We start from the raw sequence: 144,179 nt of genomic DNA on the forward strand, positions 1-144,179 counted from the left end.
ATTTGGAAAAAACACTTTCTGTAGTGGACAATGGGTTAACGACTCTGTCCTCCAGAATCTATTCACTGGACAGCATTGTATCATCTGCTATTGATATAATAGAACAGGATATGATAATGTTACAACATGGTCAGTCCCAATTGCGTTCTATTGTACAGCTAGGCTGGACGTTACAAAACCTCCGTTTAGGTCACGTGCCATGGCGTCTAATCAACATACCGTCATTATTTTCTATCTTTACCCTTACTGATAGACAAATCTCGTTGGCACAGAAAGGAGCAGACTATACGGTGCTGAGCATTAAAAAACTTGAGAGATTACCATTGACAATGTCAGAAAGACCTGTCATTGAATGGATAATACATGGCACCATTACAATCCCGATAACGACTTTTCAGTTTCAATACTGCCAAAAGTATATACCAGCAGGCCTGTATGAAAGGTTGGGTAAAGGATACATCAAATCAAACTGGAATTTACTGTTTACACATAGATGTTGGAGTGGGGGCAAGAAAGAGGTATTTCTTAGTGGTACTAATTGTAAAACATCACTGAGCGCTACACTCCTATGCGAAGGTATAAACTTGCATGGATCTTGCAAAGGTTCATCAAACAACCTTTCATGTCATCTGCACGGTACCCCAGCTACACAGATAGAGCCATTTTTCAGACATCTTTCCAATGGTAGCTATGTTATATTAAGTGACCACAGCTGTTGTGGCATGATGCCAGGAAAACCCTATCTCATGAGCGTTACTTCCAGGGTCATTTGTTGTATGCAAGTATTGTATCCAAACAGCAATCCAGACATGGAGGTGGCATTGTGGCCTTCTGTGAATATATCTTCTATTCGAATTGATACTTTAAGCAGAATTAAGTCTATTCTTTTACAGACAACTGTGCCTTTAACCTCGTCCAAAGAGACGTATGACCTGCAGGCTGCAAGGACAGCAGCTGAGATACATACCCTATTATCAACAAACTGCCCCGTGCATGTCGTAGAAATGTTAAGCCAAATTTTAAACATGTCAGATACCAGTGGCATTGCACATGTATTTAAGACAATATTTTCAGGACTGTTAACACCTTTTGAAACGGTTCTGGGCATCTTCCCGAATTTTGTGCACTCTCTTTTCGGTGGCCTGTCTCTTATTTTGGGACTCGTAGCAGGAATTTTATTTTTGTTCCTTCTGCTCCGATATTGCAAGCCAAGTCACAGACAAAACTCAGGCTGCGATGGAAGAAACGATCCTAGCAATACGATACCGAGACCGTATCACTAAGGTCCTCGGATTGGCCCGGCTAAGAGATCTGAATACTACCTGGTTTCTTTCATTCAGACCGATCTGGCAAAATTGCATCTTACCTGTGCTTCGATGTCTGCTATGCGGAGAAGAATGCGTGTTGGACGTCTGTCTTACACTACCATCAACAGTACCAATGGATGTCGACGCTTTGCTTTGTCCGGTAACGACTCACGCAAGGTGTTGTCCCCAGCGGCTACTGATTCTGATGACGGCATTCATTGAGACTTCACCATTACGATCAGGTGGCGGTGAAGTACAAGATGAAAGCAGCAGCACACAGGTACAACCCGCTGTGAATATTGCTGATCTAGACACTGATGATGGCAATACAGCTCATATATGCACTATTTCTACTTTTTCAGAGTTGGCCCAACTTTCACCTACTGTGGTAGACGCGTTTTTTGCTGGTCTATCTGAGGTAATGTTCTCTCCTAACAACGAGAATAGCAATTGAAATAGCTAGCACACAGCGTTCCCTGAACTCTGAATTCGGCCTTCATTTGTTTTTTTTAAGCAACACTGGTGAAAACACTTGGAACTATTTTTTTGCCTTGAAAGAAAAATTATTTTTCCCAACTTCCAAAATATTTACCTTTTTTTGGCACAAGGTACTATGCTTAAAGTAGAACTATTCTTAAAGAACAGAGCTTCTATTCCTAGAGACTTAGAGACAATATTTTGAATCAGCCTCTAGCACACTTACAATCTTGTATAAATATGTGATGAATTGGTCTCGACCTTCTCTTCTGTATTAAGAGCCATTTCATAAATGTACTTTTTGCAATTCATTCAGCTGATATTTATATTTGCATTATCTGAATGATACCACTGCTTGAATGCGTACAGTATAATACTAATTTTTTCGTGTATCTATACCATTTCAAATGCATTTGATATATTTTGGGGCGGGCTGGAAATACATGCATATCTATATGTTAATATGTTGCTTAGTATTAAGTAATGATGGACATTATACGTGGAGTGGTTGTTGTGATCATATCTAGGACCCTAATTAAATAATCCCGATTTATGCCCTTATGTGGTCATAACAAATCATACCCTTATAAAGGCATAAGAATCAAATCCATATTTAGTAATAGCCAAAGCAAACCAAATACAGCAAGGCTACTTCCTCAGACTCCTAGAAAGTACAACAAGTTCTTTCAACAAACCAAATTCCCCGTGCTTTTGTTTTGATTTGTCCTAGAACTCCTGCGAGCACTGAAAGAACGGCCAGTTCTTAGTGACATCTTTTATTGACTTCTTATGTCCAACCTTACGTCAAACACGGCACCTTCCAGGTATAAATATACCAGCGTTTGCCTTAAGCAACACATGGTGGTGTGGAGCAGAGCGGCTATCTACTTATCCGAAGCCCAGCTGATGCGAGTGCCGAAGGAAGCCGTCCCTCCCATTTGACGCACTGAGAAAGACGCTGTCTTTTTCTCCTGCCGAGGAAATCCAGCTCCAGTGTTTCCAGTCACCCTTGCGGGTTACTGGGAGATTGAGTCCTGAGAGCGAGATACAAGACCTCCTTCATTCTAAAACAAAGGTACGGAGCTGATTAGATCCTTAGAGAATTCTTAAGTCAGATTCTTGGCAATTACTAACTTAACCTAAACTGCAGCTCATATACTCCTTCCCACGTACTAGGCTTAGGTTAGGTACACCGGGGTAGGCGTATTTAGAAGCACCAGTTAAGTATGTTTAGTCAAACTTTTATCATTGTATGTAACTGTATATATTTTATACCTTTTAAGTATCATATGGCTCAGAAACCATATCAATGCTTTTACAGTATTATTTCATAATACTCCTTTTACTGTACGCACTTTACTTCATAACAAATATTGCAATTGTGGCAATTCATTTCTCTTGCATGAGAAAGACTGCTCAATAAATAACACCTTTTTATTGAAAACGCCCGTCTCTCTATTTCTCTGCACTCTGGTGAAACTAAGTATGCACAATTGACTGAGTGAAATAGCTATCTATTGTTTTCACATGACTTTGGAGATATACTCCTTATTCTGGGGGAGCAAAGTTGTCATGTTTATGCGGTTGTCAGAAGCTGAATCCCTTCTTGTCTAATCAGGGAAGTTCACTCCTCCCTGTTCATTCGAGAAAGTTTCTAGTGACCTCTGAGCTAGCTGGCAAACCTAAATTAAGTCCAACATATTCAATAGAGACCTAGTCGACCTCAGTCCTATGTCTAAACTATCGTTTATGTTATTCCAATGCGCAGAGCCAATTGGGAAAATATGAACTACACTACAGGCCTTATGCGGGGGGGGGGGGTCCCCCAGGGACCTTGCCATGAAAAAAAAGCATTCTTTAAAAAACATTTTGCCACAAAATCGCAAGTATTCACACATTTGTGGCAATTTATTTTTTTAAAACAATTGCTGTCTCCTGCGCTTGCTTGTAGTTGAGCCCCTGGGTGGGCCAGGTCCTGGGGGCATGCATATTTATATTTTAAATGGAGGGGGGCTGCACACAGTCCCCTCCATGCACTTACAGTGCCCCAGGGACCACTGCTTCCTGAGGTTATAATTATATGTAGGAGGGGACATGTGCGATCCCCTCTCATTTGACTCAAGGAGCCCCGGGCGCCACCACCTCCCTGGGGCTTGATAATTAAATAGGAGGGCGACAGTGCGGAACCCCTCATTGGTCCTTGTGGACCCCAGGTATCATCACATCTCCGGGGCAAAAACATACAAAAAAATGGAAGGGGGTCACACCTCCACCTTCCCGGGCCATCCATATTCGGCCCCAGGGACCACCACCTCCCAGAGTGGCCCTGTTCAAATAAAAAGGAGAGCGGTGGTGCTGCCGCTCTCCTGGAGCTATTAATGGCCCTGGGAACTACCACATCCTAGGGCCTGCTCCCTATGTGCCAGCGTTCCCACCCCCGAGACATAGCTGTTTGCTTTCACTTGATGGGAGCTTTGCCAGCGGGCAGGAGCAGAAACATTTTTTAATCTGTTTTCCTTCCCTCTATCAAGAGGATGAAAAACAGTTTAACAAATTGCTCCTACATGCAGATAGCAGCATCTTTTGCTGCTCCCTATGTGTGGGAGCAATGCCGGCTCCTGCTGGAGGCGGGAAGCTAGAAGGGACCACAGGGGCATTGTGGTTCCCCCTGCAGTTCCCACTGCAGCACACTGAGTGCCCTGGGTGGGCTCCAGGGCACCCAGGAGGAAGAAGCTGGGCTCCATTGGATGCAGTCCCTGGGGCAAAAATTTGCCAGCTAAACTGGATGGAGGAGACTGACATCTTGAGCCCTCTCCAGGCGGGATTCAGAAAAGGAGTTTCAACAGTCGACCAAATACTTAGACTGAATAATATATATTGGAAGACGGTGCTCTTAGAAGGTGGGACACTGTATGCGGTCTTTGTGGACCTCCGCGCCACCTTCGATTTAGTTCCCCGGGCTAAGTTGTGGGCGGTGCTGGCTGACCTGGGCGTCCCAGGAGATATCCTCCATATCTTAATCAGGCTGCACACTGACAACTATGCCGGAGTCAGATATGGAAAGGACGGCAGGCTGACAGATAGATTCCCCGTTCGCAGAGGGGTAAGGCAGGGCTGCGTATTGGCGCCGACCCTGTTTTGCTTATTCGTGAACGGGGTGATAGAGCACTTGTGCAGGATCCCTAACATCGATGCGCCACAATTTAACAGCAGCAGGGTGCCAGCAATCATGTTCGCGGATGACACCCTGCTGCTGTCAAAAACACCAATGGGGCTTCAGAGGGTCCTGAATGGGTTTTTGGGGTTCTGCAATGAAAGGGGCCTAGAAATAAACCCCTCCAAGACCAAATTTATGATCCTTAACCCCAAACCCAAAAGCTGCCCAAATCCCCGCCTAGGATCCACAACCCTAGAAAGAGTTCATGTAATAGAATATCTTGGCATAACCCTCAACCAGAACCTGACTTGGTTGCCACATAAAACAAAAGCAACCACAAAACTAGTCCAGAGGGCAGGCGCCATCACAAGAATCGCCAAAAAATCACCTCTTCGTCCACTGGCACCCGCCACTAATATTTACAAAGCCCAAGCCCGGGGGGGCATTATCTATGGGGGTGAGATATGAGGACATATACCGCTACATACCATACAGGTTGCAGAAAATAATTTCATAAGACAATTGGCTGCACTCCCCCCGAGCACTCCTCTTCTCCCCCTAAGAATGGACTTGGCATTACGACCAATCACGGAGGAATTGGGCCTTAAACCCTTGACCTACTGGAGGCGTTTGTGGAACAGTCAGGATCTGGTACATTACAGAAATGAACTGCAGGAACTACTTAGATCAACCTATGCCACCAAAATTCCATGGATAAAGTACATTAGGGACATGTGTACGATCCTCGGAGTCCCAGAGTTATGGTCTAACCCGGAAGTAGTGTCCGTAAGGCTCTCTAGAAAAGAACTTTCAAATCTATTTTATAGCGTTATGCTTCAGAAATCTTGGAATTCTATCCGGGAAGGATCCCTAACCGACACATTCATTAAGACAAAAGACTCCTATAGTCCCGAATATGTACTAGATGGTATGACGCCTGTGTTCGTACGGAGGATCTACATGCAATGGAGGTACGGCTCTCTCCCCCTGAGGTCCCTTACTAAATCCTGGGAAGGTAATTTGGACTCAGGGGTGTGCCCAGCATGCAACTACAAACTGGAAAGTGATCTTCACGTGGTCCTGTTCTGCAGAGCCTACAGCAGAATTAGGAGCTATTGGTTGGTCCCTTATTTAAGGAACTTGGGCTTCCGAACCTTTGCCCCGGCCTACAGAGTCCTCAAGACAGACTTATCGGCCCCAACAGTGTTTGTAATGGCAAAATTCCTGACGGCAATGTGGCTGATACGTGCAATAATTATCAGGGACACTAAAGCTGCATGAACATCTCCTTCTTTTTTTTTCTTTTTCAACCAAAATGTATTTTCTAGTAATCTGATTGTAATCATGAGTCTGGGTAATTTTTTAAAAATCTACAGCATATTTTATAATGTTTTTAATGATTAAAATTATTTGTACATCTTTTATGATCTTTTATGATCGAAATAAAGATTATTTGAATTGAATTGAATATTCATGTTATCACAGATTTCTTGATAAAGATACAACATTACCGAAACGCACACAAAGTCACTGGAGACATTTCCACATGGTCCATTATGCGGATGTAGTATAGAATACATATTGGACATTTACCCAACTCATTAGCACTTAGTAATTAACCAGTAAAAAAGTACTCCTGTTGGGTAGATATTTTGTACAAAACTGTGGACTCTTGTTGGATAAAGGGACAGGTGATGTTCTGTTCTGGCCCAGTCGCTCACACAGCTATTTATATATCCACATAGACAGTTAGATATCCACTCACACACCCATTGTGTCACTCACACATCCAGTCAGACCGACGCAGCCACTCACACAAACACACACACACCCATACAGTCACTCAAAAAGCTACTCACACACTCAAAATATTACTCATAATCCCATACAGAAACTCACACACCTACTCACACCCCCACATAAACACTCACACACCCACTCACAGATCCATACATCCACTGATATACCCAAAAATCCACTCACATACCCACTTACAGACCCACACATCCCTTCACACACTGATTCACTGACCCATACAACCATTCATACACCTAGTCACAGACCCACATAGCTACTCACACACCCATTTTGCCACCCACATACCCACTAACAATACCAACAAATAATAACACACCAACTCACAGACCAAAACAGCCACTCATATACTCACACACCCACATAATAATTCACTTACTGACTCATACAGCCACTCACACATAAAGACAACTACTCACACAGGCACTCACACACTTATACTACCACTTACATACCCACTTACAGATCCATACAGCTACTCACCCACCCATTCACAGATCCATACAACCACGTATACACCCATTCACAAACCCATACAGTCAATCACACACCTACTCACAGACCCAACAGCCATTCAAACACCCACTCACACATAGATACAGACATTCACATAGACAATCAATCACACAGCTACTGAAACATCCACATACTTACCCACACAGCCACTGATACAACCTAATTCTCACCTATACAGCCACTTATACAAAGTCCTATGTTGGCACTGTTGACCAATACAGACACTCACACACCTATTCTCAGACCCACACAGGCACTCATTTACCTACTCACAAGACCCACACAGCCACTCACTTACCTATTCACAGACCCATACAACCATGTACATACCCATACAACAATTAATACACCCATTTACCCACCCATACAGCCACTCACACAGTCACTCACTCACCCATACAGCCACTCACATACCTACTCACTCACCAATACAGCTACTCACACAGCCACTCACTCACTCATAGAGCGTCCCATACACCTACTAATTCACCCATATAGCCCACTCACACACAGTTACAGACCCATACAGCCACTCACATACCCACTTACAGACCCATGCAGCCACTCACAGCACCATACAGCCACTCAACCACACCCAGACCCACACATCCACTCAAAAACTCATTCACACTCATACAACCACTCACACAGACACTCACACAGCCACTCACTCACCCAAACAGCCACTCAAATACCCACTCACTCACCAATGCATACACCCAGACAGCCACTTCCTCACCCATACAGTTACTCATACACGAACTTACACATCCATAGAGCATCTTACGTACCCTCTTATTCACCTAAACATTCATTCAGACACCCACTCACATACGGATACACACAGTCACACAAGCACTCACATAATATATGTTAGAATTAGTATCACTCATTATTATACAAAGTATACTAATGTAACTTTTACAGTAAGTTAGTATATATGTTTAACACTTATAAAATGTTTAAACAACACTCACAATCACTGCCTGATGCCATCTGAGATATCTGAGATGTCATCAGTGATGCCAGTTATGTTATATGTGAAGTCATAAGCAGTGCATTGCAGGTGTGTAAGTCATAGTTAGCTAAGGTAACTATAACTGCCGAATTTCATTGGTTTTGTATGAATGGAATCTGAGCCGATCTATAAAGTCCCTGTAACCGTTGTTTTTTTCAATTAAAAATGGGTTTTTATGGCTTGGCAGGAGATTCACTGCTCCCGTCAACCCACAGTAAACTGTGCTCTGTTTTAAGCAAGCAAGAGCATTTTGCACTCACTTGCTCAAAGTGGAGCACAAATTTGTTTACACACAGAGAGCTGCATGTCAGTGAGTGGATACCCTGACAGGGCACCCACATTTGAGGCCAGGCCCGGGATGGGTCCTAGGGGCTGAAAGTGAAATTGGCCTGGGTGGAGGGTGGTCGTGCGGCCCTCTCCTAATGTTTCATTTTTTTTAAAGTAAGCTGGCCCCAGGGAATGGGATCCCTGGGGGCCTAAATCAGCCCAGGGAGGGGGCTCACGGCCCGCCTCCCACATTCTAAATAGGCCTGGCCTTGAGGAATGGGGTCCCCGGGACAATAACTAGCCATGGGAAGGGGGCCACCCGTTACCCTCCCTGAATAAAGAAAAAAGTGAATAAATAAATAAAAAGACTGGCAAGACACCTGAGGACCTGCCCCCTTTTGCCACCACTCTGCAAACGCGACTCCTGGTGCACTGCTGGTTAGGGGATGAAATCCCCTAGGGTCCGGAGGGTCCTTGGTGGTCAACAAGCCCTCCTGTTACCTCCTATAAATCCCACACAGTATGATTGCTGCGAGGTCTTCGGAGGCCATGCCCACCACCACTATTAAAACACACCTCCTGGCGCACTGCTGGTTGGTGGATGAAGTCACCTTCGCTCCAGAGGGTCCTTGGGGGCCAACAAGCCCTCCTATTACCTCCAGTAAGTCCCACACAGCCTGATTGCTGAGAGAACTTCGGAAGTCACACCCCCTTTCTCCACCACTCAGCAAACACGCCTTCTGGCACACTGCTGGTTGGGCGGATGAAGTCCCCTTGGCTCCAGAGAGTCCTTGGGGGACAACTACCCCTCCTGTTTCCTCTCACATATCATGATTGCTGTAAGGACTTTAGGGGCCATGCCCCCTTTCTCCACGATTCTGCAAATTTGCCACCCGGTGCACTACTGATTGGGGAATGAAGTACCGTTGGCTGCTGTGGGACCTTTGGGGCCAAGAAGCCCTCCTGTTACCTCCAGTAAGTCCCTTACAGCGGCTTTCCTGAGAGCTGGTCGGGGTACCACCTCCTTTATCCACCACTCTGTAAACGTGACTGCTAGTTAAAAAACTCATGGACATTCACTTAGAAAACCAAAGGTTACAGGGACGTTATTGTTAGGGAATAGAATATGAAAAACCTCAGAAATTCACTGCAAAAAAACAAAGGTTACAGGGACTTTATAGTTAGGCTGAGATTTCACTCGGTCAAAACCAGTGAAATTCAACCGTTATAATTACCTGAGCTAACTATAACTTATACCACTCACCCATACAAAACTCACATGCTCACTTACACACCCACACAACCACTTACATACCCATTCACACATCCATACAAGTACCCACACATCCTGTCACTCACCCATACAGCTATTCACACACAATTTCCAATAGAGCCACTCACAAACCAACTTACTTAACAAAACACACACTCAAACAGCCACTCACTTGCCCACACAACCACTTTCACACCAGGTCACTCACTCATACAACCATTCAGACTCCTACTAACTCACCCATACAGTCACTACACACCCACTTACCCACCCATAAAGCCACTCCCACTGCCACTCACTCACTCATACAACCACTGATACACCCACTTACTTATGAATACTGCTACTCGCACAGCATGTCACTCACCCACACAGCTACTCACACACTCACTTATACTCCCATACTGCCACTTACAAACCCATACACACAATTATACATGCAGTCACCCAACCACTCACATAATATACATTAGAAGTAGTATCATTCAATAGTAGTGCACCTAGTATACTAATTTAACTTTTGTAGTAGGTTAGTATATATGTTTAACACCCATAAACTGTTCCGATAACCCAAAACTGGTCCCAGGATGCTTGTTACTGGTCCAGGGAGGACCTGGCTTGGCAGTTTGGGCTGGACTGTTCCTATGAGGAGCAGAGTCAAGACTGATTTGCATATGACTGGGTCTAAACTGGGGTGGCATGGTGAGCAAAAGAATGATGGATTTAACCCTGATCTCTTGATTGAGGGTGAATGTTTAATGTCTTCCGCATTCTGTCCATCATTTGTGCGCCTTTTGCTTTCTTGTCCTAAGTTCGCCGGGTATGTATGCCCACACCTGGGTCCCCGACTCACTGTGCCATTGGATTCAAGCTAGCCTGGCCGATGCAGGGTGATTCCCCAAAGCTGGTGGTCCTAGGAGGATTGTTTCTGGTCCAGGGAAGACATGGCTTGGCAGGTAGGGCTGGACTGTTCCCATGAGGAGCAGGGTCAAGACTGATTCGCATATGCCTAGGTGTTAAATGGGGTGGGATGGTGAACAAGAGAACAATGGCTATAACCCAGATCTCTTGACTGGGGGTTAGTGTTTGATTTGTTCCACATTCCAGCCATCAAGTGTGTGTCTTTTGCTTTCTTGCCCTAAGTTCAATAGGAATACTCAGATGTGGGTCCCGGGCTCACTGTGCCACTGGCTTCAAGCTAACCTGGCTGATGAAGGGTGATATCCCCTAACCGGCCCCAGGATGCTTGTTACTTATCCAGGGAGGATCTGGCGTGGCAGTTTGGGTTGGACTGTTCCCAAGAGGAGCAGGGTCAAGACTGATTTAGATATGACTGGGTCTAAACTGGGGTGGATGGTGAGCAAAAGAACGATAGATTTAACACAGATCTCTTGACTGGGGTTGAATGTTTGATTTGTTTCACATTCCAACCATCATTTGTGTGTTTTTTGCTTCCTCGCTCTAAGTGCACCAGAAATACTCAAACGTGGGTCCTGGGCTCACTGTGCCACTGGATTTGCACTAGGCTGGCTGATGAGGGGTGACCCCTTACGCCCCATTCTAGGATGCTTGTTTCTAGTCCAGGGAGGACATGGCTTAGTAGTTCGGGATGGACTGGTCCCATGAGGAGCAGGGTCAAGACTGATTTGCATATGGCTGGGTCTTAACTGGGGTAGCATGGTGAGCAAAAGAAAAATGGTTTTAACCCAGATATCTTGACTGGCATTGAATGTTTGATTTGTTCTGCATTCCATCCATCATTTGTGTGTCTTTTGCTTTCACGCTCTAAGTGTGCTAGGAATGCCCAGACGTGGGTCCCGGGCACACTGTGCCACTGGGTTCAAACTAACTATCCCCAGGACCTGGCCACTTAGAAATGAGGAAAGGGGCAGTGCAGCCTCCGTTTCCCATCCCCCCGCCATGCCCATTCTGCACTGAGACCATAGGGGGAACCTCAAGGCCCCTGCCATCCCTGCTGGCTTATCACCTCCTACGGGAGTCGGCATTGCTTTCGCACACAAGCACCTGCTAAACATGCAGCCTCCTGTGTGTGAAAGCAATGTGCCTGTTTCCCTGCTTGCTTAACAGTGGGCAGAGAACTAGACGCATTCTCCGCTTTAAGCAAACTAAAGCATTTTCATGGCTCTAGCTTGCTGGAAGCGGAGCATTTGTTGTGACTTTGCAGGAGCGGTTAAAGCTGCTATCAAGCCAAAGCAAACTGTTATGTACCTGGGGAGGGCACCCCGGGACTTAGCAGGAACTGGCCCTGGGTGGGTGGCGGTCCCCATGGCCAACTATGGCTACAGGAAGGGGACCGCAAGGCCCTCCTCCTTTCCTTCACTAGTGCCTGCCCCCAGGAATTGGCAGTCCCTAGGGCTGAGATTGGCCCGGGATAGGGGCCGTGAGGTGGTGGTCCCCAGGGACCAGACGGGTCTGTGAGGCCCTCCCTATTTCTCTTCTATTAGCCACAGGGAGATGGCTGTCCCCAGGACACAAGGAGGGGGCCCTTGCGCCCCCTCTTTTCTTTTCATTTAAGCCTGCCTCCGAACTAGGTACAGTTGCAAATTATTATTGGCCTTCTGCTTGGCCATAACTAACGTAATTTGAGCACAGGCAAGACTTTAGGGTGCCTAAAAGACATGGGGAATGTTAAAAAACGAGGAGCCGTTCAACCAGAACACCCCTCCTGGTCACATTCAAGATTCAGCAGCTAGCAACAGGCAGAGTTGCTATTACATATATAAAATACAAATAGCAGACTATCCAGAGTGTGGACGCTAATCAAATCATGGTATATTTCATAGAGTTATTCGTGGAAGCAGAGAAATTAAGAGAAATGACAAAGATCACAAAGCTTCATTATGCTGGGGACAAGAGGAATAGATCTCGTTAGTCTTATTCCGAAAATTATGTTAGCCACTAAATTCTTATATTTTGTTTGCTTACATTCAATTTAGGTATCATTTCTGAAGTATTGCTACTATCACCCTGGATATGAAATGTGTTTTTAGTTCTCTAGTTTTATGTCTGTACTGTGATTAGATTATTTTTAATCGCTGTTTATTTTGCAAGACGCTAGGAATGATGACCGTATTTTCTGTAAAAACACAATCTACCTGTCATGTTTACTTAAGCCCCTAACATAATGCAACCAACAATTTGTATTATGTAGACAATGTTGGCTGTTGTCTTGAAGTCTCGATTGTTGCCAGCTTTCAAAATTATTATCAAAAGTGTATCAACCAGTATGTATGATTTGATGCCATAACAGTGTCTGATTGACTACTTTTATAATCCAATATATATAATTGTACAAAATGTTACTCTTTCAGGGAGACAGCGGAGGTCCACTTGCATGCCAAACTAGGAATAAAACATGGATAGTGTTTGGTATAAGAACGGTGTCATTAAGCTGCAATAAGGCAGCCATTTTTGCCAGCACTGTCAAATACATCAACTGGATTAGAGAGAAAACAGCCCAAGAAGGAAAACCATTTGTCCCCCAAGTAAGCCTCACACCTGAAAGTGAAAATAAACCAGGACAAGGAAGAGGGAAAATTGAAAAAACGACATTAAAAGTACTTTACGAAGTTATTAACAATCCCGGAGAGGAAACGCCAAACATGGCAGTAGCAGACTATGAAGAAATAGGACCTTTCCATCATTTGTCCATAATTCAACCTAACGTTGTTAAAGATGTTAGAGACTCGATATTAACAGAAAACCCTGGTTTGACCCGGTCTAACTATGTGGGAAAGTTAGGTCTACAAGAGTCGACCGTTGCAGAAACAGCATTAAAAGAACCCACTCCTGTCCCACGTGCCAGAAAAGTCGAAGAGGAGCCAACAGAAGAAGAATTCAATAAAAATACAATTTTAAAACCTGGTGCCCGGCTCACCGGCACTCGGAAAGTAAAAAAAAAAAAGATAAGAGATAAAAACTCAAGAAGGAAAAAAGTCACATCTTCTGAATCAAAGATGAAAACCGCTAATTCAAAAACACAAGCCACGGCAACAGAAAGACCTGATGGCGCACTTGGCGTCCCTGCTGCTATGGACATACCAGAAAACATAGTTGAACAACCAGAACCAGCAACATCAACAGCTGTTCGCCCCCCAATCATCAGAGCTCAAGAGGAACCAAAGGCATTTCGTAAAAGTAGAAAACTGGAGGGAAAACGTCCACGCCAACTAGCCAGGAACATTGGATTAGAAAGTGCTGAGGGACAGAAAACGGAAAATTCGGAAACTTTGACTAACACGGAGTTAATATTTGCTTTTGGTGTTGCTATGTTCTTCTTATTTTTTATGTGTTTCTTGCTTCTAATTCTTGGGCTTGCTTTTCTGGGTGGATTTTGAAAAGTAAAATAAACTGAAAAATATATTATCCAGTATTTTCCAAATGTTTCTTAGAAATGCCATGGAACCTAACATTATAAACACTGGAAAAAACAAGTTTTTTAATGTATTTTACCTGCAAGAGGTTTTATTGGATAGACATTGAGGGGTCTATTTACTAAGATTTTACGCCATGTTTGCGTCACAAAAGTGATGCAAATCGAGGCAAAATGTTTTTGACCTATTTACTTTCCAGCAAACATATTGTTTAGCGCTGGAAAATCACTCAAAAGTAATGCACAACAGCGCATAGCTTAGTGTCAAGGAAGCGTACCATGGGTGGTGCATGGGTGTTCCCATGCAACCACCAAAGCTTTCTGACGCTAACCCCTATTTACTTAAAAAAGCAAACAGGGTTGAGCATAAATAAATAGCCCCTATTTCAAGTAGGCGCTATGAAGGAGAAATGCTTTCATTTCTCCTTCCTTTTCAGACTTTGTACGTGTTCTGCACTGTACAGCATACATACAAAGTGGGAAACAGGTTAAAGTTAGGCTGAGCATAGTATTTTGTCCTGGAAGGCTAGCCTTACATTACAGAATATATACTAGACTCATAGAGACACCTTGCACTATGGTACAAAAGTGTGTCCATGGCACATGGCAGCTTATTTCAGTGGCAGCGCTAGGGAGAGTGCCAAATTTCTGTAAATATGGCACTCTCCTGCTCTCTTTTTCTTGCACAATGCAGCACAGCTTTTTGCCTCCTGCGCTATGTTGGTTGAGATTTTAGTAAATCTGCCCCATACTATCTGCTAATGGTAGGTTTTAATTAATGTATTTGTTTATAGTACGTATAAATAGAAAAATTGCCACTGCAAGGTTGAGCCTAAAGTCTACTCGAATTCCTGGTGCTTCTCTCGGCAAGCCAAAGACAAAGCCCTTCACTTGCTGCAATGCGCTGTGAGCATGCTGGGACCTGGACTGTTGTTCCTCCCCGCCGCCGCCAATTCCATCAAGCGGCCGCATAGCGGGGGGACTACAAGCCCCACAATTCTTGGTGGTTTGTCCCCGCCCACCCATGCCGACTTCCGCGCCTGGAGCCGCTAAAACATTGCGGCTCCCTTGGTGGAGCGGGTTGCCACTACAAGGTTGAGCCTAACGTCTACTCGAATTCCTGGTGCTTCTCTCGGCAAGCCAAAGACAAAGCCCTCACTTGCTGCATCCCGCTGTGAGCGCGCTGGGACCTGGACTGTTGTTCCCCCCCGCCGCCGCCAGTTCCATCAAGCGGCCGCAGAGCAGGGGGACTACAAGCCCCACAATTCCCAGTGGTTTGTCCCCGCGTACCCACGCCGACTTCTGCGCCTGGAGGCGCTAAAACATCGCGCCCGCTCGGTGGAGCGGGTTGCCACTACAAGGTTGAGCCTAACGTCTACTCGAATTCCTGGTGCTTCTCTCGGCAAGCCAAAGACAAAGCCCTTCACTTGCTGCTTCGCGCTGTGAGCGCGCTGGGACCTGGGCTGTTGTTCCCCCCCGCCGCCGCCAGTTCCATCAAGCGGCCGCAGAGCGGGGGGACTACAAGCCCCACAATTCCAGGTGGTTTGTCCCCGCCCACCCACACCGACTTCCGCGCCTGGAGGCGCTAAAACATCGCAGCTTCCTCGGTGGAGCGGGTTGCCATTACAAGGTTGAGCCTAACCTCTACTCGAATTCCTGGTGCTTCTCTCGGCAAGCCAAAGACAAAGCCCTTCACTTGCTGAATCGCGCTGTGAGCGCGCTGGGACCTGGACTGTTGTTCCCCCCCGCCGCCACCAGTTCCATCAAGCGGCCGCAGAGCGGGGGGACTACAAGCCCCACAATTCCAGGTGGTTTGTCCCCGCCCACCCACACCGACTTCCGCGCCTGGAGGCGCTAAAACATCGCGGCTCCCTCGGTGGAGCGGGTTGCCATTACAAGGTTGAGCCTAACCTCTACTCGAATTCCTGGTGCTTCTCTCGGCAAGCCAAAGACAAAGCCCTTCACTTGCTGCATCGCGCTGGGACCTGGACTGTTGTTACCCCCCACCGTTGCCAGTTCCATCAAGCGGCCGCAGAGCGGGGGGACTACAAACCCCACAATTCCCGGTGGTTTGTCCCCGCCCACACACGCCGACTTCCGCGCCTGGAGGTGCTAAAACATCGCGGCTCCCTCCGCATCGCGGGACGCGCGTGGGCGGCGCCGGGCTAAGCCGGGCAAAGGGCGGGCCGTCTGTGGCCGTCCGGGGCTGGCCAAGGCTGGGCTGGGCCATCACTCTGGACAGTGTGTTTGTGCCCAGGAACTCTTCATACTTGAGGTAACATACCAGGAATTGATTTGTCACTGTCTACCTGTATGTAGATAGCAGGGATACTATTGTAGATATAACTTTATTAGTTTGGGCCTAGTGAAATGGGTAAAAATACTCCTGCTATTAAGCAGAAACCAGCTCCACCCACTCCTCTCCCTAGCTTGACTGCCATCGATAAGACGCTGTAGAAAACCATAGGTGTAGTGGTCACAGCAATCGAGAACACGGAGAGTCGCCTATCGCTCCCGCCAGGTTTATCCCAACCGATACAACTAGAGAACACAGCTACTTCCCTGGCAAATTCCCTGGATTCATTGATGATGGCCTCATATGTGGGGTTCCCTGGCACTAAGATGCCAGAGGCTAATCTCATACATCAGAATGTGAATGTGTCCTCTAAACCTCTCCCTTTGGCTAGCAGATTGTCACTAACACCAACTATGCTACCTTTACCGACAGATGAGGAACCTCCCTTCTCATCTAATGACCTGGCAGAGCTCAATGCCTCTTTAATTTCTAACCCAGAATCAATAGAAGGGGTAGTCGTAGAAAGCTCACCTGTAAGAACAAGAGGGCAAAAGGCAAAAACTAAGCAGAATTATATCCACAAAGGCCAGCCTAAAAGTATCCAGCAAGGGAAGGTCAGTCGCCCATACCGGAAACCGACATCTAATCAACCTGCACAAAACGGGAAAAAAAAGTGAGGGACAAGCAAGTGCCTCTGATGCTTATCCTAGCAGTGGGAAGCCTGAAATGGGGGAAGTAGGCTTTTGGGAAAGATTGGAGACTTTGTTCACTACATTATTAGGACCAATTAGTTTGAAGATCTCAAATATTGAAACCAGGGTTGGTGTAATCGAGGATGGTTTAAAGAAACTTGTGAAAACAAAGACCCCAAAAGAGCAAGAGCAGTGCATGAAAAGTTCAATGGAGTTGGTCTTAAAAGATAGGCTAGGTAAAACTGAGGATAACAGGAGAATGAGCTTGAGGCAGCTGGAGACCAATATTGAGCACATGAGTGTACTTTTTGAGAAAAATGGCGGAGGAGGTACTACCAGAGGGAAAGACACCTCCACTGAAAATAATAGAGGGACAAATAACCCTATTGTAAGTAGAACACTGCTAACCGAACTAGGTGCCAGAGGTAGTACTAATATTACTGCTCGAGTGGACGGCCTAAACTAGGGTGGGGGAAAGCAGTCTGAAAAAGAGAAGGAACAACCAGAAAAGCAGATTACCCAAGGAAGTAGCAGTGCAGCCCCAATATTAGTTACAGGTACCAAAACTAGCCACTTGAAGAAACAAGTATTATACAGCCCCAAGGGAACAGATTTACTCCCGAGTGAGGATACACTAACACTTCCGCCCGCATTCTGCCCCAACGTAATTGTACTCACTCGGGTACCTGTATTAAGAAGTGACCAGAAAGAATCTTGGGTCAACCTCCGGAATAAAGCAGTAGATTGGCTCACAAGATTTAAGAGGTTACACCTAGCCAATGCAGATGACATACTGATGGTTCGTAGAGTGGGATGGGTGGGAGATGGCCCAAAACATCTTAGTGGTGACTGCGTGGTAATCAATTTCAGACGGCCACAATTAGTTAGGAGAATATTAGACTGCCATGAGAGGAACCCGCACTGTAGTACAGATATAGACACATTTTCACTGAGATGCTTCTATAAATCGTCCAAGGGAGGCTTTGGCGGCGAATTAACTCCGCCGGTGGCGTTGTCAAATAGGTTTGCAAAACTATCTGCGTTGGATGACCTGGATTGACTGGGTGGCTGCAGTAAACCACAAGGAACGATAGGAGTAAACATAAGCCCAAACCATGACTCTGAGCCTGGGGCATCAAATGAGCAAATAGTAAATGTGACAAAAGCAGGCACAGGTAGCGGAGAAAATCTTAGCCCCAAAATAAAAATGATCTCCTGGAATATCGCAGGCCTTGCCAAGAACTTAGTAGACGGGTCATGGAATGAATACATAGACCAGGGTGATATAGTACTCCTCCAGGAGACCTGGTCCTTAAAAACCTGCATAGACTAGGCTACAAAACATATAGCATAAATGCTAGCCAGAGTGGCAGAGGTAGGCCTTTCGGAGGTTTGGTTATATTGGCAAGTATCACACTAGAAGTAGAAGTAACGCCCTTATATATTGACTCCCTAGATATATTGGGAGTAAAACTAATGACTTTAGAAAAAAGGGTTCTTTATCTACTTAACGTCTATAATAGACCAAATAGCAGCGGTAAAGAATCTCTAGTAATAGAACAACTGGGTACATTCTTTGACTCAATTGAGTCTGGGTCAAGCATAATCTGTGGAGGGGATTTTAATTGTAAATATGAACCCATGGTGGGAATGAATGATCTCTTTGAAGACCAAGAAACGGCATATAGAATTCCCAGCCTAGACTTCATTAGAGAAGTAAAATGCACGGTTGCGGCAGCCCAAATCATGAAAGTAATGGTGGGACATGAATTACGGGCTTGCAATGGGCGCCTCCTGTCTGATAGGCCCAGCGGTTCTACATTTTGTAGAGGCAACATACATAGTCAGATAGATTATATCATAGTTTCTATGAATCTGTGGCATATTACCATAGATTTAGTAATTGGTAATAGAGAGCGATCATTACCCTCTAGAACTTTTATTTGAACCTCATCCCTTTAAATCTACTGAGGTATTGGCGGAGGGGAATATCCAACAAATTGGTGAACTATGTATAAACAATAATAAAAGATGCCATAATGATAAATATATATAATGCTTTCTCCAAAACTATTAGCTCATTTGATGAATTAAGAAAAGGGGATGAAGATGTGCAAAAACTGCATCATACTTTGGTAGAAGCCATCCATCCATTGCTGACAAAGTTATATAAAAAGGATGATGGATGTAGTGGTAATCTAAACACGATGGCTAATCCTTGGTTTAACAAAGAATGTAGGAAAGCAAAGCTGGAGCTAATTCAGACAATTAAAACAAAGAGCCCTATAGAAATTAGCACACGCAGGCACAAATATAAAAGGCTATTAGCAGAATCAAAAAAAGCCTGGGACAATGATATATGGATGGATTTAATCACTGCTGCAAAATCCAAAGACCAGGTAGCCTTTTGGAGCATATTTGCAAAGGGCAACAGGTCTGGGAAAAACTCAAAGGATTTTTCCCTGGATGAGAAAACCTGGGTTGACCATTTTACTAACCTTTACCAAGACAGCAGTAATGGCACATTTGCTACAAGGAATGTCCCAGAAGAAGAAATATGCACTGAGACAGAACTGCTTTTTAGTTTAGAGGAGTAAAAAAAGCAATAGCAACTATTAAACCAGAGAAGGCGTCAGGTCCGGATAAGATCCCAGGTGACCTGCTAAAACACGATCTAGAAGTTTGGAGCCCCTATGTTAATTTTTTATGCAATTCAATAGCAGCTGGGACGCCAATCCCTGACACAAAGAAAGGGGCAGGGATCGTGACCATTTTTAAAAAGGAGACCGTCACAACCCAGCTAATTATCTCCCAATCAGCTTAATTGATATCCTACAAAAAGTATATGCTCTGCACATTTTGAATAGATTATTAGAGTAGATGGATGAGGAGGAAATTTTAACAAAGTTTTTAGGTTCTTGTGTATTTATTTATTGGAAATACGTAATTTTTAGGGAGGGCAGCCTATATATAGCATTTATAGATTTAAGAGCTGCATTCGACCTGGTTCCCCGACCTCAATTATGGGCTACACTAAAGGGAATAGTGGTACCTCCAGAGTTATTAAGGCAATTAATTAGGCTACACACAGGGAACTACGCAATGGTAAGATGGGGATCAAAGGGCGAATTAACTAAACCAATCCCGGTGAGAAGAGGAGTTAGACAGGGGTGCGTGTTGGCACCAACCCTCTTCTCACTTTACGTAAATGATATCCCCAAGTTCCTTTTAAATTGTAAGCATGACTCCCCACACCTTGGGGACGAAGTGGTTCCGGCTTTATTATTCGCCGATGACACCATTTTAATCTCTCAAACCCCCAAGGGATTACAATGCTTGATTGATTCTTTTAATTGCTATTGTACACAAAAAGGTCTTGAAATAAACTCATCTAAGACTAAATATATGGCTCTGAACCCCCACAAGTGTTATAAAAAAATCTTGTTTTAAATAATCAGCAATTAGAATATGTTGATAGTTTTAATTATTTGGGAATCACTCTGGAAAGTAAAATGGCCTGGAAGGGACAATTAGAAAAAAAGCAGGATAACGCTGCTTCAAAGCTCGATCCCCATACTAAAGAAGCATAAATCCAGTACTTCCAAGCCTTCTCCCCGGTTTTGGAAGTATATCAATTTAAAGCCCAATCAGCAGCCCTCTACGGGGTTGAGATCTGGGGATCTCACTGTAAAAAGAACTACGAGCGGGAAGAAAATAAATATTTTAGACAATTGTTAAAACTCCCAAATAGGACACCTTTGTTGCCAGTGACTATGGACTTGAATATCAAACGCACAGATCACTGTGCTGTACTAAGACCGCTATTGTTCTGGATAAGGATCTGGGTGACCCCAGAACTAATCCACTATAAAGTTGGGCTGGAGGAAATTACAAAGGTGGGCCGACCAAGAGATATCCCATGGCTGAAACATGTAATGTCCTGGATCGAAAAACTAGACCTGCCCCATTATTGGAGTGACCCTCAAAAACTTACGCCACCTTGTAAAAAGCATTTAAAATTGACTTATTGGAGTTATATAGCCAATAGTTTGTTGAATAGTGCCATTGCAGGTTCGTTAACTTTGAGGTTCTTATCTTTTAAAGATGTTGCTATTCGAGAACCCTTTCTAGATGAGATAGAACCGCCACTAGCAAAATCATTATTTCTACAATTCAGGTACGGAATTTTGCAAATAGGTGCTAATACATCCAACTGGAGCAGAGAGAAGGGGGAAAAGTGAAGTGACCTTTGCCCCCATGCATAAAGCCAGCAAGGGAAAATGATGTGCACATATTATTTTTTTGCACAGCATACATTACTGCAAGGAAACATTGGATCAAACCCCTTTTCAGGCTTCTAGGCAACAGGAGTTGTAGTAATGCTTTGCGTATTTTAAGAACTGACTCTTCGCAAAAAATAGTTTTTGCTGTAAGTAGATTTCTATTTAATGTATTTTTGACAAGGAAGAGAAGGGGTTTAAAGCTATAAAAGGAAAACAAGTAAAATTATCCCTGCCCAGTTCACAACGTAGGCCAAGATAAGCACTTTCACTTTTGAACAATTGAGACTGTATGATTCATCTCAGTCTGTCCTATTTTTATACATTTTTAATGATGTGAAGGTTTTAATTTTGTAAATAGAAGGCCAGCATGTTTTATTGTTATTTATGAACTAGACAGGTTTTACGTCGAAGCTGACGCTGTGTATTTTTAATGTCGAACTAAGATTGCTGCCCCGTCCTTTGTGTCCTACCTGCTTCTGATTACATATGAAATTAAGGAGGAAGTTTGGAAAATGTAATATTTTAATTGTATCTTTTATGGTTATATGTGACCGAAATAAAGATTAAATGAATGAATGAAAAATCAACTGCCACTTGAGGCACCATATCAGCTGCACACACACCTTCACCAAGTTCCTGACTCTCTAACTCTATTACGGCCGAAGTCACACAGGGGAAGAACACGTGAACTAATGCAAATTGGCAAATTTCATCGAAAGCGACAGCGTAATCTGATTAGCTGTAATAGAATGGGTAAGGCCAGTGCACAAGCATGCTGTGTTTGCCCATGCATCACAAACTCTGCAGCTATGTGAGAGGACAGTTGCTGTCTGCCTGGCAGGTTCTGTCATGCAGTCTTCCATGCCGATGCTTGACACATTAGTGGGAGAGCGTTTTGAGCCAGATATTGATGTTATTCCTTTTGTAACATGTGTTTAGATGTTTTGGAAACATATTCCCTTGTGGTCAGTGCAAGATAAACATTCCTCAGCTCTTCATCAACTGTTTTCTCACCATCTCAATTACAATATCCTAGACGCACCTTTAAAATGGTGTGCCCGGCGCAAACAGTGAAAATGCACCCAGCCGCGGTCGGTAGTAGGAGTTCCTGCAGGGCGGTGACGTGGGGAGGGGGAGGGGCAGGGTGGGGGGTAGTAATGTATGGATTACGGAGTTTAACAGGTAAGTAAACATACAAATAAATAAAACGAATTTCGTTGCGGGCACTGCATTGTATTTGGTGATGCAGTGCACGCAACAAAATTCTTTTATTTATTTATATGTTTACTTACCTGTAAACTCCATAATCCATACATTACTACCCCCCACCCTGCCCCTCTCCCTGGATGTCCGCTCATATGTGTGTATATGAATTAACCTATATATTTTCCCAATGTTTAATTTGTTATTCACACGATAATTAATTGTCTCTTGTTTGAAAATTAAAAGTGGATTGATCCCTTCGGTACCCCTTGTTGCTACTTTCTCATCCTTGGATGTCTCCTGCTCAGGTACGGGAGGGTTAAGTGGGCAGAACCCCTAACCATTTTTGCTAGCCTCCCCCACTCCACGTCACCACCCTGTAGGAACTCCTTCTACTGACCGCGGCTGAATGCACCATATTATGATGAATGCGCTGCTCTGGGGGCAGCCAGTTGCTCGTGCTGCCCTGGGAGCAGCGCATCCCTGTAAAAAACTGAGCGGCAGCTTTACAGCCGCTCCGTGTTTTCACAGGGCAGGCGGCAACCTGCCTGCACTTTTGAACGGCAAGCGGTTGCACTCAGTGACTTCACCCACCTGTAATGGGATGTCTGGGGGATCCATGGGACCATTTTCCCCCTTCTAGAGGGCTACAATCAGGGGGAGCACTGACAGGGCGCCACCTCTTAGATGGCGCACTCTCAGTGCCCCTCCGAGGACTTCTTTGCCTCTGTGTCCACGTCTGTAATAAGGTGCGGACACAGAGGCATAGGAATGCCCTCATTTGCATGGGACGCACCCATGTGCTAATGAGGGAACGCCCCCTGCAGATAGGGCTGGCACTTTTTGTGCGCCAGCGCTATCCGTATTACAGAAGGGCCACAAGAGCGTCAGAGGCCCCTTCTGTGTTACCAAAGTTTCCCGGGGGCATGCAAAGCGGATGCAGCACCCGTTGCGCCCCCAGGGCTCTTTATGTAATACGGCCCATGATGTCTAATGTCTCCCAGTCTTAACGTACTGTCAATCCTTCTGACTTGTTACACGATCCATGGGAGTGACTCTTCATGTGCAAGGCTTATTTTTGTGGTACTCTCCCTACCCTGTTTCTGCACATGGACTCTAACTTTCTCGTATTCAGGATATTGACAAAACTCTTCTTCAGGCAGACTTTAGGTTAGCCTTAACCCTGCCTGATCCATTCTCCTCATTTCCTCGAGCATGTTGGTCAGGTGCTAAACCTGGTTTGCGAACATCCAAGAGATGTTCAATTAGTATCCAAAAAGTTAACTATTTTCTGTCATCTATGTATCTGGTTCATGGCAAGTGGAATCTTATTCAAGTTTTTTAAGTGCTTTATAAAACAAAAATATATGGGAAGGAGTTAAACAAAATAGCACTGTAACGCTGATGCAAGTCAAATAAGACAGGCAGTCAACAAGTGCCTTGTGGTAGATGGTGTTACAATGCTGCTGAGGTCTAATGAAGTCAAGATGAAGATTATGATTTGATCCTGGCAAAAGCAGAGAAAGTATTGGACTTTAGAGGGGTTAGATTTACTATTCCCACTCCAACATACCTAACAGTATGGAAAGTGTTGGATTTAGAATTTGGAAGAGTTAGATTTTCTATTCCCACTCCAATCCAAGCAACAGTAGGGATAGTGTTAAACTTTGAAGGGGTAAGATTCACTATTCCCTATCCAATCTAAACAACAATATGTAAAGTGTTGGACCTTGGAGTGGTTAGACTTACTCTCCCCACTCCATTGCAAGCAAAATCATAGAAAACATTGGACTTTGGAATGTTTAGATTAACTCTTTCCACTCCAATCTAAACAATAGTTGGGAATATGTTGGACTTTGACTGGGTTATATTTACTATTCCAGCTCCAATGTAAACAACAGTAAGGGAAAGTGTTGGACTATAGAGGGGTTGGATTTTTTAGTCCCACTCCAACATAGGCAAAATCTGTGAAATTGTATAAGGAGGGGTTAGATTTAGTATTTTCACTCCAATTTAAGCAACAGTAGAAATTTGTTGGACTTTGGCGAATTTAGAAATACTAATCCCTTTCCAATCCAAGGAACAGTAGGGCAAGTGTTTTACTTTGGAGGGGTTTTATTTACTATTCCCACCCTAACGTAAGTAAAAGCAGGGAAAGTGTTGGAGTTTGAAGGGGTTAGATATACCAATCCAGTTTGTAACCATTAAAAAAATGTTAAACACCTAACAATATAATAATGTTAACACTTATTACAATAAAAAATATATACATTATAAATCAATTAAATTACATGTCAATGTAATAAACAACAATAATGTGATAAATATAAAAAACAAAATAAAAGCATTTAAATTTAACACACTTCCCTCCCTACTACCCAAAAAACACCAACAAAAAAACCTTTAAAAAATATAAATAAAAAAATAATGTTAAATAGTGATTAAATAAAACAAGCTTAAATAAAACAAAATTAAAATGACGAATACTCCTAAAATTCATGTTAATACATTTATTAATATATACAATAATGAAGAATTAATTCAAATGCTACAAATGATTATTTAGGTAATTTGTATAATGAATTACCAATTAAATATTTAATTGTCTGAAAAATTAATTTTAAAAAACAGACATTTATAATTGTGATAATGTTTTACCCTTTTCCCCTACAAACCCAACAGCCCACTACTATATTTTAAATTAGAAATTAAACTATGGGAAATTTAAATAGCACATTAAAAATCACAAAATGTACTTAAGTAATTGAAATAATTTGCATAATTAATTACAAATTAAATGTTTAATGATAATAAAAACATATTTACTCTAATAAATAATAATTTATCACTTAAATAACTTTCCATCTTATCTCAGTATAAACACAGCAACCTACTCCTAAATTATAAATTAGTAAGTAAGTTACAGAAAATGTAAAGTACACATTAAACCACACTAAAATAATTCAAACACCATTCAGTGAAATACTTGACATAAATAATTACAAATTAAATATGTAATCAACATACAAAATATTTAAAATAAGAAAAATATCATTTAAATAACTTCCCACCCTATTCCCCTAAAAACTCAACATCCTGAAATTATAGAGTATTAATAAAGTCTAAAAAATGAATTACACAATAAAACGTACAAACTATACAGAGAAATAAAACAATATAAAAAATATTATAATAATACGAAGACTCAAAATTAAAATAACTAATATACGTTAAATTAATTAGAATGATGTTAAATACAACCGTATTAAATTAAACATTATTGTGTACAATAATATTTTCCAAAACAATACTGTATACATAAAATAAAAATATTCTTTACTTCCATATTCTGTTCCTTGATATTTTTGGCTTGACTGTTTTTTTGACACAGTATATGCAGCTAGATAAGTTTGAAACAATATTTGTGTCTTTCACCTTATTGGGTTAGACTGGTGAAAGGTAACCTGCAATGAGACCCAGACTTACCACATTTGTATTACAAAAACACATAAAAGGAAGGAGTTTTTTAAGAAAAGATTTTTCTGACGTCATCTCAGAGACTAGTGGGAAACCAAAAAGAGCAATACATCAGAAATTTCCCATTGATTCTGGGTCATCAGGTCAAAGGCAGGTGGAAGATATGCTCTCTCATTAAAGTAAGGCTTGGAAGTATTTTTTTAGCGGCTGATTTGTAGCCTCTGGAGAGCCATCTTTAAGTTGATGTATTCAATTTCTCAGGTTTAACGTTTTAATTGGTGAACATTAGCTGTGAACCACTGATTGGTGTTGATTAGCCTTGAGGATTTGCCTCGCTGGTGGACGAGCCTATCTAAAGCACAAGACGAACAAATTACTAACTTTTGGTAACACCTTTTCTGGTACAGACTGTATCTACCTTATAAACCAGATTCCCCAACTTTTGATTATACATAGGTTACAGACTGGATCCAGAAACCTTTGCAAAGCAATTCCCGTACACGATGAAAGGTGTCCTTGTATGGTGTAGTTCTACCTTGTGCCGCTGCATACCACTCGGATGTGATATTGCAATTAGCATATATATGGAACCTGCTTGGGCTAGCGTCAGTTTCTTTCTGTGCTCCGCACATGCCAAAAGACTTGGAGCATATTAAAGTAATATTGAACAGCGTGCAGAATGTTTTGAGTTGGAATCTTATTAAGATTTGACTGAATAAGACTATTCCAGGAGAGGCGAATACACAGACCTGCTGCACTGCGCGGCCGGGCTTGGCTCCGCTGTGGTGTTCCTGGCCGGGCTTGGCTCCGCCATTCTTTTTCTTCACCGCGGTGTTTCCGGCCGGGCTTGGCTCCGCCGGAGGGACGCTGAACTACAAGCCCCAGCAGCCCCGTACGCCGCCCACGCAAGCAGGAAGCGCCGGGTGGCGCATAAAGGAGACAACGCCTCCTCGTCCCGTGGGACGCGCGCGGGAGCGCCCGGGGCTAAGCCCGGGCAAAGGGCGGGCCCTCTGTGGCCCACAGAGGACTGAGGAGACTGGACTGGGCCAGGGACTTTACATCGCCTCACGTGGACCATTAACGTGCTGTGTGCACGTAAGACCCTTTTAAACTTACTGTTTTGTTTTCTTGTGAGTGTTTAGATTTGAGGGTATTTGTGTGTAAGTTTATAGTATCACTGCTCATAATGTCTAAATCCAAAAATGATAAGGTGATGGTAGGCCCCGCTTCTTTGGACAATTTCTTGGTTAGGAAAGTAAACCAGATTAATAGTGATAGACGTGCATCCTTGGGGAAGGGTTCTATGACAGGGGATTTATTAGAAAAATCCCCTATTACTCTGTCCCAAGATATTGAAGTTAATACGAGTGATGTTATTTCCATTGACCCTCCAGTGCCCATTACAGTGAGTGTTGAGGTTCATTCTGATTCAGTAGTGCAGCTAAATGATGATAATGGCGTGCTGAATGAGACCCAACCTGAAACTAGCCCCTTGAGAACCTGTAGAACAGTATTATAAAAAGATAATGGGAAACATAACAACTCTAAGGCTAAAAAAAAGGATGGTAAAGCAATTAATAGCCCTGCTATAATAACCCCCTTTGTATTTACAGGCACTAATGGTAATGGGGTTAATTTAAATTCTGATATGCTTGCTTCATTTATAAAAAATCTAGAAGTTTCTTTAACAGCAAAAATAGAAGAGCTTATCAAACCTTTAACTAATAAGATCGATAATCTAGCAAAGGAAGTGACAAGGCTGGGTGGTCTGTTATCGTCACAGAAGATAGTAACAGCTGGTACATCTGGTGGAATTGTACACTCTGGTGGAAAAGGGAGAGAAACTGTTGAAGTTAATGATACACGGAATAAGGGGAGGGGGAATACTGCTGTGGCAACGACCGCAGGGCCTGAAAGATCTAATCCATTGGATACCCCTGTGGCAACTGCCCCGCAGTCACAATCATCTATAATCCCCCAAAGCAGCAGAGCCCCTAGACCCCCGAGGTATAAACGTTATTTAAATTTACCACCAGATTGTGCTCCATTTGTGGCAGTACTGACTAATGTCCCCCCCCCTGGCACCCATCCTGTATCCACTTATGATGAATCCCACACTTCCCTGAAAAATAAGACAGTGGCATGGCTTAATAAAACTTGTGGTTTTCCCATCTCATATTCTGACCAGATAATGGCAGTGAGACGTGTAAACTGGGTGGGACCATCCAAAAAGACTGGTTCCGGAGATTGTATAGTTATAAATTTTAAACACCCTCAGCATGTGGCAACTGTTCTTCTGAGAGCCTCCTCACTGGTATATAATGTGAATAGTATTTGTGTACGCCCCCTGGGTTACTTTTATGCGCATCTGTGCAAACCTACACCACAACAGAGCTTAACCAGGCAGGTGTTTGAACCTTATACTCCTGTCCAAGACACTCAATTTCTCTATAATATCACTAATCCCTGTGTGTCAGGCGGACCCAATAAAATTTATAACAGGAGTACTAATTTAAATTTAATTTAATTGCTGGTTTATATAGCGCTAGGAATTGACTCCCGGAGGAGTATCTCCACGCTTCGACCGCTGGGGAACCCGTCCTGGCTCACCCTGAGAGATGGTCCCTAATGGGTATCTCTAAGGTGCGACCAAGCATCCCCGGCGGTCTGGGGGTGCCGTTGTGAAGATGAGGCAAGCTAGTGCCCAGAGTTGCCGAGTGTGGTCCCTGACTAGAGTAGGCACCGAGGCGAGAATTATCGAGCCCGCTGACCCTGGTCCACGACCCTGCCGCGTCGGGAATTGAACCCTGGTCCCAGGCCGTCCTCTGCTTACGGGTCTGCCACCTCTAACCAGTGAGCCACACCACTCCACAGTGAGCCACACCACTCCACTAGTGTTGGGTACTATCGACACGGGTCGAATTTAATCACACAGAACAGGTACGAAGTGTTATCTGGTCTTGAGCTGTGTGATTGACAGGTGGCACCTGCGGCTCAGGATACTGTGGCTACAGGTGAACTCATAAATTCAGATAACCCGGTGGCCATTAAGCCAGTATGTCATGTTGTCTCTTGGAATATTGGTGGTCTCGCGGCCAAAATGTCTGATGTAAATTGGGTGACCTACATTAAGCAATTTTCAATCATCTGTTTACAAGAAACCTGGGAGGTGGGTTGTAACCTTTTTCTGGAAGGGTACAAGGCCTTCTATGTGCCAGCTCTGTCATCATTAAGGGGTAGGCCGAAGGGGGGTCTTGTAATTTTTGTCTCCATTCTAATACCCTGTGTAGTACGAAGAATTGAAGCACAGCATACAGGTGTAATGGGCTTAGCTTTATCTGGAGGAAATGTCCTTGTGGGCTTGGTGAATTTTTATAATGCTACTTATGATAGTGCAGGCAGAAATTATATTTTTATACTAAATTCTTTTGTCTCTAGTTATATGAAAGATCTGGGCCATAACTTGATGATTATGGGGGATTTTAACTTGCATCCTTGTATAGATCCATTACACAAGCGCTTATCAGAAATGTCTTGTGAACGTGCGGGCTATCTCCATATGGAGCACACTAAGGAGGGGGAATGTGCAATGATTTATTGGAAGACTTTGACCTCTCACTGGCCATGTCACTTAAAGACCCCTTATATTGCTTTGATACCCCCACCTTTAAAGGACATGGAAGGGTTACCTTCATAGACCATATACTGGTCTCTCGGACGATGCAAACTTTTCTCGATTCTTTTTGCATTGTCTCGAGCGAATTCAGTGACCATAACCCTCTAACAATCTGCTTAAAATGTCCCTGGATAAAAAAGGGAAATAAGATCATTAGTCAAGGCAGACTGGGAACAACAGATGGGAGGAGGAGGTTAAAATGGTCAATGGTGTCTGCGGATATCCTTTATAAAAATATCGCTGAAAGGTGTGCAGAGGATATTAAAGTTTGTATGAATGAGGGGGGCGACCCCAGACTGGTTTTAGAGGCCTATCAAAATGTGTCGGAGAAGGTGTCAGCGCTTCTTTCTGTCCCCAACAAAAACCAGGTTAAAATAGGCCCGAGATGGTTTAGTTATGACTGCACCAAAGCTGCTCGCAAACTGAGGCTTGCATTGTCAGCTTCACCAAGGAATCGGGAGGACGTAAAACTATGCAGGAAAGAATATAAGGCTATTACTGTCGTCCGCAAGGAGCTCCTAAGGAAGGAGGCCTGGGAGGAACTACTTGATCCTTCCACCCTGAATAGCAGCTCCAAGTTCTGGGCACTGGTTAAAAAACCTTTTCTGACCGAGGACCCAGGAGATGGACTTGTTTGCTGCATAACCAAAGAGGAATGGGAAAGTCATTTTAAAAACCTGTACTATTCGGAGGCTGTTGGAACTATGGCTGCTGCTGCTCCCCATGCAAGGGGCAGCGCTATTATATTTGACAAAAGTGAGGTCTTGGTTGCCATCATGGGTCTTACCGCAAATAAAGCACCAGGTCCTGATGGAATACCACCGGATCCAGCTTTCTGGGCTCCAATTCTGGTTGCCGTATTTAATGCTGCGGCCATAGTGGGTTGTCCGGGAACGTGGGGATTGTCAACCATAGTCCCTGTCTTCAAGAAGGGAGATAGGGGAAGTGCTCTTTGTTACCGACCAATATCCCTAATTGACTCAATGGTTAAAATTATGGGGAGAGTTCTACTTCAACGCCTAGTAAGCTGGTCGATTGAAAATAATATCATGTCGACTTCCCAATACGGCTTTTGTGAAGGCCGCTCTACCATAACCTAGTGCCTTAACCTGTTTCTTATTCTGAATAAATATATTGTCGTACAGAAAGGAGCAATTCACCTTGCCTTCATGGATCTGTCCTCAGCCTTCGACTGTGTTAACAGGGGAAGGCTGTGGCAGACCATGAGGGATAAAGGTATTGATAAGGGGATTGTGGATTTCCTTGCGGATCTGCATAATGACACAAGAGCCAATGTGAGGTTCTCATCGAATGGGGAAACCACAGGTCATTTTAGTATTAATAAAGGAGTACGCCAGGGGTATATCCTGGCCCCATTTCTTTTCAATTTTTATATAAACGATTTAGAAGCTGAACTGCAAGAGGTAAAATCAGACTATCCTAGAGCTGGTGTGAGGGGTATTCCTTTACTTTTATACGCAGATGATGCGGTTTTAATTTCACGAACAGAAAAGGGTCTCCAGGCACTTTTGAATGTTTTTAATAACTTTATGTCTGATAGGGACCTTATGGCCAACAATTCTAAATCTTACATAATGCATGTTGGCCGTCACCCAAAAAAGAAGTTCATTTTTAAATTAAATGATGTCTTGATCCCCGTCACCCACACGTTCTCATATCTGGGTGTCTTATTTGATACGAAGCTTAGTTGGGCTCCACATATGGCGAGGAAGAAGGGGGAAATGACTAGAGTAAATGCCTCCATCTTCAATTTTGCCAGTAAACTGGGGAAAAAGCCAAATGTGGCCATGATGAAACTATACAATGCTAAATCCATAGCCACCGCAGTCTACGGTAGCGAGATATGGGGCTATACAAACGGCGAACAACTACAAATAGTTGAAAATAATTTTTTTAAGCGTTTGTTGTGTGTCCCAGGAAGTACACCGAATTTAGCTGTACATGAAGAGCTTGGCTGCCAGTACATATCCAACATTGTTGGATTGAAACCACTGTTATGCTGGGTAAAATTATGGTTAAGTCAGGAAATTCCTTTAACCCACCAGATAGTGGAAGATCTTGTATCACTTGATCATGCTATGTGTGTACCTTGGCTTAAATATTTGAAGTCCCAATTTCTGAAGCTTGGTCGCCTGAATCTATTTGATAACCGGAGGGATATAGTCAAGAGTGATGTTGCAGCAATTAAGAGGGCCTTTTATATGGATCGCAGTGCCCTAAGAGATTAAGTTGAGCTTCTGAAACCCAATGTTAGAAAGTATATCATGTTAAGAACTTGTGATACTATGGAAATGTACCTAACATGCTCCTTTACCTCCCATCATAAATTTTTGCTGACCCGGTTCAGGTTCAACATCTTTCATCATCTTTTAATTAGATCAAGGTCGGACATTTTTAAGAAACCAGCAGCTCCCTGTGGCTGCGACGGGAAGTCTCCACAGGATATGCTGCATTTTATATTTTTATGTACATTTTATGAATACCCCCGTAGGCGGTATATTGTCACTCTTTTAAAGAAACTAAATTTTAATCAAATTAGACCCGCCCTTATATATTTACAGCTGTTGCACTCTGATTGCGTCCTCCAGGTGTTAGAATTTTTAAAACTAACTGTGAGAATAAGAAAATGCCTAGATGAGTAACTGCGAATTACAGCCCGAAGCACTATTGCACTATTGCACTTTCTTTGTTTATGGGCACTACTTGCACTTTCCCTGTATTGATTTTGTCTACTCACTCTTTCAAGAAAAATATGTGGTGTATGTATTTAATATTGACTTTGTAATTTTGTGATGTTTTTAAAATGAAATGTATAATGTCTTGTACTTTTATGGATTGCAATATATCCGAAATAAAGTCAAATTGAAATTGAAAAAAAAAAGACTATTCCACAGAATGAGGAGGTGGGAGGGCAGGTAAGAAAACCTGTCTCTACAAGAAAAGACATTACCGAATGTAAGTAACTTTTTCTTCTGATAGTGACTTTTAACTGCAGACTCCTCACCTTATGAATAGGTGAAGTATCCAGACCACTGGCCTTCCAGTGGGTCTTCCAAAACGTCCGCTTGTTCATAGAAATTGTACTTTTCATCAAAATAAAATAAATAAAATTAAAATAAACTCCTCCTGAGAATAATAAATCTCGAATTGGACATAGAGTCTAGATCTAGGCTGCAGAATGTATGTCTCAGAACCTGAAAGAACAATTGCATCCTCGACCCATGATGTCTGTCTCAGTGCCGATGTTGAAGATAACCATGTCAGTTGTGTCAACAACTGTGACACTGTACCTGATGCCATTAATTGAAACAGAGGTTGTTGGATTCAGGATCAATGGAACAGGAGCCAAATACGCAATCAGCCTTGGAATGAGGTCAGAGTGCCAAGCTAGCTTTGAGGACAAATCTGACTTGAGTAAGGCAGCTGGAGGACCTTGGATCCATGGGTCCGAATGTGCTCCAGTGGGATCTAGTGAGGCACTAATGATTCTGACAAAAGCTGATTTAAGCTATCGGAGTTGTTCCGGTCTCGCTACCTATTCAGAGGGATTTTGCAACAGATTCAGCATCAAAGCCAAATCTGCTGAGGGAGAATGGCTCTGTGACCTAGAAGTACTAGGTGCATCGTGTGACTCGGATCGGTGCGAGCTGAGAGATGTAGGTTTCCCATGTTTCGGCATAACATTTTTATTTCTTCTCTTTGACTTACCTAACTGCAAAGAAGATCGATCACGTGAACGACCTCGAGAACAAGAGCGTGTCTGTGCCCTTGACTTCGTTCGGAGCAGGTCTTTGATTTGCTTAGCTCAGTGATAGCAAGCTTCGTCTTTCAGTCCCTGATAACCTTTTTATTCATTTTGCAGCACGACAAACAGAACTTCAAATCGTGACTAGAACTAAGGGCCAGATGTACAACCATTCCATTTTGCGAGTTGCAAATTGCGACGTGTTGTGACTTGCAAAATGGAATGTACAACAGTGTGTCAGACTCGGTTTGCAATTCCTAATGGAATATTCATGAGGCAGGTAACAATTTGCGACCCATTGGGAATGGCCAGCACTCGCAGGAATGGTGGCCTGCTGGTGTCAGGAGACCACCTTGTGTGTAACTGCTTTTTCAATAAAGCAGTTTTTAAAAGAATGCAACCGTTTTCCTTAAAGGCAAACAGGATGCATTTAAAAAAGAAAAGGGTAGGCAGTGGCCCATTCACAAAGGGGACCCGGTCCGGTTTGCGAGTGGCTTACCAGCTACTAGAAATAGGTGGTAAATTGTGAGTATTTTGTGACCACAAATGCGGTTGCAAACACTGGTACGTATCATTCTGAATCGCTATTAGGAAGGGAGGCCCTTGACACGAACTTGCAAAATAGCGTTTGTACATACCAACACCCTTTTTTGCATTCCCAAACGGCCCGATTTCCCTTTTGAGACCACAAAAAACTGTAATACATCTGACTCTAAGACACCAAAGGCAGACGTTATGAGGATCCATAATGGAGATCTGTCTAGAACAGTTCTCACAAGGTTTAAACCCGGAAGGCTGTGGTGACATTTATTTGCACACTATTGAAACATTTGTGAAAAGTAATATCTATCTATTCACAGTTAAAGTTCCAGATCCAAGTCGGTTGACATGGAAAGAAAGGAACTGATACAAGCACGAGCAAGAGGCATATACATACTGGTCCGATGTCACATCTGCATGGGGCACAGTGGCATGATGTAAATTAGAACAATGCCACATGATGCCACCTGTCGGCGTGTGAGGGAATTACTATGCAATTCTAAAGTGAAGAGATATTTAAAAGGCGAGGACTCTGCAGTTAGAAGTCTCCATCCAAACTTTTTTTTTTAGATGTACCAGAATTTTGTTTTCAGCTGCCTTCAAATGGTATCCGAATGTCTAGAAACAGTTGTGTGAAATCAGAAGGTAATAGCTTAACCTTCTGTCGCATGCAGAGTTCTGATGCAGGAGAAAGATTCTAATTTTTCCCCAAATCCACTTTATTTGGACAAGTTAATTAAACTATGCTTAAACTATGCTCTGAACAGGATAACTGCTGGGAGCCAATAAGGAGGGATTAAGTAATTGTGGAAAAGTGGTTTAGGTAATGGATAAACTAAGAGTGTCCATTTATTGACTGACATTTTAACTCTACAAGTTGGAAGAATCACCTTCCCAGATTTTCACTAATGAGAAGACTACGCTAGCCTACTGATGTAATGGCACACTTCATTAGTAGTGAAAGGCACAGTAGCATAGCAAGGGTGCAATGGATTCTAGTAAAGTAAGCAATTCATCCCCACAAGCAGACGGAACATCCCATTAGAACACTTATCTCTTCAATGCCTTTCCTCCCCCTTCATTGCATCCCCTATCTTTTATGTCTCCCTTTTCCTCTAGCTCATGTTCTCTTTTTGTCTTCCTGCTCATTGCTTTGCCTCTCTTGCCCCTCGTCTCCTATTTCTCCTCTCTTCTCTATTATGCTCATATTTTGGATGGACTAAGTGCTCTGTCTACTGATCAGCAAGGGGAGATGAAGAGTACATGCAAAAATGTTTTACCACCGACTCCCTCTTTCAGTGCAACCTGGGTACAGTGTCTATTTCTTTGGCTTGGGGGAGGTATAGTTGAGAAGCCATAGTGGGTGTTCAACCGAACTTCCCTACTATTAAGCAAAAACAGTGTTCACAAGGAGCTCATTTCCCTAAATAATACAGTTTCTGCAAGAAATGGTATGACTTGCGTGAATCAATCAAAGACAAGAAAACACATGTAGAATAGGACCTTAATTCAATTCAGTCAATCAATATTGTATAGACTTTTAGATATAGAAGCACACAGGACAATTATAAAAACTGTACTCACTTCAGCTGAAATTAGAATAATTTATTTTGCATTCATTGTAATCAATGTACAGAAAAAGTCATAGCAGAAATATTTAATTAAGTATTTACACTATATACATTTTCACATTCCAACGTGATTTCGTGAACCCCAGTGAAGTGACCATAACCAGGCAGATATATAAATATAGTGCTAAAGAAGGGGGGTAGTGGTTTGTTAAGATTCCATGGAGCGCCTCAGGATATCGTCAACACTCCGGGGTTACTCAAAGATGCGAAACAACTACATGTCCCAGAATGCTTAGGTATACTGATGGGCGGTTCTATATAGGAGGAAACCTCCTGTTCCTTTTGTCAGATATTTTGCATCTATCGACCTGGAGGCGGCGCTTTTCGCAGTTCTGGTGTGGCTGCCTGTCTGTACCTAAGAAGAAGGAGAATTAGCTTTTGTTTAGTCCGTGTGGATACACGGATTGTGAAGAATCGGTATTCTCGACAGGTTGTTGGATCATCGCGTGTGTTCCTCCGTTGGTGAGCCTACCTTCCACGGCTCGTGCGGAGGAAGACCCGAGTTTCCTTTTAGTTTATCATTGCCACGTTTGCCCTCTGTTGGTGAGCCTAATTGCCACGGCTCGTGCAGAGGACAAAATCTCATCTTGCCGCATTTGCCCTCCGTTGGTGAGCCTACCTTCCACGGCTCGTGCGGAGGAAGACCCAAGTTTCCTTTTTGTTTATCATTGCCACGTTTGCCCTCTGTTGGTGAGCCTAATTGCCACGGCTCGTGCAGAGGATGAAATCTCGTCTTTATATTTATTTGCTTCCTTTTTACCAGGCTTGGTAAAACGATCTTCTGTTGGCAGAGTCTGTGTCTGGCGACTAGTACAAAGGAATCTTGTGGGAACCTACTGTGGGGTAACACAGCTACTGTACATTCATTTTTCCTTTGGGTGACGTAACCCATTGACATTACTTGAGTGTTTCTTGTACTATTTAACACTGGGTCCAAGGATATGCTTGAGTCTATTCCATATTTCCCATATTGAGCAAAATCACATGGGGTATGTATCTCCGCACCCTTGCTTCACACTGTTGATAAAGACTTATAGAACAATAGATAAGGTTGCTGTTATTTGTGTGTTACAGAGGGAAGTAACAAAGCTCGCATCCGTCCAGGGCTCTGATGTGGTGAAGAGTTGTATCTTCTCCGTTTCCTACACGTTTGTTTCATTTACAGGTAGAGGGTACAGATTAGTTTGTTGTGTATTATTGCTACAGGGATTATAGAACCTAGTACCAATCTTGTTGTTATTTGTATTTCAGATCTCCCTCCCTGCTGTTCCCTTCCTTCCCCGCCTTTTTCTCTGCCCTCGCTTGATCCTTCCTGAACCCACGGCTATCACAGCATTCTGGGTTTGGTTAGATCAGGAGGTGGCCTATTTTCAACATTACGCTGATCCCGAGGACTGGGAGGATAACATGGGTATTGTATTTACACAAAGAGGAGCTGTTGGCAATTATAAAACAATCGATTGTTATAGGTATTTTGATTTTCTTAGGCTCTCTCTTTCTACTAGCCGACTACGTTTCGACCCTCTCGTGATACGGGGTCTCTTCAGGACTGGAATTCTGGGGACTAAATGGAGGACCAGTTTTAGATAAGGCAGAGGGAGTACAGAGCATGGGCTTGGTCAGAGGGCAATAGCTTACCACTTAGCACACAAGGGCGCCAGAAGTAGAAATCTTCCCTACTAGCTAGCCACAATTATGGCGGGGAGATATGACAATCATATCACAATCATATCATGGCCTGTGGCACTTCCCGGCTTTGCACATGCAGTGTTATAGCCCAAGGCTATGCTCTTGCCCATTGCTGCTGCTATTTACCTTTTCGTGAGGGCCAGTGACTACAGAACTTGCAGCCCACCTCGAAGATGGCTAAGAGTCATAGGAGGTGGGGTGGCCCCTGGTTGTTCCACTTGCTCCAGGTGTCCCTTGCAGCTGGCACAATACTTTCTAATCATCAAATTATCCCAAGACCATGCCATCCAGTCTCTGTGTCTGGCTGATCGCTAAACTCTTTCACCCCAAACTCCACTTTCTGCCTGCCACTTATCAAGGGCAATTGTGTAGTGAAAGTGCTGCCTTCTTCCGCTCTGTACGGAGTAAAATGGGTAGTATCTGGTCCATATGTAATCAGAGCAAATTCAATTTAATTTACACATTTACAACAATTACAACATCACATCTCGTGCAGAGTTGTAATTGTTCTTAATTAACCTAGGTTATAGAGGTTTGCCTGCTTAATTCCAGGAGACATGCAGGAAAGAAGGCATGATCTGTGCCATCCAAGCATGTGGTCAGCCTCTGTTTTTTTACCTTAAAAAATGGCAGCCATCAACCAAGTTAAGCATTGCAAGAGATTTGAACAAAGCATTTGCATGACTGCAAGTCTATTTGTCTGACCTCTCAGCCATAGAAATGTGTTGCGGGTGTTGTCAGATTTGCCAGGGGTAGGGATGCCACCTTTTTTTAATTACAAATGTGTGCACATATATAGACACACGCAAACATATGCCTATCTTTACTTGTGTTTCTACAAACTAAGTGCTACTAAGTTATGCAGTTTAGTATTAGTGCTAATGGGAGTTATAAGCTACCAAGTCAGTGGTGCTTATTGTCTTCACCCAGAAGAAGGAAAGCCTGAGCTTGCAGCAATAAAATTCAAACCTATCACCACCGGGTTCCCCTAAGGTAATTAGAACAGAAACATTGACCACCAAGATATCTTACCAGCTATATATGCTGAGCAGATATATCTAATGGAAAATTGGCTTATGGGGGTAAGGTACCTGCTTAAGGGGTTAAGGTGCCTGACAATCTGTGTGGATCCAGCACACATTGCTATATTGCTCGGGTTCTTAATGCAGATGTTTAAGAAATCTGTGTGTACTATGTTGACTTCATGTATATATAATCAAAACATCATGGAGGAATAATCTACCTGCTTTGAAAAACTATGTGTAACACATCAATCACATTCTATCACAAAAGACATCCGACTCGTCCAGGGAAATGTTCTCACTTGCCTCACCTCTATAGCTAAGTGGACGCATTATGGTTATTTTAAGATGAACATCTTCTCGTCTGACCTCGCCCTGGCAGAGGTCCCCGCATCCGCAGAAGCAGAACGGGCAGAAGAGTTTTCTCCTACATCGCAGCCAAAACCTGGAACGAGCTCCTGGTCAACATCAGATGCTCCCCAACCCTCCACATGTTCAGGAAGGACCTCAAGACCTGGCTCTGCAACTGACCCGGAGTTGTTCCCCCCCAGTGGCTTGAGACCTTCACAGGTGAGTAGCGTGCTCTATAAACCACTGATTGATTGATTGATTCTGAAAAAAGACAAGTCATCATTTTTAGTCAACTTAACTCTATCTAGTGAGCCGGATAGTGGAAATCAGCACCTTCTAGCTTGGCCAAAAACCTGGGAGTTAGGGAAGATAAAAAACTGACCTATGCTACCCAAATCACTACAGCCGCAGGCACTTGTTTTGAACTTCTAAAAAATCTTTGAATACGTTCCTCAATCCACAAGCTGTGATACACAAAGTGATCCAGTCTACATTAGACTACAGAAACAGTCTATACTTTCGCATCATTTTTCCTTTGTTGGCTGCAAATCATCTAGAACACAGAAGCTTACTTTCATCTTAACATTCATTGTCATCAGTCCTTCTCAGGGCATCTGAAAACCTTGCACTAGCTCCCAATTTCCAAAAAGATCGCCTTTAAACTCTTCTTCCCACCTTCAGGGCACTGCACATTAAAGGCCCATCTTATCTTCTGAAATCAAACCATTGGTACACACCTTTGTCCGCCCTAACAGCTTCCCATACAAAACTTTTAAACTACTCAAATGTAATTTAGCCATAAAGTTAGGTCGATCCTTTTCATATTTATCAGCTAACCGTTTTACCTATTTTCCTGTTCTCATTTGAACTTTACCATCTGATAGACTGCTCTGAAAAAAAACACTAAGATGTAGTTATTTAACAGCAATTAATTCCCAACAGCACGAGAAGAGTCTTCAGGACTGTAGCTGTGCTCTGTGCAAGGTTGTCATCTCCTAGGCCCACATGCATCATTCTCGGCTTTTGCGATTTCTAAATTGCGATAAATAGGGATTCGCAATTTAGAAATCGCAAAAGCCTATGCATGATTTTTTTTACCATTTTTATGCAATTCGGTAGAAATCGCTATTTCTACCGAATCGCATAAAAAATGCGATTTTGAAATTGCGAATTCGCAATTCCCATTCATTCCTATGGGCCAAAAGGCCCATAGGAATGAATAGGAATTGCGAATTCGCAATTTCAAAATCGCAAATCCTGATTGCATTTCAAGGGTGGTGAGGGGGGTTCAAATGAACCCCCCCTGCACCCCTGAAATGTATTTTTCGCATCATGTTGCACACACACATGTCCTAAGGACATGTGTGTCCGTAACATGAATGCTTTTAAAATGGGTTTTCTGTGTTATTAACACTTTTTCCAAATTTACCGAGTAGTTCAACTACTCGGTAAATTTGTCCCTCTAATTGCGAATTTGCAATTTCAAAAGTATTCATGCATTGCTTTTGAGAAATCGCAAATTTGCGATTTCTTAAAAGCAATCGCATTTTTGGAAATCGCAAAAATGTTGCGATTTCAAAAAATGCTTGATGCATTCCAAAAAGCATTTTTGGAATCGCAAACGGCCGATTTTAAGGAATCGCACCGTTTGCGACTCCAAAAATGAATGATGCATGTGGGCCCTAGCTCCTCTGGGGTGGACTGCTTCTTCTTGATCCCCTCATAGTCATGAAGGGATATCTGGACTTCCACCTTTGTAGCCTTCCTTCTTGCATTCAGCCGTCTCTATTTGCAGAGCATATGCAGCTCAGTCTTGCTGAGTTCATCCACCCTGAACAGCTCCATTTCCAGTGTAGTAAAAAGGAGGTGAGGTAAACTTAAAATAGGAAAAAATAGCCAATCAAGAACTATGGAGAATTTATAAAGAGGTAGGATCTCGTATCAAATTATTTATCTGGGATTTTAGTGTTAGACTGATCACTGTATGGTACCTGACAAACACAAGTAGTAAATTCCACAGCTGAGCACCAATGTTGGAAATTGAGTTTTTGGTTGAGGGGGATGTGAGCCCTTCTCAAGCAACAGACACAATCCCTGTCAGGGTGAACCACAAAAAGTCACTAAATTAACCACGCCTGCTCCTCAGATAGCTTGCACAAAAGGAATCAGGTTTAACTTAGAAGCAACGTATAAAGTATTTATGCAGCACTTACATTGCAATAAAGTGAAAACACAACGTAAGAAAAATTCCACAGCAGTTTAGAAAAATAGAGTAAACATTAATACATTTGTTGTCAGAAACACAACAACAATCCAATGAGGAGATCTGTAATTATGATTTTTAAAAAGTTTTTTTGTAAAAATTAGCGCTTTAACGATAAAAGCGGCAACCGCAAACATCTAGTTGTGCAAGACTGGTGCTTAAGTCAAATGTTATAGCCAACCTTGATGGAGCGCACTTCTGGTACACGAGGTGCATAGCTGCCAAGGTTTCAGATTTTTACGTGTAACATTTTCATAATCTCTGGGCAATTATGAGTGATATCTCAATGACTACAAGTGACACTTTCTTGTGAGCAAAATCAAGCAATCAAGACAAAGGAAACATATAAATATCAGAAATTACACCCATTTGAGCAACGAAAAACTCTACGAATATCTTTAAACTGCTGCAAAGCAGCAGAAATGAAAGGGCACTAACCGGAGACAGACCGCCTGACTGCAGTTCTCGGCAACAGAGGGCAGGTAGGCACTGCAGCTGCTCAGAAGATGATCTCATTGGTCTGATCATTCATCGCCGTGCAGTAGCCTTAAAAGCAAATTTCATAGCATAGCAAGTTCCACTTGCATATTATACAATCACTCCGTCTCAGGCACTTCTTTCTTTGTGAGCCTGTCGAGCCAACCACATGGCTACTTACGTGCCCCATCACACTCAGCAGCCCAGGCTCCGGCGGAATTGGGTCCAGCCCGCGGGATCAATACCGCTGCAGTGCGACTGGCGAGCTCTGTTATTGCCAGCAGGTTCACGACGGCGCTGGTGGGTTCCGGTCCAGTCGCTGATTCTATACTGCTGCAGTTCAAGTGGCGTGCTCAGCTGCACTGCCATTGTCCACACATTCACTGCAGCAGCCAAAACGTGAAATGCTGCTCGGTCGTGTTGTGCATGGCAGGAAGGACCCGTCACCTGCCTATGAAAGGGAGTCTGACAAACTCACTGAGACTCACACTGCATCGGTAGTCGCTATTAGGCACGGACAGTGACTCCTTCTGATGTCTATTATTATGGGGCATGGTGTTGGGTATCTTGTGTTACATTGTAGCACAGACTAGTACTAGGAGCTAATAAGCAGATGAGCCAAACCCAAGCACGCTGGGGTTTTAGTATTGGTGCATTATAGCAGTGCTCTGGCTTGACAGTTGAGAAGCGCTCTAATACATGATTTAGTATTTCATTGCGGTGATGCGGACCACCACACTGAAATGCGATAGTCTAACACCTGATGCGTGATACTTGTCAGGGATGGAGGTGGATTGAGCTTGGTCTCCATTTACCTTCGGATTTAGAAGAATTATTTAAGATAAATATCTGGGAAGATAAAGTCTGCGGGCAAGGCAGTGTGCAAAGAGGAGGCGTCGTTGTCGAGGAGCTGCTGTATGAAGTTGCTGTGATGATTTCTATGTTCACATTTAGTTTGCTTTTTGGAAGTCGAAAAATCACCAGCAGCTCGGAGCTGCAGACAATAGCCAGCGAGGGCTCGACAAGGCTGGATTCCCTTTCTTCAAGGAACTGCCAAACAGGATTTGCAGCTGTGGAGAAGGTAGCGGGAGCTACCAGGAAGTCGGGCAAGCCTACAAACACCTTGTGTGGATCTGGGAGCAGGCAGGTCTTTGTCTCTCAGTTCTCAGGTCACTTTTTGGCTGTGAACATTCTAAATCCCAAGTTTTGGTTTTAGGCTGTTTGGGCACCTTTAGCACTACTTCCAAGGATCCAGGACTGGTTGGGCACCACTTGGAGGCTAGGACTCTCTTCGGGCCAGTCCAAAATCAGGGTTCAAGTAGTTGAAGCTTTGGGATCAAAACAGGAGGCCAGCCAACTAGCCCTTGAGCCACTGTAGAAGTCCTGGTTTCAAGCGGCCAGTCAGTCCTCTAGCAGCAGGGCAGTTCTCTAGAGGTTCAAAGCAAGTTTCCAGCAGCAGGGAAGTCCTCTGAAGTGCAGGGCAGGCCATCTGACTGTCCTCCTCAGGCCCAGGAGTAAATTGAAGTAAATTGAAGGTGCAACCTTTAAAGCGGAAGAAACTTCCACAGAGGGTTCTGGAATTTCCTTCCTCCCTGCCCAGGCCCCAAGGGGTCTTGGGTGACAAAAGGCTAATGTGAAGGTCTTTGTGAGTGTGCTAACGCAGGTCCTCTGAAATGTAAGTGGGGCAGGTAACAGCTTTGCCCCACATGTCCTGGCAATATGTCCCATCCTTCCAACACTCAGTTCCCCCTTGTCTCACTGTCTGGAAGGAATACACAAAGGCCAACTGCCATGTTAATTGTAGTCATGTGACCAATGATGCAGGCACCAAATGATTAAGACACGAAAATGGCAACTTTCTAAAAGTTGCATTTTCAGATTTGTGACCTAAAATCCAATTTTACGATTAAAAAGATTTTACATTACAATTCTTTGGAGACCAAACATGACATTTCTACCTGATATTACCACTCAAACATAATAAGGTAACCAATTGCTTTCCTATGGCAGAGATAGGCCTCATGGTAGTGAATAACAAATTTAAGAGTTTTTCACTGCCAGGACATGTAAAACATAAAAAAGTAAATGTACAACCTTTCAAATACAATGCACTCTAGACTGTGAGCTGTTTAAGACCTACCTTAGGGGTGAGTAATATGTACTAAAAAAGGAATGGCAAAGGGTTTATTTTGCAAAGTCGAATTGGCTTTGAGTGCAGGTGCAGTACATGTAGCCTCCCTGAGAGTATGAAATGCTTTCTGGCAGACCCTCTGTCCAGTTCAATTTCTTGAACTGCTTCTTAGAGGTCAGATCTGTTAAGGAGGCAACAATGGTGCCAGACCAGTTAACAATCCTCCTATAGTATCCAGTGAGGCTCTAGAAGGCCCTTACTTTAATTTTAGGTTTGAGGGGTTCCCTCGAAAGGACAGTTGCCATCTTGCCCTGAAGTGCTGCACCTTGTCCCTGCCCACCAGGTGTCCCAGATACACCAATGATCCCTGATATATCTGGTAGGCTCCACACCCGCACTTTCCAGATTGAAACTTGACCTGAGTGGCCTTCTGGTTATGCCAGAGTTTTATTACCTTCTGGTCGGCTTCTGGGCTCTCAGAAGCCTTCTTCCAGAACATTTCTATCTGGTTTCTAAGAGCCATCATGTAGTTATCTACGTCCTGGGGTAGCTTCCTGGGAGCTTGCTCCCACCCCACCTCTTCAGACTGAAAGGTCCCCTTATAGAGCAGATCAAATGGGTTAACCCCAACTCCCTTCTGTGGTGCCTCCCGGTAGGCAAAAAGCAGGCATTGTAAGAGGCTGTCCCACTTTCCTTCATGGACTCAGGTAAGGGCCCATAATCATGGCTTTCAGGGTCTTGATGACCATTTCAACAATCCTATTCTAAGGGTGATAGGGTGTGGAGAACTTATAGGTTACCTCATACTCATCATCTCATCATCCATGGACTTCATGTATGCAGATATAAAGTGGGGTCTGCAGTCAGATACCACTTCTTTGTGAAACCCCACTCAGGTAAAAATCACCATTAGAGCGCTAGCAACTGCATGTCCAGTTCAGATCTCAGAGGTATGGCCTCTGGGTATCAAGTGGCATGGCCCACTAAAACCAGGATACACTTGTTTCCCAAGGCAGTTTTTACGGCTCCATAGGCCCTCCAAAGTTGATGCCCACCATTTCAAAGAAGTTGTCGAACATAGGCCTGGAAATCAGTGGTGCCTTTAGCTTTTCCCAAGACTTCCAACTACCTGGCAGGTGGGACATGACCTGCAGAATGCATCTGAGTTTGTCTTCTTCCGAGGCCAATAGATGTGGGGAACAAGCCCGGGAAAGGTATTCTCCTGCCCTAGATGTCTTACCAGTGGCATATCATGAGCCAGACCCAGCAGGAAGGCTTTGTAGCACTAGGGGTACCACCAACACACACGTTGCTCCAGACTCAGAAACATTATGATCACTATATAGAAGGTCATTGTCCCTACAGATCAGGTGATTTTAAGAGGTGTAACCAGATGCCCAGGCCTCAGCTTGCCACCTCAAGCTCCCCAGAGTTGGGCAGTCTTTCTGAGCTCTACAGTAGTCCTCCCTGGTGGGCTCCCCCTTAACCTGCCATCCAGTAGTCTCAGCCATGTTTCACAGGGCTTGCAATATCCTCCCTGAGAAGCTCCAGGGTAGCCTCCTAACCAGTCACTTCCTCCTGGACTGTGGAAGTTTCAGGGACTGGTTTCCAATGCCCTCTACCCTTCCTCTTTTTAGCAACTGCCTGACCCCTTTATCAAGGCTCCAGGCCTCCTTGATACTCCTATTGGGCTGATATTGACCTTGCGGTCACGCACACCCACTCAGGCAACCTCAACATCTCCACGTGGACCTGAGCTCCACTTCCTTCCAGACAGTGTGCTCTAGGTCATTGCCTAACATTCAACAGGCATGGCAGGATTCACACCTACTCTAAGAGATCATGAACCCCCCTTCACTCAAAGGGACCAGAACACTGAGTAGTGACTCTAACAGTAGTCTGACACTACAACCTGGTGAAGTATATTGGTGATTCCCTCATCTAAGAACACCAGATGACACCTTAGAGTAGTCATGCTGGCTCCTGTGTCCCTCAGAGCCTCCACCCTATGCCCATTGAAAGTGACCCATTGCCTATATTTGGACGTATATTAGCAGGCAGGTGGGCTTTGTGCAGCATCTCTTTGTCACCCATGGACACCAGGGTAAACTCTGCTCTCTCTCCCACACTAACTGGGCCATCTCCTCCCAAAATGATACACTAGCTAACCCAACATTCTGCCCACCAGTAGGGGGCAGTGGCCAATTGGAACACTTGGCATTCTCCTTCATAACACTCATAGCACTTGGTGACAAACTTTCCTGTTTTCTTATCAACAAACCCATTATTCTTCTGGTCAGATTGCGGCTGGGCCTCCTTCCCCTGTGAACTATTTAGGGGGCCTAGCTAGAACACCTTATTTTTTGTATTCCCCTCCCCTCTTTCTTCTGCTGGGGACCCTGACTAGCCATTTAGGAATTCCCCTCAGATACCTGTTTGGACACTCTGGTGCTGACCCAGAGGTCTTTCTTCTTTCTAAACTCCCTGGGCCAGTGAGCTTACTATCAACCAAGGGTTGCTTCAACTCTGTAAAGCTGTTACTGAGCATGTCCTCCCTCAAAATTAGATTGTACAGGCCAGTAGAATCACTCACTTTGCTGTCCGTCACCCAACCAGTGATCCAAGAAATCTACCCAACACTGGTCAGGCACTTTCTCGCTGCCCCTGAACCTGATTTAGTACTTGTCAGTGGCAGCCCAAACCTGGTTATTAAAATGGCCTTCATAGGAGCATGTTTTCATCTGATCCCCTAACTCTAGTGTCAGATGTGTGTCCGTCCCCACTGTTGCATTTCTTTCCACAAGCTTGCTTCCCTGTCATCCTCTAGGAGCCTGTACACCTTAAGGGCTACCTCACAGGAAGAAAAACATTTGTCTATTTCACTCCCCACCACAAAGCGGGGCACCAAGTCTTATGGCATGCAGACTCTCAAATCTCCATTGGACACTGGACAGCGTGAAAGCGACTATCACTGTGTATAACTTGAAGGGTGTTGCACGGGGGCTGCTATTGAACCTGATTGCATTTTTGCACACTATTTTGGAACTTTTAAATCATTGAGGCGTATTGCACATAGTATAGGAACTTTTTTTAAATTGAATTGTGTCTTAGCCTAGGAAATTCTTTTAAAATACTGACCGTGTTGCACAGAGTTTTTAGGAATTTTTTAATAATAAGAAGTGTCACTGTTCTTTATCTAATTGTGGTGGGGAGTTGTAACTGGGCTACTCACAGTGACTGCTCCCGCTGACTCCTGTAGCGCGGTGTCCGTCCGTTAGAGCGTACCCGCCATCTTGGAGGTTAGCGGTTCAGTTGTTGGGGGCTCAGTACAATAAAGGTGCAAGATGGCGTAGACGCGCAGCGTGAAAGAGATTAATACTGTGTATAACTTGAAGGGTGTTGCACGGGGGCTGCTATTGAACCTGATTGCATTTTTGCATACTATTTTGGAACTTGTAAATCATTGAGGCGTATTGCACATAGTATAGGAACTTTTTTTAAATTGAATTGTGTCTTAGCCTAGGACATTCTTTTAAAATACTGACCGTGTTGCACAGAGTTTTTAGGAATCTTTTAATAATAAGAAGTGTCACTGTTCTTTATCTAATTGTGGTGGGGAGTTGTAACTGGGCTACCCACAGTGACTGCTCCCGCTGACTCCTGTAGCGCAGTGTCCCTCCGTTAGAGCATACCCGCCATCTTGGAGGTTAGCGGTTCAGTTGTTGGGGGCTCAGTACAATAAAGGTGCACGCTGGCGTAGACGCGCAGCGTGAAAGAGACTAATACTGTGTATAACTTGAAGGGTGTTGCACGGGTGACTGCTATTGAACCGGATTGCGTTTTTGCAAACTATTTTGGAACTTGTAAATCATTGAGGCATATTGCACATAGTATAGGAACTTTTTTTAATTGAATTGTGTCTTGGACTAGGAAATTCTTTGTAACCAATCTCTTCCTAGTGGAACAGTACAGTCAGGGTGGAAACAGGCTTTGGTAACCCCACTATTAAAAAAGACAACTTTGGATCCAGTCTGCCCTAAAAATTACAGGCCGATCTCCCTGTTACCTTATCCTGCTAAGATTGTAGAACGCCTGCTCAGTAGTGTTCTCTATAAGTACCTGGAAACTAATGGAATCCTAGAGGATGTACAATTAGGGTTCCATCCAGCCCATGGTACGGAGACAGCTTTAGTGATGGTGATGGACGAGCTTTGTGTGCGTGCAGACAGAGGTCAAGCTGTGGTTTTAATCCTGCTTGACCTGTCTGCCACATTCAAAACGGTCAATCATGCCACTCTTTTGGAGAGACTTAAAGAGGTGGGAATTGGAGGCACAGCTTTGAGCTGGTTCCTATCCTTTCTCTCTTATAGGAAACAGGCAGTGGCGCTTTCCCCCTGTTAGTAGGATTTTACTAACATTCTGCATGGCGTTCCTCAGGGCTCCGCGCTAAGCCCTATCCTTTTTAATATTTATATGAAACCTCTAATTACTGTTATAAGGTCACACAATATTAACATTGTACATTATGCGGACAACACCCAACTGATCCTCTCTTTAGAGAGAGAACAGTCCACAAAGCTGGAAGTGTTTCATGAGTGTCTTCGAGATACTGCCAAATGGCTGAAGAAGAATTCGCTTCAGTTTAATTCAGAGAAAACAAAGATTCTCTACTGTCCAGTGGGGAAGAACCCCAAGGGGCTTCCCCTGAACTTCTGGCCATTAGCATGAGCCAGTCCAGTGTTGCCTGTTGAGAAGATCCATAATCTGGGCGTTACGTTCAACAGTAAGTTGACTCGAATCGCAGGTTAAAAAACTGTGGGGAGTTATTTTGCCGTTATTAGAGCCCTGCGCAAAACTCTTCCGCTACTGCCAATGCATGCACGAGCATTGATAGTGCAATGCACCATTGTAAGTAGATTGGACTACTGCAAGGCCTTATTGCTAGAATCCCCCAGATATTTACTGGATAGGCTCCAGAGGATTCAAGCAATAGCAGCTAAACTAGCCCTGGGGAAATCAAGACGTTCTTCTACCTCCTTGGCTTTGGCTGAGCTGAATTGGCTCCCGATATTTAAGAGAGTCCAGTTCAAATCTTTGTGTATAGTTTTTAAAGCCCTGCATGGACTAGGGCCGACACTGCTGAGGAGGAGGAAATGTGCTTGTTATGTTCCAGAGATGAGCCTTCGCGAGATTGGTAAAGGTGCCTAGGTTTAAAAACATTAAATTAGGAGGTAGGGCTTTTGGCACTGCTGCTGCACGACTGTGGAACAGGCTCCCTCTGGAGCTGAGACAAATGGAGGATCTCCTCCTTTTCAGAAAGAGATTAAAAACGTGTCTCTTTCCTAGTTTGTAAGTGGTCACTTTGCGTCTCCCGGAACACTAGTCTGATTGTACACTGTTGGTTCAGCGCCAGGATGCCTGTTAGGTGATAGAGCGCTCTATAAGTGTTATAAATAAATAAATAAATAAAATAAATGAATGCAGGCACCATTCCTGCTAGACTCTGTTTGCTTAGCCCTGATGTCTAACTCCTTAAGAATCATCTTATGAGCCATTCTCCTTTCCTCCAGAGCCAGTTTCTTCTCCTCCAGGGGCTTTTTGGCAGCAGCCTCTCACTTGGCTGCTGCCAGTTTCGGTTGGCCAACTGTAGCCTGAACTCCCCCTCAGCCTTTCTGTCCACCAACTCCTGACTGGACAGGTTGTGGGCAGGCACACTGCTCTCTGTCCGGACAGGGGACTCCTCTCCTGCAGGCAAGTTGTACTCCTCTTCCTCGGGTAGCTGCAACGCAGGGTCTGCGGCAAGACCATTCTCTTCCTCTTCCTCAAAGTCCACTTCCTCTTCCTCATGGTTGTCGTCTTCTGGCTCCTCTGGGGTGCACTGCATCCTCTCGACCTCCTCATAGATATGGAGTGCTAGCTGGACTTCCCCCTTGTGGCCTTTCTTCTTGCATTCAGCCCCCTCCATATGCAGAGCGTCTGCACCTTAGCATTGCTGTGGTGTTCCGCCTTGATCAGCTTCATCTCCTTTGTAGCAAAAAGAAAGTGAGGTACACTTAAATTTGGAAAAAGGAAGGAATAGCCAATCAAGAACTAAGTAAAATTTTAAAAGATGTTGGATCTGGTAGCAAATCGTTTATCTGGGATTTTAGTGTCACATCTATCACTGTAGAGTACTAAACAAACACAAGTACTGGATCCCAACAATGAGCACTAATGATAGAAATTGACTTTTTGATTGGGTGCGGTGAGCCCTTATCAAGCAAAAACCACAATCCCTGTCGCGTGAACCACAAAAAAGTCACCTAATTAAACAATTATTAACCCTCTGGTAGCTTGGCACAAAAGCAGTCAGGCTTAACTTAGAGGCAACGAGTAAAGTATTTAAACTCTAATGAAGTAAAAACACACTATAAGAAAAATCCCACACCAATTTAAGAAAATAGAGTAAAATGTAATAAATTATTCTAATCAGTAGAACCAGAGTTATGAATTGTAATATTTTTGGTAAAACCTAGCGCCTAACAGATTAAAGCAACAACCACAGACATCTAGTTGTGCAACACTGTGGCAAAGATGAAAGTCCTTACTGACCACAATGGAGCTTCGTTCATATCCATGCGGTGGAATGGGCCCAGTCTCTGTTATACCTTTGGACTTAAAAGAATTGAAAAAAACAAAATGTGGTAGAAGGTAACATTAAGTGGGGCAAGGCAGCTAGCGATGCCCAAGGAGGAGGCGTTGTCATCTGGGAGCCACTGGACGAAGTCATGGTGAAGGTTTCTATGTTTGCACCGCTGAACAGGATTTGCGACTGCGTACAAGAATGTAACCGGAGTTAATGCAAAGTCAGGGTGACCAGCGATGCACCGTGGGTGATTGGCGAGCAGGTTGGTCCCCACCTTCTCATCTGAAGTGCAGGCTTTCTGAGTGTCCTTCGCGGGTCCGTGAGTGATCTGAAGAGTGGGCCTGAGAGTCCTATGTTTATACCTGGGGCCAGCTTCAAAGTGGAAGAAACCTCTGGAGTCTCAGCCCCTTCTACAGATGTCCAGAAATTTCCTTCCTTCCTGCCCAGGCTCCAAGGGGTCTGGGGTGACAAAAGGCTAATGTGAAGTTCTTTGTGAATGTGCTGAGGCACCTCTTTTAAAATCCAAGTGGGGCAAAGAACAGCTCCGCCTGCACATTCTGGCAGATTGGCCCATTATGCCAACACCTTGCCCCCCTTTGTCTCACTGTCACAGAAGAATCCACAAAGGCCAACTTCCATGCTAATCGCAGTCATGTGACCCAGGACACAGGTTGCAGGTACCAAATGGTTAGGACAAGAAAATGCCAACTTTCTAAAAGTTGCATTTTCAAAATTGTAAATTAAATTCTGACTTTAGCATTAAAGAAGACTTTCAATTACAATTATTTAGGGCGCAAACACCCATCACAACGAAGTGATCAGTTCGCGATAACATTACAACGCATTTAGAAGATCGCACTAACGTTTACATCGTAAGGCACAGCAACGCGTAAACGTTTACATCGTAAGGCATAGCACCGTAAGCCACAACAACGCAACTTTACAATGTAAATGCAACATTACGATGTAAACATTAATGCAAAGACGGGAAAGTCGCAACATTACGATGTTCAAACTCCAAATACGGTATTGATGTCATCATTGCTTGCATTGTGGGGAAAGTGCATGCAAATGCTCCATTGTAGGGAGAGTGCATGCAAACGCTCCAAATACAGTCTGCATTGTGTTATTAAAAGTGTATTAATACAGTCATTGTTGTGCACGATTGGCTGGAAATGCTCCAAATACAGTCTGCATTGTAAGCGCGATGTCATTAAAAGTAAATTAATGCTGGGAAGTCACAACATTACGATGTTCAAACTCCGAATACAGTGTTATTGTCATCATTGCTTGCATTGTAGGGAAAGTGCATGCAACCGCTCCAAATACAGTCTACATTGTAAGCGCAATGTCATTAAAAGTTTATTAATACAGTCATTGTCGCGATGCCATCATTGCTTGCTTTAGGCACACGTGTACATTAAAAGTTTATTATGACAGTCATTAATTCAGTTATTGTAAGGTGTTTCGTGATGCCCATCAATGGGTGGATGGATGATGGTTGGATTGATGAATGATGGGTGGGTAGATGAATGATGGGTGGATGGATGGGTGAAAGCGTTGATGGATGAAGGATGTATGGATGGACGGGTGAAAGGCTGGGTGGATGAATGGATGGATGAATGGGTGGGTGGGTGAAGGATTGGTAGATGAATGGATGAAAGGCTGCGTGGATGAATGGATGGATGAAAGGGTGGATGGCTGAAGGGTGGCTTGCTGAATGAATGGATGGATGAAAGGGTGGATGGGTGAAGGATGACTTGCTTGGTGGATGAAAGGGTGGATGGATGAATGGATGGTTGAAAGGGTAGGTGGATGAAAGGCTGGGTGGATGAATAGATGGATGAAAGGGTGGATGGTTGGGTGGATGAAAGGGTGGGTGGATGCATGGGTGGATGAAAGGGTGGATCGGTGAAGGATGGCTTAACAAACACATACTTAGTCATAATTGGATCAATGGGTGGATGAAAGGGTGGATAGGTGAAGGATTGGTGGATGGATGGATGAAAGGCTGGGTGCATGAATGGATGGATGAAAGGTTGGATGGATGAAGGATGTCTTTGTGGATGGATGAAAGGGTGGGTGGATGAATGGATGGATAAAAGACTGGGTGGATGAATGTATAGATAAAAGGGTGGATGACAGGGTGGATGTATGAAAAGGTGGCTTGATGGATGGATGGATGAAAGGGTGGATGGGTTTAGGATTGGTGGATGGATGGATGAAAGGCTGGGTGCATGAATGGATGGATAAAAGACTGGGTGGATGAATGGATAGATGAAAGAATGGATGAAAGGGTGGATGTATGAAAGGGTGGCTTGATGGATAGATGGATGAAAGGGTGGATGGATGCAGAATGTCTACAGTTCCAGAATAATACAAACACCAATATTTATAATCCAATGAAAGTAAAAGTGACCCTAGAAGACATTGTATGTGGACCGAGTATGTTAGCAAACAAGATGCACACATTTATTATTAAAGTGCAAAGTCAACTCGCGTTTTATCATGACAGTACAGTATGAACAGCTTCAGAAAGCACTGCTCCCGGCTTGCAGATCGCCCGATTCGATCACTTTGCCAAAGGGAGCAACGGATACTGTATGTGCCCTGTATCCCACCGCAAGAAGCTGGGTCTGGATAAACAATAACGTAGATCGTTTCTGCGCCTCCAGCTATCACTAGTGAATCACGCCCCTTCGCTGCACTGAACAACACAGCCTATTGCACACAGATGCGCCTATAAGGCTCTTGGTGACCTGGGGCTTGCTCCATAAAGGCTGTAGGGCCATATCATAGACACTGTGCCCCTGCGCAAACATTGGCGCTGCACCTCCATCTGCACCAGGACAGCCGCACCTCTGTTGCTGTTACAGCTCGTCATCACTTTAGGGAAGCAAATATGTGCTGGTGCACAACAGAGCTGTCAGCCTGTTTTTAAGAAGCTGCGCTAAAGATCTTTTTTTTCAAACTAAATAAAAAGGGAATAATTAGCATCGTGGGAACGGCGGGGGGGCAGTGGGGGCAGGGGTTAGAGTCAGGATCACACTTTCGGCCAAAAGAATGCACACACTGTCACAGGACACAAAAAACTCGTTGTCAGGACGTGCGATTTCATGGTCTGCGAAGTTATTTACTGGCCAATAGCAATCAACGCATTGACGTTGCAACAACGTGCGATGTTACAGTTTACGATGTTGTAGACTTTTCGACTTAATAGACGCGTGGTAAATGCACGCGATGGAATAGTGCACAATGTATCAACATACATCCATTTAGAGACTAAACATATAATTTCTACCTGTTCTCAAACAAAGTTATCACTTCTTAAATGTAATAATGTTAGCCAATGTTATCCTATGTTAGATGTAGGCCTCACAGTAGTGAAAAACAAATTTAGAAATTGTTCACCACCAAAACATGTAAAACTTAAAAGTACATGTCCAATATTTTAAATACAATACAATCTGTTTAGGGCCTATCTTAGGGGTGTCGTCTAAGTATTAAAAAGGGAGTTTTAGGCCTGGCAAAGGGTTTATTTTGAACAGCAACGATTGCTTTTGAAATGTTGTGATCGATTCATACAAATAAATAGGGTTGGTAACTGTCATTTAACTGGCATATTGATATATTGATAAAATATAGTACAGCGCACTAAATACATTTGTTACGTGAAATGGATGTGCAACAAGATGCTAATGGTCTTATACAAGGATTTCTGCCTTTTAGATACCCCTGATGAAGGGGTTTTGCTTCCTGAAATGAATTGGGTAATTTTAATAATGACGTGACACATGGAAACCTTCATGCCTCCTGTGTTTGAGGGACCATCATCACATTATACGTGAATGAATAAAATTAATTGAAAGAATTGATGAATCTGAGAAAATGAAAGTGAATAAAACATGGATAAACAGAAGAATAAGGACTAACAATTTGATTGATTGGATTCATTCAGTGTTTTGGCTGTGCAGCTTGAATAGGCACCAAAAGAGGTTCCTTTGTGTTCTGTTAAAGGGTTTATTTTGCCAGGTCGAATTAGCAGCTTACAAAAAGGCAGACATGCTCAAATGGCAGGCCTGAGACATGTTTTAAAAGGCTACTTAAGTGGGTGACACAATAAGGGCTGCAGGGTCATTATTAGGTTTACTTTACAGGCTGTACCAATTTACTAGAGATTTATAAGTAAATTAAATGTGTTTACCAGGGGTAATCCAATTGTACCATGTTTAAAGGAGTGAGTACAAGCACTTTAACACGTACAAAGTCAATCAATCAATCAGTGTCTTGTAGAGCGCGACTACTCACTTGTGAGGGTCACAAAGCCCTAAAGTCAACGAAAACAAATTTCAGCAAACAGGATCGGAGTAAGCAAAACGTTTGGGGGAAAAACCATGCTAAGGCTGACATGTCTAGCATATGCCTCCCACAGCTGCCAGTGGGGAGAACTATCCAACCTCCTGTGAGTTCGCTTCATTAGGACTGAAGAACCTGGATAGGCCATCAGCATTGGAGTGGTTTGACCCAGATGGACCACCTCAACAGTTTAGAATTCCACCCCTCATCTGCATGAGCCATCTGAGGCACTTATAGTCTGTCTGAAGTCAGAAGTGAGTCCCAAATAGGTATGGTCTTGGCTTCTTCAGTACCCAGACCACAGCAAAGGCTTCTCTCCCAATAGCACTCTACTTCTATTCCCTGGGCAGTAACTTCCTACATATAAAGGATGCAGGTTGGTCTAGGCCCTCCTCATGTAACTGTGACAGTACAGCCCCTGTGCAATGCTCTAAAGCATAGGCCGGCACTATGAATTCTTTGGAGAAGTCAGCAGCCTTCAATACAGGTGCAGTACACATAGCCTCCTTGAGGGTGTCAAAGGCTTTCTAGCAGGCCTTTGTCCCTATAACCTTCTTGGGCTGATTTTTAGAACTCAGCCCACTTAAGGGGACACAAATGGCACCATAGCCATTACCACACCTCCTATAGTACCAAGTGAGGCCTAGGGAGGCCCTCACATGAGTCTGAGTTTTGGAGGGTTCCCAGGCTAGGATAGTCTCAATCTTGGCCTGGAGGGGCTGCACCTTGCTTCCGCCCACCTGGTCACCCAGGTAAATCATAGATCTCTGCCGTATCTTGCACTTGCAGGCCTTTATAGGTTTACCTGTTGCAGAGCCTACAGCGCCTTCTGAAAGTGGAACTGGTGATCCTCCCATCTGGAACTGTAGACAGCTATATTATCAAGGTAGGTTGCACTGAAGGCCTCCATCTAAACTAGGACTCTGTTTACCAACCTATGGAAGGTGGTTGGGGCATTCTCCAACCCAAAGGGCATCAACCTAAATTGGAATTGAACATCTAGGGTACAGAATGCAGACCTCACGTTTCCCCCCTCAGTCGCAACAATCTGCCAGTACCTAGAAGTCATATCAAAAGTGCTGAGGAAATTGGCAGCCCCTAACCTATCCATGGGCCATAGGGTGAGCATGAGTCTTGATGACAGAGTTGAAACCCAATAGTCCTTGCAGGACTTGAGTTCTGAGGCGGTGTCTAAAGGGCGGCTTTGAGTACCAGTACCACTAAGCTGGACCAGGGACTACTGGACTGCTTAATCATCCCCAATTCAATAATATTGTAAACCTCCTCCTTAATGCTGCCTCTCATCTTACCAGTCTGTAAATGTCGTTTTTCAAAGGCATACTGTCTTTTCTGTCAATATCCTGGGTGCACAAATGTGTAAGCCCATTGGTGAGAAGAACAGAGAAACAAACTGCCCCAACAACTGGCAACCTTCTATTCTGGGGTCATGGTATGAGAGAGGTTGACACCTTCCACTGACTCATCCTGCTCCTTGGAGGATAGGAGGCAGGATAGAGGCTTGCTCTCCTTTTCCACCCTATTCTCTGTCACCTGAAATATATCTTAGAACCTTTGTTTAGTCTCAAGATTCATGGGGATTAAGGCAGTGTGGGTTTCAAAGGCAAGTCTTAAAGTAATTTGGGGTCAGGTGGTGTAAGCAAGCCAAAGTGCATCTGCTGTGTGGAAAGGCAGATTTAAGGTGATATTTCAATGTTTGCAACTTGACTGTTATTGCTCATTTGTCACCTCACAAAGTGAAATTATAAAACATCTAGCACATTATTAAAAAAAATCCCTCCCCAACACATGGCTCTAAACACACCATCGGGTCCTTGTGTCCCTACAATTTAATCCGCTTCCATCACTCCTCTCAGGTCTTACAGCCCACAGTCTCATCAACTTCTATCATTTGAATCTCCTGACTCCATTCTAACTTCCTGAAATGGCAGGCTAACAGCTTGGTCAATTTTACGTCTCGACGAGACAGCACATGTGCAGTCTCAAAGTGACGTGTTGTGTTTAATCTGGGGGTTTCAGCTCGCCCGCAGGCTTCCCATTTGCTTGCTCTGTCACCTGTCTCATATTCTTTGCACCATTTGTCCATGGCATACATGGTCATGCCTCTTCTTGTGTGAAGCCCTCTCCCCAAAGCATGGACCAAGTACTTGTAAACATCCACTGCTCCCGTGGAGAACCGGGCCTTATGGGCCTGGCGTTGCTACACAAAACAAGGGAAACCCAAAGGAATTGCACTGGGGCCTTGGGCGATAGTCTATTTTAAGGAACAGTGGTCCCTAGCTTAATCTGAATCATAGAACGATAGACAAATACGAAATACCATGAATGTCCTTTGTCCAGCTGGACAGGATTTTTTATTATTTTCAAAATCTTTAAAAATTTCTCAACAGGAATTCAACATACAATGGCAAGTGGGCACACCCCGTGACCCACGGTGTGCAAGACAAAACAAGAAGAAAGGTTATATACAAAAGGGCGTACAAGGCGGTCTGTACTAATGTTTGATTACACAGACTTGATTCTATTTTAAACACACCATTGTAAAGACTTGATTTAAAAAAAAATTGTACATATGGTGCTCATTGGTCGACGGCGTTTTGATGCCACACTTTAAATACAGGGCATCATCATCAGGACAGAAATATGAAACATGATTGTCTTATAATTTTTTCAAAACATTTGCATAAATTGTCATTTTCTTAATGCACATCTTAGAAATAAGGGAAACAAAGGAAAATTTGAGAAAAGGAATTAGAATGCTAGGTATGATGCTGAAACACATTTTAAACGACACATCCCAATAGTGAAGGAAGTTTCTATGGGCCGTGGTTTATTAGTCAAGGGACCATGCTTCTATTTATCGATAAGAAAATCGAGTCGTAATTGAGAAGTGTTCTTTAAAGTAACAAAAGTGTTTTAATACAAGTGAGAGAAATACAAAAGACGGTGCAGTGATATTGTGAAGATATTGCATATGAAATGCAGAAAACGGCGCAGTGATATTGTGAAAATGTTCCATATTGCGTGATGCATACAGCATGCTTTTCGGCACAGTGATGACTTTATGGCCAAGGATAAGGAGTAACTGAGGAAATGACTCTAAATAGGGTACCTGTTGTACGGATGGTACAATCTTAATTGGATTAAAATATGGGGGCTGTTAAACGGTCGCCGGAGGCTGGTGGAAAAAAGGGGGTTAAAGAGTGAATACTGTACGCATATCTCTTGATTAAGGCATGACCACAATTCAGTGGTAACTTACTGCTTTATGCCGTTTAACGTAGTAATCGGCTTCTCAGGTATTCACCATGCGTAGCAAGGGAAGGTTGCAGGGTTGTCTGTAAAGGGACGGGAGGGAAGAAAAGTCAGGGGATGGGATTGTGCCAGAGTGAACCTTAGTAGTCTATCAGGTAGAATCTGCGGCTACTTACTGAGCAATATTACCACATATAAATGGACCAAGCAGAACCTTGGCAGATACAGAGACCTCCACTTGAATTTTGACGTGCTAATCCGTTTGGCTCATTTGTAAAGTACGTACTAAAATAGTTGCGGGGATATCTGTAATAAAACAGAAGGAGGAAAAGTATAGGGATGGGATAGTGCCAGAGTGAACCTTAGTAGTGTGTCTATAGAGTATCTATCATTACTTACTGAGCAATGTTACCCACGTAAAAATAAACGCGGCAGGACGACGACAAATTTCAGGAATCTACAGGGAAAATGGTAGGGTCAATACCGGGACAGAAAATAGAATAATACTGAGAATTTTTTTAAAAAAAACAGTAGAGTACTTACTCAAAGAGCAACAGCTCGATGGCTGACAAGGCGGGGGTCTGGCGGAGTTTGCTGTCTCTTTGCCTCGCTGATAATGTTTAGGCAAGTTTGGAAAGGGAAAGAGGACTATGGGTACTGGTGTACTAGCCAGTATGAAGCTGATAACCAAGGACGAAGTGGGCGGCCATATTGAAACGGATGAGTATTTGCTTATAGAGCAGTAGCTCTATGGCAGATAGAGCGGAGAACTAGTGGAATTCGCTGTCTCTATGCGTCGCTAATAACAAACTTGAAATTTACGAAAGTACAAAAAAGGAGGGGGGGTGAAATATGTGCTAGTCAATATGAGGCTAATATCCAAAGTGGATTGAGTGGCCATATTGGAAATGGCGAATACTTGCTTATAGAGCAGAGGTTCTATAGCTGGCAAGGTGGAGATAAAGTAGAATTCACTATCTCTGAGCCTCCCTAATAACAGAATTTAAAATTGAGATATGGATATTAGTGTGCTAGTTAGTATGAGGCTAATGTAGAAAGGCGAATAGAACGGCCATATTGGAGTGAGACTTATTAGTTCGTGCTAGTGAATATTGACACATGAAGACAGTATTATTTTATCAAAAATAAAGCAGTGTTATTGAAGTGCAACATATAAAAAATCTTTTGTATATATTTACACATATTTACACATTATCAGAAGCAAACCCCTTGGGTTTTAGATAAGCATTGCATTACCATATATGAAACTGAAAGGCTTTTTACAAATTTTTTACAATAGTGAGGTCCAATCCGCTAATCGATTTAGGCCATTAAGTATACTGTCCGTTTTCAAAATCCAGTGTAGTTCTGCCTTATTAAGGAGTTGGGAGATGTCTGCTCCTCGTGGAGGAACTTTTATCTGCGTAATTACTGTCCATGTTAATTCAGTTTCTTTATGGCCTTTGTCCATGAAATGTTCGACGAGGGGCGCATTAGCTGTTTGACATCGGATCCTGCTGCGATGTTGGCCCATCTGAAGCTTGATTTTCTGGCTTGTTTGTCCTATATATATTAACATGCAGGGACATAAAATTACATAGACTACATTCGATGAATTGCAGTTAGTAAAGTGTTGTCTATCATGCTTGGTTGTGCCAAATATAAAAGTTTTACCTTCAATAGTTGAATAGCATGAAATACAATTACCACATTTTACATGTCCTGTTAGTACTGGTAGGTTCCATATATCATTAAGCGCAGTCTTTTCTACAGGTTGTGGTGATGAGGCGCGCACAAGATGATCTTTTTTTTCCCGCCGTTTTAAAAGCGAACATTGGGCGGTCTATGTATAACACTCCTGCATTCAATACTGGCCAATGCTTCAAAATGCTTGTCTTTATGGCATTAGATGCCGGTGAAAATGTGGTTACACATGTCAATCTTTCTTGGGTTTATTTGGGTTTGGGTTCTAATAAGGTCTCTCGCGGACAGTACCAAGCTCTTTTGAGCGAGCTTCGTACTAATTTCCGTGGGTAGCCTCTCTGTCTGAGTTGTTACTTAGAGTTTTAGCTTCTGTAAAATAGTCCTCTTTGAAGTAACAGTTTCTTCGAATACGAAGAAACTGTGAATATGGTAAGGAATCTCTAAGGGCACGAGGATGGTGGCTACTGTAATTCAGTAAAGTATTTCGCTCTGTGGGCTTGCGATGGAGACTAATCGTTAACCGTCCTTCAGTGTGTCTAATTTCTATATCAAGGAAGGGTATTGATTCTTTGTTTGTTGCCAGTGTGTATTTGAGTCCTGCACTGTTAATATTCAACCAGTGTAAAAATTGGTTGAGTTACTCCTGCGAGTCATTCCATAGCATAAAAATATCGTCAATACACCGTTTCCACAGGGCAATGCCGCTGTGGAAAGGGTTGGACGTATCCAGAATGCGGAAGTTTCTAAATTATCCATATAAAGAATGGCTAAATTCGGAGCGAAAATAGCTCCCATAGAGGTGCCACGGACCTGGCCATAAAATTGTCCTTCAAAGAGGAAGAAGTTTTTAGTGAGATATATTTCCAATAATTGGAGAATAAAATTAGATGGAACATTATGTGGGCGAGGACAGGTTTCTAGGATCTTCTCAATGACACGTAGGGATTTAAACAGGGGTATGTTGGTGTAGAGTGAATCCACATCCAGCGTACACATGGTGCTGGATGTGGGATCAAATGGATGTTCTTCAATGAAATTAATCATTGACATGGTGTCTTTTATATAACATACAGTGTCAGGAACAAATGGCTTTATGAAATAATTGATGTAGGGCTCTAAAATAGAGCCGCAGCCTGAAACAATTGGATGCCCTGTAGGATGATCTGAATTTTTATGAATCTTGGGTAGACCGTATATAACTGGAGTTCTGGGAGCTTTTGTATTCAAGAACTCATATTCCTTTTTTGATAAAAAGCCTGCTTCAAGGGCACTATTGGTGACTTCATGAATCAATTTCTGTATTTCATCGGTGGGGTTACGAGGCAATTTGCAGTAATGTTCATGATTACTCAATTGACGTAAAATTTCATTTTTATATTGGTCAATTTCTTGAATAACAATACCCCCACCTTTGTCTGCTGGTTTTATCACCAGGGTCTGATTATTTTTAAGGGTTGATAATGCATTCTTCTCCTGGATTGTAATGTTGTAGGGGACAAAGGATTTTTTATTTTCTAGGTCAGCCAAGTCTTTAAGGACCAATTTTTCAAAAGTTGGAATTTCAGGAGGGACCATGTCACCCGTAGGGGAGAATTTTGAGGGTGGTTTGAAAGGTGTATTTGCATGCTTCTCTGGAGTGGGATTCAAAATAAAGAAACTATGCAATCTAACCTTTCTGAAGAAATGCAAAAGCTCAGTTTGTGCATCCAAAAAATGTAGGCGTATAGTTGGAACAAATGATAGTCCTTTACTGAGTAAGGACAGTTCGCTGCTGGATAAAGTGTGTTTAGTCAAATAAAAAATTGGAAGAAGAGTATTCTTTTGCTCTATGTTGGAAATATTATTGGCCTGAATATTGATGTCTCTTACCAACGGTAATGTTGGCGAAGGGTGAACCGTTCGACCGGGGGTTTTGGGGGGTTCGGCCATCTCTGTGGTTGCTTCCCTTTCCCGGCCCCTTGGGATTCTGTTTGTCCGCGGCCTCGTCCTAAAAAATTCCTGTGTGAAGGGCCTGGGCTGTTGCCTTGGTCAGAGTTGTCTGTAGGATTTTGGACAGTTCAGCTGAATCATCTAAGTTTTGTCGTTTATTAAACCTGCCCCACGGTCTTTGATTTTGAGGGCCGTTATAGGATCGATTTGTATAGTAGTCTTTTATGAGGTCTGGGTAGGCTCTTTCTTGAGAGAATTTTTTTATGTCTTTTAGAACCTTTACAGTTTTTTTATTGAGGTCAAATTTGTGGAACTCTTCTGTTGTTTTCTGAATTTGATCCAGCAATTTCTTTCCTCCAGTAGTTGTGTTTTGATCCCTAATTTGTTTTTCAAGGTCTTGAATCTCAACAATAATTTTTTGCAATTCTTCAGTGGCAATATCGATCCCTAACACCATCTAGTGTCAGGAGCATGTAGTGCTGATGTAACTAAATCCGTTAATATATTTCGGATTTTCTGTAAAGACACCCGGAATATTTCGGGTGTCTTTACAGGCCAACTGGTATTATATTAGCTTTAAGATAGTCTGTTAAAAGTTTTATCATTAATATGATTTTAACCTCTTTTTTCTTAGCTTTTTCTAATTCATTAGCTGACGTAGTACTTGGCTCATTAGGGGTATTGGCGGAATCTGATAGAAGAGAAGGACCTCCTAAATTCTTATTAATATATTCGAGAGTGTAGAGTGGTGAATGGTCAGACATACCTAGCAAGTACTTGATATAAAAAATGTTTGTTCATATGGTGCTCATTGGTCGACGGCGTTTCGATGCCACACTTTAAATACAGGGCATCATCATCAGGAAAGAAATATGAAACATGATTGTCTTATAATTTTTTCAAAACATTTGCATAAATTGTCATTTTCTTAATGCACTTCTTTGAAATAAGGGGAAAAAGTTAAAATTGAGAAAAGGAATAAGAGCGCTAGGTATGATGCTGAAACACATTTCAAACGACACATCCCAATAGTGAATCTGGGGGCCTATTATCAAGGGGGTTTATCTCTGCTTTTTTGGCTTTAAAAGCCAAGAAAGCGGAGATAAAATGATCTCCCTATTACCTAGCTGTCGCTAACACCAGTTAGCGACAGCTAGTAGGAGATAGCGACCATCTTGGGCCCCGCTTTGCATGTCAGTGATATTTATCACTAATGACATGCAAAGTGGGCGTGCCAAGATGTTAGCGACTGGAAACAGTCGCTAACATCGCTATCTCCTATTACCAACTTTTGGAGATATTCGCGCTAAGCGTGAAAATCTCCAAAAGCTAACACCTGCCCCAGAGCAGTTCTTAGCCATGTTATCCAATGGTAGGTGGATAACATGGCTAAGAGCATTAGCTCAGTAATGCATGAATATCGTTGACTTTTCAGCGATATTCATGCATTTCGGCCGATTTGTATCGCTTAGGAGATAAACTTTGATAATAGCAAGGCTCCTAAGCGATAAAAATCACCACAGCTCAGCAATAAAAATATCGCCGCTAAACCAACATAGAGATAATTATCGCTAGTTGTTGGTGATATGCCCCGAAGTTTCTATGGGCTGTGGTTTATTAGTCAAGGGACCATGCTTCTATTTATCAATAAGAAAATCGAGTCGTAATTGAGAAGTGTTCTTCAAAGGAACAAAAGTGTTTTAATACAAGTGAGAGAAATACAAAAGACGGCGCAGCGATATTGTGAAGATATTTCATATGAAATGCAGAAAACGGCGCAGTGATATTGTGAACATGTTCCATATTGTGTGATGCATACAGCATGCTTTTCGGAGCAGTGATGACTTTATGGCCAAGGATAAGGAGGAACTGAGGAAATGACGGGCCATTGTAGGTCTTCCGAGACGTTGTTCTGTCTCTCCTGTCCTGGCCTCTCTGCACTGGCTTCCGGTCAGACAGAGAATCAAATTTAAGGCTCTCTGTCTGACATTCAAGATTCTGAAGCTTTCTTCTCCCCCTGCCTTGGCTGGCCTTATTTCTTCGTACGTCCCCACGCGGTCCCTCAGATCCGAAACTCACCATCTGGCGAACAAGCCTAGGTTCAGGCTTAGCAGGATGGGAGGTCGTTCCTTCCGTGTTCTGGCGGCGGATCTATGGAATTCCCTCCCTGTACACATTCGTGCCCTCAATAGCCTGACTCTCTTCAGACGGGCCATCAAAACCCACCTGTTCACCTCTGTTATCTAATGTTCCCACTTCTCAGCTCTGATCTGTTGTGTTATGCACATGATCAGGCGCCAGGACGCCCCTTCGCTGGGGCAGCTGTTGCGCCTAATAAATGTTATTAACATAACATAACATAACATAACAATCTTAATTGGATTAAAATCCGGGGGCCGTTAAAGGGTCGCCGGAGGCTGGTGGTAAAAAGGGGGTTGAAGAGTGAATACTATACGCATATCTCTTGATTAAGGCATGACCACAATTCAGTGGTAACTTACTGTTTTACGCCGTTTAACGTAGTAATCGGCTTCTCACGTATGCACCATGCGTAGCAAGGGAAGGATGCAGGGTTGTCTGTAAAGGGACGGGAGGGAAGAAAAGTCCGGGGATGGGATTGTGCCAGAGTGAACCTTGGTAGTCTATCAGGTACGCCTTAAATCCCCGAGTTGACCTGCCTTGTCGGACAGAGACACGAGACACTTTGTTAGGCGTAGAAAACCAGGTTTATTAGCTGCAGCTAAGCACAGTTGTCCCAGAAGTACAGAGTAGGTTCTCAGGAGACTGCCACTTTATTCCGTGGCGCACAATCTTTTATAGGACACATATTTACAATGTATACTCCCAATACATTCAAAGCAAGCCAATAGGAAAAGTTGGAAAACAAAGTATCAGGTGTCCCAAATACGCCCCTCTTTCAAACCCTGTGTGTCACCCCTCCCCACAAATTAATCAGTGCTAGTGCCAACAATACAATTTGCAGGTGGCAGGACGTATTTGTGTGCCTCAAAGGATAGTTGTGTAACAAGAGAATACAAGGAGAGAATAGCGAAGGCCAGTCGGATAAGATAAAGTAAGGAAAGAATAGGGGAAGCCAAACAGTCTGTTTAGACAGGGATCAATCAACCCAGACATGGATTAGTGAACTCAGCCAGACCCTGACATCGTTTTCGTAAACAAGGGCAGGGGGTTACTTTTTAACAGAAGAGACACGTAGCAGCTGGGAAAGGCAAAAAAACTCCGCTCGCCGTGCTGTCTGAGTGAGGGCAACACAAAATGGCGACGAGACACAAAATGGCGGCCAAATATGGGACGAAGTCGGAAACCGAAGAACCTCAGACCCTCCTTTAACCATTACTCAGGCAAAACACAAAGGACTCAAGTTAATCTGAGTCGATGTCAATGGCCATGAGGTCGTCGAGCTGTTGCTGCAATATCATTTTAATGTTCTCTGTTTTCTGTGACACAGGCCTTGGGACACACATGGTGGCACAAAGACCGCAGATGGCAGGGCCACACTGTAAACAAAGACAACAAGAGAAAATGATGGCCAAAAACATTCCAAGGAAGGTTAATACCTTCCATCCCCATGTGGACAGTAGTCCCCAAAACCATCCTATCACAGTCCAATCTCCTGTGTCCTGGTATATAGACTTGGAAATTACATGCAATTTGGAGATGGCTTGGTATACTGTAGGGGCATTATCAGGAATATAAATGCAGCAACTAGACCCAATCAATTTACAGACTCCTCCACGATCTGCAAGGACGATGTCTAAAACCATCCTATTCTGCAAAGTCATAAGGCGATCCGCCTGAAGTTCGGCTGTTAGATTACTCAAGGCTCCAGAAGTTACATTTATGGTAGCCTCAACAACGCAAACTAACTGTCTAATGTTTTTGCTATTGGCCATTGGGCCCCAGAAAGGAAGTAACCCTTTGATAAAGTCACCTCCTTCTTGTCCTTCTGTATCCTTAGAATCAATAACCCCTCTGCCATGTCTTTTTCTATGATGACCTGAAGGAGCAGTATATGTCGGAGGGAGAAGAAAAGCCACATAACAAGTTCCTGAAAAGTAGGTAGGAAGCCACGTGTAGGCTCTGTCATGACAGACAAAATATGTGCCTCGTGATGGCACTAACGGTGAAGAAATCTGTGGTGAATAGATGTACGTATGGGAACAAACACTCTTTTCCTGTTGGTTTTTAACATTTTGACCATTTATCTACAGGCAGAATTTACCTCGATGAGGTACGGTCCAATTTGGTGGGGATCTCCTTCGTCTAGCCTTATCTGTAAGGCTAGTAACATAACGAGTCACGTTCCACCATCATACGCTCGTTTCTTATCAACAGGAATCTTACTTATTTCGGCAATTCTAGCCATGGCCACTATTCCCTTTATCATAGAACTGTGCCTAAAATCTGCTCCACCACCATATGGACTACCAGGAGGATATCGAAGTTGGTTCTGATATACATTAGAAAACATGGCCAAATACGCCCAAGCAGAACCTTCGTAGGAAAATGGAAGGACTAAATATGGCATCCCTCTCTCTGTGTTATCGGGCATGAGCCCACAAACCCAACAGTCAGTAGTATTGACTACCAGTTGATGCTGATGTAACAACTGGATAAATGAATTGTTGAAGTATTCTGTTCTCCTAATTTGCTCATGTTCTGGGAGTGTATGGAACTGATGCGGGAGGCAGTAGTAGGAAAAGACAAGGAAACAGAAGTTGGAACAGGTGTCTGCTGCATAGTATGAACAACCCAACCCACACAAGCCAATAAAATACATGAACATATTAAAATACATAAGGTTACTCCACATGGACTAACCAACAATTTCTTATATTTACGTTTCATTTCTTGCTTCTTATTATTCTTTTCCACTTTAATATTTATTCTCTAAGGCGTTGCTCACGGCAATCTTCCTAGATCACTTAGCTGTGATTATTAGCCGTCCTATGACACTGCAAGTCCTGCAGACCTACTGTCACTACTCAGGTCACAGCCTAAGACTCCTATCGTGACCCCGCAACTTGATGGATAGTGAAAAGAAATGTCTCTCAAAAGTGTGACCAGAAAAAGAAAAAGGAAAAAGTTCAATTGTCTTTAATCGATCTGGGTCTTAAGCTGTACCGAGTCTTATCAGGTACCGTTTGCTCTCAAAACAAAGTCTCTGAATTTACTGTGTTTAATCACAAATGTGATGGTACAGCTTCTTGCAACACGTCGTTTTCTTCTTTTTCAGAGTTCGTTCGATCCAGGAATGCACTACTGAAAGGTACAAACCGAGGGACCCTTTCACTCTCACTGTCACCTATACCCTTGCAGACTCACTGGTCAAAAGGCAAAGGCAAAGGTACCCTTTTGCAGTGCACGCCATAAACCCAATTATTTTTTCCGACGACCTTTACTGCTGTACGTGTTTCCAGTAGAACTTGCCGAGGCGGCCCCCACTGAGGCACCAAATTCTTTTTCCTCTGAAAATTCTTCAGGCAAACCCAGTCACCGGGTTGAATGGAATGACCTGGATCTGCAGAGGCCTCCGGCAAAGCGTTTTCAACCTGTTGGTAAAGAACACGCAATTTAGTGGTGAGGTCATGTAAATAGTCTTTCAACATAGGATACGGGATGTCAGAGTACTTTTTAGGTCGAGGGACTCCCCAGACGTTAGCTGGGTGCCCAAAAACGACTTCGTATGGGCTGATTCCTAAACGAGAATGTACAGTAGTTCTTATAGATAAAAGTGCCAAAGGTAAAGCGTCGGGCCAAGCAAGACCCGTGCTGACTTGAATCTTTGCCAGTTTGAGCTTGAGAGTGCCATTATAGCACTCCACCAAACCTGTTGACTGAGGGTGGTTTGCCGCATGGAATTTCTGCCTAATACCAAGACCCGCACACACCTTTTGCATAATTTGGCCTACAAATTCACTTCCATTGCCACTCCAGACAATTCGCAGCAAACCAACCCTCGGGGAAGAATTCCTTCAAAAGGAATTTGGCAGTAGACAAAGCAGTGTTATCCTTTAGGGGGTAGGCCTCTCTCCATCTGGAAAAGGCACACACCACCACCAGAACATACTTGAGGTTATTACAACGTTCCATATGAATATAATCAATTTGTAATACCTCAAAAGGATATGTAGGGTGAGCAAAATGACCTGCTGGAGTTGGGGTTCCCTTTCCTGGATTATGCATCAAACAAACGATACAATGTTTCACCACATTCTCTCGCACATTTAGGAATTCCTTCATTCTGCCACACTGGAGCCAAAAGTTTGCATATTCCTTTTGCACTGATGTGGGCTGGACCATGCACCATAGTAACTACAGGCAGTACATGTTCTGACAATTTCGTCCAACACCCTGTCGCGCCCAACATTCCCGTACTTTCTTTCCACTTACTCAATTCCTTTTCAGTAGCCTCTTCTTGAATCATTCTCACACTTTCTATTTTGTCCTCACACATTCTTCCTTCTCTGACCCATCTTGCAGGGCCTGCAACACACATGCGACTCGTAGCATCCCTCGCTGTTTCTTTTGCAACCTCATCTGCACAAGCATTCCCGCGGCCCACATCATCAGTGATCTTTTTATGTGCACTACACTTCACTATCGTTATTTGGGTAGGCAAAGCAAGTGATTCGAGAAGGTCAGTTACCAACTGACCATGCTGTATCTTAGTCCCATGGGAAGTAAAGAATCTTCTTTCCTTCCACAAACGACCAAAACTATGAGCCACGCCAAAGGCGTATTGGCTATCCGTGTAAACATTCACTCTCTTTCCCTTAGCCAACATACACGCTCTCGTCAGGGCAATCAGTTCAGCTGCTTGGGCTGAATTCTGTGTAATGCGTGCTGTTTCCACTACAGTATACAAGGTGGTAACAGCATAGGCCGCAGTCGTTTCGCCATTAGGAAGCTTGAAACAAGACCCATCCACCCATAGGATCCCATCCGGGTCCACAAGTGGTGTGTCTTTAAGTCTATTCTGCCTTTCGTTTCCTCCTCCGTTCGGAAAAAATAATCATGCTGTTCTTGAGTGTCTTTCTCTTCTGGAATGGGTAACAATGTTGCTGGATTCGAAGTATTACACCGCTTGATGTGTATATGACTAGCCAAGAGCGTCAGCTCATACCCAGACAAGTGGGCACTCGTAAGATGTTGTGTTTTTGTTCTGTTCAAAACAGTATCTACTACATGTGGTACCATAACAACAAGAGTGTTATCTAGTATCAATCCAGCAGATTGACTAATGGAAATCGCTGCTGCTGCTGTAGCTCTGAGACAACCAGGCAATGCATTGGCTACTGGATCCAATGTAGCCGAAAAATAGGCACATGGCCGTTGTTTGTCTCCAAATTGTTGCGTTAAAACTGACAACCCGCAACCTTCTCTTTCATGAACGTAGAGTGTGAAAGGCTTACTGTAATCTGGAGTACCTAACACGGGGGCAGAACACAAGGCCGTACGTAAGTCAGAAAAACTCTTTTGACATTCGTCAGTCCAAGGAAGAGGTTGGGGTGTATCTTTCAGAGTAAGTGCCAACAGAGGTTTAGCCAACAAAGAAAAATTTGGAATCCACTGTCTACAATAAGAGGTAATGCCCAGAAATGCACGCATCTCCCGTTGTGTTAATGGTACAGACATTTGTGCGATCGCTTGAATAGGTTCTGGGGTCAATCGTCTTCCCTTCTTCGACAAGAGATGACCTAAGGGATGTATGACATTACATCTCAAACTTTTTCAACGCACACCATTACAACACAATTTTTACAACGCAGGTTCCTTTACAACGGAAACCTTTACAACGCATGACATTACATAGCAGATGCTATTACAACGCATGCCATTACAACGGAAGTCTAGGTAAGTATATTATTTTTTTAACAAATGTAATGAATAAATATTGACTTAATTTTATTTATTAAATACATTTTTTATTAATATATTTGTAAATATATTTAATTTTTTTTTAAATAGTGTAGGTGTATAAAAATAATATTTAAAATCCAGTTAGTGTAAAACCCAAACCCAGCCCTGAACCCTAAAAATACCCCTGAACTCCGCGTTGCATCTCCTAATGGCGCCAGGTTCAAATAAATAAAAAATAAAAAAATAAAAATTTGAACCCGGCGCCACTAGGAGATGCAACGCGGAGTTCGCGTAGGCGGAATAACCTAGCAGCTTACAACGTTTAAAAGGTGAGCGCCCAGAGTGTGAGTGAGCGGTAAATGCCAGACGTATTCTATAAGCCTAGCGTAGCTAGAGGATAATTAATTATGTGCAAGCGATTGAGCGGCCCCATAACTATCGCGGTAACATTCAGGCTAGCCACTAGTAAGCGCGTTTCACAGCCATAGTGAACCATAAGCACGAACTTATGATACAGATGTCCATTAGACCACTTTAACCTCGTTAAGCATCACGAAAAGCTTTTTGAGCACTTACCATGCTAAGCCACGCATTTGAGTAAAAATACTGTCACTATATTAAGTTCCTATGTACGCTTATAGCATGAATGACATAAAAAAAAGGGTAGGCTAAAGCAAGTTTTGTTTTATTAATCAACACGTTTCCCTGATGAAGGTGCTATATGCACCGAAATGCATTGGATGTGATTTATTTGGGAACAACAAACAAACGATGTAAAAGCAGATAAATAACATGTGAACTCAACATGAAAATATTTGAATATGATGAAAAATAAATTCAAGTGTATGAACATATAACGAAGTCACGTTTGAATTGCAATAGCTGGAGCACCCGCAATTTTCTTGTGCCCAGGGAGAGAGGACTATGGTGCAATAGTCTTCTAGAGTTACCACTGGGATTACTAAATGCTGACATATAATTCATACACAATCGTGCATGTGAATACAAAAATGATCCATATTACAATGCCTAATGTAGACTCTTTAAATAAAAAGAAACAGAGTCCACAATGTCCTCACCTTAAAGACGCCATCCCGAGTCCTACCTGCCCCTGTGAATGTGCAGGACTTTAGTGAAATCGGCGTCTGCTTACCTTCTTTCAAATTGTGAAATTCACTTGACGGGGGTAGGCAGTATTCCGGACGATGACAATCAGTGAGGCCAAATGGAACTCCTGGATGCTTGGCTTGCCAATATGTTGGAGGGACGTTTGAGAAAGATAAACCAAGACGCAATTGGCAAAGTAGTATAGGTTTAATCAAATACAGCTGGGGAGAACAGTCACCTTGTTGGAGATGAACTCTGATGTAGCAAGTACTGCTCACAGGCAGCAACATTTATACATAAAAAACCACGAGGATAGCTTCAAAACATATTGAACTCTTAGCATTTTCCATGAATGATAAGCAGAAACCCACATGTGGGTTTCAGTTCTCAGAATTGAAGCGAAGCACAAATATATTTATGTGACCACACAGCACGTGGTTATATCCTGATAATTGGGCCAAGCTATCTGACCTATACGTGTGGTTTCGTTTGCCAAGCTATCTGACCTTTGCGTGTGGTTTCTCTTACCAAGCTATCTAACCTTTATGTATGGTTTCTTCAGCAGCATACACATTTTCATCAGCATATGTTCTAGGGCAGATTGAGACAGATGGGGCTTCATATTGTGTATGTGCTCAAGCTGGGGTGTGAGGAATTGCAGTGCTTAGAGGGGAAGAGGGCCCTAATATGATTGGTGCATCTTGGCTCACTCCCTTAACAGATGAAGATTATGATGACCTATTTTGTACAATAGCTCATCCGAACTAGCCACATATGTTCTGTCAAGTTTCCTGAAACTGAAGTGTGATGTGACTTATCTTTTCTAGTGTTACCCACTGTCTTGCAGCACGTATCTGTTTCCATTTATAGGTCTGTCACAGCTTGCATAGGTTTGATGATATCCTTAACCTGAAAGATCGGTATGGGGGTCTGGGGTCTTCGGCATCTATGGACCCCCATAGAGTACATTTCATCTTGCCCTGCATCACATCTCAAAGGTTGCATCACTTTTGCACTCTGTTGTGTGGTGTAAAAGTGCCTCAATCGTTGATTAGTCCTCAAAAGACTTGTTTGACCCTATACATTTTTGTATTTTAGTAGTGGGCTCTTGGGAACTGGTGCTTGTCTCTTAAATCTTGCAGTAAATGTCATACTTTTCAGTGACATTTGTGGGGTGGTTGTGTTCTCTCACATTAATAACAACATTATCTTTTGTAGTAGTATTAGAGTAATATTTTGTACACTCTCAATTAATATTTCTGGTGCTTGTACCTTCTTGGCTGTTAGTGTAGCCCATGTAAAACAGTAATTGTTTCCCCTTCTGTGATTTGATATCTTGCTCTTTCTGTCAGTAAGTCTGAAAATAGTTTAATAACGTATGTGATTACATTTTATACTTACATGTGTGTCTTAATGCTAAATGCAAGCCTTCCTTTCTGTTTGGCATTGGGGTGTTATAATGAGGATCAGGTGGCTTCTTTTCTGTAGATAAAAAATGTTTTAATTTATTTTAAGTGTTTGTTTGTTGGTAGCTTGTAGAGGCTGGGGGATTTTATTTTTATTTTTAGTGTTTATGGTGGACTTGATATTTGGAACGATTTTTAATTTACTTAATTGTAATATTCTTTTTGCCAGGTATTTGATTACTGGGGTTTCTTGGAGAGTTTGTAGTTTGTTAATGGTGTAGAAATGTTTCTGTTGTTTCTAAACATTACAAAGAATTGAGAGATTGGTTAGGTATGTATAATTTAATGTTTTTTAATTCACATATTTTTAAGTTTGTTTCATTAAATGTTACACACACTTTAGAAGGAAGTTGTCTGTATTCTTCCCCGTCTGCAAGATTTTGGTGCTCTGTTGTGTTTCACAATATTGTCTTGTGAAGGAACATTCCATTCATTCCTGATGACAATTACCAGTAGCAACCCTAGCTAATTTTAGTGACACCCGTCAGCAAGATTGTAGTGATGAGTAAGAAGGCACTGATCTCTGGTGAAAACTGATGAAAACATCTTTGATAGTGACTGTAATGAGTGTGCCATTTGGTGTTCATTGCATTGGACATGTCATCTTCGTTAATGAAAACCTCTAAAAGAATGATTATATCGCTTGTGTTTTTAAAATGTACTCCTTGGATGAAAAATAGGAGAGAACAGTGACAATTATATTGTTGGCAGTGGAAAGTGCACCATTCCATGCATCATTGCAAGTTTCATTATTCACCTTTTGAGTAAACTTTGTAAAAATATGCATGCAGTCAAGAATTTTAAAGGTAATTTTTGCCTAATAAGCATGCTTTATTATCGTATTCCTTTCTTGGTCATGCCATCCTGCCATATGCTGGGACACCAGCATGTCATTGGGGTATACTTTGTACTATGGTACAGATACTGGCTTTGAAGAGATCTGCAGTGCAAGGCGTCAGCTGGTTTGTGGAATGTTTATACTTCTATTTGCCATACACTTGTTCTGTCATGGAGTGATGCTAATGTACATGAATATCAACAAAGGGACAACATGTGTCTCAATGCCTTGAACATAGACTTGATGTTGTCTGCTCTGCCCTATCCATAGACATTTGGTGTACATTATGCCTGCATGTGAGCATACTGAGAACAAGAGGTCAGCCAAATGCGTTGGTAAGGATTCCCATCTGGCCTAATAAAATATAGTTGTCACTATTCTGCAACACTAACTTAAGATATTTACAATAGGTAGATTGAAACCATTCCATTAATGGGGAAATTCATATTAAAATTGAAAATGACCCTTGACGTTAATGAATTATTATCCCTACCCAATGTTGTGATTTTTCTGCATGGTATGTATTTACATGAGTGCCTGCACATATTGTTGGCGTGTCCTTCTCTCTTGCAAAGATTTTGTATGTCTTACACATTTGCCTTAAAGTAGTGTTTAGACTCACAACATTTGTTGACTGTTTAGAGGTATATATTAGTTTGACTATTACCGTTTGTGATCCTTAAATGTGTATTTTGTGTCTGGGTATGTTGATTCGCAATGCTATTATATGTGGTATGAAGTGTGTAAGAGTTGTGATAAAAACAATTATATCAAAATGGATTTTAAGAAGGAGTTGCACATACATATCATTCAAATGTAATGTTTTGTATTCACAAAATATCAATAATAAATTGTGTACATTATGTTTCATGTACGATTCTCAAAAAATGAGGTAACTTGGATGTTGGATGAGAAAGTTCAAATTGGTCAACAGCTGGTTCAGAACTTATCCAGACAACAGTTTATGTAATGTGTCAGCATCAGGTGGATAAGGAGAATTGTCCAGACACTCACATTAGGACGTCACTTTTTGTTTCTCTTGGCGATAGGCTCTTTAGCGCTGTCCTTGACGGGCCTGTTTAACAACCCCTTCTAAGGATCACTGGAACTGTCTGAATAGGAACTTGGGGCAGTGATAGGTGTCTCCATGGAAAGCAGGGTCACACTTCCCATGGTGCTGCCAGCTGCTGATGTTTCACGGACAGAGTAGGTAGAAGTTGGAGCTTTGCCACAAAAAGCAACAGGCAAATCGAACACTGCTGCGGTCAGTGTTTTCAAGCCATACAGCATTACCACAGAATATAGAGTTTAAACACTCAGGTAATGCTCAAGATATTGTTCTGGTCCCTTAGGAGCTGAGGAATTTGGCCAACAAAGTCCTCCTGCCACTTAGCTGTGCTCTTCATGTCTCTACTCTTGGTGATCACATTGCTGCTCGAACCCTGAACCTCCCTCCCCCATCAGGTCCTGCCCTAGCCTTTTCCAAACTATCTTGTGACTTTGACTGAGTAGCCACAGATGTAGTATGTCCTGGCTGCACATCAGATGTTGTGGCTGTGGTTGTTACAAGATCCAGGACAGTGGTGGTCACTGTTGTTGGTGAGGTGAAGTCACTGAAGACTTGTGCAAAAACCAATGTTGGTATCAGTGATATGAATCTGCTGTATGTTCTGGTTGTGTGTTCTCAGGAAGGAGGAGAGGTCAAGGGGACTGGCCAGCCAAACTTGATGGGCTAGGCTGGTTTTCAAGATCTTCCTTATAGGTAGGAGTAGTGTTGCTTCCTCTGAAGGCTTGGAATGTTGTATCCTAAGGTAGAGTACATCACGCTGTAGAGAGAGATTACTGATATTTCAGTATCACCTGGAAAAGAAGGAAACAAATACATAATGTATTTTTTGCGTAATTATAGTTGTTATTACATATTTTGCAATAGTATGCTATTCAACACTAGCCCATTATTGATGTTTGTAAGGTAAGGCACCTCACCCATTATTTCCTCACCCCACTGATGGAATGTAGGGACTTCAATGTTTTGTAAATAAGGAATGGTTTCTTACCTGTAGTCCTATTTCTCTCTCAGCAGAATCTCAGTTCAAATCATAGGCAATAAATAGTCCCGTTCGGGGGTGGAGACACCACAACATTTTTTTCCAAAGTCACATTTTTTCTAGTGTCTCAGCCTTATTTCAGAAATGCCTGGAGGAAAATGTGACAAAAATGTAAATTTGACCAATCCTGTTTGTAAAGGGCCATAATTTACAAGTAATTGCTGGGACTTTCTCGAGTGTTTTGTCTTGTCTAGATAAAATCTTGCCTAGATAACATTTTAAAACTCGCCTCACATTAAGAGAGTGGAGAGGCTCGCAGGAGGTGATGGGTTTTGAAAAAATGTAAGCAAAGTAATAACCCTATTGACATGGAAATCTGAAACCATTTTAGGAAGGAATTTGTGAGGAGTCTTCATCACTACCCTATTACTGTGAAACAGTGTGTAAGGTTTGTGAGAAAATAGAGCCTGAAATTCACTAACCTTATGTGCAGAGAGTATAGCAGCTAGAAGGACCCCTTCCAAGAAAGATGTTGGTGGGAAGATGTATGCATAGGTTCAAAGGGAGAGCAAATTCATGCCTGAACACGGGCAGGATGCCGCGATAAGCGAAGGGACCCAGAATTGAAGGGAAGATACAACTTTGGACTTAATAGCTGGCCACTCGAATTTGAAGTTTTACCTCTATAATATGGGATAATATATGTCAAGCTGAAATATTGGAGGCGTGCTGCCTCAATACATATGATTAAAAAGCCAGGGCAATACGGCATTTTCAAAATACCTTCTTAGCATTGGGAAGACAATATACATATATCAGGAGGGGAACAACGATAAGGGTTGATCCTGACTTTGTGAAGCCTTGACAAAGCCGTAGGTGTCTTGAACCTAGGCGAGACGCGTTGGCGCAAGGAGTGGATTTTGTGGAATAAAAAGATTTCTGTTGTAAACACCGTTACTTTGGAGTGGAATTTTGGACTTACAATTGGCAATTGCATTTAATTTTCTGTGTGCTCCGAGATCTTGTGTTATAGGTTCAAAGGGAGAACCTATGAGAGGAGAAAGAATAATATTCAACTTCCAGAGAAGCGTTGGTTGCACAGTAAGGAGGATAGACTTTCTTAATGCCTTCTAGGAAATCCTTGGCTACAGATATTTAAGAAAAATACATTTGTGAAGGACATTTTCTGTAGGCCATGATTGCTGAAAGGGAGGCTTTAGTGGTAGAAATGTGTAGCTTTGCTTTGACCAAATAAAGTAGGTATGGAAGAACGGCCTCTTCTTGGCAGGTGATAGAATTAAATGTGTTCTGAGTACACCAGATGCAGAACCTCTTCTATTTAAAAGAATAGGGGGCGTGGCCAAGGTAGCCAACATGACGGACGCAGCTTAGAGGAGCTCCGTCCCGCCGTTCTGATATCCGCGCAATCATCCTGCTTCTCCCTCACCTGACCGAGTCCCGACGATGTGTCCTACTGCGGAAGGTGGCAGGCGGGCCCCGAGTGAATTTGGGCTACATCGGAGGTCCGGAAGGCCGGGAACCGAGTCTCGAGACGGAGCGGCCTGGGCAGAGATAAGGCGCCGGGGACCTCGAGTTTCGCCGCCCCCGGCGGGTAACGACCGACCAGCAGTGAGCAGCGGTGAGCAGGAGGTGCCGTGGGCGAGTCGGTACCAGCGGTCCCTATGCAGACGAAGCAGTCTGCACATCGCCAGCGTGAGGCACCGGAGAGCACCTGGCTGCGGCGACCGAGTGGTTAAATCCCGGGACACAACGGAGTGGAGGCCTGGGTGACACGGGGCAGCCGTGACGATCTCCCGAGGCAATCTTCCCGCGGCACGGCTGGGGCGTGGAGGAGCCCCGCAGAAGGTGAGCCGCCCTAAGGGACAGTGAGTGGAGGCCCAGTGGAGATAGGGGAGTGGCAGGGCGGCCAGCAGGACCTCGGCGGTCATCTCGGACCGCGGCGGAGGCGAGAGATGGCGGCAGCATAGCCCTTCCCTGTTGTTGGCGCTGATTGCAGTGCGCCGACCCTCTTTCCCTTTCTCCCGCCCCCCCCCGACTCTGTGGGGGCGTGTGGAACTGTACACAACGGCGTGTGGGCCGAAACTGGGGACCCCACATTGTACCACGGGGTTGCCGCATTGGGACAGAGGAAATGGCTTCAACCAGGCACCCGAGTGGCTGGACGAGGCTACGACAGACGAGCCGCGGCGGAGGTGAGGCCCGTGGGCCTTGAATAGCCACCTTGGGTACAAGGCTTTGGAGCCACACACACGAGTGAGGCGGAGGAGGTGCCGGGGGAGGCGCTGCACCAAGCCCTGTTTGTATGCGGCTGTGGCCACATGAATCATTGCGCGACCCCTGGCGAGAGCCCTGAGTTGCAGTCCAGCTTGCATGAGAGGTTGAGAGAGAAGCTAGGGTGCACTGCGGAGGACTCCGGCGGACGATCGACGTAGCACACAGTGGCAGAGCGACACAGTGTGCGGTGCGGAGGGGTGGCTGGCGGGGCCCCCTGGGCCTTGGAGCGCGGGTGAAGGTATTGGTGAGTGGTCTCCCTCGGGGGGTAGGGCAACGAGAACAAGGAGACACGCAACGGGGCCGGGAGTGGTGACACCAGCGGCCATCAACCATGACCAGAGGCGGGAGTGGCGGCGGTACCTCGAAGCAGGGGCCCATCGACAAATTCACGGGACCGAGTGGAAGCGCCGGGGCCGGACAACGCAGCTCTCATGGCGGCCATTACGCAATCCAGAGACATGTTAGATGCAAAGATTGGGGCGGTGGGGGCAGATATCACTCTACTACGCCAAGATCTACGGAATGCCGTTGCCCGCATCAATGAAGCAGAGACCAGACTCACGGAAGTGGAAGATGATGTAGCGACCCTAAAGAAAAAGGTGGCCAATATGGAAGGAATTCAGAAGGGCCTGGCGCTCCGGGTGGAAGACACGGAAGGGCGGGCTCGACACAACAACCTTCGGTTCGTTGGCTTTCCGGAAGACTGCGAAAAAGGTGGTATGGAGGCCTTCCTGACCCAGTGGCTCGAGGGATGGCTCCCGTCGGAGTCCCTCTCACGCTGCTTCATAATTGAACGGGCACATAGGGCGCTTACCAATAAGCCGCCCGTTGCCGCTCTCCCCCAGCCGGTGATAGCCAGGCTATTCAACTATCACGACAGAGAGGGGGGTGTGGGAGGATGGGGGGGATTGCACTGCACAATGTCGCTTTGATTGTTATTCTTGGTGTGTACATGCCCACCTTGCCCGTCGCTGTGCCCTGCGCTGTGCTTGCGATTAGATGGCGGTTGAGAATTTTGGACTAGGAACGCCTAGGGCTTCTATGAGAGTGTTGAGATGGAATGTGCGGGGGATGCTTGATAAAATAAAGAGGGGTGCAGTCCTGAGGTTGGGGAAACGGGAGCAAGCCGACATTCTTTTGCTGCAAGAGACGCATCTGTCGGGCAATAAAACACTCAGCCTGAAGAGATACGGCTACGGCCAGGTTCATCATGCTGGGTTTGTAAGGGGGTCTCGAGGAGTAGCAATTTTGGTCCACCGTAGATTGTCTTATGTCCACTTGCAGCATTGGATTGATCCACAGGGCAGGTATGGGTTTATAAAAGGGATGATTGGTGCCGAGGCGCTAATAATGGGGAGTGTGTACGCCCCGCCCCCGTTGCAGTGGTCTTTGAATGAGAGGTTGTACATGATTGGAATGATGTTATGCAAAACCGGCTGGACCGCAGTAGACCAGGGGATGGGCAAGTTGCAGACACACCCACCAAACTGCGAAACATGGTGCAGGGAATGGGATGGGTGGACACGTGGCGCTATCTCCATACACATAGTCGGGAGTACACATACGTTTCAGCAGTTCATAAGTCCTTTTCCAGGCTCGATTACATCTTTGTCCCTCATGCCACTGTTGGAAGGGTAGAAGCGGCGTCTATCTTACTGCGGGGGCTGTCAGACCACTCTCCGATTACGGTGGATGTCAATTTAGACAGGGGGAGGCAGTCGTTTCGGAGGCGCCTCTCAGCATGGAACCTGCAGCAGGAAGAATATCAGCATCATATGGGAGAGGCCATAGCTCACTACTGGACGGATAATATAGGCACGGTGACTGATGTGGAAACGCTCTGGGAAGCCCTAAAGCCAACGCTTCGTGGGGTAGATATCGCCTGGTGCGCGGCGGCTCGTCGGAAACGTAAGGAGGAGTTGGTGAAGGCCGCAGCGGCGGTGGAATTGCTGGAGACTCAGTGCGGTGTTGCTCGGGATCGTAGGGAAGTGGGAAAGATAGATTTATTGCAGACCTCCCGTCGCGTGTACTCCCGGAGGACGTGCGAGACCGCCTAGAGATTCCGTTGTCGGCCGAGGAATTGGGCACGGCCCTGGGGAAGCTTAATACTGGTAAGGCCCCTGGGCCCAATGAGTTTCCGAGCGAGTTTCTTAAGAAATATAATCTTCAACTAGGGTCACACTACAAGGCAGCCCTGGAGGCGGTGAGAGAAAATGGACGCCTGCCGGCGAACTGGCGACACAGTGAAATTGTTGTATTCTGTAAGCCTGGAAGACCCCCAGATAAGCACGAGTCTTATCGGCCGATCTCCCTTCTAAACGTAGAGGCCAAGATACTGGCCAAGGCGCTTGCGAACCGGCTTCTCCCCTATATCACGGAGCTAATCCACCCGGACCAAGCCGGGTTTATGCCCCTATGAGCGACGAGACATAACATCAGACGCGCGCAAGTAGCAGTAGAGGCGATTGAGAAAACTGGGGTCCAGGGGGCGCTGTTACTGGCGGACATCGACACGGCCTTTGACTCCCTGAGTTGGGTCTACCTCTTTGCACTTCTCCCGCTCCTTAATCTGGGGCCGCACTTTATGTCATACCTGAAGTTGCTATATACAGACTTGACGGCCTCGGTGAGGGTGGCAGGTGCTACATCAGCGGCCTTCCTCATTGGGCGAGGCACTCGGCAGGGGTGCCCCCTTTCGCCGTACCTGTTCGCTCTGGCTATGGAGCCGCTGGCGGCATGGGTCAGGATTGACGCACAACTGCGGGGATTCGAGTGGGAGGCGGGTCCGTCGGACAGGATTGCATTGTATGCAGACGATGTCCTGTTCTTCCTTACGGAGTTGAATAGTACGGGGCCAAGAGTCTTGGAAATCATGCGAATTTTCGGTGAAGTGTCGGGATTGTACCTAAATCCGCGTAAGTCTACCCTCTGGGTGCTGGGCAACCATGGTGGGATAGGACCATGGGTGTCAATTCTGCAGGTAGCAGCAGGAGGCCTTAAGTACCTGGGGGTGTTTTTGACAGTCACGCCCGCTATTGCTTGGGAACGCAACGTAGTGCCGATCTGGGACCGGGTTCAGACGGAAATGAAGTCCTGGTCTCGCATGCCCCTCAACCTCTACGGTAGGTTGGCTATCTTTAAGATGGTTGCCCTTCCGCGCCTTCTGTACCAATTACAGAATTATCCTTATTCGATCTCGCCATCAAGGTTTTGGCAAATCAATTCGGCATTGGGTCGGTTCCTGTGGGGGGGGGGGCGGTACGAGTTGCTTTGCGCACCTGCTTTTTGTCCACGTACTGTGGGAGGCTGGCGACGTCGGATATTTTGTCCTACTATCAAGCATCCCACCTTCTTGTCTTGAATGAATGGTGGTATGGAGACAGGGGGGGTCCCAGCAAATGCCCTCGAGAGATATTTGATGGACCCGGATACGCTACATACCATCTTATACTCAGTGCGGTGGACGAAGGGGCTGCCAAGGGCTACCCAGGTGGTTTTTCAAGTTTGGAGACAAGCGCTGCGTCGTATGGGCTGGTGGGGTAAGCTTACGGAGGAGACCCCGCTCTGGCACAATGGGCGGCTGCCGGCGCTGGTGTCACTGCCGGGATTCCGGGGCTGGGATTCTCTAGGAATCTCCACACTCGGACATGTCCTGAAGGGCACGACCCTTAAATCCTTTCAGGAGCTCAGCGAAGAATACTGTATGCCCCCAACGCAGTTCTTTAATTACTTACAGTTCCGCCATGATCTGGCACCCACACTGGAGGGACTAGACTCCTTGCCGGAATTCAGTCCGATAGAGGCAAAGGTGTTCATGGGAGATCTGGCAGAGACGAAAATTTCCTGCATCTACCAAACGCTGGTCACACATTGCTCCTCCTCTCTATAGTCTCTGCGGGACTCCTGGGTGAGGGATGTGGGGGACCTAGAGGAGGAAGATTGGCGAGAAGCCCTCGAGGCCCGTAGGGGAGCAGCTATAGCCATGCGCCTGCGTTTTATCCAGTTTAAGTACCTACATAGGGCGTACTACAACAGGGAGAGACTGTGGCGAGCGGGTCTGATTGAATCCCCTGCATGTCTGCGATGTGGTCATGAGATGGGCACTTTCCTACATACAGTGTGGAGCTGTGGTGGTTTGGCTGGATTTTGGACGGGGGTGTGGGACTGCTTGTCTGAAGTGCTGGGCAGGGATTTGCCTCCTTCCCCCAAACTTGGGCTCCTTCATGTCCTGGAAGGTGTGGGTGGCAATGTTTACAAGAGGCACCTACTCTTACTGGGTCTTACAGTTGCAAAGAGGGATGTGGCGCAGGCTTGGAAGGACCCCCGGGCTCCCAAAGTAGTAGTATGGAAGAAGGGCCTTGATTTTTGTATGGGGCTAGAGCGGCCAATCTTCGAAGCCAGGGGTTGCCCTAGGAAACATTACAAAATATGGAAAAGAAAGGCGGACTACAGGGGAATATGGCTGGAACCGCCTGCACAGATAAGAGACACAGAGGGACTGATGTGAAGGGGGCGGGGGGGGGCAATATCGTACACGCTGTTCTATGTATGCAAACCTTTCTACAGGAATAAAGAGACATTGTGCTGGGGGGGGTCCGGGTTGGGGGGGGGTGTGGGCCACAAAGGGGGGTTGGTGAGTGGGGGGTTCGGGGTTATGTTATGAAATGTTATTTGGATCGCTAACTATGCTATGCTGTATCTACTGTAGTTCCTCCGGGGTACGGAGTGCTGCGTTGGTGTGCGGTCAATCAATAAAGAGAGATGTTAAAAAAAAGCATAGGATATTCTTGTAGATGGTCTTCTGGCTTCTCTTAATATTCTCGAGCACTCCTGAGGGAGGTTTAGATGACCATGTTGTATCAGCTCAGCAGCCAGACAGCCAAGTTCAAGGACTGAAGGTTGGGGTGCAGAAGCTGGCCTCCAAACTAGTAAAGTAAATCTGTTGTGCACAGCAGCTTCCTGTATGGTTGCTCTTAGATATGGAGAAGATCTGTGAGCCACTTTTGACTTGGCCATTCAGGAGCGATGATAATCCTTCTGGCCTTTGAGTGAGCCTGTTTGATGATCTCTGTTGGCAGTAGGGGAATTGAGGGAAAGGTTTAAAGAAATGTATCTGAATTTGCCTGACCAGTTGCTCAATATCAAAGTCCCCAATGTGCCTGGTAGGTAAAAACTTTAGCCAAAATGTAGGGGATTTTTAGTTTTCTCTGTTTTCAAAGAGGTCTATTTGAGAGAAATCCCTGCTGCAAAATATGTCTTGGAGGACGGCATTGTTAAATATCTAGTTGTGGTCTTCTTGAATGGATCTGCTTAGAGTGTCTTCTTCAACATTTGGGAAACATGATGGATGGACCGCCATATTCTTAAGATCCCTGAAAATGAACCATTCCCAGAATGTTTTTGCTTCCAGGGGCGGTGGTCTCAATACCGCTTCACCGTCTTTGTTCACGTAATGCATGGTTGTTGCATTGTCTGTCTGAACAAGGAGAGAATTTGTTGTGAAGGTCAGAAAGAAAGCCTTCAGAGCAAGATGCACTGCTCTCAACTTTAGTAGGTTAATGTGATAACTCTGTTTTTTAAGAGACGAAGAGCCTTGAATTTGGCAGTCATCTTTGTGTGCACCCCAAATGGAGATGGACACATTTATTACTATTGTTTGTGTTGGGATGTCGTGATGGAAACTCATAACCTTGAGAAGATTTTCTGGAAGACATCACCAACAGAGTGATTGACCTGCTTGAGCTGATGGAACACTTTGTCTTGCCATCTGCCTTAGGATTGGTTCCACAGATAATCCAGGCCCCTTATAGAGGTCTTATGGTCAAACATGCATTTGGAACCAGGATGATGTGTGATGCCATTGATCCTAGAAGAGAGGTCTCGCTGTTGGACGGACTGTTCTCTTCAGATTGTGACATTTCTGAAGGATGCATAATCCCCTGTCTTCCCAAAGATACACTTTTGTGTATACAGGATCCAAAACTGCTTTCAGGTAGGGGTTGTATTGGGGTGGAGATGTATTTTTTGTGATTTAACGTGCAACCTCAATCGATTGAGGGTGACAGCAGAAATTTGATAATGTTACGCTTGTTGATAAGTCGATGCCTTAATCAACCAATTGTCTAGATATTGATAGACAAATAATTTGAACTACCTGAGGTGAGCAGCAATGACTGCCATGCATTTAGAAAAGGCCCAACGTGCGGACTTGAGACCAAAAGGAAAGACTTTGTATTTGTGGTAGTCACCTACTATTATGAACCTCAGGAATCTGTGATGTTTTTTGGCTATCCAAATATGAAAATAGCCTTCTTGCAAATCTGTAGGGCATAGCTAATCCCCTTGATGAAGTTCAGGGGAGATTTAATGGAGAACTAACATTATAATTTTTTTAGGAAAATTCATTTGTTCCCTTACTTCAAGTCTAGAATGGGGTTGATCTGGTTTTTTGGTCCTTTCTTCTTCACAGGAAATGTACAAGAAATACATTCCTTCTCCTTTGAAAGAGGTTAAGACCTTTTCAACTGCTTGTTTTGACAAGTGGATGGGTACTTCTTGCTGTAGTTGTTCTCAATGAAATGGGGTGACTTTTTCCATGGTATTACTGGCAGATGACACTTGAACCTGAGAAAATATGCATTATGCACAATATTCAGAACCAATTTGTCACTGGTTATATTTTCCACTCTTCCAGGTAAGATGGTATGCTTCCTGCAACCATAGTGGATATAGAGAGGAGGGGGAATATGGGACTCATTGATTTCCACCGGTGTCTGGCTTAGAGGCTGGGGCAGGTTGCTGCTGATCTCCCCAGCCTCTTTACTGATGCTTCTGTTGCTGCTGTTGGTGCCCTTGAGGTCAGTAACAGGTTTGAACTCTCTGGTGGAAATATTACGAGTTGTAGGGTCTGTAGGAATGTTTCCTATATTCCTTCCTCTTCTCCAGTCCCACTGCTTCCACAGTTTCAAACTTTGTTTTTATGTAATACATCTTGTCATCAGCATGAGATTCGAACACTGTGCTCCCCTAAAACCTGTGCTGGGCTTCTGGTTTCAAGCCTGTGAGTCTGAGCCAGAATGAGCGATGCAAAACAAAACCATGCAGTATCCATGAGCTGCTAGCATGGAGGCGTCCATTGCAACATTGATGGCCTGGTTCATTGATGATTTCTAGTAAATCCTTGACTCTGCCTTGGGCAGGTCCTCTATAAATTGTCAAGTGAGTCCAAGAGTGACTTGTTATATCCTCCAAAATGGGAAGATTTGTTTGCTGACTTTATGATGACAACAGAAGTGCTACATAGTTTCCTGCCTAAAGAACCCAAGTCCTTGTCAGGAGGAACAGTAGAGGGAGGGGCTGGGGCGTGAAGCTTCAAAGCAGCTAATACAATCATGGTGTAGAATCTGCACAGAGGTATAAGGGATCCTACTCAGGAGGCCTGTATTTCTTTTGAAGGAGAGATGGAGCCGCCTTGACAGTGGTCAAAGTAAGGAACATATACATGGGCGGATCTATGATATCTGAACCAAAGGTAGCAATGGTCTTGGGATGGGCCATTAGTGCAAAGTCTCAAAGATGACAGACATGGAGACTGTGGTACCTGGTAATGAATACTTAATTAATTGACACCTCTTATAATGACCTCATAAAAATTGTTGATGTCATCTACAGGAGATATCCTCGCTGGAGGAAAGTCAGTCAGTGTAAGGATATAGTGGCCAGAAGGCATGCTCGTGTGGTTAGTTCTTGGTGACCTTGATCAGGATGCAGAATCCTGTCTGTGCAAAGTAAACAATTTAGGTGACCTTGAGCAGTAGTAATGACGATGAAACATCAACCTTGACCTAGATCTTTGGCGAGGTTTGTTGGAATTGAGGGCTCGAGTTCCTACAGAGAGGAGGAAGGGACTCTATGGGAGATGCCAAGAAAGACGCCAAACGGGAGAAATGCGAAGGTCCCCATGGGGAGAAGAAGACAACTCTGGTCTGGAGGAGTGGTGGATTGCCCTGAAGGATGGTGGGCAACGGCCACAAATCTGGAGAGTTGCAGCGTAGCGAGTGAAATACCCAGGGCCAAAAGTGCTGTTTTTACCCAGACGGGAGGAGGGAGGATGGAAACGGTACAGAGATGTTGGTGATGGGTAAACTAGTCTAGCCCGTAATTTCTTACTATTAAAGAAATCGAAACTTCTTAGTGCATGTATAAAAGAACTACTAATCCCAGAAGGCAATGGGATAAGAAGTAGACAAGGATAGTTAAATCAATATAATGCGTCTTTAGAAAAAGGGCTGGGATATGTGTGAAATCATTATTACTGATCTAGACCCTATCTTGTTTAAATATCCGAATATCCTAATGAATAGGGATATTGCTTTATCACTCACATATCGGAAGAGAGAAACCAAGAAGAGAAAGTATTATTTACAGAAACAGAGAGAATATTACTGATAGTTCAGTCTTGCTAAATCTCTTTCTTTCTTTTTCATTTCCACCGTGACACATCCCTTTCCATCTTACCCACTGACGGAAATGATTGCCTTTTACCCATGAACAGTTACTTACCGCTCATTTCTTTTCACTGAGAATCCGGGGAGCCCATACACGCTTGAAGACCTAGAAGTAGAAAAGAAGAAGACGAAAAGGGACTAATATAGTTTCCAGAACACATTTTCCTTTACACCTATGCATGTTTATATTGCATTTAAATCTGAATAAAAAGACACCATTGGGAAACATATCAAGCCTCCTCGTCTGTACATCAGGCCCAGTCTCCTACTGTCACTTCTACTTATATTTAGTGACTTTTAAAGATGTTTGTTTTTCTTCTATCTTTTAAAGTAAATTAATGGAATTGGCAATGTAGCCCGTCCTAAGGCAGCAAAAGAATTTCAATTTTTGTCCCATTTTCCTCCTGGCTTTTCCAAAATAAGGCGGTTACTACAAAAAATGGGCCTTTGGAAGAAGTGCTCCGGGGTCTCTGCATTTGGACTGGTCTATTCAGTACTTATGATTATCAATGGAGATCCCCTGAAATCCCCTGAGACAGAACATACTAAAGATATTTTGAGTGGACTATTGATACAGGGTAAACTCTGGCGACGAAATTTCCTCCTTTTCAATAAACATTTATTCTTTGTAGAAGGATATACAGTCAATGTGATATTGTGTTTGTAGATGTTATCAAACTAGTTGTGAGCCATGTATTCATTCAAAGTCTATGTGACGGGGTGGGCTACTGACTCAGAGTATGGGTTCAGGAAGTCGAAAGAGAGCCTGCTTCTCACGCAGGCCCTTCAATAGGGTTCCTGACACAGCTGCAGTCATAGACCTTTATCCTCACTGACCATACTGCTATGTTCTACTGCCCTGGGTCCATTTTATGCAACACCCCTTCTCAGATGCACAGTTATAGTCCTTCCTGGAGAAATGAGGGTCTGCATCCCGTTCATGCTGGCTCCTCTGCTTGCTGCTTCGTAATCCTTTTTGGGTCTATGTTTTTCCTCTCTAGGACCAATGCCCACTACCAGTCACTGCCAAGGTTCCCTTTTTCTCTTTTTCCTTTTGTTTCTCTCATTACAGTTATTGTTACTACTCCACATAAAATGTTTCTCTATGGGAACTGTTCTGCATGCCACACAGATACCATGCACCCAGCAATGATGCTGCGGAATGGAGCACACAGGAATACATGTAGACTGCTGAGACATCCTGCACTGTTAATTTGAAGGGTATGTCAACTGAGAATTTGTTTCTTCATACTTCCCTGATGCCCTGCAACCAGATGGGTCAGCATGTAATGTGATATATGTGCAGAAATAAAATAAAAACAATTTTAAAAAAAAGTCTATCTGATGGCCTTGATATCTGGCTAAATTTCCTGAAACTTTGGATAAGGTATTTGAGAGTAAATCAACCAGAGTATACAGCCAATACTGCCAATGGGTTTTAAGCTTATACTGTTTGTATCATTTTACGCTGTTGGTTCACATGTGATTGTTTAGAACTTGAGAGGTGGCAGGGATCTCTTGCACTATTTACATTTACTAAGCTAGGTGTGATGTTAAGTATGTGGCTGACTATTTCTTAGGTACCTCCTACATATGATTTTATGGAGCTGATCCAGCCCTCCTATTGAAAAACTGTCTCACAAACTCTATCTGTCAACTCAATACTCACCATACACCTTTAAACACACATACAGGCCCATAACATCAATGAGACAATTTTTGAGCAACTGAATCAAGTGGTTTGATTAAAATCTATTCACATATTATTTATACTATATTTACAAACTGCAGTTTCATTTCTCATTGTCATGTATTTGAATCAATTATTAACAAAATCAAACCACTAATGGTTGATGGATCAACTAATGGAAACTAGACCATGAATAAACAAGACCAGCTTGTCTTTTCTAATCTAATTTTTATTAACTTTATTCTCATAAAAGAAACGCATTTTAATATTTAGAATCTTTATTTCATAAGCAAATAAGAAAGCAGCATTTTAATAGGAAAACAGAATTAGAACTGACATTCAGAGGTACGCTCAGAAACATGAATTAATAGCAAAGAAGATTGTTTCCATTCCCTAAATCTATTTCCCTGTCTACCTCACACATCACCTAGAAGGGAAGAATAAAGACTGCTGTCCTTACGTGCGCCAAAAGTCCAACAGCAGGAATCGGAAAGTAAGAGTTTTTTCCATACTCGCAATGTCAGACTTTATACCTTTTTCACTAGCTAATCTTTCTACATTTTACATTCTTTCTAAAATTCAAACTCCTCATTGGCTGTTCCAAGTCAGTCCACTGTTAGGTCATCTCTGAATTTTGACCAAGTCCGGGCTTCACATAAGCCCTATTGTCTTTTCCCTTCCGCGTCATTCGGCTTCCTTAAAAGAGTAACTTTCTTCGAGATCAGAACATTACTTTCTAATCTTGGCAGACACTTTCTTCCTGTCCTTGAGCCTTCTCTCCGTGAACATATTTTATTCAAGCAAAGAATTGTTCTTTCATTTAGTAATGTTTGTGCAGCAAAAATCTCCACTACCGCGTAAATGCAAGGCTCCACTCTGGACAAGGTTTCACGTCTGCATCTCTGTCAGCCATATTTTCTGAGCCACTTTTTCAGGCCTCACTTTGGAAACTATTATTTAAACAAACACAAGACATCAATTAATTAAAGAATTGAGACCCATTCTGTTACCCTCACTGTTTGCTAATTAACAGGTTTAATTATGTTACCTAGCTTAGCACACAAAGCAGCATCATATTTACAAATCCTTTTCGAATTTTCAGGAACTCTTACAGCTTTAATCACAAAAGACATAACATAAGCACATAAAATAAGCACATGCCATTATTTAAAACTGCCGCATTTAATATTGACAAAGACAATAGACAAGGTTAGTTTATTAATTTTCTTTGCGTTTGCAACATAAAGCATATTAATCCCGCGTGTAAACCCATGATGAATGTATCTTTAAACTAGGTTAATTAATGATTTCACCAAAAACTTGTTAATATTATTACTTTTATTAAGAGAGGTTAACTTCGCAAGTTTGAACAAAATGTTGTTCTTCATCTTGCTCCATCAGAGCCAATGTCATTGGCACATACATTCTAAGACCCTCCTAGTATTCTATTTGGTTATAGATGTATTGTTAACAGTTGCACAGGCTTGATAAAGAAATGAGGCCCTATATGAATCTTGTGTGGGTTGGTTGTTAACATTTCATATACTTCACAGGTTTTTGTGTTACCTTTTGTGAGATCAAAGTTCTGACTCCACATGGCAGGCTTGAACTGCTGGGTCTCAGTTGGTAGAGTGAGGGAGAGTGTTAAAATTGTTTGCTTCTCCTCTCCTGTCCCCGGGTTGGCCATACTATTGTCCTTTAACAGACCTGAGCCATGTATAACCCCACCAGCACTTGACTGCTAGTGCTAGCAATGATCAGCAATCACAGGCCCCCAGGGAGATTAGTGTGGACGTACCTCACATGCAGGTCACAACATACACTCAAGAGTACAGTCAGGTGTTTGTTAATTCCAGAGCTTCTGTTTCAGTAAATGCAAATACTTTATGTCAATATAAAACACAAGCACACACAAACTACGGACCGAATTAGGTACCCAATGTGCAGGTGTGAAGTGAAGACATCTAGGGTTGCTCATTCCCTGCAACTCAACCTACATCTCTTCGCAGTGTATGGCTGATACGGCAAAATATCCAGTGCAGGTGGCCCATTATCCCTCATTATGTCTTTGACTATATTTTTTGTTACAGGTCTCTCATAATGTCCTTGATTGTATTTTGTTACAGGTCTCACATAATGTCCTTGATTGTATTTTTGTTACAGGTCTCTCATAACGTCCTTGATTGTATTTTTGTTACAGGTCTCTCATACTGTCCTTGACTGTATTTTTGTTACAGGTCTCTCATACTGTCTTTGACTGTATTATGGTTACAGGTCTCTCATAATGTCCTTGACTGTATTTTTGTTACAGATCCTCACTCATTCTCTGGTGGGCAGGCCACTGTGGTTGGACTTCCAATTACAATGTGTGCTTACCAGTAGTATGCAGTGCTGCAGTTGAGTCATGCATCTACGTCACTCTGGTTGATGGAGCAAGTATTCTCACTTTCAGCAACTTGCTTGTATCAAGAACCTTAAATAATGTTAATAAATTAATTCAACTTGTTTGTCTTACTAATATTGCACATTTTACACTACATGGGGTGTCCCAGTGACGCTTGCCTATGTGTTTACTAAACAGTAATAACGCTTGCTTCTAAAATGGTTGCTGCTTTGCGGGAATTTAGTCTGCGCATGCGTCGGTCATACCCATGTGATGTGACGCACTCGCAGTTCTGGAGGGAACTTGTTGCTCATGCGCAGTATTGCTAAAATGGCCGCTTTGCTTTCTCACATGCTCCGTGCTTGCATTGCCGCTTTTGCAAAACTGGCTGTTCTGCCTAACTCCTAATGCTATAGTTATTATAAAGTAAGGGGTGTAGTATAGCCAATCAAGGTATACAGTGTATTCATTTTTTCGGTGTTTCTAAATTGTTTTCGCTTACTTTGCATGTATCATACTCCGTGGGCCTGAGAGGCGCTTGTTACTCCATATTTGAAGCGCCTATGGTCCCAGTCAGGTGATGGGGGGAAATGAACCTGGCCGCAGTGGAAATCAGCCAGCTGGCAGCCAAGGCAAAGATGTTCATGAGAACGCGACCTGCGACCCAGCAAGACAAAGCTGAACTGTACCTGCATTCGCAACATTTGTATAAACCTTACTGTGTACCCTATTGTCTTCTAAAATTCTCATGCCATGGGAACTGGAATGTAAGGGGTGGGTTCGAAAATGAATATTAAGCCTGAGAAAGCCTAAATTTTTGGAGGTACCATGACCTAACCTCCTCCTTTGCCAAATCAGAATTTAGGGAACCTTTCACTTGCAACATTTGTGGGTGGTACACTGACCCGAAACCAGTATAATTAGCCTCGGTTTATCTAGAGAAATTGTCCGACTTGTCCGAATAGCTGACCTGTCACTGACCCAACGAACTCTATAGGTGATTGATACAGAGAGCTGCGGAGCACTCTGTCCGTAATTTCCACAGACTCAGTCGGGGGCTGGCGAAGCACTTTGCTGGGAGATTCGAGAAACCCAATCGGGGTTATTGGCAGATTCCTTGCAGAGAGGGGATAGCGCAGGCGTTGCATCCGAAGCTGCAGGTGTTGGTCGTATCCTTTGGTGAGCCCGGTCCTGATCCAAAATCCTGGGGTTATCCTGTCCTGACTGTCCATGAGCTGTACCTGCTCGCCTACTGGCATCCTAAGTCCTTGAGGGTCCTTTCCCGCCTTTTCAAACTGACCCGTGGCCAGGGTTAGTCTTCAACCTATCCTAGGTAAATATAACTGAGTGTGGGTGTTTGTCTATCTAAACTTCTCTCTCTTGTCCCGAATAAAGCATATTTGCCTATGTCCTTTACCCTGTTTTCTATAAACACAATTTTCGTGCAAACTTGTCTATTAGCATGTTCCACTTTTCTCCCTACCTTTAGTCAAATATTAAATCGTTCACTCACCTAGTATGTTCCATTCTTACCCTCCCTTTAGAGAATAAGCAGATCTGGATAAATCAATTGCATAAGTTTCGTTTCTTACAAACCGTTAGTGAAATCCGAAAGTCTGCTTTGATAAGTATGTTCCCTTTCTTTACCCGCCTTTAGTGAAGTTGTGAAAGTCTGCTGACCTAAAATAGCGTGTTCCTTATTTTTTCCCTTCCCTCTATTTTTCGATTTCTAAATGTTTCTTACTCTCATTCATAGCTATACCATCTTTTTAATTCTAGTTATTGACAATTTGATCTGTGTAAATTTGTGGCTCATGGCATTAGATGACGAAGACAATTAGATAAAGTTGTTGAAAACTTCTTGCGTCTGTGGTTATTATAAAGTACAACCATTATATTAAATGTTGTGTGGTATCTAGGTGCTGTCTACCCACTCCCACAACTAGCTCCTGATCCATTGTGATCTTAGGTACCTGTTACAAGGATTGGTAAGTCAGGTACACGGCAGTAGAAAGAGGTAAAATCTGAATTACTGATAATAGTGTGTAGGTTACCTGATTGAATATATATATAAAGTATGAAAATATTTTTTTATGGGTGACCTGCGCGCTCTATCATGGTCAGCAGGCCACTTGGTGGTGTCCTGGAGAGATTCATATCTTATCACTGTATCCCCACTTCGTTGTAGATGGAGCAATGAATGTGATGTTTTTGTTAAGGCTGAGGTGTCCCTCTTCTTTTCATCCCCCAACCTACCTATCGCTAATATTGGTGTCGATCAAGTGTACCACAGTATCGTGTTACTCAGTGTACCCAGATGGAGCTCTGTCACTGGGATATCAATTTTCAATTCCTTGAATTTGCTGTTACATAATATTTGGATCATTTGTGTTGGATCATTTGGCTAAGGTCTATGGAACAAAAACTAAAGATCACAGAATGAAGTCATAAGTAACATGAAAACCCAGAACTGGAGCAGTTTTCTCTCAGTGAGATGTATTCATCTTAGTAGCCAAGTACTACATGCTAATTTTTTATATCGCCCTTTAGTGGCTCCTGAGGGTTAGTATGTGCTATGTGATTGTGACAGGCATGGGTGAACATTACAGTGGGACAAATAACTTGATAGAGGCTGCTGTAACATAGGCGAGGGTGTGAGTTGTAGTCAAAATATGTCAAATCTGTTTTCATGGGTTACTAATTTGAGTTATGTTAAGGAGAATGGTGTCACAGAGCAAGTAAAAGTTATGACACCAGGGAATGTTTTGAGTAGTGACAGGTCTCTGGTAGAATACATGTGTGAATAGTGTGAGGGCATAGGGTTGTGTTAGGGAACAGAGGTGCCAAAGTGATGAAAAGATGAATTTGCTAGTGTGTGTGATATTGTGTTTTTATTGCTAGTGTCCACTCAGCCTGGAATTCCCACGATGCCTTCAGAGTGGAGTATGGACAATACTTTCTTCTCCATGGACATGAGGCTGTGAGCCATAGGAGACCAACCCACCAACAGTTGCCTGGGCATCTTGGTGTGCCTGGAAGTGAGGGAACAGACTTTCCCCCGCACTTCATTCCACTGCTTACGGATGTCCTACTGTGAGAATCTGGCTTTGAAAACGACATTCACCTAATCCATGATTTTGGTCCACATTTCCCTTCTTTGGCTCATGGTTGTTATATGGACTTGTGCTACAAACAATTGGGGCTCAAGTCTAACTGTCACATCCACCATCACAGTTAGCTCATTTTCGGAGACCTTCTCCATCCTGCCATGTCAGGATTATTTGAGACAAGATCTTTAATTCTGATGCAGATTGTGAGTGACAAATGTTTTTACAGTTTGGAGGGGCTCCTTTGTAACAGGAACCATAGGATTTGTTAATTAGTTTATTTGGAGCTGATGTGTGTTGAAGGGCTCATTAGTCAAAATGGGAAACAGCGTTTGCAAAGCTGACAGTACCACGCAGGTGCATTATAACGCGGTTGTTAGAACGACCGCATTGTTACTACGCGTGCCTTTACGTCGCAAGACGTTTCAACGACTTGCGCTAGGTGGCGTGCAACAGCAGGGGATGTGTTGGATTTTAAATCCAACACCTTTCCTGCTGTTGCGCTAACTGGAGTAGGAACAGTAATTTATACTATTCCTAAATCCAGCGCGCTACCCAGCGCAAGTCATTGAAAAGTCTCTCAATTTAAAGGCACGCGTCGTAACAAGAATAAATAAATCAAGTGCCCTCTCTTTCAGTACTTATGCTTGCATGAAGCAATGAAGAGATCTGGACCGGATTAATAGAATACACCACCAATGCAGCTTCAGGGATATCAGCACATGCATGCATGTTCCTGGTAAGCAACCCAATGTTCATGAGAGATGAAAACATAAAATTAGCCCCCAAAGATACAAACAAAGGGGTCCCAGTGGGAGGTATCAAAAGTACACAACAGAATACTTCAAAAATTCATCAAACACAAATAAAACTCAATTGCTTCAACACACTGTTATTTAATCACAGTGTGCTTGTTCAAATTACCTATATCATACTAAAAGCACAATTATCAAAGTTCCCCAGGGAGAGGAAGGATAGGGTGGGGTGTTTGTGTAAGAAGAAAGGGATGTGCAGAATTGGTCATAGTGCAAACAACAATATCAATACATAAAAAAACATGAAAAACTGATGCGACTGGCTTCAGAGCCCTGAGCCAGTAGAAAGATGGAGCAACTAATGCTCAACAATTTTATAAAACACCATGCTACCGCCGCTAGTATTTAATAATTGTAATGGTGGTTGCTTCGGCTGGTGTGTATTTGTAGCCGTCTAGGTTTCGACCCCAACACTACAGTGATAGGTATATGTGACAGCTTAAAACGGTTTTGAAACTTCTAGATCTTTCATGAACATAATGCCATTCTATATCCAGAAGGGCCATAAAATGATTTTATTATTTTTAATTCTCTTATTGTGCAAGAATGCTTGTAAGCTTGATTTATTAATGGTATTTTTTTTGTCTGTTTGGAGTAGAGCAGTAGCTGTATCGAATAGAGCAGAAGCTGTATCAAGTAGGATGTGAATTGTCTGAACTGATCTGAGCGGTCTCATTTTAAGAGTGAGGATGATGGGAGTCGGGAGTATCAAGTCCATCTTGATATCTACCCAAATAGGGTGGGTAGTTGAGGGTTCAGAAAACCGTAGAGAGATCCACCTTATCAGGAGAGGTGACTTACAGTTGTCCCAGTTGGGTAGTCTACATCCTCTAGACTTCTATCCTGAGCAGAGCTTTTTATTGAGATTCTTGTTCTATTCCCATGCCAAAGAAAGGAACAGCACTTTTTATCCAGATTGGGAAAGAAATTAGATGTCTGTTCGGCATCATTTTGGAGAGGAAAAGTACAGTTGGTGTGATTATAATTTTCAGTTTCCATTCTCCCCCACCAAGATATATACTTTGGAAACCAGTACTTCAAGTGGTCTTCAATATTGGATAGGATCTTCTCATTCTGCGTTACCGACTTAAGTAGGCCACTGGAGAACCAAATGCGCAAGCACTTAATGAATTTAGGTTGCTAGTGAATGCACACCTTATTTATGAAGCCTTGGCGGCATAACATGTTAAGTGGAAAAATGTCTGTTTTATCTCTGTTCAGAGAGTAACTGTTTTTGGATAATGTCTAGAAGGACTAGAATAGATTTTTCTTCATAGTCACAACAAAATAAAATATCATCCACATATGCTGCCACTTTGAGAGTGTGTGAATTATAGTTTTTATTGTGGTTAGTGATGTATTGTAGACATTGGTCGATAGCTAAAAGAAATAATAGCTGTGAAAGAGGGCAGGTTTTGCGGTTGTCTTGATCAAGGTGGAAGACATCTCCTCAGTTCTATTTCTTGTGAACCATCATGCCTAAACCACATAATCATTCTCATGAAGTGGTCCTTAAGAGTGAACGTCTGAAGTGTGGCATTTAGATAGGATCAAGAGACTTAGTCAGAGGCGGTTGCCAAAGCTGGAGAAGAAATTAACATGGACCATTTCATTTGTGTGGCAAAATATTTCATTGTTTTCACAGGCCATTCAACCTTGTTCTAACAATATCATGACTCCTTAGATAATAAATTGTGACTTTTTTAATGATAATTTTTTTTGGTGTTGATTGCTTTATATGTTTTATAAGTTTTATTTAGGACATTTTATATGTAACGAAACTGGTGCTCATGTAAAGCGCTCTGACATCCGACGTCTCTGGTCTAGTTCGCTACTTAAAATTAAAAATAGAAAAATCAGTTGTTGGCCTATATATGGCCTTAGAGCTGAGATTTTCATGAAAGTCTTATAGTCTGAATTCCGCACCTGAGCGTAATAGGACAGAATGTATGAAGCTCTGAGGTTATACTGAATAAGCAGCTGCCTATGTTATGCCATCTATTAATGTAATAACTGCACTTTCACAATTGCTTTATTAACCTTCCTGCTTTCTCAAATTTGCTTGAAAATGCACGATTTTTCTTCTTTTTTTTCAAAATTTTCTGGAGGGGGGGGGGGGTAACTCCCAAAACCCCCCTTTTGGGTTCGGGCTCGCTCGCTGCGCTCGCTCGCTATGGTGCTGTATGCAAATCACTTTGCACTCCACCACTATCAAATGTCATCCACAGCCCCTGGGCCTGGTGGAGGAGCTGTTAGGAGCTGTGCTTAGGGTGACCAACCGTCCGTAAATTTCACGGACCGACTGTCATTTTAGTATGATGTCCACAAGGCGTCCCTAATTTGGGGATCTCAAATTACGGACGCCTTACAGACATAATACTAAAATCGAAATAGGAAATTTCAGTAAGGAATGCTGTTTCCCATGCGTGAGGCCCTGTGAGTTTAAAAGTTTTACTCGGACCTCTCGCTTTTTTCTTTTAAACTGAAGAGGCTGGCTGCAGAGGCCCCCACAGGACCTCCCTCCTGCAGGCTGTGGAGTAACCCATTGTCATTCTGAGACTGCAGCTGATTAGCACTTATAGAACGACAATGGGCCTAATTGTAGTGACAGCATGTGGTGTGCCTTCTCCTGCATGGGACTTGTGCAAAGCATTCTGCTTTTGTCTTGGCGCCAATCTGTACATTTAAAAGACAGATTTCAACATACAAATAAAAAAATACTATTTATTAATGTTAATTGTTTCTATCACAAATCTTGATTGCAGAAAGGGCCCGATGTAGCTTTGCAAAGCTGCGCGCATACTGAAAAACTGTGAAGTGCACGATTGGCTCAACCTTATATAAACTCATTTTGACTTGTATTTATTTTGGTTGTCTATTTACTTATATATTATTGTGCCACCTCATCTGATATGTCTGTAAAACTTATGTTTTGTACCAAATTTTGTCCTGAATTTTGAACTTCTGTCCTGAATTTTTGTCCTGAATTTTGACCCTTTGTCCTGAATTTTTACACTGACCGTCCTAAATTTGCACCAATGCCAGTTGGTAACCCTAGCTGTGCTGATGATAGTGCTGCGATGAGGCAAGAATAATATAACGGAGCTTGGAGCGGAGCAAGCCAGTAAAAGAAACAAGTATGTTTAGAGTGGAAGGCCTTACCTGAGCCCCAACTCTGCTGAGATGGACTAGAACCGGCGACGCCTTGTGGACTTTGGTGCCGGCGAACACGCCGCAGCCGGCCAAGATAAAAGCGACCTTCTTCCCCATGGCGTGAGTGCGCGCACGGCAGGCACAGAGACAGACAGACAAACGGAAGAGTGTTGTGTGCACATCACTTTCTGTTATTCCTCGTGGGATACTTTTGGTGCTTGCGTATAATGTAAGGTAGTGCGCGCATGTTAATGCGCACTATTTTTTTTTTTTTAATTACGCTGTAAGCGTAACAAGACTGTAGTTAGTCGGTGCTGCTTCTGGAATAAATGGAAGTTACGTATCGGATCAAGTGTCAATAATAAGCCGGCTAATGAAAAAAAATGGCTAAGTTAACTAATGGCAATGTTAACTAATGGCAAGCGGCAAGAAATTACCCAGCAATAGGCGGAGGTTCACCACGTATATAGATTACTAGATGTCTCGGAGAGACACCGCATGCGCAGCCTAGGTGAGACCTAATGAACCAACCAATCACACGATTTGATGGCCTCAATCACTCCAGCCTCCAGCAAACATTTTAATTCATTGGGCGCTTCGGCCCAAATCAAAATAGGCACATTTCTGATTCTATAGGTTTCGGGTATGGTGTCCCTCTAAAGACCAATTTTATGCTTAAACCCCTTCAACATTTTACCACTAAACACCTTGAGGAATTTCTCAGTAATGTTGCGTTCATCTATCACCAGAACCTGTTCTGGACTATTGGGATTCAAGATTATGTGGAGGTTCCTTTGGTCTATTCAGCCCAAAGCAGGCGATCATTTCTTTGCTATATGCAACTTGCAGATAGATTTCCTGTTCTTAAACCTACAAAATTAATTCCTATTCCCCATCCCAACTGCTTCCCCGCTGTACCCTCAGGTGAGCTATTGGATTTCCAAAACAGTACTTCCACTGTTGTCTTCTACAACTGTGTACGGTGAACCTAATTCTGTAGGAAAGTGGATGTCTACAAAACTGATCTTCTTAACATTTGTGGGTTTGTTCTTGAGTTTACAAGTTTCAATAATGTTTATTACAACCTGTGGATGGTCCGTGATGTACCCACATTCCATAAAGAATACTTAGTGGGAGGGGAACGCTCTTGGGCACCTAACAACCTTACATTATCCTGTAACTTCCTGCCATCCAATCTGAGAACCATGTTCCATCAACTGCCAATGAAAAAGCTGGGTGAATATGTATGGGAGTGAAAAGAGTGGTAAAGGACGGCAGTTGATGCCTATGGACATCCACATCCGGCACTATGATCATCAGACATGCCAATGGGTTAATGTACAGACCCCTCAATTCCTCCCTTTTAGGGATCCACATCATCCCTAGGTGAATGTGCTGGCCACACATTGTTCGATGTGAAGCCAGTGCTCCTGGCTTTCATGCCTCCTCCATTCCATGAACAGTCTACACTGCCTTTTTTAGGGCCAATCCCCAGCAGCAGGCCATTTCAAGAAGCCCATCTTCCAGCAGCAATGACTCTGCTTGGTGTAAAGGGATTCTGAAACAACATAGAAAAGTTAACACTGCACTGACAAAGGACCAGTTTTGTCCGAGGTGGAACCAGTTCAACTCTAATAATGTTCTCAAGTAAAAAGCCACGTGGACGATGTTCCCAGGACTTTAAGTGGATTAAAAGAATTGGGGGGCGGACAGGGTGGTCTGTGAATGGGGCATGGCCTGTGTAATTACGGTAGTGGCTTAAACTATATTTTGGTGATTTCTATAGTGTGCTACCAAATCGGTGTTTCCGTGTTTCTCTGAGCAGTGCTTAATTTCCAAATAAATAAGTGTCAGGGCCCTTGTCAGGGGGCCATCCAAGCTTGCCCCACCCTTTGCCCATGCCAGCGGTACCAATGACAGTAGTTCAAGTTCAATTAGTCTTTATTTCGAATAAAAAATTCATAAAAGACAGCAAAAAAAAATTTTTTAAAGCATTTTCAACATTACATCATTGTACATTGGATCCCCCGATACATAAAAGATTGAGTACAGCAAGCATTAAAACTAATAAAAAAAAAACGGTTTACAGTTTCTTTACACGAATTAGCCACAGCCAACCCAAAACTTTGGCAACACAAATCACTGATTTAGCAGTGCGTAAATCTCTCAATTTAAGTAGGGCTGCGTGGCTACCCCCACAGTTAAGTGTTTTACAGATTGGTTTCAACCATTTTAGTCTAGGCGAACAATAAGCAGGACATGCAAAGAATATGTGGCCTAGACTTTCTACCTGATCAGGACAGAAGGGGCATTTGTTACTTGAGTTTATTGCCCACTTCGCAGTAAAGGACTTGATCAGCAAGGTTCCTACCCGAAACTGATGGTACAGCTTGCGATCAAGTGTTTTGCATATCAAGTCCCAATAAGGTTCAAGAAATGGGGTTATCTTATGCATTAGGAACTGTCCCGTTAGGTTGTTAACAGAGTAGTGGGTGACCAGTACAGATTTTTTAACAGCCCAATAAAGCTCTTTGAATTCCACTTTCGATGGGAAGCTAGAACATTCGGGATGTAACCATAGCTCTGGGAGGCCCATAGAATACAGTATTTGTTTAACCTCCCGTAGCCATGGAATTTTCTGGGCACCCCACAATGCTCTGACCTCACCTAATTCATGGGCAAATAAGCTAAGTTCTTGGGTCGTCCAGAGGCGACGCCAAAGAGCTACAAGACGGTATTGTGCCATCTCATCCAGCGGTCTACAACCTAAATCTAAAAGCAATGGTGTAATGGGGGAAGATTGGGGGAGTCCCACTAGGTTCCGGAAAAACCTATTCTGTGCAGTGGTGAGAGCCGACAAACCTTTGTAACCCCAAATATCCGCACCATACAGGGTAGCCGCATTCACCTTAGCCTCGTAAATTTTTAACGCAGGTGTAATGCGTTTTGTCAAGGTTTTTTTCTGCTCCTTCAACAGGCATCCTGTAAGGCGAACAAATTTAAGGGTTAACACCTCCAACTGGGGTTTCCATGTAAGTTGATGGTCAAGAGTCACGCCCAAGTATGACATGACTTTAACCTGTTCTATTGGAACACCCTCTAATGAAAATGAACTGGTGATAGGTTTGTTTTTATTAAAAATCATAAATTTGGTTTTGTCAGCATTAATCTGGAGGTCATTTATTGCACAAAATTCAGCAAATCTATTTAAGGCAGCCTGTAGGCCGCTTCGAGTCCTTGAGAGGAGCAGGGTGTCGTCGGCGAATATTAACATGGGATACTTTGAACCCCCCAGGGTTGGAGCATCAGTGTGAGTGTCATTGAAAAATGCAACCACCCGGTTGATAAACAGGAGGAACAAGGTAGGGGCCAGCACGCAACCCTGCCGGACACCACGTTGGACAGGGAAGCTAGCGGTCACCTGACCCTGTTTACCCCATCTTACGCGTGCAAAATTATCCTCATGAAGGCGCCTAACCAGCTCTAGTAGTTCTGGTGGAAATCCCATGATTCTCAGGGCATCCCAAAGTTTTGCCCTGGGAACCAGGTCAAATGCCGACCTGAGATCGACAAAAGCAGCGTAGATGACACCACCGCCCAAAAGAACCACCTTCCAGTACATCATGGTAAGACGAAACACCTGGTCAAGGGTACTGGTGCCTGATCTGAACCCTGCCTGCACGGGGGAGAGTATGTTGTTTTGCTCAATCCACCCGTGAATTCTAGCTAGGGCCATTCGTGATACCACTTTCTGAATGGTATCGATCAGGCTAATGGGACGATAGTTTTTTCGGTAAAGATCGATCCCCTTTCTTATAGACCGGGATTATCTCCGCCCCTTTCCAGGACTGCGGTATCCTTTCCCCAGCTGCGATGGAATTTGCTAAGGTTGTTATATAAGGGACCCACAGATCTAAATTCAATTTGAAAAGGTCAGCTGGTACAGCATCAATGCCTGGTGCTTTCCCAGACTGAATGGAACCTAGTGCATGTTCAGTGTCTAAAATACTAAAAGTATGTCTATCCCCATGCAAAGCTAATGTGGTCCCTGTTAAGGGCCCTTCAGCCAACTGGGGGACATTTGGGTTAATAAATTGGGCAGAAAAGAATTTTACCCAGTCTGCTGCAGAAACATGGTTTTCAGGGGATAATGAATCTGAACCCCTGCCCCGCCTGACTATCTCCCAAAACTTAGTTTGGTTAGACGACTCACATGCTTGAAGAAGATCAAGCCAATAGGAATCGTCGCAATCCCTTTTAGCTTCCCAGATAGTGCGTTTATAAACCTGTCTCACTGCCCTAATATCCGGGGTATTTCTAGATTTAACCGCGGCAATAAGGATGCCGTGGGCTTCTCTACAATTTTTATTATACCAGCCTTTTGATTGCTTTACCTTCTGTTTCCGGCATGGCCTGGTGAGAAGTTCCTTAATAGCCGCAAAACATGCCTCGTGGAGGTCAACATTATTAGACTTAGGCATGTCATTTGGGGATGGTGCCATCATCCTATCTTTGGTATGTAGGACCAATTCTTCTATCTGACTGACAAGCTCTGGGTCAGCTATCACCCTTGTCCATTTGACCCGTCTTCTGTTGTCACACAAGACAAGGTCAGATGTGATACAGGCTGATTCCGCCTGGGAAAGCCCTAGTCCAGGAACCTTGAGTACGAGTGAGAGAGGATTGTGATCACTCTCTGGCCTGGTATCTATTGTCATGTCGGTTACAGAGGCCCAAAATTCAATATTGATTAATATATAGTCAATGCGACTTGCGCAAGACCCATTGTCAAAGGTTGGCTTCCCCTCCTTGTCAGATAAACTACGGCCATTCACTGCTCGGAGCCCCCATTCCAGGCAGAGCCCGAGCCAATTAAAAGCAGCCTCGGTTCCCCTAACGCCCTTAGTAATTGATAGCAGGGGAATGTTCCAAGCGGAATCTTCTTCTAAGCCAACATCCTCAGCAAGGTTCAGGATAGGTTCAAATGAGCAGTTCAAGTCACCAGCCACTATAGTGAGCTGGTCGCTTTTGTGCTCATTTAGGAAGGCTTCCAAGTCATTAAGGATCGGTTGTTTCTTACCACCCTGACATCCTCTGGCATAGATATTAATAAGGATTATATCTTTACAGTTCTCCTTACTTAAGGATATACAAAGAAGATCAGGATTCATCACCAGTATTTCTCTGGCGCTGAAGCCCAGGCTATTTTTTATCCATATGGTGAGACCACCCGAAGCCCTGCCCTTCATGCCCTGTATTGCCGGTTTATAGAAGTTTAAAAAACCTAGTCTAAACAATGGGGCAACTGACCAGGTTTCCTGGAAAAAGATGATATCATGTGCAGTGATGTAGTCTACCCAATCATCATTATCCAGGCGACCCCGTAAGCCCGCTACGTTCCAGGATGCTATTTTGATTTCATTAGCAGGGGTACTAGGACTAGGAGTTGCAGACTGAGCTAGGATTCCTACCTCGGCCGGGAGGGGATTATGAGCATTGGCAAGTGTTGCTCGTTGGCCTAATGTGCGACCAATGACAGTAGATACACAACTACTTGCCATCACACTGCATCGGAAACCACCGGCTCAAATTAAGCATGGTCTCTGAGTTTTCTGGTATCGCTTGCAGGTATGTAACAGAACAACTGAAATACCCCTAAACCCAACCAGGATTCTTGGCGTTGTCACTGATTGTAAGCTTTTTAGGATAAATGAGTAGCAACAATGATGTAGTTGTAAAAAGTTATTCTTGAAAATATTCTGTTTTTGAAAATATGAGACCGTAAATTGAAGATTACCGAGATCTGTGGGAGGGGGACCTTCCTGTACATCCCGAGCGGCGTTTTCCTCGTTCTATGTATGCTGCAGAATGAAGCACATATGGAAAGAGGGAAAAAGTGGGAGAAATAAACATATTTCTTCTACTTACGCCTCCTCTGGGAAGGTGTAAGGTTTTGGCACTACCCCAGGCTTGCGTGATTAAGTAGATGAGGGGCAGGATCAAAATCCATCTGTGTTGCAGGGGAAGACCCATGCAAGCCTAAGGGAAAGCCTCTTTGAGGCAGAGTAAGGCGCGACTGAGATCAAAGTATGCACTATTGTAATATGCTATACAACAAACAAATACCACAACACAACATTCCAGAAATAGTAAACACTCTTAGGGAATGCAAGATTAAGTACAACGTAAAATACAAACACGACTATACCACTGACATGGATTACCTTAACATTTTTGACATTCATTAATCAGAAAATCGATCCGTGTTTTTGCCTATGGAGTTAAGAACTTGAATATAGGGCTCAACAGTGATTCGTTTCAGTGTCTGTTTTTTAGCACTTCTAGGTCTGGGAAATGGAGGGACCCGGCCCGCATTCGATTTTGTTTTTTGATAATACATAAGTGAAGAAGAGCTGTGTAAATCCGAATACAGCATATACCATGTCTGTTTTTACCCTAAACTGTCACAAGGGGTCAGTATAACACAAGCTATAAGCCAGACTGTTGAACTTTTAACACTGCCACTCCCACGCGGTAGCGTTCAGGAGTGGCAATTGCAGTGTTTTTGAGCCGCACTGCCACGCCTGCTCTGACCGTTTAGGAGTGTTAGTTCTTCTTTGGATCTGTAATCCCACAGGGTACTTCTGAGTATTTCCGGTGTGCTTTTAGGAGCAGCGGTTTGTTTTCCCTGGAGTTTTGCTCCGATATGTGACTTCTTCCTCAGGAGTCTGTGAGTTCTTGCGATGCAATTGTATGATATAATTAAGGCTCCCTGTTTTCCGTTTTGACGGATTTTTTTACAGGAAAATTCATTTATTATTTTTTCTGTATTTATTTTTAAATATATGGATAAAAATAGAAACTGGGTGGTTTTTTGAGCAATTCTAAATACTGTCTGCGATGACTGCCGGGCCAATGGCTGTGTCGATTGATAGGTAAGGGGGATTAAAAAGAATGGAATGTTAGTAAAGAGGCTTAGATATGCACATGGTTGATACTGAAATTTGCACATTTTCTTATAAGTGAATTAATGTATCTTCCGTGTTTACAACATTGAAACCTAGTAGGCATTCCAGCATCAGTGCATATTTACAGGTTAAATAAAAGTGGAAATATACTAAAATCAACTTCATTTTAAACCAAAATAAATATGGATAAGAATAGATAAGATTAGCAAAAAATAAATATGGATGATTACAGACGGAAATGTCAAAAAACATAAATGCCATAAAACCGGGAGCACTAGATATAATATAGCCACTGGAAGCTGTCAGTAGCGATCCACGTCAGGAACACCATGCCTGTCGCTTAGCAACAGTGCTACACAGAAGTGTATAAGAAAGAATAGCTTCACCCTCCATGTCAGCTTTTTGATTGCAGACATGATGGGGACGCGTACTGGAAAGCGAAGGCACGATTTTTCTGGCTCTGATTTGGAAGTATTATAAGAGCTAACTTTCCTGCATCAGCCTGTTGGAATGGATATACATGTTCTTCAGGCTATGATAAACAAAGGTGTGGATACAGCTTTTGTGGCGGGAGAAGGCCTCAGGCTCTCCTCCCAGCCTGACCCTGAATCAAATGGTTCATGTGAGGAACAATGGGGACACTTTGTGAAAGGAGCTGAGTTTAAGAAAGTCATGACCCACTTAATGGAAAATGTGGCTTTATCCACAGTGATTCCTTTGGATGAAGAGAAGGTGTTTTTCTCCCAGTACTGTCAGAAGGAGCCTGAGGCTCTGCCTAGCCATAAAGATATCCATGGGCCTTTTGTCAAGGGGATGGTCTGATGTTGAGAAATCAGGGTTCCCTAGTTTTTTTTCGAAAAAGTATCCACTTTGCAATTTCCAGAATGAGTTTCCCCTAAGGTGAAGATAGATTCTATTTGGCAGGCCTGGCTTTCAGTAGCTCCAGCATCTCTGAAGATGCCTCTCCAAGCGACCATGTTAATAAGAAGGTGGACACAGGCTGGTAAGCAAGCCTATTCAGCCTAAAACATTTTGATCAGGGTAGGGGCTTATGGCACGTATGTTGTTCAGTCCCTCCTGCATGACTTTCAGGCCTTGTCTGAGGAGCTTCAGCAAGGGATGAAGTTAGTTCAAGGCTGTCTATTATGGAGCAACAGGTCCACTTCCTAGGTATTACCTTAGATTCTTTGTCAGCTGCAGCATCCATTTCTGGATCCACTGTCTCGGCTAGACGCCACAAATGGGTGAGGTCGAGGAAGGCAGATGCTTCCCAGAAGGCCCTTCTTTCTCACCTACTTTTTCATGTGGAAAGGTTGTTTGGCACTCAATGAGAGGAACTATTAAAGAAGTCTGTAGAGGAACCTAAGATCCTGACACCTCCCTATGGTGAGAGGTCATGAGTTTAGTTCCAGGCTGGCGTTTAGGAATTCCTCCTCAGCAGGGAGAGGGCATGCTCAGCCCTTTTGTGGCAGGGGACAAAGCTGTGGTACTCCTTCCTCTGATAAGTCCTGGCAACAGCCTGCAGGTGCTGACCTTGCCATTTTCACTTTAAAAGCATGACTGTCAAAGGGTGGTACATCGAACCAGAAGATCTGCCTCCGTTTTGTCAAAAGACAACACCAATGCCTGGATTCTTTTTTTGGTGGAAGAAAACTATTTTATCAACTTCTCTTCCCAACCTATAGATCTTTTTGCACCAACTCCAACTTGTTGGCCTCCTTGGACGCTCCAGGGTCTACAGAGGCTACAGAAGGGGATCTTCGAGCTTCTCTAGAAGGGAGCCATCATTCATGCCCCAGAGTCAGACATAGGTCAGGGATGCTGTTCACTGATATTCCTGGTCCAAAAGGTATCATGGGGTTATTGCCCAGTCTTGGATTTCAAGACAGTGAATTCTTATGTTCCCTACCAAAAATTGAAGATGGTGTGTTTCCGGAAGTTCTTATCCCTCATTTTTTCTGGGTCGTTTCTGGCTTCTTAGGATCTTTTAGATGTCTATTTCCATATTCCAATACATCCTCTTTCTCAGAGGTATTTGAGGTACTTTGCCCTGGGGCAGCAATTCCAGTTCTGAGTGCTTCCCTTTCGCTTGGCCTTAGCCTCTAGGGTGTTCATGAAAACCCTAGCTCAGCTGGTGGTTCTATTAACTGCCTGGGGTGCTTCTGTTTCCTTGCCTAGATGAAGGGCTAATCTCTTCACCCTCTTTCCGTAAGGCCTAGGAGGAAGTAGAGTTGGTGCAAGATTGCCTGGAGGACCATGGGTTCATTGTGAATCTCAGCTAGTCCCATTTCAAGGAGCTACTGTTCATAAAGGCTCGCTTTGATAGAAGATGGGAAAGGTGTTTATCCACCGGCATGCCAACGACTCATGTCTTGCTGCGGTCTCTCCTCAGCAGGGGAATGATTGAGGGCTCAGGGGGACATGTCTGCCTCCTTTTTTCTGGCTCTTTGGGCTTGCAGGCATCTATTGCAAATAGTGTATCACATGCTAGTGCAGAGAAAACCAAAGTCCCAGGATTAAGATGCCTTGGTGTCAGTTTCCGCCATAATTTCTCAGCAACTGTAGTGGTGGTTGTAGCCATAAAACCTAGCAAAGGGGGTGGCCTTGAACTCACAAGTGCCCTGCTCCCTGATCACCGATGCGAGCGTTTGAGGTTGAGGGCTACCTTAGGCACTTTTTCTTCTAAAGGAATTTGGTCAACCACGAACAGCTGGATGACTTCAAGTTGGAAATCGCTGACTGCAGTTTTCAAGGCTCCTCTGCACTTTGCAAAACATTCTCGAGGACAAGATGGTTCAGCCCAGGATGGAAAATCAGGTGGCACAAACCTATTAGAATCATTTGGTGGTATATATTCTCCTCTTTTGGCTCTCCTCGTAGATAAGATAGGGGCATAGGTAGAGTCCAGCTTTTGGTTCTGAATGCGATCTATCTTCTGTGAAGGGAGAATGGGCATGCAGATCAGCTGATTCACCAATTCCCTTCCTCAGTGTCTTTGCCCTTTTCACCTCTGATTTTCCGAGGGATTTTTGGAGAGCTCCGGGAGACATTGGCTGGATATTTTTGCTTTCCCTCAGGATGCACCCTTCTTCCTTGTATTGAGGCTTGACAGGGGGATTCCCTGAGTTTCTCCTAGCCTCGAGGTCTTCTCTTTACCTTTCCCCCCTTTTGTTTCTCAGCAGGGGTTTGACAAAAATTAAGAGGGGAACGGTGGTGGTGCTGTTAATAGTCCCGTTTGGAGTCATCAACCATGGTACCCCTTGCTGCACAGTTTGGTTATTGCTTATCCTTGGAAATTTCTAATGTCCCCTTCACCGCTCAGGTCTCTTCATCTGTCCCACAATAAAAACAGGCAGCTTACATTGGGGCTTTGGAAATTAAAAGGTGGAGGCTAGCGACTGTGGTTGCCTCTCAGAGATGGTTCTTTCAATTCAGAATTCTAGAAAGATCATCACCCTTCGTGTTTATGAATGACACTGGAAGAATTTCTCTGGCTGGTGTTCATCTAGAGGGTTTGTCCCAGCCTCTTGTGAGGCTGGTTCTATCCTACAGTTTATATGGAATTGGTTCTAGATGGTGCTATTCGTCTCTACTCTCCGTAGCCTATGGGCCCCCATCAAGGCTATCAGGAGTTTCTCTCTCATCCCCTTTGAGTCCTTAGCCTCTCTACCTTATGAGGCTGGTAGTTTCTTCTCCTGTTCCCTTTTGGGAGCTCAGACTGGTCCTTAATGCTTTACAGATGTCCCAGTTTGAACCACTACCTTCAGTTTCTCTTGAGTTTCTGACCCATACGATGTGTTTACTGGTGGCAATAATGTCAGGAAGACATTTAGAGGAGATAGTTGCTTAGCTTTGTCACCCCTTACTTAAGGTTTTTTCCAGACATGATGGCTCTTCGCCCTGACCCGGCTTTCCTTCCCAAGTCTACTTTTCATTTTCATTTGGCTCAAGATATTGTACTTCCTGCTTTTTTTCATTCCCCCCCTATGGTGGAGAAAGTTCTGCTGCATTCTCTTGATTTGACAAGGGCTTTTGTTATTTATCTGGAGAGAACTGCCTCCATTCGCCAGGTGGGTTTTCTTTTTGTCACTTTTGGGTAGCCAGGCAGGGTCATTGTACTGCAGCAGCTATTTCTCATTGAGTTAGGTCAGCCATTTGTATTGCCTATCTTCATTCAGGGGTTTCCCTTCCTCCTGTGATCCAGGAGGGGTCAACTAGGAGTTTTGCTATTTCATGGGTATCCTTTAAGGGTGCCTCGCTGATGGATGTTTGTGTGACAGCTACATGATTTACCCCTTATTCCTTAGGACGGATGACGTTTTTTCTGAAGATTTTGTTTCAGCTTTTCTTACTGCTGTTCACTGATTAGTATTCAACCAAAATTAAAGTTTTCTTGGCATCTTTATAAGTGCTGGTTTTCTTTTTTGGCTTTGAAGAGGGCTTGGTATATTCTTAGAGGTGACTATGATGAGGAAGACCGAGGAGGAAGGTAATGATTCGGTTACTTACCAGTAATCTTCATTACTCCGAGTCATAATCTTCCTTGTCACAGTCCTGTATCCCTTCCTTTTGGGAGTTGGGGGACAAACAAAAGTGCAAATGGTGTGGCCCATTCCAGTCACCGGGCTAGTTGATGGCTCTCCTTTGTTGTTCTCATTTTACTTGTTTTTTGTAGGCCTCTATGATTAATAGGGTATTACAGGATTTTGTAGGGGTTTGCCTCACCATGTTGGGTGGGGATTTTTTTCTATCGGTGAATGCCAGGGCTAGACTGGCCCTAGTGGGCACCGGGCATTTTCTTGGTGGGCCGGAAGAGTCAGGGCAGGATTTCCAGCAGTAGGTGCCAGTTTCGCTCCTGGAAGCTGCAATATCGACCCCCTGTTAGAAATGTAGCAGCAGTTCTAAAGCGGCAGTAGTGCTGATTCTCACTAGCACCTCTATTACCCCCCATTGGCCGCCCTCCTCCCTCCCCCCCTCGGGCTGGTGCAGCAGAATTGCCTGGGCTAGTTTGTGTTTCCAGTCCGGCCCTGGTGAATGCTGTGCCCCAAACACTTAGTGCTCAGAGGTGACTGTGACGAAAAAGATTATGACTAAGAGTAATGAAGATTACCAGTAAGGAACTGAGTCATTATTCCTCCATCCACAGTGATCTGGTGACTTACAATGTCTGTTTTTAGTACTGGGAGGCCTCTGTGTAGCCGTGTGCTTTGTAAAAACTCTAGGATAGGCTAGACCAGACTAGACTGTGGGGCAATGCCACTGCATTTCCGATGGTAGCCCCACATACAGGGTTGATACCAACACAGACGTAAAATATAGGTGTTAAAAGTTAGAGGAGAAATTGGGAATACCTTTATATTTACAGCACTGGAAATGAAAATGCCAAAGATTGTCTTCCACCTTGCTTCCAGCAAGGAAAGGCTATGAGTGTGTCCATTTAAGTGACACGTTTGTAATAGATGAGCCCGATGGAATAATAGAGCCCGGAACCACTGGCCACACGCTGAGCTGTGATCCAATCCTGGAAGAGCTCAGATATGCAGGGAGCAGTGTGAAGCTTCAAAGCCACATTTGTGCTTGTAAGCACTGTGAGGGGCTGTTTTGCTGCGCACGGCCAGTCGCCTGCTTTCCCTTTCCTCCACCTGCTTGTCATCCCCTCCCCACACGTTAATCTTTCAATCAGCTCTAGAGACTGAGGCAGTGCCCAGAATACTGGTCGATTGTGGTATGGGTATATTATAATGCTGTCATTCATAGTATATGTTCCTTTAAATGTTAGTTCTATCTATGTTAGAATGGACTAGGGCCATGTTGTTAGGGAATTCTGAAATGCGGGGTTTTGTGACTTATTGACTGTCCTGCCGCTGTGGCGAGTGGTCGTGGGTCCTATCCTTAGAATAAATCTAACTTTGGAAAAGATTTCGTCCTCTGGGTGTTTTCTCTGTTTTGACCATTCTACATTTTTATGATGAAGAATTGCTGGTTCATAGTGATTTGGGATCCACAGTCGACTGGCATTGAGTCAAATGAAAATACGTTCATTGGCTTCATCAGAGAATTTCAGTACACTTCGGGATTTTCTTACACATGTATGTTTTTGTGTGCTGAGATCCCATTTTTTTTTTTACCCAGTCGGATACTTGTGTTCTTGATTGCATGCGCGCCACCGTGAATTTCAAACACTAGTACTGATCCTTTAGGCCAGAGTGCAGGGCTCGAGTCGGGGTACCACGCGGGTGGACGGCGTCCCTCCACTTATTTTACTGGGTGGACACCGTCCCCCCTGCCAAACAGTTGGACTTCACTCTTTGCCCTCTCTGGGATGAGATCGGAGCTCACAGGACGCAGCACACGCACTGGCTTTGCAGATGCAATCGCATCTAAGAGGTGAGCGAGGGGAGGCAATGAGCCCGATGGTGCAAGCCACCTTTCGTGACGTCACTTCCGGTGGCAGCGTCCCCCCACTTCTTTTTTTAGGACTTGTGCCCTGCCAGAGTGTGAATGTTGCTAGTAACATTCATATGCGCCTGTCGCATATTTGAAAAAAAAGCTCTTACCTTTGGAATTGACCTGAGTGGGAGATTCATGCGAATCTGAGAACGTCTGGATATCATCCTGCGCCAGCCGCGTTCTTCAAAAGACGCTTCCGCTCAATACTGTTGTGGAGTTCCTGACATCAGCGTGCTTTCTCCTGATTTCAGGAGTTACATCCATTGCCTGTAGAAAGGCACGCTACTCACGTTTTCGCAGCCATTTTGATCTGTTGGGCATATTCCCATTTATTCCTCAGTAAACACATCATTCTGTGTACTTCATGTCTACTTGCTTCCTTGACAGGCACACACCGCATATGTACTTCTACTTTTTTATTCACGTTTGATTCAGTGTGCTGTTGTTTAATACGTTTTCGAGTTGTTCTTCAGAGGACACGCCATTCTTTGGATTCCACTTCTGCCTGCTTCTGGGACAGGCACACACTGCAAATTTATTTGTTTATTCAATTTTGAGTCCGCGTTTTTTGTCTTCGTCGTCTACATATAGATTGCAAGGTACCTTTTTGGTGTTCCTCAATTATTGGTGAGTTATGGTTATTTGTCTGTTTTGGAATCATCTACTGACAGGCACACATTTACAAAACCTTTTGAAAATAAAATTTCCAGTCAGTTTAATATTTCATTTTAACTATTTTTCTCATTCTGTTTTTTGATATGGCTACTTCTAGCAATGTTGTGCAATCTTCAACTTTCCTTCAAAATTCAGAAGAAACGCTAATGGCATGGCACAAGTGGTATTGGGTTATTGAGAATTATCTAGTGGCTATAGATGCGGCCAGATAGTTGGCAGTTAGTCAACAAGTCTTTGATAATTTACCAGTTGTAGCTGCACCCACTGGGGATGACAATTTGGATGTGTATACTGAAGCTTTAGCTCACAACGGTAAACAATATGAGGATGAACCATCTGTTATGGTAGAGAGACATATATTTTTTAAACGTAAGCAGATGTCAGAGGAATCCATTGAAGACTATTTAGCTGTACTTGGGGTGTTAGTATCCAAGTGTGAATTTGGTACCAATTGGAATACATCCTTACCTGATCAACTTGTCTTTAATTGTTTCAAAAATAATATTCAGGAATGTATATTAACTTGTAAAAATCCATCTTTAGAGGAGGTTATGGATATAGCGAGAAGTATAGAGCTTTCTGTGATATCCTCTAAAATGTTGATAGAAGAATGTACAGGCAAACCATTAGAAGGTGTGAGGGTAATGCAGGTAGCAGCTATAACTGATGCAAAAGATTCTGATGTTAACGTTGTCTCAATGGAGCATTCCACAGATGTGGTTCAATATATCATATCAGTTTTAGCAGCAATTGTCCCGCACAAGGGAAAAGATGCAACAATGGTAAGAAAATTGGGAATTTTTACACAGGATGCAAATTAACAAACATTAAGTGCAAAGTAAATCAGTTCAGTGTGGAAGATGAGTCAATATGTGAAGGACTAAATAATGTGCTTTGGCTTTTGAAGTTAGTAGATTAAGTAGTTCTTCAAAAGTGTGCAAAGGACCTATTGTGAAGTACTTATTCGATCAATTCATTGGTGTGTCATGACTGATTCTGGGTCACCCATTACATTGTTAAAACCAAAAGATGACGATCCCAAGGCATTTGGGGAGTATGATATTGTTATGAGCGATTATTTTGCAGAAGTGATTAAGTTTAACCCCTTCGATGCTGATGACGGAGCGGTTCCGTCATCAGCATCGGTTGGGCTGTGCTGATGACGGAACCGCTCCGTCATCAGTACAGCCCTGGGGGGGAGCGCTGGCGCTCCCCCCGCCTGTGCAGCGATCTTACTTATTTTTGCAGGGGTGGCAGCGGAAGACTTTCCGCTGCCACCCCCTGGCCCCCCCCACGCTTCCTGGTGACGTCAGCGCGCACAGCGCGCGCCGACATCATCAGGAAGCGCTGGACGCGCTGGAAGCCATTTGTTTCCAGCGCGTCCAGGATCAAGGTGCGTGTTTGGTGCTCCGGTGGGGCGGGGGGGGGGGGCGCTTTTCGGTGCCTTGAGGCATCGGGGGGGAGGAAACTGTGTTTCCTCTCCCCTGATGTCCCAATGCAAGGCATTCCTGGTGCACGATAGCGCACAGCGTCGTGATCGTGCATCAGGAATGTCCCACTAGACACCAGGGATTTTGTGTGTGTGTTTATTTGTGTGCAGGAAGTGACCCCTTGGGCAAGGATCGCTTCCTTTTTGGGCCAAATTATGTTTTAGACTTTTCTGCCCCCCCTGGGGCAGATCGGCCGTTTTTTTGGCCGATCTACACCCAGGGTGGGCAGAAAAGCCCACTAGAGCCAGGGATTACTTGGTGTTTGAAATCGGAAGCGACCCCTTGGGCAAGGGTCGCTTCCTTTTGGGGGCAAATAATTTTTCAGACTTTTCTGCCCCCCCTCCCTGGGGCAGATTGGCCGTTTTTTCGGCCGCATCTGGACCCAGGGGGGGCAGAAAAGCCCACTAGACACCAGGGATTGATTTTTATTTATAAAGGAAGCGACCCCTTGGGCAAGGGTCGCTTCCTTAGGGGCATACAATAATGTTCAGACTTTTCTGCCCCCCCTGGGTCAGATCGGCTGTTTTTTCGGCCGATCTGCACCCAGGGGGAGCAGAAAAGCCCACTAGTCACCAGGGATTTGTTTTTATTTGAAAAGGAAGCGACCCCTTGGGGAAGGGTCGCTTCCTAGTGGCCCTAATATTTTTTTAGAATTTTCTGCCCCCCCTGGGGGCAGATTGGCCGTTTTTTGGGCCGCATCTGGACCCAGGGGGGGCAGAAACGCCCACTAGACACCAGGGATTGGGTTATATTTATAAAGGAAGCGACCCCTTGACCAAGGGTTGCTTCCTTGTGCCCATTTCAAAAGTATGTTCTGCCGTGTCTTTATTTGAGCTCTCTGCCCTCCGTAGGGTTGCTTCCAGGGGGCCCACGTTTATAATGATTTATAATCTTCCCCCCTTGGGGACAGACCCCCCATTTGTAACATAGCCTGTTGTAATGTGTGTTGTTTTTGTTTCTTCTAATGTGTATTGTTTTTTTTTCTCTTTAGAGTGTTGCAGTGTGCGGTTCCGTTACTGGTGGTTCTGTTGTTCTGCTGTTTCTGTAGTTGTATGTGTTTGGTAAGAGACCTCTTTTTTGTTCAATTGTACTGTAATTGTATTTTTTTGCAAAGTGTGTAGTAAAATACGAGTATGTTTGGTTTCTGTTTGTTGTGATTGTAAAACATGTTTTGCATTTGTTTTTGATGTGTCCTTCTGTAGATGTAAGTTTTTTTTCTTCTTTCTAGTGGGATATCGTTGCCTCTTTGCTGTGTCTTTGCAGAGTAGGTGCTGGTGAGTGTCGTTGTGTCTTGTAAGTGAATTGTATATATTTTCTAAATTAGTTTTTTTTAAAAAAGGCTTACATTTTTTATCTTACTTTGCGCAGTGTTGGGGTTGTTGAGTTGTTTGTGCAGACTCCTTTATTTGTAAGGATAATGGCTAGCCGCGGGATTAGCAAGTTGTTGGATTGCTTTTTGATTCTTCCTCTGACCATGGTCCAGAGTCTGACTCTGATTCTGATCCAGAGGTGGGAGGTGAAGATTCAGGTAATGAGTTTTCTCTACACATGGCTTCATCTGATGATGAAGACACTCTGAGTGCTGATGAAGCTACTTTTGGTGTGGATGATGTGCCTGTGGTTGCGGAGGACATTGCTGCGCCTGTTGGTGCAGAGGGCATTGTTGTGCCTGTGGTTGCTGAGGACATTCCTGTGCCAATAGTGCGGCAAGAGACATCTGGGCTGCAGCCTGGGGTTGCTAGACTTTCAGTTGGTGCAGTGAGACGAGAGGCAGCTGGGCGGCAGCCTGCGGCTGCAAGACTTGATGTTGAAAGTTCTGACCTCTGGGTTGCACCAGGCATGGTGCAGCCGGCATTGCTTGAATTTACTGGTGTTCCAGGGTGTAGGGTGAACACTGAAAATGTTTTGCCTATTGATTTTTTCAAGTTGTTTATGGATGATGTGTTTTTGGCAGAGATTGTAGAGCAGACTAATTTGTATGATGAAATTTTTTTGAGGGTGAACAGTGCCAGCCTTAAGCCCCACGCTAGAGCTACCCGGTGGACTCCCACAAATTTGGAGGAGATGAAATAGTTTTTGGGTTTAACTTTTTTGATGGGCTTGCTTAGGAAACCATCAATGGCTTCATATTGGTCTACTAGTCCCTTGATGGCAACAGCTATATTTCCGGCAGTCATGAGTTGTGATCGGTATTTGCTTCTGCTTCGGATGATGCATTTTGTTGACAATAGTCTTGCTTTGCCACGAGATCACCCTGATTGTGACCGTCTTTTCAAGATTCGGCCTGTCATTGATCATTTCGTTGATCGATTTTCTGAGATCTTTTATCCTGGGAAAGAAATTGCAGTGAACGAGTCTTTGCTGTTGTTCAAAGGCCGCTTGGTATTTCGGCAATACATTCCTAGTAAGAGGGCACGCTATGGAATCAAACTGTATATGCTGTGTGACAGTGAGACTGGATATGTCTCTAATTTCAGGGTGTACACTGGTAAGGAATCCAGGATTAACCCCCCTGGTTGTCCGTCGACTTTTGGAGTGACTGAGAAAATTGTATGGGAACTTTGTTGTGGATTTTTTAACAAAGGCCATCATTTGTATGTCGATAACTTCTATACTGGTGTGCGGTTGTTCAGGGAATTGGGCAAAGTGGACACTGTTGCTTGTGGCACAATCCGCTCAAACCGTAAAGGTTTCCCAAAAGAACTTGTGTGTCAGAAGCTTGCTCGGGGACAGTGTAGTGCATTGCGTTGTGAGGAGCTTCTAGCTGTTAAGTTTTCAGACAGGAGAGATGTCTACATGTTGACTACAATACATGATGAAAGCACTGAACCGGTGACTGTTTGGGGTCAGGTTGCAGAAGTGCGCAAACCTGTGTGCATAATGCACTACAATAAGTACATGGGTGGTGTTGACAGAGTAGATCAGAGGTTGGAACCGTATGCTGCTCTTCGTAAGGCTTACATTTGGTACAAGAAGTTGGCTATCCATCTTTTCCACTTGGCAACCTTTAATGCTTTTGTTGTGTTCCAGAAATCTTGTCCCTAGTCAAAGATGACTTTTGAAAAGTTTCAGGAGTCTGTAATAGGAGCCTTGTTTTAGTGGAACAGGCAAGTATTCCTAGAGTTGGAGTGGTGGAGGATATTGCCAGATTGAAAGATCGCCACTTTCCTGATACAATTCCTCCTACAACCTCTAAAGACTTTCCCAGTCGGAGATGTAGAGTCTGTTGGCGAAGAGGTTTACGGAAGGAGGTTCGTATGTACTGCCCTGACTGCCCTTCAAACCCCGGGCTGTGTGTACCTGCTTGTTTTAGATTGTACCACACGCAAAAGATTTTTTGGCAGTATCAATGAGTGGTAAAGTGAACTGGTTGGTCTTATTGTTCAGTTTCAAAGTTTGCATTTGTGTAGTCTTTTTAGTTTAGTTGTTGAGTTAGTAGATTTGTATCAATTTGCAATTTGTTTTTGTTTTTGTTTTATTTAAAAAAAAATATTTAAAAAAAAAACTAAAGTATGATGTTGGTTTGCGTGTAGTGTCCATTGTCTGACGGTGTGCATGGTTTGGCGCTTGGCTGCCGGTGTCTGTGGACTGGTGCTTGTCTGGCGGTGTCTGTGGACTGGTGCTTGCCTGGCGGTGTGCGTGGTCTGATGTTTTGTTGGCCGTGTGTGTGCTCTTGCGCTTGCCTGGTGTTGTGTTTGGATTTGTCCTTGGCTGGTGGTGTGCGTGGAGTGGCGCTTGGCTGGTGGTGTGCACGGAGTGGTGCTTGCCTGGCGGTGTTTGTGGAGTGGCACTTGGCTTGCAGTGTGCGTGGAGTGGTGCTTGGCTGGTGGTGTGTGTGGAGTGGTACTTGGCTGTCGGTGTGCGCTGAGTGGTGTTTGGATGGCGGTGTGCATGGTCCGGTGCTTGGATGGTGGTGCGCGTGGAGTGGCGCTTGGCTGGCGGTGTGTGTGGAGTGGTACTTTGCTGTCTGTGCACGGAGTGGTGCTTGGCTGGCGTTGTGTGTGGAGTGCCGTTTGGCTTGCAGTGTGCGTGGAGTGTTGCTTGGCTGGTGGTGTGTGTGGAGTGGTACTTGGCTGTCGGTGTGCGCTGAGTGGTGTTTGGCTAGTGGTGTGCATGGTCTGGTGCTTGGATGGTGGTGTCGGTGGACTGGTGCTCGGCTGGCGGTGTGTGAGTAGTTACTTTCTGTTGGTCACTACACACACTGCTAGGTGAGTGACACTCCACGCAGTCCATCATTTTGTGTTGTTGCAATGTCAGAAATGTGGGCGTGTGAAAGTGATGGGCCCTTGAATGGCGCTGACTGCTGGTGTGAGTGTTGAAATGTGATGGGTCCGCGGCTGGCGGTGTGAATGATTTGTCTGTGTCACACGTACGAAAGGTGTATGAATGGCCTGTAAAGAGGTTGGTGCCTTGACGTGGCTTTACAGCTCACGAGCTGTGAGTCAGTGGTTCAGTTTATCATACTTTCAATTATACGCAGTCTATTTCATTTTTGTGAAATTACTTGTGAATACAATTGTATGTACTGAATCATCACTCACCCTCGTGCCAAATCCAACCAGAATGTGTGTGTGCTTGTGGATTAGATGGATGTGCAGTAATGTTTGTCTTTTATCTCTTTCTGAAGTAGGGTGTACCTTGTCCCTTATTGTGATTGTTGTAATGTGTTGCTGTTCTTTCCGGATGGTGTCAATGGTCTGGTTTGTATCAGGTATGAAAGGTGCGTGAATGGCCTGTAAAACGGTTGGCGCCTTGTCGTGGCTTTACAGCTCACGAGTTGCGAGTCACTGGTTCGGTTTTTATGCATTTATTTATTGACAGAGCATTTCATTTTTTGAAATATCTTGTTAATAAAATTTTATGTACTGAACCATCACTCGCCCTCGTGCTAAATCCAACCTGTATGTGTGTGTCTTTGAGGAATAGTTAGCCGTGCCTTGAATGTTTGACTTTTGAGTAACTCTGTTACGGTGTACATTATAGCTATAAATAACTTACTAAATTTAGTTATTATTGTTAAACCATGGAAGTATATGGTCATGTCTTTCTGGTGAATTCTATTGTTGATTTTTATCCAGAATCTCCTGCAAACTTGAAATTGTCTGTCACAATTTCCTTGAATCACACGTTCTCAAATTGAAAACTTAATTCTCCACTGTACGATTTGGACCGTTTCCTGTTGCAGCCACTATGCCTACCCACGCAAGTGAGGTACCTTTTTATCGGGAGACCTGCGGGAACGCTGGGTGGGAGGAAAGTTGTGTGAGCCCAGTGATGCCACGCTTTCCCATGCAAAAAAGTGTGAAAAAACTGTTTTTATTAGCTAAAATTGAGGTTTGCAAGGGATTCTGGGTAAAGGAACGTTGGAGGATCCACGCAAGCCATACCTCCTTGGAAGTCCCCGGGTGTCTACTTTTCAGAAATGTATGGGTTTGGTAGGTTTCCCTAGATGGCCATCTAGCACGGGGCCAAAAACCCAGGTAACCCCTCTTGCAAAAGCTGGTTGTATTGAATGCCAATACCGCCAGCTTTTGCAAGAGGGGTTACCTGGGTTTTTGGCCCCGTGCTAGATGGCTATCTAGGGAAACCTACCAAACCCATACAATTCTGAAAAGTAGACACCCGGGGGCTTCCAAGGAGGTATGGCTTGCGTGGATCCTCCAACGTTCCTTTACCCAGAATCCCTTGCAAACCTCAATTTTTGCTGGAAAAATCAGTTTTTTCACACTTTTTATGCGTGGGAAAGCGTGGCGTAACTGGGTTCACACAAATTTCCTCCCACCCAGCGTTCCCCCAGGTCTCCCGATAAAAATGGTACCTCACTTGCGTGGGTAGGCATAGTGGCTGCAACAGGAAACGGTCCAAATCGTATGGTGGAGAAATTACAATAACCAATAGCAACATTACCTTCTTTTTTGGGGGGTAGGATTGAGTTTTTGGACCGGGGCTCGGCGGGCATCTTTGGAAACTACCAAACCCAAACAGTTCTGAAAACTAGACACCCGGGGGAGTCCAGGGAGGTATGGCATGCATGGGTCCCCCAATGTTTTCCTACCCAGAAATTCCTGCAAACCATGAATTTAGGTTAAAAAAACTGTTTTCCATACATGTTTGCGTGGGATCTCCGTGTCGGCACAAATGTCCTACCACCAAGCGTTCCCCTTGTTCTCCCGAGTAAAATGATACCTCACTTGTGTGGGTGGGCCAAAGGCCTGTGTCTAAGGCAGGGGGGCTTAATTTATAAAACTCAAATACTACTTTTTCAAAATTCATTTTCGGACTGTTCTGCTTAGGGGCACCCACACAAGTGAGGTATCCTTTTACTCGGGAGAACAAGGGGAACGCTGGGTGGTAGGACATTTTTGCCGGCACGGAGATCCCACGCAAAAAAGTTTGGAAAAGTGATATTTTTACCTAATTTTAAGGTTTGCAAGGAGTTCTGGGTAGGAAAACATTGGGGGACCTACGCATGCCATACCTCCCTGGACTCCCCTGGGTGTCTACTTTTCAGAACTGTTTGGGTTTGGTAGTTTCCAAAGAATACCACCGAGCCCCGGGCCAAAGACTCAGGTGCCCCCCCCAAAAATCAAGGTTGTTTTGCATTTGGGTATTGTAAATTCACCACCGTACAATTTGAACCGTTTCCTGTTGCAGCCACTATGCCTACCCACGCAAGTGAGGTACCATTTTTATCGGGAGACCTGGGGGAACGCTGGGTGGGAGGAAATTTGTGTGAGCCCAGTGATGCCACGCTTTCCCATGTAAAAATGTGTGAAAAAACTGTTTTTTTAAGCTAAAATTGAGGTTTGCAAGGGATTCTGGGTAAAGGAACGTTGGAGGATCCACGCAAGCCATACATCCTTGGAAGCCCCCGGGTGTCTACTTTTCAGAAATGTATGGGTTTGGTAGGTTTCCCTAGATGGCCGTCTAGCACGGGGCCAAAAACCCAGGTAACCCCTCTTGCAAAAGCTGGTTGTATTAAATGTCAATACCGCCAGCTTTTGCAAGAGGGGTTACCTGGGTTTTTGGCCCCGTGCTAGACGGCCATCTAGGGAAACCTACCAAACCCATACATTTCTGAAAAGTAGACACCCGGGGGTTTCCAAGGAGGTATGGCTTGCGTGGATCCTCTAACGTTCCTTTACCCAGAATCCCTTGCAAACCTCAATTTTTGCTGGAAAAATCAGTTTTTTCACAATTTTTATGCGTGGGAAAGCGTGGCGTCACTGGGCTCACACAAATGTCCTCCCACCCAGCGTTCCCCCAGGTCTCCCGATAAAAATGGTACCTCACTTGCGTGGGTAGGCATAGTGGCTGCAACAGGAAACGGTCCAAATCGTACGGTGGAGAAATTACTATAACCAATAACAACATTACCTTCTTTTTTGGGGGGTAGGATTGAGTTTTTGGACCGGGGCTCGGCGGGCATCTTTGGAAACTACCAAACCCAAAAATTTCTGAAAACTAGACACCCGGGGGAGTCCAGGGAGGTATGGCATGCGTGGGTCCCCCAATGTTTTCCTACCCAGAAATCCCTGCAAACCATGAATTTAGGTTAAAAAAACAGTTATCCATACATTTTTGCGTGGGATCTCCGTGTCGGCACAAATGTCCTACCACCCAGCGTTCCCCTTGTTCTCCCGAGTAAAATGATACCTCACTTGTGTGGGTGGGCCAAAGGCCTGTGTCTAAGGCAGGGGGGCTTAATTTGTAAAACTCAAATACTACTTTTTTAAAATTCATTTTCGGACTGCTCTGCTTTGGGGCACCCACACAAGTGAGGTATCCTTTTATTTGGGAGAACAAGGGGAACGCTGGGTGGTAGGACATTTTTGCCGGCACGGAGATCCCAGGCAAAAAAGTTTGGAAAATTGATATTTTTACCTAATTTTAAGGTTTGCAAGGAGTTCTGGGTAGGAAATCATTGGGGGACCTACGCATGCCATACCTCCCTGGACTCCCCCGGATGTCTACTTTTCAGAACTGTTTAGGTTTGGTAGTTTCCAAAGAATACCACCGAGCCCCGGGCCAAAAACTCAGGTGCCCCCCCCCCCCAAAAAAAATCAAGGTTGTTTTGCAATTGGGTATTGTAAATTCCCCACCATACGATTTGATCCGTTTCCTGTTTCAGCCACTATGCCTACCCACGCAAGTGAGGTACCATTTTTTCCGGGAGACCTGGGGGAACGCTGGGTGGGTAGAAATTTGTTAATCCACGCAGATTCCAGAACTTTCCCCCACAGAAATGTTAGGAAAATGTGTTTTTTTTTGTTAAAATCTTAGCTTTGCAAGGGATTCTGGGTAACAAAACCTGAGGGTAGGCAGAGGAGTCACCCCATCCTGAATTCCCCTGGGTGTCTACTTTTCAAAAATGTATAGGTTTGCTAGGTTTCCTTAGGTGCTGGCAGAGCTAGGGCGCAAAAACAAAAGGTAGTCTTTTGTCCAAAAAGTGCAAAATTTTACTGGGAAATTGAGGTGCGACCATGTTGCGTTTTGCGCTGTTTCATGTCGCAGCCACTATGCCTACCCACGCAAGTGAGGTACCATTTTTTCCGAGAGACCTGGGGGAACGCTGGGTGGGTGGAAATGTGTTGATCCACGCAGATTCCAGAACTTTCCACCACAGAAATGTCAGGAAAATGTGTTTTTTTTGTCAAAATCTTAGCTTTGCAAGGGATTCTGGGTAACAAAACCTGAGGGTAGGCAGAGGAGTCACCCCATCCTGAATTCCCCTGTGTGTCTAGTTTCCAAAAATGTATAGGTTTGCTAGGTTTCCCTAGGTGCTGGCAGAGCTAGGGCGCAAAAACAAAAGGTAGTCTTTTTGTCCAAAAAGTGCAAAATTTTACTGGGAAATTGAGGTGCGACCATGTTGCGTTTTGCGCTGTTTCATGTCGCAGCCACTATGCCTACCCACGCAAGTGAGGTACCATTTTTTTTGGGAGACCTGGGGGAACGCTGGGTGGGTGGAAATTTGTTGATCCACGCAGATTCCAGAACTTTCCACCACAGAAATGTTAGGAAAATGTGTTTTTTTGTCAAAATCTTAGCTTTGCAAGGGATTCTGGGTAACAAAACCTGGGGGTAGGCAGACGAGTCACCCCATCCTAAATTCCCCTGTGTGTCTAGTTTTAAAAAATGTATAGGTTTGCTAGGTTTCCTTAGGTGCTGGCTGAGCTAGGGCGCAAAAACAAAAGGTAGTCTTTTTGTCCAAAAAGTGCAAAATTTTACTGGAAAAATTGAGGTGCAACCATGTTGCGTTTTGCCCTGTTTCATGTCGCAGCCACTATGCCTACCCACGCAAGTGAGGTACCATTTTTTTCGGGAGACCTGGGGGAACGCTGGGTGGGTGGACATTTGTTGATTCACGCAGATTCCAGAACTTTCCACCACAGAAATGTCAGGAAATAGTGTTTTTTTTTCAAAATCTTAGCTTTGCAAGGGATTCTGGGTAACAAAACCTGAGGGTAGGCAGAGGAGTCACCCCATCCTGAATTTCCCTGGGTGTCTACTCTTCAAAAATGTATAGGTTTGCTAGGTTTCCGTAGGTGCTGGCAGAGCTAGGGCGTAAAAACAAAAGGTAGTCTTTTTGTCCAAAAAGTGCAAAATTTTACTGGGAAATTGAGGTGCGACCATGTTGTGTTTTGCGCTGTTTCATGGCACAGCCACTATGCCTACCCACGCGAGTGAGGTACCATTTTTTCCGGGAGACCTGGGGGAACCCTGAGTGGGTGGAAATTTGTTGATCCACGCAGATTCCAGAACTTTCCACCACAGAAATGTTAGGAAAATGTGTTTTTTTTGTCAAAATCTTAGCTTTGCAAGGGATTCTGGGTAACAAAACCTGAGGGTAGGCAGAGGAGTCACCCCATCCTGATTTCCCCTGGGTGTCTACTTTTCAAAAATGTATAGGTTTGCTAGGTTTCCGTAGGTGCTGGCAGAGCTAGGGCATAAAAACAAAAGGTAGTCTTTTTGTCCAAAAAGTGCAAAATTTTACTGGGAAATTGAGGTGCAACCATGTTGTGTTTTGCGCTGTTTCATGTCACAGCCACTATGCCTACCCACGCAAGTGAGGTACCATTTTTTCCGAGAGACCTGGGGGAACGCTGGGTGGGTGGAAATGTGTTGATCCACGCAGATTCCAGAACTTTCCACCACAGAAATGTTAGGAAAATGCGTTTTTTTGTCAAAATCTTAGCTTTGCAAGGGATTCTGGGTAACAAAACCTGAGGGTAGGCAGAGGAGTCACCCCATCCTGAATTCCCCTGGGTGTCTAGTTTTCAAAAATATATAGGTTTGCTAGGTTTCCCTAGGTGCTGGCAGAGCTAGGGCACAAAAATAAAAGGTAGTCTCTTTGTCCAAAAAGCACAAGATTTCACTTGTAAATTGAGGTGCGTCCACGTTGTGTTTTGTGCTGTTTCATGTTGCAGCCACTATGCCTAACAACGCAAGTGAGGTACCATTTTTTCGGGAGACCTGGGGAAACACTGGTTGGGTGGAAATTCGTTGATCCACGCAGATTCCAGAACTTTCCTCCACACTAATGTGAGGAAAATGTGTTTTTTTGTCAAATTCTTAGCTTTGCAAGGGATTCTGGGTAACAAAACCTGGTGGTAGGCAGTCGAGTCACCCCATCCTGAATTTCCCTGGGTATCTAGTTTTCAAAAATGTATAGGTTTGCTAGGTTTCCCTAGGTGCTGACAGAGCTAGGACTCAAAAACAAAAGGTAGTCTCTTTGTCCAAAGAGCGCAAGATTTCACTGGGAAATTGAGGTGCAACCACGTTGCGTTTTGCGCTGTTTCGTGTCGCAGCCACTATGCCTACCCAGGCAAGTGAGGTACCATTGTTTTTGGGAGACCTGGGGAAACACTGGGTGGGTGGAAATTTGTTGATCCACGCAGATTCCAGAACTTTCCTCCACAGAAATGTGAGGAAAATGTGTTTTTTTTGTCAAATTCTTAGCTTTGCAAGGGATTCTGGGTAACAAGACCTGGTGGTAGGCAGTCGAGTCACCCCATCCTGAATTCCCATGGGTGTCTACTTTTCAAAAATGTATAGGTTTGCTAGGTTTCCCTAGGTGCCGGCAGAGCTAGGGTGCAAAAACTACAGGTAGGCACTTTGCTAAAAAAGGGTCAATTTGTAACTGCAAAATTTAGGTGTCACCACGTTGCATTTTGCGCCGTTTCCTGTCGCAGGCACAAGGCCGACCACACAAGTGAGGTACCGTTTTTATCGGGAGACTTGGGGTAATTCAGATTTGTAAATCAACTGTTATTACCAATTGAGCTTTCGCGCATTTCTCCCTTTCAATGAAAGACATTGTGTAAAAAAAATAATTTTTGAAAAATGACCAATAATTCTCATGCTAGTATGAGTATTCCCAATTTTGAAAATTAACAATTATATACTGTTTCTGAACTCTATAATTTGTACCCAATTCAGAAATACATAGGTGTCTTTCATACAGATTTTTCCATGTATACATTTTCCAAGACAACGTGCTCTATACCCAGTAAATGAAAAAATACCATTGCAAGTTGCTGCTCAGTTTTTGGATCTGGGTTCGTCGGGTTCTTGGTAAAACTACAAGTCCTATATATCCCCACAACCAGGAAGGTCTATCGGATGTAACGGTATATTGCTTTCTAAGAGCTGTCAAAATTAGAAAAAGTTATAGGTGAAAACGTTGAGACAAAAGGCTGTTTTTTCAACAATTTTTCAATTATTCCAATATTTAACTGTTAGTTTCTATAAAGAAACCTTCATGGATTTAGACAAATGACCCCTTTCTGAATTTAGAATTTTGTCTACTTTTCGAAAATGTACAGCTTTCTAGGATCCATTATTGCTTTCAAACTCATTTCTACCATTAACTGGAAGGAGGTGGAAAGCTCTAAAAATAGCAAAAATAGGCTATGTCCCAGAAAAATGCCAAAACTGTGTGAAAAATGTCGGTTCTCTGACAAAAGACTGTCATTTCCCAAAAGCTGAGAAAATTGAGATTTCAGACCCACAAACCCTTTTTTGATAACATTTTCAGGGAAAAACCCAGAGGCTTACATTTGCAGCCCGTTTTTCCCATTTTTCTGAAAAAAACAAAAAAAAATCTATATTTTGGTTAATTTCTGGGACCCCTCCAAGGGAATTCACAAACCCTGGGCGCCTTTAGAATCCACATGATGTTGGAAGAAAAGGACGCAAATTTGGCGTGGATACCTTATGTGGTCAAAATGTTACAAGGGCCTAAGCGTGCACTACCCCAAATCGCCAAAAAAGGGCTTAGCACAGGAGGGGAAAAGGCCTAGCAGCGAAGGGGCTAGAGTAAGACAACTATATACTAAAATATATCTTGCACTTAATGGGTGTGATATTATTTGGTGGCAGGCACACGCTGACTTAGGTGTCTTACTTAGACCTGGACATTCTGAACCTGTTGTACTGGGAGTTTTGCCTATTTTGTCTGTAGAGCAAGGACGTGCGCATGATGTTATTTCACGTAGTATATTTTCTAAATTTGCAAATGTTTACAGTGAAATAATTGGGGCTGTTAATGGATTTCAACATACCATCAAATTGAAAAATAATGTCACTCCTTTTGCACAGAAAATTATACCAGTTCCTATATCAGCCAGGGATGATCTTAAAAAGTTATTGGAAGATATGTGTTCCCAAGGTATTATACAATTGTAGAGTCTTCAGAGTGGGTTTCTGCAGCCTTTGTAGCATGCAAACGTTCAGGTGACATATCTTGTTTGCGGATTTTAGGGTTCTCAATTGCAGCATTATTGTGGATTGTCATCCTCTCCCGAGGATTCATGAGATGCTAGCTAAGTTAGGTGAGAGTAAGTACTTAACCACCAATTTACGCTCAGCATACCACCAAATTCCTCTATCTGACGAATTACAGCCATTAACAACCTTGTGACACCATTTGGAGTGTATATGTATAAACTTAGGCCATTCGTATTGGCACTAGCTGCCAGTGTTTTCCAGAGGTTTATGGACCAAATGTTTGGTGGGGAAGTTGGTGTCCAAGTTTTTCAGGATGATATTCTCATTCGCACTGAAAGTTTCAGCATTATCGTTTGTTAGAAAAAGTTTTGAATGAGATGGGGAACATGGTATGATTGTGAATGTGAATAAGTGTAAATTTGTCACTGAGGAAGTGGATTAACTTAGCCATACCATCTCACGTGAAGGTATAAAACAAAAAATGTTCATTATTGACTGTTATAACGGATGCACCCATTACGACAAGCAAGGATTTGCTCAGGGCATTTCTTGGCCTAAGTGAGTATTATGCCAGATTTGTTCAAGGTCATGCTGGAATTGTGCAGCCACTGAAAAATGTGTTAAAGGAGAACATGAGGTATGTGTTGCCTGAGGAAACTCAGACGCTTTTTATAGTGTTAAGAAATTAATAGTGAATGCGTCTGCTATAAGACCTTTTAATCATGGTGAAAAGAGCGACATAACATCGGATGGTAGCACCAAAGGATTGGAGGTGATATTAAGTCAAATTGTTATGGGACAAGAGTGGGCAGTGGCGTTTGCCTCGAGGAGGCTCAGTGCAGCAGAAAAGAATTATAGCACTATAGAATGGGAGGCATTGGCGTGTTCTTCGGCAGCAGAAACATTTTAAATGTATATTTGGGGGACAAAATGTAAATTATATACTGACCACAAACCTTTGATTTACATGTTAGGGGATAGTTGCTCCAACAAATCATCTTTAATATTTATCAGATTGCCTGCATTGTTTTGATATTAAGTATTTTCCGGGAGGAAAGAATGTTAGGGCAGACTGCCAATTCATGTTTGCCTGTGGAGGGTGAGGACAGTTATGATGTTTGCAGGAATGAACATGAGTTTGTGTTAACTGTGTGTGATGTTATGGAAGAGTTTAAGATTACTGAGAAGGAGTGGTTTGAGGTTTGTGGGAAGGATGATGGTTTATATAAAGTTAAGACATTTTTTATTGAAGGATGGTCTTGTGATAAGAGTATGTCTTTAGAAATTAGGTATTTTGCCCAACCAGCAGCTGATTTGTCTTTGGTTAATGATAATTTGTTGAGACAAATATGGTTGGACCATCTGTAGGGTTTAGAGAAAAGATTATTTTGTTGGCTCTTGAAGGACATGTGGGCATTACTGCAATTGTTAGGAAGATTAAACAGAGTTATTGGTGGCCTGGCATTGATGGTTAGGTCAAACTTTTTTTTGAGAGGTGTGGGGAATGTTTGTGTTCTGATAAACATTGGAACATTTCCACTGCACCTCTGTGTCCCATTGAATGGCCTAAAGGTGCAAAGGAGAAGATAAGTTTGGATTTTGGGGGCCATTTAAGGTTTTGGGTGGTGATAAGAGATTTCTTATTGTTGTTATTGATTATTTTCGAAAGGGTTGTATTTTGCTTTTGTTAAATTAGCTGATGCTAGTTGTGTCATCTCATTTTTGAAGCATTTATTTTTTGATGAAATTGTTAGAGACAATGGGGCTCATTATGTTTCTAAAGAGATGAGCATGTTTCTTAAGAAGAATGATATCAAGCATGTTTTTGTGGCACTGTATAGTTCTGTGTCCAATGGACTTGTTGAGAGGGTAAATCGATTGTTGAAACAAGGTGTGAAAACTGTTATTGAAAATAAACTAGATGTGGCAAATATTTAGCATCACAAAGTCTGGAGTTATAATACTACTCCTCATAGCTCTACCAATATTTCACTGTATGTACTTTTAGGGGGGAGAGACCCTATTTCCATACTGAGTCCTACGTGGTTGCTTGATAGAGTGGGACAAACCCACAATCTAGATTTACCGAAAGTTTGTGAGCATGTGAAAGAAAAGCAAGCTATTTGCATGAGAGATTATGATAGGCGTAAGCATGTGAAAGAGAGAAACTTGATGTCTGGTGACAGGGTGTTAATCCAAAAAAGAGTTAAGGTAGTAAAAGGACAATCTAAATTTTCGGGACCTGTTAAGGTGCTTGAAGTATCTAAAATGGCTATTTTGTTGCAAGACAAAGGGTGGTGGAATAGAAATGCGTTGGTCAAATTGAGTGAAGAACTAGAAGCCATCATTAATCATTGGTTGAGTGATCAGAGTGCCCAAAAGAAGAATGTTTTGTTGAGTCATGATTGGTTTGATCTGGGTGTTGTGATTCGTTCTTTTGATGATGGTGTTCATAATATGTGTGATGAGAGTTCACTCTTTACTTTTTCTGACAGAGGAGATAACGGTTTGCACTGTTTCCAAGTCAATGATGCAAAGGGCTGGCATTTGTAACATGCCCATTGGTGAATGGAGTGGTATGCAAACACAAGGAGATGATGGACTAAGTGCTGAAACTTTTCATACACTCACCCCCAGTCACAAATCTGGGTTGAATCTATCATGATTCTTTAGCTCACTTCGCCACCCCAGTTTGGAACCAACCATTTGCAAATAAGTTTGACCCTGTGCCTCATGGAAACAGTCCAGCCCGAACTGCCAGGCCTTGTGCTCCCGGACCGGAAACAAGCATCCTGGGACTAGTTTCAGGGTAACACCCTTCATCAGCCAGGCTAGCTTGAATCCAGTGGCAAAGTGAGTAAGCATGGGAGTGGTATGCACAGGAGTAATATTAAGAGATTATCGGCCACATGCATCATCGGGACATTTTGCGACTCCTTATGTGCGAAAAATAGGGAATCGCAAAAAAGGAATCGCAAAATGGGATGCATTAATTTATTCGCATAATTTTTGCGATTCGGTGAAAATCGCAATTTTTACCGAATCGCAAGGATTATGCGAATTCTAAATTGCGATTTCGCAATTCCCATTGATTCCTATGGGCCAAAAGGCATTGGCATTTTGCGAATTTCTATTTGTGATTCGCAAAATGTTAATGCATTACATGGGTGCGGGGGGGGGTCCAAATGACCCCCCCTTGCATCCCTGAAATGCATTTTTAAGTGCATGTTTCACACACACATGTCCTAAGGACATGTGTGTCTGTAACATTACAGTGTTTAAAAGGCAATTTTGAGCATTTTTAAACTTTTTCGCAAATTACCACGAGTTTCAACCTCGTGGTAATTTGCACCCCCTAATTGCGAATTCGCAATTTAAAATGCAATCATGCATTGCTTTTAAGGAATCGCAAATTTGCGATTCCTTAAAAGCAATCGCATTTTTGGAATTCACTAAAAATAGCGATTTTGCAAAAAATGTTTGATGCATCCAAAAAAGATATTTAGGAATCGCAAACGGCCAAATTTACCGATTCGCACCGTTTGCGACTCCTAAATACCTTGATGCATGTGGGTGTATGTGTATTATTGATTCTATTGGATTCTTTTTTTGTTTTGTTTTTGATTATGAAGAGGGGGATGTATAGTATGGGTGTATTGTAATGCTGTCTTTCGTAGTATAAGTTCCTTTAGATGTTGGTTATGGATATGTTGGAATGGATTTGAGTCATGTTGTTGGCGGATTCTGGAATGTGGGGTTTTGTGACTTATTGACTGTCCTGCTACTTTGGCGAGCGGTTGTCTGTCCTATCCTTGGAATAAATCTCACTCACCGCCCACCAGCCACACCGGCCTCCTGATCTCCTGGAAACACGTCAACGACGAAGACACTATCAAAACCATGAACACCACCCACTCCCGATCACCGTCTGACCCCTGCCCCCACTACATTTTCAACAAAGCAGCACCATCATCACACCCCAATTCCGAGGGATCTTCAACAGCTAATTCGAGACCGCCACTTTCCCGGAAAGCTCGAAACATGCAGAAATAAACGCCCTACTCAAGAAACCCAAGGCAGACCCAAAGGACCTCAAGAACTTCCGGCCCATCTCCCTGCTCCCATTCCTGGCGAAAGTCATCGAGAAGATCATCAACAGACAACTGACCCGCATCCTCAAACAGAACAACACCCTGGACTCATCCCAATCCGATTCTGCAGCAACCACAGCATGGAAACCGCCCTCATCGCCGCCACCGACGAAATCAGGACCCTGCTGGACAACAGCAAAACTGTGGTCCCCATCCTCCTAGACCTCTCGGCCGCCTTCGACACCGTCTGCCACCACACCCTTTACACACGCCTTCACAATGCAGGGATCTATGACAAAGCCCTGGACTGAATCACTTCCTTCCTCACCGGTTGAACACAGAGAGTCCGCCTCCCGCCATTCCGTTCCGAAGCCACCAAGATCACCTGCGGCGTACCCCAAGGATCCTCCCTCAGCCCGACCCTCTTCAATGTCTACATGACACCACAAGCCAACATCCTACGATCGCACAACCTCAACATCATCTCATACGCCAACGATACCCAGCTGATCCTCCCCCTCACCAAAGACCCCCCACTGCCAAAACCAACTTCCACGATGGAATGACGGCCGTCGCCGAATGAAGAGCAGTCGCCTGAAACTGAACTTGGAAAAGACAGAGGTCCTCATCCTCGCCTCCACCCCCTACGCCTGGGACGACTCCTGGTGGCCGGCCTCGCTGGGTGCCCCACCATCACCCACCAAGCACGCACGCAATCTGGGGTTCATCCTGGACTCATCTCTGTCAATGACCTAGCAAGTCAATGCCGTCTCCTCCTCCTGCTTCAACACCCTCTGTATGCTTTGCAAGATCTACAGATCGATCACCATTGGAACCAGAAGGATGGTCATCCAGGCCCTCGTCACCAGCAGGCTGGACTACGGCAACACCCTCTTCGCGGGAACCACAGCTAAATTTCAGAAAATATTTCAACGCATACAGAACTCTTCCGCACGCCTCGTCCTCGACATACCCCGGCACAGCCACATCACTGCCCACCTGAGAGACCTGCACTGGATCCTGTCAACAAGAGGATCATTTTCAAGCTCCTCACCCACAAAGCACTCCTCGATGCCGGACCAACATACCTCAACAAACGACTCACCTTCTACACTCCCAATCACCAGCTTTGCTCCACTGACCTCACCCTCGCCACCGTTCCACGCATCCACCGAACGACCATTGGCGGCAGATCCTTCTCTCACCTCGCTGCCAAGACATAGAACACCCTCCCCATCCACTTGCAACAGACACAGGACCTGTTGACCTTCAGGAGACTTCTCAAGACCTGGTTGTTCGAACAGTAGCTGCTCCCCCCCTCACTTCTTTGAGACACTCATGGGTGAGTAGTGCGCTCTACATATGATTGATTGATTGATTGATTGATTGATTGAACTTTGGAAAATATTTCATCTTCTGAGTGCTCTCTCGCTCTCTCTCTGTTCCCATCTATGTAGAGTTTGGACAACTCTACATAGATGCGAACAGTGGCTCCAACAGTGACCCTGACCTCATTAACATTACTGTCAGAGACCTGTTTTTAGCCATGTTGCAGAATATTTGCTGGTAACTCACCTGACTAGAGAGAAACTTCATGTCTGGTGACTGGGTATTAAACCAAAAAAAAGTTACGGTAGTAAAAGGACAATCTACATTTTCGGAACCTGTTAAGGTGCTTGAAGTATCTAAAATGGTTGTATTGTTGCAAGACAAAGGGTGGTGGTGTCCTGCTGCTGTGGCGAGCGGTTGTCAGTCCTATCCTTGGAATAAATCTAACTTTTGAAACTATTTCATCTTCTGGGTGCTCTCTCTGTTTGAACCACTCTACAAAGATGGCTCAACAGTCGATGTGGCAGTAGGTGAACCTAGGAAGCAAGTTTTAGGAGAAACTCTTTTATGAAAAGGGAGGGATTTAGTGCTGTAACATTCTGGATGTTAACAATAATAATTAACGAATGATCCCCAGCCCCCATGAACAACCTGAATATCAGAAATAGTAAGTTTGTGGAGTGAAAAAACTATCCCTGAACTTAAAAATGAAGAACTATCGTTGAACTTAAAGATGAAGAAAAGATAGTCTGCAGAATGATGTGTCAACCGAACAGGAAACCAAGATGCTTAAAATGTACAATTATGATCCTGATTTTAACATGAAAATTACGTAACAAAGTGATCCCATTCCTCAAACAGTGATAATTGATGAATCACCAGAAGGGCCTGTAATAGAAGAAGAAGAAAAAATCCTTTTACCAAGAATAACCTTCATGAAAATAAGGTAACAAAAAAGTAATCAGGCAGAATAATAGTATGACAGCATACAAATCTCTATTTGACCAGCCTGTTTTCACCTTTTAGAAACATAGCACAAACTGTAAGAGCTTGAAATCTCCCATTGACTAAAGCGACTAGCCAGCAGTTCAACTAGGTATGTACTGGAAATACCCAACACAATATTAACTGTCTGTTGGGAAGGGTAGATCAACAATAAGAGCTTAAATTGATCCAGGGTTCAGCATGATTACCCATTAGCTAAACGTAAATGCTCAAGTCAGTTAAAAACGATTATCCCGGGGACTCCAGAGACCAGGGTTAATATACCGAGGTTGTGGATTAACAAATATGGTGTAGGCCTGTATTATTATATGACAAATGAAACATCACTAAGTGTAAATATCCAATGTGCAAAATGTTTTTTAACGATAAAAACTGTTTTAGAAAGTTTTTCGGTCCAAAGTGAAGGATAACGATTACAATGTGGAGACTATAATTTGGTTAACTTTAGAAATGTTTATCTCTGTAAAAACAGCCATGAATAAATTTCGTTATGTATAACAAGTACTTTATGCTTATGTGAGTGTTTTTAAATTAAAAATTGTCCTGAAGAAGGTGACGACCTATATCACCGAAACGCCGCGTCGACATATTTTTCTTTGTTTAAGTGAATATTGTTTGTAGATTATGAAATGTTTTTATGAATCAATATGATGTTTTTAACCTATGATACTTGTACAAATAGACAATACATTTCAGAGATATACCTGAAAAAATCCTTTTGTCTCCACACTCTCATTGGTTCTATTTGATGTCTGATACAATCATTTGAAATAGTTCCACTTTGTATAAATTGTAAATTTGTTAACCCCTATACAACCTTGGATATAACCCAGTGGTTACCCACTATCTCTTATTTGGATCCCTCTGAGTCTTTAGTCTCTTTACCAAAGAATACATGAAAAGGGAACCCTTGTATTTGTGTTGAAGGAGGTGAACCTACACACTGGTCCCTGAGGGGGCAGGGCCTCCTCCAACCGCCCTAAAAGCACCACTTTATCCCTGCCCTGCAGGTATTATTGGAAATCAGTCTTGGGGTTAGTAACCTCTGTTGACCTTGACAGGACCTGGTGACTCAATCCCCCAACAGTCCATGTGCCAGAAGGTGAGCCTGCACCCTGGTGCCCGAGGAGCAGTGTTAGAAAGTCCACAGGAACAGCTTGAGGTTAAAGGTAGATTTAATGTGCAGCACAGCAACAGAGAATGCAGCTTCTTGGCAAACAGGAACAGTGCAACTGACCTGATGTCCAGAAGCCGGTAGTCTTCTAAAGAACACTTAAAGAAAAACAACAAGGACTTAAAGGTACAGTGTGAAAACATGAAAAGGAAAATGTAACACATCTTCCTTCAATAAAAAGGAAAGAACAATATTAGGTTATGAAACATAATCATCAAATTTCATGGGAAACAATCTTGGACGAACAGAAGACTTGACTCTTGGGGCAATGGAACTATTAGTTGCTTTTTGAGTACAAGGAAATAAGGATTGCTGAACAGTGGGGCATTTAGCAACACGCTTCATGTTCCACAGCCTGCCATCTTGGGTAATAACACTATTGCTAAACACCTTCACTAGTTTCATAGGTTTACCAAACTTATCAGAACATTTTGTAATAAGACCTGGTTTTTTAATCCTAACAAAATCTCCCACAGCAAAATTTGGAGTTCTGACATTTCACTTATTGTCATACCACAATTTGGTTTTAGTTTGCTTATTCTCAACTTTCTGAGCAGCTTGTTCAACCAATTCCTTTGAAAAAGATTTATTGGAACATTTATCCCTGAACCACCAAGGACAAATGGTAGAAGCAGGATCACGTCCCTTGAGCAAACGGAACGGACTAACTTCTGTAGTTGAATGGGGGGTAATTCTATAAAGCCAAGGTTTCTCTCTGAAAAGGGTTTTCCAATCTGAACCAGACTTGGACACATCAGAAAGCAACCCTTTCAAAACCCTATTAAAACGTTCTACTAATCCATTTTCATGTGGTTCATAAAAAAAAACAGTATGATGTTTAATGGAATGTAATTTAAGAAAATTCGCCATTTCTAATGAGGTAAGTTGAACCCCATTATCAGTGACCATGACTGAAGGACAACCCTCTCTGGAAAATACTTCTTTAAAAAATTCTACCACCATATTGGTAGAGGCAGATGAAACAAAATTAACTTCTGGCCATTTTGAATGGTAGTCTACAAGAACAAATGCATAACGAGAATCAGATGGAAGACACATAAATGGACCAGGTATATTAAAAGCAATTTTTTTACAGGGAGAAGTAGGCCAAGAGGTTGTCTTCAAAGGTGGAACATTAACTTTTAACATTTTATCATTTCCCATGCAAACAGTACACTCTCTTACTTTGTGTTCAACCAAACGATCCAAGGCCAGCCACCAGAAATAGTTCCTTATCAACCTTTTCATGGCCGACATTCCTGGATGAGATTTATGTGCAACATCCAAAATCAAAATTTGTATGGTAAAGGGTGGTACACACCTACCAGACTTGAACACCAAATTATTCTCCAGTTCCAATTCAGTGGAAACATTGAAGAAAGGCGTAAAATCCTCTTTCAAAAGTTTTTTATCAGGCCATCCTTCTACAATATACTTCTTGATAGACTGTAAAGTAAGATCTTGGTTATCAGAGGTTTCCCACATATCCTCAGAGATCTCACCAAAAGAAGTAGACAAAACATCCTGTAAACAAGTAACAACTTCAGTGTCGCTCATATTTTTGCCATCTGAAACTAAACATGGGTGACGAGACATAAAATCTGCAACAACATTTTTTATCCCTGGAACATACTCTGGAGTGAAAGAATTTTCCTGAAGTCTAGAAGTTAACCTGGAAATGCGTGCCGTGGAGTTCCACCCACCACCAGGAGAAAGAATATTAACCAACGGCTTGTGATCCGTCCTCAGCACAAATTTACTATCCCAAATGAAATTCCTGAAGTGCTCAATCGCCCACACACAAGCCAAAAGCTCCTTTTCTATGACAGCATATCTGCACTCTGTTTCATTAAGTGTGCGAGATGCAAAACATGCATTCCACTCTTCTTGGCCTGACCTTTGAGACAACACTGAACCAACACCATACATACTGGCATCAACCGTGATGATACACATTTTATTCAAACAGAAAGGTCTAAGAGTGGGGGGTTGCAAAATATCAGATTTGATGAGATCAAATGCCACCTGTTGTTCTTTATCCCAAACAAAAGAATGTCCTTGTCTCAAAAGCTTCCTTAGGGGCTCCATCTTAGTAGCAAAGTTGTTGACAAACTTGCTATAATATTCGCACATACCTGCAAAGGACAGTAATTGGTCTCCATTAACAGGAGGGGGAGCTTTACTAATGCCGTCCACATTCGATCTTTTAGGTATTACACCATCCCCTGATAATGTGTGACCCAGATATTCAACTGAAAATTGAAACAACTTGCACTTACTAGCCTTCAAGGTCAAACCACTCTCTCTCAATTTCTCACAAACACAATGTAAATGAACAAGATGTTCTTCATCAGTACTAGAAAAAATTAAGATATCGTCCTGAAAACACTTTACAAAATGATCTACATCTCTAAAAATATTATACATGACTCTTTGAAATACTGAGGCTGCCGAAGCCAAACCGAACGGCATTCTTGTATACTGAAAAAGACCATGAGGGGTAATAAAGGCTGTGAGGCATTTAGAATCATCGGTAAGGGTAATTTGGTGATAAGCCGATCTTAAATCGAGAGTGGAAAATACTTTGGCACCTTCTAGCATTGATACAACCTCATTTATATTAGGAAGGGGATGACAGTCCACAATTATAGCTAAATTTAGCGCCCTGAAGTCCACACACATTCTCAAAGATTTATCAGGTTTCCTAACCAAAACAATCGGAGAAACCTATTCCGCAGAGTCAATGGGTTCAATAATCTTTTCCAAAACCAATTCATCTAAAGTTTTTTTGAGATCTGCCCTAACATTAATGGGCACCCCTCTCAACTTTTGTTTAACAGGAACTACTCCAGATTTGAGTTTAATTTTATGGGAAAAGTTCCGAAGCATACCTAACTTTTCAGAAAAATCATCCTTAAACTCTGATTTTATTAACTCAGTTTCTTTTCCATGGGCAATTGAAGAAATATTCTCATCCTCAAAAATCTCACCAAGCATAACAGGATCCTTGGCACAGGGATTGAGTATTATGCCAAATCTCCATTGATCCTTCCAACCAATCACATTCACACCTTTAACTGCAACATACAATTTAACCTCTATACACCTAGATGTGAAAGTCATTTTAACCACAAAATAACCCAACATCTTTACCCTTGAACCATTGAAGCTAACTGCACAAATCTCAGACGGAAGAATGTCTGTAAAATGTAACACCTGTCCTAAACGCTCATCAAAATACTCCTTTGTAATTATAGTCCAAGGTGAGCCTGAGTCAGCCATTAGGTTAAGACTTAAACCCAAAACAAACATTTCACAAATAGGTTTCTTAATGACCTGACAATCAGCATCAATCAAAGAAATCTCTTCAGCAAGATAAACAAAAAACCTTTATTTTGTGTAGCACAATTCTCTGTACTCTCACAAACACAACTGCAAGTTTTAGATAATTCCTCTGTAACAACAGCTACTTTACCTTTAGGATTTTGAACACATTTCCTAATATCTCTACATACAGTAGAAAAATGTCCTAACCTCCCACACTTCCTGCATTCTTTATTTATAGCTGGACACCTGAGGTTCCGTGACGATTTGAACCCGTGTTTTCAATATTGTCGGAAATACATAATATTGGTATCAGCGAACCGCAAATGATCCATTTAGCATATCCTGGTGTTTTCGCTACGCTACGAGCAAGAGTACTCCTGTTACGAACATTTCTCCGATCTACCCATGGCATCCATCTTAGATCATGGCAGCCATTTTGTGTTTCTTGCCCTCACATACGCAATAACCTTTGATTACTTCATTTCGATTAAGGACACGTAGCCTTAGCCGGCGATTCACCTTTCCAGTGACACGTGCACCTTGGAACAGAACACGCTGTAGCTGCATGACTCGACAAAGGCTGCCTCCTCTGCCCGAGGCCAGTCCTGCTATACTGGTTCTTGTGGTCGTTGGCCTGATCATGATTAGGCGGCCGAAGCCGGTAGCCTTGCCCATTTACAACCCACAAACATCCCTTATCCTGCTTTTCTATCTTCTGCACCTGGCTCTGCTCCTTTCCTTCTGGGCCTTTATTAGGGGGAGGTAACGAAATTTACGATGAGGCGGTCCGGGTCTTGAATGAAAAGTTGACATGAGATTATGATGGAAAAGTGGGAACCCCTCGTTCGTAATGTTTTGACATCAGATATTGTCGACGATTCCTGTGCAACGCCAAATATTTATTGTTTAGGACACAAAGGTTTGGGAATGTACTAACATGTGAAGAATTTGCCTGAAGCCCAATTTTTAGTATATAAGGAGCAACCCTCTTTGTACAAATCGAACAGGCTCCTAGAATCTGCCCGTGTGTAGTTTCTGTGACTTCTGTGTCCCTGCAGTAATAAACCTTTGGTCTTTGACGCCACCATCGAGAAGCCCGTGTTTCTGTTTATTTGTGCACCAAGACAGGTGGAACTCCGGGGTCTTCGGGTGTTGTTCCCTGACACCTCTGGACGGAACCAAAAAGTCCAGAACTCCAATTGGCGCCCAACGTGGGGCGACGTCATTCGGTACCGGTCCAAAAGCCTGAAGAGTTCGAGAAGCTTCGTGTGAAGATTCCTGAGGGAGGCGGCCCACTTCATCGATCCCGGCATATCGCAAAAGTGGCCCAACGTTCTCTTCCACGAGGGTTCCCGTTCAGGACGGCTGCAGTGGTCCGTTGCCTTGACCGTCGCCCTGTCTTGGACCCGAGGTGCAGTCCTTAGTACGGCGAAATGTGACGGGTTTCTCCTTGGTGACGTCTTCAGTGCCTCAGTTAAGTATTTAGTGGTTGCTAGCTGGTTATTTCGTGAGGGTTGTTAAAATCCTTTTTGGTTCTTGGTTTGGTTTGGTTTCGTAAGATTATCACTGGTTGTTCTGGTTACGATAATCTATTTGGTTTAGTTTGGGTATCGATACATTTGTTCGCTTTTGGTAGGCCTAAGTTCTTGGTTCGAGTGCACATTCCTGTTTGTGTTGTTTGTTCTGTGTTCCGGATTACAAAATGGTAAGTCGGAGAAATTGTATGTTGTTGTGTTTTGGTTGCAACAGTGATTCACGATTGGAGGACTCATGTCTGGTTCCTCCGATTGGGACTCCTCTATATGATCTTTACTGTAAGCATGGTGTGGGTCCTATATCGTATAATGAGGTATGGGTCCGATACACTGAAAAGGACGGTGTCCTTAGTTGGCCACTACATGGTAGTTTTGAACCCGAAATCCTTGACAATTTAGAAGTGAAATTGTTTAAGAAGAAAGCCCGGCCGGCAATGTTTGATTCTTTCCGTTTTTGGCGAAAAGAATCTAAACAGAGAGAGATTAAAAGGTTGAAAAAAGAACAGAAAGAGCAAGAGTTAACTTTAGAACAAGCGGCTAAGCAGCTGCAAGATAACGAGTCTGAGAAGGCAATGGAGATAGCCACTAGAGAGCGTAACTTAGCGATAGATAAGTGCTATCCTGCCTTGCCATCGAGTACGACTAAAATAGTAGAGGATCCCGAAAACGATCCTCTGTTGTCTTACTTGTTACGGTCACCACCACCGTATGCACAGGGTACTACGGCTCCACCTGTACCAAATGTTCAATTGCCGGTTGCTGGACAACCTGGTATTCCTGCTCCTGCCCCTCAGAATCAAGTTCCTGTACCTCCTATGGTTAATGTAAATGTTCCTACGGCACCTCCTCTTCCTGGGTTGCCGACTTCTCTACCTATACCTGTATCGCTTACACCTACTGTTTCACAAGCTATCTTCCTCGATACTCCTACTGTCCCGCTATCTGTTCCAACTGCTACTGTGTTCTCTGCATCTGCCAGTATGTTGACTCCGCTTTCTGTTCGTCGAAGAATCACTGATTCTGTCTCTAACATTCTGTCTCCTTTCTATAAATCTTTGATTAAGACTCCTACTTCTGACTCTGTACAAAGACGTAGTCAGCTCCCAAGTACTGAGGAACGGGGAATATTAGATTCAACGGCTCTCAGATGGATTTCGAAAAGTAGGAGATATAGTACGAGAGATGTACTAGATACATTTATGCAGTGGAATGAACCAACGCAACGATATGTCTTTGACGAGATGTGCTCTCTTTTACGTGAGGAACTAGAAGAAGATGACTCTGAATTGAATTTAGAAGACTTAATTAAGGTTCAGAAAGAGTTTGCTGCAGGAATGATAGTAGGTCAAAATATAAAAGAAGCGATGGAACTGATTTTAAGTTATAGGAATGATCCATCACTTCGTTCACCGAGAGACTTAGAGAAAAGTAGTACGAAGCTGAATCGCCAATATCCAATGAGGGAGGTTCCTCCAATTTGGCGCGAAGCTATTCAAGCTGACGCAGTGAATGGTATTGCTGCCGCTCCGGCGCAATTCCAAAGAGTGTGGATACACATTCCGTGGAAGAGAGCCGAAGTGTTAGCAGTGAAACAGGCCTTGCCAGATCCGCGTAAGAATCCTGCTGGGTACTATAAGGAATTAGCACAAACAGTTGAGGCCTGTGTTATGAATCTGGCGGACATTGACATGTTATTTGGGAATGTAGTTCCGCAACCAATTTGGGCTAAAATTCGTAAAGAGAATCATCCCGTTGCTCTAGGCGGTGATTGGGCAGCTATCATTGCAGCGGATGGTCAGCAAATAGGTGGTTCCAAAAACGAACCTCTAATTGCTAATCTTCCAGGTAGGATAATCGACTTAATGAAGACTCTGATGCCAGCATTGCGTGTTAATTGGGACAAGTTGTCCGCATGCAGGCAAAAGAAAGACGAAAGTGTCTCCGACTTTTTCACGAGGTTCGAAGAGACTTTTGTAGATCATAGTGGTCAGGATATGAGCACAGAAGGAGGACAGAGATTGTTTGTCGATAAATTTGTACACAATCTGCTACCCGAGCTATGCAATAAATTAAAAGATTCCGAGAGTGCGTGGGCTGTCTCTACAACTGCGCAAATACTTGCAACTGCACAGTATTATGAAAACAGGAATAAAGAGGAGAAAGAGAAATCAGAATAAGAAAACGAAAGACTTAAAGACTAAAGTTCTTTTGCAACAGGCATATCCGCCTCGCATGAATCAGACTAATACGCAGCAAGGATCGTATCAAAGGACAGATTATGGTTCTCAGAGACCACAATATCAGTGGAATCAGTGTGCGTATTGTAAGAAAGAGGGTCATTATAAAAATGAGTGTCCAGTCTTAGCGCAAAATAATGCAGCAGCAGCTCAGAGAGGTCGTGGTGATTTTGTGCAGAATTCTAGAGGTCGAGGACGAGGTGCTATGCCTCCACAGACGAATGATCGCCCTTCCAATCACTTTGATCAACGAAATGGACAGTCGGCCCAACAAAATAGATCTCAACAGTATCATGTTGAAGACTATTATGAAAATGATGAGGGATTTCAACAAAATGAGTACTAGGACAGCCATGGACAGAGAGAGGGAGTAGTATCAGTTCCAGTGGATCAGAGTGGGCCTTATGTCGCAGTAGCAACATCAGGTGTAGTCGAACCGTTTCTGTTGGATACTGGTGCCGCAAAAAGTTCTATCATACATGCGAAACTCCCTGGCGCACCTTTGTCCGGCTTAACAAATGTTTCTGTAGGTTTTTCAGGCGCCCCTGTTTACAACCCCGTATCTGGTCCTTTGTCTATTTCTGTTGGACCGTGTCAATTGAAAGCACCCCTGATTTTGACGACAGGTTGTAATGAAAATCTGCTTGGTTTAGACTTGTTAAAACGCCTATATGCGACATTGTACTGTTCTCCGGAAGGAGTACAGCTTACGTTGGGTAAAAGAATCACCTCTCCGATGTACTTGTCAATGGATGCACTCCCACCAGAGCTGCGTTCACTCCCTGATACTCTTTGGGCGACTGGTCCTAATGATGTAGGCCTTTTAGAAATACCACCATATGTAGTCACCTTGAAAGCAAATGTAAAATTTCCACGAATTCCTCAATACAAGATCTCTAATGAAGGTGAACGTGCACTTTTACTGATTGTGCAAGATTTGATTAAGAAAGGGGTGGTTGAAGAAACTAGAGGAAATGTCTGTAACAGTCCTGTATTACCGATTTTGAAACAAACTGATCCTACAAAGCCTCCAATATATAGGTTTGTTATCGATCTCAGAGAGGTTAATAAGATTGTGGTTCCGCAGTTTCCTGTGGTTCCAGACATTACTGCATTATTAACGTTGATTCCTGCAACAGCTACATGGTTTTCAGTCATCGACTTGAAAAACGCCTTTTTCAGCATTCCAATAGCCGAAGAAAGCAGAGATATTTTCGGCTTCTGTCTAGGAGGTCGAAGCTTCAGATTTAAACGCGCTCCACAAGGCTATTGTGAGAGCCCATCCATTTACAGTCAGGCATTAAAAAGTCAGTTAGATTCCTTTGTACTTCCTCCAGGTTCTGCTCTAGTGCAGTATGTAGATGACCTTCTAGTGGCTGCCGATGACAAGGAAACTTGCAAAGCAGCTACAATTTCGTTATTGCATCATTTGTCTAATTTAAATCACAAGGTGTCACCTTCGAAAATGCAATATTGCTGCCAAGAGGTGACCTACCTAGGTCATCTCTTGTCAAAGGAGGGAAGGAAGTTGACCCCAGAGAGAATAAAAGCAATTACGCAGATGAGTGTTCCTCGCACCCAGAGAGAAGTGCGTGCCTTTCTAGGTATTACCTCTTACTGTAGGCAGTGGATCCCAAATTTTTCTCTTTTAGCAAAACCGTTGGTAGCTTTGACTGGGAAAAATGTTCCGAGTCCGGTGCCATGGTCTGCTGAATGTCAGGAGAGGTTTTCTGAGTTACGAAATGCACTTTGTTCAGCTCCTGTATTGGGCACACCCGATTACAGCAAGCCATTCACGCTCTATGTTCACGAGAGAGAAGGTTGCGCGTTGAGTGTTCTGACACAGAAATTTGGTGATAAACAACGCCCTTGTGCGTATTTTTCATCAACATTAGATCCGGTAGCTAGAGCGTTACCTAGTTGTTTGAGAGCTACAGCGGCAGCTGCGGCTTCCAATCGACAATCTGCTGGTTTGGTGATGAATAACATGCTAGTGGTCATGGTTCCTCATGCTGTGGATACACTCATGAACAGAACCAAGACACAACACCTTACCAGTGCGAGATTATCTGGCTACGAGCTGACATTGCTAGTGAGTCATATTCAGATCAAAAGATGCAATGTATTGAATCCAGCAACACTGTTGCCGGCTAATCAAGAGTCGAGTGATTCCGAACCCCATGATTGTTGTTTCAGAACCGAGGAGGAGACAAAAGGACGAATTGATTTAAAAGACACCCCATTGTCAGATCCAGATGGCACGTTGTATGTTGATGGGTCATGTTTTAAATTGGAGAATGGTGATGTGACTGCTGCCTATGCAGTAACGACTTTGAGGACGATTGTGGAGACTGCAAGAGTGAGTCAGAATTCTGCCCAAGCTGCAGAGTTAATCGCCCTAACAAGAGCGTGTGTTTTAGCTAAGGGAAAGAGAGTGAATGTGTTCACAGATAGTCAGTACGCGTTTGGCGTGGCCCATAGTTTTGGCCATTTGTGGAAAGAAAGAGGTTTCATTACGTCCCATGGGACTAAGATTCAACATGGTCAGTTAGTTAACGACTTGTTGGAATCTCTAACCTTGCCGACTGAAGTTGCGATTGTGAAATGCAGTGCGCATAAAGCAATCACGGATGATGTTGGTCGTGGGAATGCTTTTGCTGATGAGACCGCTAAACAGACAGCTAGAAATATGATGAGTAGAATGTATGTTGCAACGTCTGCAAGATGGATTTCCGAGTCTGGAATGTGTGAGGATACAGTGGAAAGTGTGAAAGAGATTCAGAAAGAGGCAACTGAGGAGGAAAAACGTGCATGGAAAGAAAGTACGGGCAAGTTGGATTCGAGTGGGTGTTGGATTGACTTGTCGGAACAACAGCGTTGGATGCTGCCTGATGCGTATGTGCTTGCAGTGGTGACAATGGCACATGGAGTAGCGCACATAAGTTCTAAAGGAATCTGTAAAATGTTGGCCCCGGTCTGGAAGAATGATGGGATTAGTAAATGTGCAGAGAGAGTGGTGAAAAATTGTATGGTATGCCTGATGCATAATCCTGGCAAGGGAACTCCTACTCCTGCTGGTCACTTCGCTCCACCTTCTTGCCCCTTTGAAGTGATTCAGTTAGACTTCATTCACATGGATCGGTGCAATAACTTAAAATACGTCCTGGTGGTAGTTTGTGCTTTCTCCAGATGGATCGAAGCATATCCACTAAAGGACAACACTGCCCTATCAACTGCCAAAATTCTTCTCAAAGAATATTTCCCTAGATATGGAATGCCACGGATTGTATGGTCAGATAACGGAAGTGAGTTTATAGGGAAAGTTATGCAGAGTGTGTGTGCCGGTTTAGGTATTAAGCAAAAATTTCACAGTGCAAACCATCCCCAGTCTGCTGGTTTAGTTGAGGGTTACAATGGCACCCTCAAACTAAAACTTGCTAAAATACAGGCATCCACGGGTTTATCCTGGCCAGACGCACTACCCTTGGCTTTGTTATCTACGAGAGCGACTGTGCATTCTAGAGTAAGGCTTAGTCCATACGAAATTGTCTTTGGCCGTCCTGCTAATATTTGGGGAGTGCCAAGGCCAAAGGAATTTTGTTCTCTGGAATATCCAATGTTGATTGATTACCTTTACGACTTGACTGCTAAATTGAGTCTTATTCACCAACAGGTTTTCGATGCATTGCCAAAGCCTCCGGAGAGTCCAGGTCATCAGCTGAAACCAGGTGACCACGTTGTGGTACGAAACTTTACGAGGACGAAGAACCTTCAGCCCAGATTTGTTGGCCCCTTCCAGGTGTTATTGGCAACGAGAACTGCTGTTCGTGTGGCTGGTCGCAAGCATTGGATACATGCAACACATGTCAAACGTGTGCCCCTACCACTTCCTTACGACAACTGGGTGAAGAAGGGAATTGGTGCCTCTGAATTCGAGCAAACACCCAAGTTTATCCCTTTCAGCGATGCCGAATTGATAACTGACACTTCGAACTCTGACTCTCCTCCTGAAACTACTCCTTTGACTCCTGAACACTTGCCCTCTGCATCAGAAGAAACTTTGCCATCTGCGAACTTGAACATTGCAAACTCTACTGACAACACACTGTTTCCTGATCAAACGATTCCTGCAAAACTAAGATACAACTTACGATCTCGTAATATGGACAAATAAAGCAGGAAACTGCCTATTGTGATATTTGAAATTTTGAACTTTTGCCTTCAGCCAGGAAGTTTGCTATTGTTTTATTGTTTTTTAAACATTGCCTT

This window comes from Lissotriton vulgaris, chromosome 6 (genome assembly GCF_964263255.1).
Source record: "Lissotriton vulgaris chromosome 6, aLisVul1.2, whole genome shotgun sequence".
NCBI lineage: Eukaryota > Metazoa > Chordata > Amphibia > Caudata > Salamandridae > Lissotriton > Lissotriton vulgaris.